This window comes from Lissotriton helveticus, chromosome 5_1, assembly GCF_964261635.1.
Source record: "Lissotriton helveticus chromosome 5_1, aLisHel1.1, whole genome shotgun sequence".
Classification (NCBI taxonomy): Eukaryota; Metazoa; Chordata; class Amphibia; order Caudata; family Salamandridae; genus Lissotriton; species Lissotriton helveticus.
This window is the reverse complement of record NC_136065.1, coordinates 320,598,948-320,743,126: the sequence shown is the minus strand read 5'-3', so window position 1 is coordinate 320,743,126 and position 144,179 is coordinate 320,598,948. Positions and strand designations below refer to the sequence as shown.

The following is a 144,179-nucleotide window of genomic DNA, read 5'->3' as shown; positions in this document are numbered from 1 at the left end:
TTCGCCCTCCCCATATTAGATTGGACCGCAGGAATATGGTAACACGCGTAACCATCCAGGCTCAAGATGTCACCCGTGTCCCATGTTTCCTGTAGGCCTATGATATCGTTCATACTAATGAACTCTCTCCATACTGTAAATGTAAATGTAAATGTATTGCGACTTATATAGCGCACGTATCACCCGAAGGTATCAAGGCGCTTGCTTAGGGAACCCGTCCTGGTATTCCCCTGTGAGATACCCCGGCAGGGTATCCACAAGGTGAAAGCCAGGCATCCCGCCGCGAGGGGCCGTAGTCATCTATCTTGTTTTTAAGACCAGCTACGTTCCAGGTCATTAGTTTTAAAGAGCAATCTCGATAACCAGGAGTTGTGTTATGGATGTATTAGAATCCCAGGAACCTGTAGCTTCTACCGTTGTCGTTACATCATGAGCGTTGATCACAACAACAGGAGCTAGATTGGTTTTTTGGCTACCTAGTCACTCATTTTAACCCAGATTTGAGAAGATATCAAATCTATTTAAAACGGGGATGGCAAAATCATAGGGCAATCTCCCTTTACTTAAATCACTGTTCATTTGTCTGGTCTGGGGTGGTGGATAAAAGAAGCCCAGGGGGAGTAGGTTTACATAGTCTTTTTCAATTCTAGATGACCCCGCCTGTCTTAATATGTCCTTAACCAGCCTTGGGATCTAAAGCTTATGACCACACAGTCGCCCTCTAGGCTTTTTTTGGTGTTACCCACCCATGGGACCCTTCTAACCATCAGTATATTATTTTCCAGGTATTCCCCCAGATCTGTTTTACTTGACAGATAGAAGAGTGTTTTATTTTTTATTGAAGACCAGTGTTCATTTTGACCCTCCTTGATTTGTGGGACATTCGCGAGAAAAATAGTGTGGGGGCAAGCCTCAACTGGTAGGTTTAAAGCTAACTCTCTCTTCTTAAAGGGCTGTGTGTGTAGGCCTGATCTCCCTTCTGGGACCTTAGGACCCTGTTTCTCCCCCATGGTGGCACCAGTCACTTTTGGGACCTGAATGGGAGTATTTGATACTATATTTGGGGATTTCTCTACAGGAGCCAAAGACTCTATGGGTATAGCAGTACACACTAACGGTGTAACCGAGCTTTCACTACTGACCATGGCTGGGACAGAAGCACCACCTGGTACACCTAGTACTCCCTTGTGCTTATCCAGGAGGCCCCCCAATCTTTTTATCTCAGCAGACATCCGGTTGAGCTTTGCCATTAAAGGTTTTATGATGACCTTTATCTTTAAATCAATAAGGCCAGCTAATTGGTTAAGCTGTTCGTCATCCAATTTAACAGTGCTGGCTCCTACTGGTGCATCATCTACCTTTTCTAAATTTTTAATGGGTGTAGTAGGTGTGACTACTTTTTTCCTTGTTGAACGGGTACCCATGCGTTTCGACTGAGTCTTTCTACATGCTCTAACCACTCTAGGAACAGGGGTTGGGGGATGCTGTGCTGTAGAGTCCGTTAGAACCTCCAAGTCCAACTCAACAGGTTCAGGCAATTCCAAAACAAAGGGTTCGTTGTTGTCACGGATACTACAGTCCCCCTGTTCGGGTGCGATCGGAGAAGAGGAACACATGATGGATGGCAAAGGATCGCAGCTTAACCCTAGGGACTGTCGTCTTTCGGAGTTGATTTTCTTAACCACTTTAACTAAGTAGTTATCCAAAGTACCAAGGACGGGTGGAACGTTTAGAGATGCCATACTGCTGCCTACTGTGAAGGAGTCCCGAATTGGTTCAGATGTATTGCACAGTATGTATGACACCCCCACTATCACTTAGGAGATACACGTGTCGCTACAGTTTACCACCGTGAATCACAACCCATAAATAAATATGATCTCACTGTGTCTTTGATGAGTAGGGTTGGAGTAGTCCTCAATTTCTTTGGGCCAGGGTCTGTGGCCCAGCCCAGCCTCGTCCAGCCCCGGACTGCCACAGACTGCCCCGCCCTTGTCCCGGGCAGCTCCCGCGCGCGACTCGCGGGGCGAGAGGCGTTCCTGTCTTTTCATGCGCCTCCGGGCGCTGCGCTGGCGTCACTCACGCGCCACAACCGCCGGGGCACCTGGGGATTGAAGTCCCTGCCCTCGCGTTGCTGGCGCTCGAAGCCGTTCACCTCACGGCGCTTAGGTGAGACCCCCGGTGTAGCAGTGAGCCGTTCCCCTCACGGCAATGGTCCTCCTCCTCTAGCAACGCTCCCAGTGAGCGCTCGGCGATCCTGTCTTTTCACGCGCCTCCGGGCGCTGCGCTGGCGTCACTCACGCGCCACAACCGCCGGGGCACCTGGGGATTGAAGTCCCTGCCCTCGCGGTGCTGGTGCTCGAAGCCGTTCACCTTACGGCGCTTAGGTGAGACCCCCGGTGTAGCAGTGAGCCGTTCCCCTCACGGCAATGGTCCTCCTCCTCTAGCAACGATCCACTGATCAACCGCACCAGAAAAGAACTAACCCGACTGGACAATCTGCATCTCACAATCGGTGGAAGGTGCAATGTCATTAAAATGCTTTTCTTGCCCAGATTGCTGTACTTCTTCCGCATAATATGTCTGGAGTTTACTCCTCAGCAGTTTAAAATCATTGAGACTATGTTTTCCAGATTTATTTGGGGCATTTGTTATGAAACGCTGTTTTTAGACGCACTATTTTTTAAATTGGATTTTAAACTTCTACTTACTGCCACCTAGAGCCTCCAGTTACCCGCAGTCCTGTCCGCCCGCTCCCCGGTCCACCACGGGTTTTCCCGCTTGATGTGGAGGGAGTAAGGCGGGACAGGGACATTCTTCCGGGGGAGAGGTCGGGGGCGGGAGCACTGCCAAGCATTTTAGATAAAAGCGAGGAGGAAGGAAGCACTCGCTGGATTATTCGTTCTTCAGGTGCATTAATGGGGGTGTGATTACGACATTGCTATTTTGCACAAATTGGATGAATTTGCCTGCATTTGTTATGAAACGCTGTTTTTAGACGCACTATTTTTTAAATTGGATTTTAAACTTGTACTTACTGCCACCAAGAGCCTCCAGTTACCCGCAGTCCTGTCCGCCCGCTCCCCGGTCCACCACGGGTTTTCCCGCTTAATGTGGAGGGAGTAAGGCGGGACAGGGACATTCTTCCGGGGGAGAGGTCGGGGGCGGGAACACTGCCTAAATTACCATAAAAACCGGCAATGTGTTGTTCGCGCAAGGCGCGCCAAAGGCAAGCCCGTCTGCGCCGGTCCGCGACCGCCCGGGACCAGGGGCCAAAACCCCTGCCTCTAATGCAATTTCATATGCATATTCACGGAGTGAGCTTCTAGCCCTAAGATCCATGGAGCTCCAACATTGCAATCTACTGAATATGGAACATCGCATGCCCTGTTGTAACAATTGTAAGTTTGGTTTTTCCCATTCAGCTCGAGGAATAACGGGTGAGAACGCCTGGGTTAGGAAGGATATGTCTAAGATGAATGAGGTGGTAACTAGACACTTCACATTTATCACTATCAATTACAGATCCCTCCCGAAACATAAGGAGGATATATTTAATCTCTTATTGGATGTCAAACCTGACGCTTTGTTTCTAACCGAAACGTGGCTCAACGCTAGTTCGGGTCCCGACATTGCTATGGCCCTACCATCAAACTATCTTATAGTGAGAAAAGATAGGGTAAATCAAACGGGGGGAGGCATAGGGATTATTTTTAAAAAAGAATACTCGTGTAAATGGGAAGATTTATCATTGGCCAACTGTGAAGCAGGACTGTTTAAACTTGCTTTATCTCCTCAATTCACGATTACAGGAATTCTGGTATATCGCCCTCCTGGTGGTGCCAGGGACTGGGTGGCAACATTCCCGGAATTCATTACTCCTCTGATATTAGAAGCATCCATTTTTATGATTTTGGGAGATCTGAATCTACACTTCGAAGACCAGTCATGTTCACTGGTTCAGAATTTTATTACGGATTTAGAAGCTCTCAACATTCATTTATGCAATGCAGGCCCCACCCACATAGCAGGCCATCAACTAGATCCAATTTTTGCAAATTTTGAAGGTCTGAGTTGTGAGCCTGCATTACCGGTAATCTGGTCCGATCACCATTTAATTATTTTTAACATTAAGAGAACAGATAACAAAGTTACAAGTAGTTTCAAGAACTCTTATTTTAGAAGCTGGAAAAAACTAAATATAGAAGACCTGAATACTCAATTAAATCAATTGAAACCCCAATTAAACTTAGATAATCTCAAAGTAAGAGAACAGGCCAAAATAAATCAATGGTTAATCAAAGCTGTAGAGTCAACTATTCCACTCTCAAGGAGTAAACGGGTCGCGGGGAGACCGCCAGCTCCGTGGTTTTCCGAAAGGCTTAAATCACAAAAAAGTAAATGTAAAAAATTGGAACGGAGCTGGAGGAGAGACTATGATAGGGAAAAAAAGGAAACATATAAACAAGCTCTAAAGGCATACCATCTGCTATGTAAGGTAACTAAGGCGGACTTCACTAAAAGAACTATTCTTGAAGCCCAAAATAACTCTGGAACCTTATTCAAAGTCCTAAAAGATCTAGCAGGGGACGCCCATAAACCAGAACCGCCAACACTATCTACACCACAGTGTAATGACCTTGCAAATTTCTTTAGTGACAAAATTGCTAACATTCATTTATCACTTGGAAATGAGGAGGTTCAACATCTTTCCCCGAAGAGAACCCTGAATTCCATGGTGAGGACAGATCCTCCCGGGAATCAATTGTTGAACTGGAAACCCCTAGACCTACAGTCATTTACAGAAATACTTAGCAGCATTAAATCGGGTTCCCCAAATGATCCTATTCCAGCTGGCATTTTTAAACAACTTGACCCTGACATACTTAATATTATTAAAGTATTGTTAAATGCATCCCTAGAGGAAGCGATACTACCGGAGACATGGAAACATGCGATGGTAGTACCATTGTTGAAAAAAGCAAACAGCGACCCAGAGATACTGTCAAACTATAGACCGGTATCACTGCTCCCTTTGTTTTCCAAAATTTTAGAGAAACGTGTAAATAAGCAATTAGGGGAATTCATAACCACCAACAAGATATTACACCCTTCAAAGTCGGATTCCGAGCAGGGCACTCAACAGAATCCACCTTACTAGGAGTTACAGAGGCTATCCGTCAAACGTTAGATCAGGGGGGTACGGCGGCACTCATTCTTCTTGACCTGAGTGCCGAATTTGACACGATATCCCATGATACACTACTAGAAACTTTGGAGGGAATAGGTATAAAGGGTACAGCATTGAGATGGCTTGAAATTTTTTTAACTAACAGGTCTTATCAGGTATTTTCTAAAAATAACACCTCAGAGATTTTAACTTCCCCTCATGGAGTTCCTCAAGGGTCTATCCTGAGTCCACTGTTATTTAATATTTATATTGCCCCTCTTGCGTGCATTGCAGACAGATTTGGTCTGACAATATTCTCGTACGCAGATGATACCCAACTGGTATTCTCCTTGTCATCAACTGAGAAAAAGAATCCCTCCTCCCTTCATTCCGGATTACAGAGCATGGCGCAATGGATGCACTCCAAAAAATTAAAACTAAATGGAGACAAAACCGAACTACTCCTATTCGGGAACCAGAAAGATCTATGGGGCTCAGCGCATTGGCCGGCGGAAATGGGGCCGCTCCCGAGAGCCGTAGCGTCAGCTCGGAATTTAGGAGTAATAATAGATGACAATTTGACAATGCGTACTCAGGTCACGAAAACAGCATCAGTCTGCTTCGCCATTCTCAAATGGTTGAGGAAAATTCTGTGGCAGCTCCCAGAAGGGGCACAGAGAACTGTTGTACAAGCACTAATTGGGTCTAGGCTGGACTACGGGAACATTTTGTTCCTAGGGGCCAACAAGGAAATTGTTTGTCGACTTCAGGTCGTACAAAATGCGGCAGTAAGGATACTTCTCCATCTACCTAGGCGAGCACATGTATCCGAACATCTACAAAAACTACACTGGCTCAAGATAGGCAACAGAGTAAAATTTAAAGCATTATGCTTTATGTATAAAATAAAAACAGGAGAAGCACCAACTTATCTGTGTAAACTGGTCCATAAATACACCCCGATCCGGAACCTCCGGTCTATCCACCAGGAGAGATTTGATGTCCCTAGATTCAGGCGAGCAAGACAAGGAGGACGTTCCTTCGGAAACATGGCACCAGTACTATGGAATTCAATCCCGCTTGCTCTTCGCCTGGAAACTAATTACATGAAATTCAGGAAAGGAGCTAAAACATGGCTTTTTAACCAAGTATGACACCTGAACATATGACCCTACGGAACAGTTATGATCCAAGGCGCCGGGAAACCCTCAGGGTAGCTGTTGCGCCATACAAATGGAATAAATAAATAAATAAATTTAAGAGACCTCGCTGTGCACTTAAATGGATTATGCTGCCTAAGGAAAGAGGAGGACTAGGTATGCCTAACTTCAAATTATACTACTGGGCAACGGTAATTAGATACTGTACGATGCTTATATCCAAAGAATATAGCAACCACCCTATTCCAACACCGCAAGAAATGATCCTGGGGGCGGGATGCGAGGGGTGTTTATGGCGAATTGTCAATGATAATTACTTTAATCAAGTGAAACTTAAGAGCATTTCTAGCATTTATAAAGTATGGAGTAATATACGAAAATTGCTAGGGTTGGGTCGTTATTCATGCTACACACCAGTTAACCGCAATAATGATCTACCAGCGATCTTTCAGGATAGTTGTATGACTAGGTGGATAGAGGCAGGTATCAACCAACTAGGCTGCTTTTATACACCAAGTGGCCTAAAAAGCTTTCAGAGCTGCACTCTGAATATGACATCAGCCATAGGGATTTTTTTAAATACTTGCAGATTAGGGATTTTTTGTTAAAGAAAGTAGGGGGACGGGAAAAGTTCCAAAATAGTACCACAATAGAAATCATATGCAGGCAAAACACCCCTAAAATCGGGGAAATTTATGAAATACTAAGTGAAACTTTCCCAGATGACATGGGCAAACAGCTAGCTGATTGGCAGACCAAATTAGTAATTAAGCCATCAACCCCAGAGCGTGCGTATGAATTATCACAAACATGTCTAATGTCTATAAAATTGCAGGCACAATTCTATGAAACCTTTTTTTCCCTTTACTATACACCTTATAAATTCACAAAATGGGCATCAGGAAAGGGAACAACATGCCCGCGTTGTTCACTGTATGCAGCTGATATTATCCACATGTTTGCCTCTTGCAACACATTATTTAATTTGATAAATGAAATATCTGATTTTTTATCAGGGATTTTTCATGTAAGAATGTCTATCTCAACTGAAGAAATAATGTTAGGAGTAGCCAATAACCAGCAGCCTATTCACATGCAGGGATTGATTTTCGTGGCCATGACTGTTCTCCGACTCTGCATAGCCTCATCTTGGCTTGACCAAAACCCACCGACTTTCGTACAGTGGAGGACAAGATTATTAGCGATATGTAGCCTGGAGGTGGCCATATATAAAACCAAGGGGATTAATAAAAAGAAAAGAGGTATGCAGATCTGGGGCCCACTACTTCAGTGGATACAAGATCACACCTAGTGATGGAGCTTAATTTGTGGGATTTAGTAGAGCTAGTAGCTTGTTGACATCTAGATCGTGATGCATTTATGTATATATTTATTTTCTGTATGTATTCTCATTTCTTTTTGTTCTTTATTTGTTTCTTGTATGGTATGAAACAATACCTTGGTCTCGGGGGGGGGGGGGGAGGGGGGTATAACTGTGAGAAAAACTTGAATAAAGATATTTAAAATAAAAAAAACAAAGCTACTACCACTATGTTAGCACGTGAAGTGCATGTCCTGGACATCTGCCTAGCAGCTTGTGTGCTTTGGTACACATGTTTACAAAGCACTACTGCCCCGATAATCGGGTCCATCAAGAGGGGCATTTAGCACACTCGATCCTGGTCTGACTCATTTCACTGACCTGCCACGTTGGAGGTAGTGCTTTGGTATCTATTTACAAGGTGATGAATCTGGGGTGAGAAGTATCCATTAGAAGAACAAGTTACTTAAATTTGGCATTAATCTTTTTGGTGGATACTATACATAACTGCAGATTATTCACCAATGTTCCCACCTTCCCTTCCTGTGAACTGGACTCTTTCCATCTTAAAAGGTTCCAATCTAGAGATCTGTAAACTGGTCATTCCAATTGGCCGATGGTCTCTATATCTGAGGGTATACCCACGAAAGACTTAGTGACGATAACTAGTTCTTTTAGGCACTTGCAAAGCTGAAACCCAGGCCATACTTGTGCTATGTGTGCATTCACCCAAAAAACCTGAACCAATGGGGATTGTCAAAGTTCGTTTTGATGCATAATGCAAATGAAAGAGTTAACTACTATCAGACTAGTGAACATGGTTTCATAGCCCCAAAAGTAGCCCCTGCTAGCTGAGATACATGCAGCCAGTCCTAGAGTTTTAGCCAGCAACACTTTGCGTGGTAGGGCTTTAAAAAGTCCGTATTTCAAATCGAAAAAGTAGAACTACAAGTCCCAGAGTGTACAGCATTGTTAGCTAAAAATCCAGAACTGTCTGAAAGCGTTATACATAACATTAAGCCGCCTGGCAGCTATGCAGTATACGGTGGACTATTCAAGTGAACAAAAAGGGTGACCTTGATCTGAAGATAGCAGTGAAGATGGGAGGGATTTCCTTCCAAGTGTAAATCTTTGCATTAAATAGCTAATAGTGCAAAAGTCTACTGCCATTTAAACCAATGGGGCATGCACATGGGCCATATTGCCCAACATGATCTTTGTTTAAGCAATCTATGAAAAATTACAATGAGGTCTAGCCGTACCTCTACAAATGGTGTTTGGGACCAAGGAGAAAGCAAACTCTGCAGCCTAGGGTGGTTATTTGACCCCATGTCATCCTGTCCTCGGTTCCCATTCATGGGTTTTCATGTGAAAACTTAGAGCATTCTGGATGTTGTATCTTGTTTTGCTTCAACTGAAGTTATTTGCCAACCCACTTGATATCAATGATTTGTGAGTGAAAGGTTCAGGACCATGGGGCGAGTCCTGAGCCGTGCAGATGTCGGAATGGTGAGCTCCTGACCTGGGGCACCTGGCCCGAATGAAGCACACTTCAGCAAAATTCCTCAGCCAGAGTAGGTGGAAAAATTGCAAAGTACTGTTATCCACTTGACGGTGACTGCGAGCCCAGAGCTGCTTTCCCACACAGCAACTCCGGCAGGGGCGGCCTTAGGCATGTGCAAGCTGTGCACCTGCACAGGGCCACCAAACCCCAGGGGCCACCACGCCAATATATATCCTTAATATAATAATCCTCTGAGGAAGGATACATATTTGCGTGGCAGCCCCTGGCAGGGATTTGGTGGCCTCCGGCTCTGTTCCACTTCCAAACACCCTGACCCCCCTCTTCACTGGCCTCCGTGCTCTGCCCCACCCTGACCCCCTCTTCCGGGCCCCCTACCTACGCTCCCTGCCCAAGGCCGCCATGAGCCTAAAGCCACCCCTGACTCTGGCACAGCAGAGAGGTGGTGGTGGCCAGCAAGCGGCCTGCTGCCTCCTTCAGAACTGAAAGTGAGGCCGCTCCTGGCGTGAACGGGCTGCCCGAGGCACTGTAGGAGAGTAAGGAGTGCTACTGAGAAGGACCGAGCACGTAGGTGTCCCGGGAGATGCTGGGGATTTTTCACTGGTCCCACACTCCGACAGAGACAAAGCCGGAGCATGTGAAAAGCTGTGCTGGGGATCCATGGATGTACTGTGAAAGGGCCGCTTCTAGCCATTCTGGAAATTTTCTAGACACACTCCAATGGATATTTTTAGCAGCATGGAAGTGTAAAGGGGAGAAAACGCTAAACACTGTCGATTTAGAAACATTGATTCCCGATTTATAAGAACCAAATGACAATTTAGAAAAGTTAGGTATATTACAAAGCCAAAAGAAACTGAACGTAAACACGCCTCAACACAAGGTTATAGAAATATAAAGGAAACAGCATGAAGCCAAATCTATGCACCAAATTCAGACGGTGCAACATAAGTAGAACTATTAATTTGGCAAGAAGGATGCAAAGTTTCAAAAAGCAAGAGTCCAAATTTCCCTGCATCGAGGGTCGGTGAGTGAAAAACATTTACATCTATCGCTATAGCGACATCCCTACCTTCGTGAGCAAGCTTTCCGGATTAAGGGTAAGGGTGTAAGTAATGGTGTCTTCCTAAGAAGTCTCTCCACTATGGAGATGGGTCAAGCAACATAAAACCACTATCGCAAGAGGAGAGCTCGTTCTGAGATGCTCCCTCTCCAAAGGCAAGGAAGATGGTTATTGCAGCAACCAGTTACCCACAGGTAAAGTTCCCATTGTGCACCTCTAGCACATACTCCACAATGGGTACAGTCATGAACCTACTTCTCCACGGTGTTCTCTGTGTACATCGTTTGCAACAGTTCGTCCTTGGTTTTCATGTCTTTTCCTGTGTGAACCCAACTTCTGTTCTTTATCGCCTCCCAGTCATATGATTGTAACTTCTTCTCTCCTTGCCTTGCTGCTAAAAAAAAGAGACATTATTTTGCTTCAAAGGTGCTTCTTCACCTGAAATGCAAAGCGATAAAAATTGTGGAAGAAGAAGCCGCACGTTTTGGTAAAACATCAGGATATAAACTGAACCCGGCAAAAACCCAAATTGTTATTAACGATAAAATAGAGATGTATGATGCTAGAGTAGTGGAGCATGCTGTATTCCTGGGTGTATGCTTAGGCGCTAAGGTGGACAAAATTATAGAGAAAAATCTTGATCCCCTTATAGCAACTACTAGGAAAAATCTGGTCAGGCTAGATAATTTACATTTGACGATAGGGGGCAGATGTAATATAATTAAAATGCTGATTCTACCTAAATTCTTGTATTTTTTTAGAACAATTTGCCTCGAATTTTCCCCGGGCTATTTTAAAATCATTGAATCTATGTTATCTAGATTTATTTGGGGATTCAAGAAACCTCGAAGGGCAGTAAAATGGACTATGCTACCGAAAGAAAGAGGGGGGTTGGCTATGCCAAATCTCAGAATGTACTATTGGGCCACGGTTGTAAAATATTGTGGGAATCTTATAGACAACGACTCCTGTGTCGCAGTAACCCCAAGTCCACAGGAAATGATCCTAGGGGATAGAAGTAAAGGTTGTCTATGGCGGCATAGTAATGATAATTTCTTCAAGAAAACTAAACTGAAGACAATTTCGAGCATTTGGAAAGTCTGGATTAATATCCGTAAATTGCTAGGGCTTGGGCGCTTTTCTTACTATACCCCTATTAAAGACAATACCGATCTTCCAGAGATTTTTCTAGATGGCTGCATGGCTAGGTGGATCGGAGCAGGGATCACCAAGCTAGGCTGTTTTTTTACCGCGGATCGGATAAAAAGCTTCCAAGAACTCTATAACGACTATAACATCAGCAATAGGGATTTTTTCAAATTCCTTCAGATCAGGGATTTCTTATCAAGGAAAACGGGGGGACGAGGCAAATTTCAAAATGTTGCGATAATAGACAATTTAAGAAGGGAAATTACCCCAAAAATTGGGGAAATCTATAAGGAATTCTATAAATCTATTCCTGACGATTTAGATAAACATTTGGATAGATGGCATTCTGATCTTGCGGTGCATCATGGAACGCCTGCCCGTGCGCTGGAGCTATCGCAAACTTGGCTTATTTCAATAAAATTGCAGGCACAATTCTATAAAACATTCTTTGCCCTATATTACACCCCGTTCAAAATGTCTAAGTGGGCTAGTGGAACGGGCACTGCTTGTCCCCGTTGCTCACTAGTGTCAGCCGATGGCATTCATATGTTTGCCTTGTGTCCAGAACTTACCATTATTAGGAATGAGATCTCTAAATTTCTCTCTGAAATATTTAACGTAGAATTGAGCATATCAACTGAAGAGATAATGCTTGGATTGGCTGGCTCTGAGCGCCCATATAACCAGCAGGGGCTGATCTATGTATCTATGGCAGTTCTAAGGCTCTGCATCGCCTCCGCTTGGCTGGACCACCAGCCACCATCCATAACACACTGGAGGGCCAGACTATTGGCAATTTGTAGCATCGAGGTAGCCATATATAAAAACAAAGGGATCAGGAAAAAACAAAGAGGTATGTCGATATGGGAACCTCTACTACAGTGGATACAGGCTCAGGATCCAGGGTAATTTGTCTTCTATGTTTATTCAGCTGCCTATTGTCTGTATGGTATGCCTGTTATAATATTATTTATATAACTGTTTTTCATCTACATAGATGTTCTTGATTTGGTGATGTAACATATCTTTTGTTTTGGATCTTGGTCTTCAAAGGGGTGGAGGGGGGGGATGGAATGTAATAAACATGAAAACTTGAATAAAAAACATTTAAAAAAAAAAAAAGGTGCTTCTTCACCTGAAATGCAAAGCGTGAAAAAGGACAGCCTTCACAGTGCACATGAAATTCAGAACATTAATTCTAAAGCAAAAATGATCTGGGGTTTACATTTCAGGCCTACAGCTTTAGCTAACATAAGAACGCATCATTGAAACATTACAAGTTACATAACTACATTTTATTTCAACTAACCCATTTACCAGATTATAGAAAATCTTGTTCTTAAACACATTTAGTACATAAGAAAAGTCAAACTTCACAACACAGTTTCTTCGCGTTAGTGTTTTTTGCTGGTTACATTTGATTCCTATGTTAGTTCTTCATATTACTTGTCAGTAAACTAAAATATGTCTCGTCGATACGTTAACACGGTTCAAAATTCTAACACACACAGTTACACAAGACGCGATTTTACGCTGGTGCACTCTACTCGTGATTATGATGCACCCTTACAAATGAGGAAAAGAAAAATCAACATTTCCACTCTATCAACTGTACGGTGCTTATCCTTCGCACCCCATGAGGCATTGAGAGCTTGGTCTAAGTGAGACTGGAGGTTCTGCTGGCAGCCCCCTGGGAGCTCCAGAGACCGTGATCAGGGTGCTCCATGGGATGTCACTTCCCATAGGATGCTTCCTGTCTGAAATGCCATCTGCAGACAATGAGCGGGGACCTACTTGTGGTGGGAATAAATAGCCTGGGAGACACTGCAGGGAGAGAGCAGCTGCCCATGGGGGTCATTATTTACCACACAGGCCTGCTGGCTGATCCTTTGGCCCCATTCTGAGACAAGTGGAGGAGGGTTCTGGAGCTGCGGATTCAGAGTCCTCCGCATTGATGATTTATGCCCTGTGAGCCGGGTACACAGAAACAGATAGGGGATCTCTAGGGCCCTCCACAGCAGCTCATGTTGGGGGGAGCGGAGGTGGGAGACTCCCTTCCCTGGGACACCAAGTCACCATTGCTACAAAGAAAGGTGATGTGGGGTCCTCCATCATGAAAAGAGAACTTGACAACCAGCTGGGTGGTTAAGCTTCAGGACTCACACTCGAAGATGGAGAATAAAATTAGGGCACTTTGAGACAAGTGTGAGGATCTAGAAGACTGCGCAAGGAGAGTCAATGCGTGGATCTGCAATGTCCCAGGACGAGAGTAAGGGGATGATGTTTTGGACTAGTATAAAGCTAACTTTCAATTTGTGCTCAAAGATGATTCCACTCCAGATAGCCCTATTATTTGAGCGCATATAGGTGGAGCACCCAATGACTCCCCAGGTGCCCGACCATGAGATATAGCTAAATTGGGATTGTCCCACCTCAATGACTCCAAATTGAGGGGGGTTAGGAAAATGGACATAGTTCTTTCCTGAGACCGAGTGATGGATCTTTGTCAGGATCTATCCCAAACGACTTTCAACAGATGATGTCTGCTTTCCCCAGTGACTGCAGGAAGCAAATACTGAATAGATTGGTCTTCCCCTTTGCACTGTGGTTCTGGATAGGGGCCAGGACCTACATTATTTGCATGGTGGAGGAGGCGCAGGAGCTGCCGAGGCCCTCAAAAGAATATCCAGATGCTCCAGTATACGCCAACGAGAGTCAAACCTCGGTCCGCAGAGCGAGCCTGACCACAGAGGCAAGGAAGGGTGACGACAAGCCTTGGCGCACCAGGAACAGATGAGAGAGGACAGGACCTAGACGATAGATGACATGGAAAATGGTAGGCATTGGGTACCAGCCTTGAGGCACACTGTGCAGGGGTGGGAAGCTACTAACGACCATGAGCTTGTCCCGTGGTGATGGAGCTCCGCTTGCTTGGTCCCTTAGGACACTTTGCATCACCAGCATGGAAAAGGGGCCCTCAATGTGGATCCATATTACAGACGATACACATATTGATTGAATATCATGAATTCCCCCTGTGGAAGGAGAGACTGAAAGGGTGATACAGTATGCGCTAAGCAGCTGGATTGGACTGGCCGAGATGCTTTTTTTATGTATGTATTGAGGGGCTGGGAGTTTTGTCCGGCAGGTTGGTGCAGGGGGGCCCAGAGGGAGCTAGTAGGGCTACTTCATGGTTCACCGCCATATTGGGATTGTCTTAGTTCCTTTACCCTTCGTGTTTGAGAAGTTAGAGGGATGGGGGAGTGGGTTTGGAGGGAAAGGGGAGTAGGGGTGGGGTTTATGGGTCTCCAGAAGGGGACTAAAAAATGGTTTGGTGAGATTAGGATACAGGAAGGATGTTCTCTATCTCATACACCCATACCCAATGGTTAAGATAGTTACGTGGAATGTGAAGGGATTCAATGTTTAAGATACATAAAATCTGGAGGGAAATCAAAGGCCTGCTACTGGATATAGTATGCCTTCAAGAGACACACCTGAGAATTTGGGACACAAACTTTATAAGACATTGTCTCTATCCAACCCAATATTTAGCTGTCCGATCAACTAAGAAGGAAGGGGTGATGGTTAGCATACACAAGGATTTTTCCTTCGATGTTAAGATTAAGCAAGACCTTCTAGAGTTGGGCTTCGTATACCTAGAGGGGAAGGTGCAGCATCAAACATTGGCTATCCTTAAGGCATATTTCCAAAATGAGGGCCTGGCGCAGTACATTAAAAACCTAGCAGACAAGGTTAGGACATGGGCATCGGAGAACCCTCTCTGGGTGGTGGATTTTAACCTGGCACCTCTTCCCGCCTGTAGAGGGAAGAGGAGCCCAAATCTTGAGCCACAATGCTGGGAAATGGGGCACGTCCAGCGATTACTATATGTTGGACCTGGCCTCGTGGCGTGGCTCCCCTGTCCCTCAGCACCCGTTAGCCTAGCCCAGCACCCAGAAAACCCCTGGTCATCCCCCACCAACAGACGACCATCCCCGCGTTCCGACATCCCTCTTCCCGACACCGAGCGCCCAGAACCTGCATCGCCCCCCAGGGCCCCCGGCAGCCTGTACCCTTCCCGAGGTCCCTGACTCCCTAGGCCTCGCCTGACCTCGGCCCCAGCGAAACTTAGGCTTCAGACGCGCCATGCCCGGCTGGGGGGTAGAGGGCTTCCTGAGTGAGATAAGACCAAGTAGTTTCAATTGCACCTCTGGCCTCCCCTGGGCGACTGGCTTCTTTCACACCTCTGGCCTTCCCCAGTGGGCTGGTTTCGATCACACCTCTGGCCTCCCCGAGAGCTGGCTCCAGACCCTGCTGGGCGTCTGGGAATTCCCGGATGCTTCTTCTAAAGGATCAAAGGGCCAACCGATGGAACACTCCGACAACCAGCCCCGAGGCATGAGATCTCCGCCTGAGAGGGTCTGGACATCAAAGGGCCTCTGTGCTATATCAAGGCCCGTCCAAGGACTAGCGGGCAGTTGTATCCTGGACAAGAGAGCCCTGCTGATCGGATCGCGGCTCAACCCTTGGGGGGAAGACTGAAACCTGGAACTTATCGAGCCCTGCTGACGCTGTCGCGGCTCATCCTCGTGAAGAAAGAACTGGAACCTCGGAGACCTGCTGACCTCGTCGCGGCTCCTCCTTGAACTCTGAGGACATTCGTTGAACACCCTGAGCTCTGCTGTCGTGGCCGTGGCTCCGCAAGAACTGACAGACACTCTGTTCACTCCGGATCGAGCCCTGATGACCTTGTCGCGGCTCGAGGAGTACTCTGGTCCGGCTGGACCATCGACGCTACCAACACGACCTGGTTTGAGAAGAAGTGAGTGGAGCAGCCAGTACGATTGCCATCTTCCGTATCCCCCGGCTCGAGGATTGAGAGCTGTGCGCAGGGTACGCTTCGTACTGGCCTCATACCGAGACTGTCCCGCTTCCCTCCTTCTTACCACTGAGACTTTACGGTCCCTCGATCGCTTGTAAATACGTGTTCATTTTGCCTAGATCTCTACTGTGTGATAAAGAACTTGCTTACTGAAATCCACGGTGTGGTGTCCGTTCAGAAGTGTGGTGTGAGTTCAGTGTGTACGATCCTAGACTCGAAGTCCTCCCGGCGGGGACCTTACGTAGGACTCAGCAGTATTCTTGGGAGAGGTGGGTCACTGAGTGGTCGCGTGAGCATATCCTGGCCCTCTGGGATCGCCCCTTCTAACACTATAGGACCCTATACTCCGTAGAGATGTTGTCCATTGGGGTTGTGCAGGTCTATCTTAGAGAGGCCTCTATCCCCCGCTTAACACAGGCCAATGCAGATAGCCTGAAAGAACTGATGACAATAGACAATGTACTGAGATCAATAAAAGATATGCACACTGAAATGCATTAGAGCTGGCCTGGACTCTCAACACACTGTTAAACTCCTTCCTGCAAACATGAACGGTCACCTCCTTGATGCAGCTCACTCATATTGCTCTTATCCATAAGGCAGACAAACCTGCGCATAAATGTGTGTCCTATAGGCCCATAGTGCTACTGAATTCTAAGAGTGTTTACGAATGTATTGGTGAATAGACTCCGACCACACCTTCCCTACCCGGTTTACCCAGACCAGTCAGGTTTCATTCCCCAGCGACAGGCCATGGATAATATACGATGGGTTCTGCTTTGATTGAGAAGGCCAATGATAAGAAAATCCCCATGGCGTTTCTCTCACTTGATGCTCAGAATGCATTTGACAGGGTCAACTAGGATTAGTTATTCGAGGTGCTCACTGCCATAGGCCTGAGGATAAATATACGAACCTGGATAGCAGCCTGCTATAAGGACCGCACAGCGAAAGTCTGGGTAAATGGATTGGGCTCGGTTTGCAATCCCACTGAAGAGGGGAACACGACAAGGCTGCCCTTTGCTACCCATCCCCTTTGTCCTGTCTATCAAGCTTCTGGCGGGCATGGTACGGCGATGCCAGGATGCCAGCTGTGAGCCTTTTGGGGAGTGACCATAATTAGATCCACCTATTTTTGGACAGCGTCTCATTGGCACTTACGGAACTCAACCATTTCATCCCTTATGTGATGGGGCCCTGGAAGCATATGAAAGGATCTCTGGCTTTCAATGGCATTCTCAGTAAATCGGCGATGATTAGCTTAGGAATTCCGGTGGGACCCAAATTGGAAATACTCATGGCCACTCCCTTGCACTGGGCAGAAAAGAAATTGAAGTACCTAGGTATGTATATTACACCATTGCATCGCCTACTGTAGGTTGCAAATTACCCTCAACTGATACATACGATCACCAATGATTTCCATAAATGGAAGAGTCTCTTCTTGTCATGGTTGGGCAGGGTAGCAGTGATTAAACAGAACATACTTCATTACCACAAAAGAAAAATAGGGAAGAAAAAGGCACCCCTACAGTCCTTCAAAAAATTCACAAACCACATCAGAGTAGGGTGCCAGTGTCAAACGAAAGAGCACAGGACTGGTCCAGCACCTCCTATTAGGAGTCGCGTGGGGGCCTTTCCAAATGATGCCTCACACACATAACAGTGTCATGCTTCATCATCGGCATTCTTCCCCCCTCCCCCCCGCCACACCGGTAAGTTGTTACTACAGAGGCAGACTCAACCTCTTCAAAGACTTCGAGGTAGAAGGAAGTTCCTACATAAAACTAGTGGACTGAAACAGGATCCAGCTAAATTAAAAATACCTTCGGGTTCCTCAGTTATCACTTTTATTCGTGAGGACCCTAGGTATGTTAAAATCCAATCTAATGATGTGTGTCACAGAGTGCAATGACTCACGCACAACTTATATTTGCCAACATGTTTCTGCTCTCACAACTTAGCCTAAAAGGTCTGGGGCATTCATCAGGGCTAGAGTATCCCTACAGTGTTGCCGTAGGTGTCATAAGGAGCTTAGATATTAATGTAAGTGGAACACCTACTAAGTGTCCTAAGTGAATCCTACTTAGGCTACTACCTCCAGGATTCCTTAAATAGCCTATTTAGGGCAAAACTGAAAACAAGGCATATGCACACACCTGTGTTAAAAAGAGAGACAACACACTGTATACACATGTATACAGATGTATTACAAAGAGAGATAAAATATTGAGATCCCTCATCCACGCTAAAGGATCAAAGGAATCATTCAATTCTCATCCCATGGTTCATTATACCCCCTAATATCTCATCCAACACGTGCAATCAATGGCACAGACAGAGGAAAGCGACTATGACCAGTACGTATAGTGGGTACACATAAAAGTGACAGGAGCAACTAGCTCCACATGCACAGATAAGAGGTGACACGACACCTACTATGTATCTGACTGTATCTTTTCCACGGTTAGTTAAGAGGATTGTATTAGAATTATTAAAATGGCACAATATACAAATTCACTACTGCACCTACGTCTTACCCTTTGAGGGCAGAAACATGTTGGCAAATATAGGTAGGGCGTGAGTCATTGCACTCTGTGACACCCATCATTAGATTGGATTTTAACATACCTAGGGTCCTCACGAATAAAATCGATAACTGAGGAGCCCAAAGGTATTTTTAATTTATTTGGATCCCATTCCTGTCCACTAGTTTTATGTAAGCACTCTCTCCTATCCCCAAGACTTTGCAGAGATCGAGTCCGCCTCTGTAGTACCAGCTTACTGGGGTGGGGAGAGGATGCAGCTGATGAAGAATGACATTATGATGTGTGTGAGGCATCCTCTTCCACTAAGGATGGCCTTCCCTTTCTGAACTCCCCCCACACGACTCCTAATTGGAGTTGCTGGACCCAATTTGGCGCCCTGTGCCCTTTTGTTTGATACTGGCACCCTACTCTGTTGTGGTTTATAAACGGAATATACTACCACAATTACTGAATGTTTTCCATGCCTTACCAGTGGTGTTCCCATATGATGCTATAAAGACCCTTCAGGAAGAGATAGACACTTTTATCTGGGAGGGAGGGGGTGCAGGCAAGGGTCTCCAGGAGAGTTGTGCAGGGCAATCGCCGCTCTGGGGGTATAACTACGTAATGTTAAAAAATATTACCAGGTGTACCGACTCCTCCTCTTCGTCGAATAGTTCTCATTGAAACGGAGGACAAGTGGATCCACATGGAAGCAGCGGTGATGAGTCGCGCACCGTGGGCTATGCCCTGTCTCCCCAAATATACAAGACCTCAGATCTGTTAATACTCTGAACTCCTAAAGCCAGCTATGAAAGTATGGGACTCGCTTACGAGGACTCGGACCCAAAAATCCTTCACCTCCTCTATACGCCAATGCTAGGGAATTGGGCATTGACACCAGGCCTGATTAAAGGAGACTTTGACCGTAGGGAGGAGGGTGGGGGGGGGTAAAATGCTTAAGGGCCTGTTTCAGAGACTAGACACTATACCTTTTCTTCACTTCTAGCAGGAGTACTGCTTCCAGGAAGTAGACCGTATCCACTGCTTCCATTTACGCATTATGCCCTCCATGCAGACATTAAAGCGGTGATTCTCAGACCCTTGACAACATGGGGAAAATGTTTTCCCACATACAGTGGCCCGAAGGGTCTTATCTCCAATGCCTATGCCATATTGTCGAATGTTGGTACCTGCCATGCATGGCCCTACATGGCATGTTAGCAAAAGGCCTTGGAAAAGCAGTTCTCAGCCTCTGAGTGGGGGAAACTGTGGGGAGATATCCACTTTCTGTGTAAAATTGTCCAGAACAGATAAACCATGTGCAAGATAATGATGGGATGGAATGTGACACCTGAGAAATTGCAACACATGTATAGTACAGCAGATAGGTTATCCTGGTGAGGGTGCGAACAGGTGGGTGACGTATTACATATGTGGTGGGCATGTCGAGGCTCTTTACTTTCTGGAAAGAGATCCTCAGCCACATCAGAGGAGTTGTCGGCTTCCCACTGCAACTGGACCCAGCAATGCTGATCTTGAATACAGCGATACCAAAGGGGCAGATCAGGATTATGAATCTGAACCAGGTCCCAGGATGCTCGTTTCCTGTCCAGGGAAGACATGGCTTGGCAGTTTGGGCTGGACTGTTCCCATGAGGCACAGGGTCAGACTGATTTGCATATGGCCATGTCTGAACTGGGGTGGTGGAGTGAGTTAAAGAATGGTGATGGATTAAACCCAGATCAGTTGACTGGGAGTGAGTATTTGATTTGCTCAAACGCTCCATCCATCATCCCCTTTGGTATCGCTTTATTCGCCCTAAGTTGGCTGGGTATGCCCAGACGTGGGTCCCTTGCTCACTCTACCACTGGAATCAAGATAGTCTGGCTGATGAGGATTATGAATCCGAAACCGGTCCCAGGATGCTTGTTTCCAGTCCAGGGAAAACATGGCTTGGCAGTTCGGGCTGGACTGTTCCCATGAGGCACAGGGTCAGACTGATTTGCATATCGCCATGTCTGAATTGGGGTGGTGGAGTGAGCTAAAGAATGGTGATGGATTAAACCCAGATCAGTTGACTGGGGGTGAGGGTTTGATTTGCTCAAACGCTCCGTCCATCATCCCCATGAGCATAGGAACGCCAGAAATTAAATATGTGACAAAGACGACTGGAGCTTGATTACAAACATGTCTCTGGCAGCGACAACACTTATTCCCCTGAAATGGAAGTCAAGCCACAGCCCCACTGTGTTGGAATGGGCGAGGAGACACTGGCCGCTACTAGCGATTATTATTATTATTTAAGAGTTTTCTATAGCGCTAGCTAGACCCGAGGGTATCAGAGCGCTTTACATCATTATCACACGCAAGAAAAATGTACACAGTAATATGTGTAGGAAAGTGGCTCTATATGTACTGGACCAAAGTTAGAGACAGTGTGTATAGAGTCCCCAGTCCCCAGAGGTTTGGCAGAAGCTAAAGTTGGATATAACCTTGCTCTCTAAAGTGGTAGCTTGGTCGAGCAGTAAGGCAGTATCGGAGAACAGTGTAAAACATTTATTGTACACACTCAGTCAGCAAATGGTCTCACACACTCAAGAACTGAACTCTAGGCCAATTGTTTTGTATCAAAAGATATAGTTGTTTTATTTTAGAACCAACAAGGTATCAAAATATACTTTCTCAGGATGAGTTACTTTAGTTAAATACTTTTCAAATAGGCAATAGACATTTTGAATGCAATAGTTACAGGTTGTTGCAATAGGCAACCCAATTTCAAACACAATGCAACATTGAGCTCAATGGGAATTTCTAGTTGAATGCAATTAGTTACTTTGTAGATTACTTTTCTAACCACAGGACTGGATCTTAGATTCAGTCCCAGGACATGAGCTGTAAACAGTTAAGTAAAAGCCTTTTGGTTAACGTAGTAGTTTTTTTTAAAGAATATTATTATATTTTAAAAGTTGACAAACCTTTTCAGTTGAAATTACCAATGTTATCCTATGGCAGGAAATTCAATTTGCAGGTAAAGTATGTTTACATTACTTTTGTAATTCAGCACTGGACTCCTAGGTTCAGCACTGGGACCTCCATCTAAAACAGGTAAGTAATTAAGTTTCGGTAGTTGCTACGATTTTTAAAGAATATTTGTAGTTTGCAAAAATCGACAAAAGAAATTTCACAGAAAAACAGTCAATGGTTTCCTATGGAGAAAATTCAGGGTACTGGTAACTATGGTTAAAATTACTTTTCAGGGTTTGTGCTGGGCTAAAAGGTTAAAATTCAGGGTACTGGTAACTATGGTTAAAATTACTTTTCAGGGTTTGTGCTGGGCTAAAAGGTGCAGCACCGAGATCTCTCCTGATAACAGGTGAGTAAATCGGAATTTGTTTTTCGGCTGATTTTAGGTGAATATTTTAAAGTTCCAAAACTCCACAATTAGAAGAATTTCCAAGTGAAACTAGTCAATGTTAGCCCATGGAAGAAAAGTGAGTTATTGGCTTTTAGGTAAGTACTCGACTGGCAGAGTTAAGGTTCTGGGCGTAGACTCAGGGGTCTCCCAGGGTCAGGTAGGTACAGTTGGGACACCCTCAGCGGCACTGGGCAGCCGGGTGCAGAGGTAGTTAGGCCCAATGTTATCCAACGAGAGGCAGGGGGCCTTCGGTTGGTGGCTGCTGGCTAGCAGGCCACGCGGCTGTGGGAGCTGGGCTCCTGGTCACTTGCTCAGGGCCAATGGGGAAGTAGGGTAGGACAAAGATTGCACTGCCAGGGGCACTCGGGCGGCTGGGTGCCGGGTGCTTTTGAGCCATCGGGCGCTCAATGTTATTCAACAGAGAGCTTGAAAAGGGAACAAAGGCTGCAGGCTTGGGGACGGAGGATCTTCTGGAGCGACCAACACTTCGAGGGGTAAGTTGGGATCTTGGAGGGTAGGTAGGCACTCCGGAGTTGGGCACAGGAGGCCGGGGGGCGCCGGGTGCAGGAGAGTTTTTGGACGTCGGGAAATCTTGCCCTCTGCTGGTCGCAGTTGGAGGGGTCCCTGGTTCTGATCTGCAGGCATCGTCTGTGTCATCGAGGAGGGTACTTGGGCACTGGATTCCAGGTCGGAATCGCCGGGGGACGTCCTCAGGGTCTTTGTCCACTCGGGCACAGGCCGGGTTCGGCGGGTGCAGAGTCGGCACCCTGAAATGGGACATAAGTTTAAGGAGTTGAGGGGTCCCCCGATGCTCTATTTACAAGCCAAGGGCTTCATTTGTGGCAGCACAAATTTGTAACGATATCTACTAGTTACCACATACCTAAGGGGGAGTAAGTGTGTCATTGCAGTGGAGGAGTCAATATATGAGCACCTACAGGGCGTTCATTGAACTGTTTGAGGCTGCTGGTTGTAAGCGTAGGACCCCCCAGGAACCTCTGGCAGCATTTCCGGACTACCAAGTAGGCAAAGTAGGCACCGGTCTTTGGGCCTGCTCCTTTTAGGGGGCACGCGACAACGAATCAAAATAATATTGATTTGGTCTTGATAGAAAATGACAATCAAGCTTTCTTAAATTGTTTCCAATTATCCAATTAACTTTTGTATAATAACATTATTAATTGTTAATGTTTAGTTTTGTGTAATAAATTGGTTAATTAACATTATTGGTTGGTAAAATTAAAAACGTGTTAGGAGATATTTTGTGAGGAAGGCCCCGAAATTTCGACTGTCTAGGGGCCTCCACAGGTTTTAATCTGGCACTGGGGTGTGGGGAAAGGGGGGTGTTCTCGTGCCAGACTAGACCTAGGACGTACTGATGAAGCTTGAGACATAGTCTGTGCTGTCAATATTGCTTATGTTCCATATCACAAAAAAAACTATAAAATCTTTTTGAAAGAAAAGTTCAGAACCAGAAACCGTGTCTGAGATGACAGCACAGTGGTTGTACTGCGCCTCAGAGAGATCAATCTTTGTTGTGGTGATTTCACAGCGACCACCAGCTTTCAGGAAAGTCATCTCGAAGTAAAAGATACTACTGCAAACTTTGTGTAGTTCAAATGCAATTCTCACACCTCTGGCGGGAGATCTTCACCTCTGCCTCTCCTATCTTTTTTGTATGGCGATCTTCTCCCCAGGGTCCGAGACCTTCACATAGTGACATAGATTTAAGTGGTAAATATGTGAGGTGCAAGGGGGAGTGGTGGGAAATGCAGAAAAAATACTAAAAATGGGTGGGGTTTAGAGAGGGACATGCGAAACAAAACAAAAAAAACACAACCACAAGTAGGCAAGGCAATGCACTTTCACAAAATACACATCTACATCTAATTTTGTAGTACTACTGACAAAACAGACTTACTCCAGCCAAGCCGCAGATCCTTGGAGTAAGTCAAGCACAGCTTATGGCCAACAATTGGTCCTTCAAAACACTCCCAAAGAAAACATTGGAGCAGCAAATTGCACTTATCCCACATAGGAAGCAATATACAATAAATGTATATTACATTTATTTTAAAATATTTTAAATGTCAGAATTTGTTTTAGTTAAAATGTTTTATTAACATAACACACAATTTTCACCATTGAACTACATTTCAATGCTAACCGAATAAAAATAGATTTTAAAATTGTGTAAACATAAAATATAACTTGCAATCAAGGTTGTAATATATAAAATACAACTGAAACTGTAAGGAGAAATAACATTTTTAATTAATTTAATGTATTAAAAAAATTATTTAAATGAGTAACATCAATTTAAATTAAAATGAAATGGTATGTTTAGTTTTTGAGGTAGTGTGTTGTGACTTGTTAGCCGTATGTGAAGAAGGGTAAGTGAAGGATGATTTTTTTTAATTTAAATAAATATATTATGCTTATTTACAATCTGTTTCGCTTTATTAATTTTACCCTCTTATTTTCTAAGGGAAGATCTCCACCCTGGTGGCAGAGAGCTCTACAAACAACCATAAAGTTACTAATTTTGAATTCCATCAATGAGGAGATCTCTGCCGAGGTGTAGGTATTGATCGCCATGTGTAATGATTTCGGTATGTACATTTACCAATGTGACTAGGGCTGTCTTGAACAAAATAGGTGCAGTATGGGTTCCTGCTGCTATACCACAAGAGCTGTCGATGATGGTTCCTGCTGCTATACCACAAGGGCTGCTGATGATTACTAGAATGACTTAAGAAGGAGCATGTCACAATTATGGGCGTAAGCACACCCTTGTGTGGATCCTAGTAGTAGCATAACAAGGATGCTGTGGTCCCTGGTGCAAGCGAGGAAAATGATCCCTTTGACTGCTATTGAGCAGGAAAGGAAGACATTATCAACGTTCAATGGACCCTCTGGGCTCTGTGCCCTGGTGCCACTGCAACTGCTGCACCAATGGTAGAGACACCACTGGATTGTAGTTTTGGAATAACAATTGTTGCTGTGGTTTGGAACCGAGAGACAATGGCAAAGTTAAGTATGGGCCCTATACTGGATTAGTTCATGGTAAAGCTGTGAGGTACATTGGCAGAGCTATGTTTGTAACCCAGTACTAGAATAGCTGTGAGTCGAGCACATCCAGATTTACCTAAACTGACTGAGGTGGGTGTGTAGTTCACTATGAAATAAGTGGGGGTGAGCAAGTCAAGACTGAGGTCATTGGCAAACTAGGTGTGGCGCCCAACAATGGAGACGGTGCCCATCGACCAGGCCGCATCTGAGGTGTTTTCCCAGAGCTTATGATCCTAACAGGATTAGGTGGAGCTGTAAGGGGTGCGCATCTCAGGATCGAAAGATGTGTCGAACAGGCCTATCCTCTCTAAGTACCAGGAACAAGATTTATTAAGGGATTCTGTGTTGCATTTGCGACACACAGGGTGTCATAAGGGCAACGCAGTCCCCAAGTCAGATTTACCAAGTAAACGTGGCCCTGCGTTGCTTGGAAAATCTGGAGTGACCCAAGGCAGGCCCCCCCTCCCCACTCGGGGGGGGGGTTGGATGTGCCACCAAGCTCTTTGCCAGGGCCGGTTTTCGGCCGATTTTGGGTCAGGGTGGATTTTGCAGCTGGGCTGCAAAAACGGCCCTGTAACAAAAACAGCCCCCAGGGGCCCAAAACCGGCCCCACCCGTGCGGCGTACTGAGGGATTGCCCGGTGCCCACTACAGGCAGTCCCTGCTTGCGTTACTCTGGCATGGAAGGGGTTTCATGGGTGGCGCGTCAGCGTTCCCACGCAACCACCCATTCATTTTAGCGTATTCCCAGCCTTACCAACACTGGTGTACCTGGGAATGTCCTTACCCAGGAGACAAAAACGGCCGGTCTGATGTTACCGTGACCGATAAATGTGACAAGTGGGTAGTATGTATTGTGCAAGAATTAAAGTGGCTCCTGAAAAAAAGCAGTGTTTGGTGATGGGTGTGAAAAGTGAAAGGTTATCGTAAAATTAGGTGAATCGGGTAGAAAAACGAAATTTATTAGTATCTCCCAATCCCTAAGGTTAAAAAGCAAGTGCAAGTGCGGGTTTGAAATAATAACCGTACTTGATGGTGGTCAACATGTTTCTGCATTAAATAGAACCAAGTTTCTAATGCATTCGTCAGGACCTTGATAGACAACACTACTGCTTAGAATAAATAATGAAAAATATCACCTGAAAGTCCCAGGTGTGTACTCAACCGTATACTGTTATCGCGTTGTATCACACGGTATTGGATCCAGACAGAAAGACAAACAAACAAGAAACAAAAGGACATGAATGAATCATATTCTCGTAGTTTTTTTACATATTCTCGTAGTTTTTTTACAATAAAAACCACAGTGTGATGGAGACACATTCACAACTACTCGGACAAAAAGTTCCAATGTGCACTCACGCACTAAGTAGGTCCCCCGCCAGTACTATACCCCGGCGGTCGGACTAATGGCTAAAATCGAATTGTAACGCAGATATAATTCCGCTGATTTTATTCAAAACCTATACACGTGATGCAAAGCATGCTGGGACATGTAGTTCCAACCGAGCTTTCGAAGTAACTTACTGTCAATATAGTAAATTAATCTTTAGACAGTGTTTATACAATAAATATACGTTTTCATTATTTATTCTAAGCAGTAGTGTTGTCTATCAAGGTCCTGACGAATGCATTAGAAACTTGGTTCTATTTAATGCAGAAACATGTTGACCACCATCAAGTACGGTTATTATTTCAAACCCGCACTTGCACTTGCTTTTTAACCTTAGGGATTGGGAGATACTAATAAATTTCGTTTTTCTACCCGATTCACCTAATTTTACGATAACCTTTCACTTTTCACACCCATCACCAAACACTGCTTTTTTTCAGGAGCCACTTTAATTCTTGCACAATACATACTACCACCTTGTCACATTTATCGGTCACGGTAACATGAGACCGGCCGTTTTTGTCTCCTGGGTAAGGAGAACCCAAATGATGAGAAAGAGGGCGGTACAGTGTGGCTTCTGATGGGAACTATTTTCTCCATATGCTCTTGAGCCTTGATTTGGCCTGCATTCATTAACATGCACAATGTCCTCACGGGTGTTATTTGTGTAGTATTGGTGTTGTGATCCATTCTGTTTGACTTATTTTATTTGACCCCCAGGTATTTTTTGTTGTGATAGTATTATGTCTTGGGGCATGTACCTGGTTGGTCGATAAACCTGCCCTTGGACCCTCCTCCAATTGTTTGTTGTGTATGTACCTGGGAATGTGTCAAAATGCTACGGCTTCCAGGAGGAGACGAAATGAGGAGAAATATCTTTATTTCTCCTCGTTGTTGCCTCTTTGTAAGTGTACTACATTCTGCAATCCTGCCTGTAACACGGACACCCTTGCACCATGGCGCAAAGTGCCATACATTGCAAAATGTGGCGCATTCCTTCTCTCTCCCTTTCACACAGCCCAGCTCAGCAAGTCCTCTTGCTGCGTTGTGCTGCGTGAAACCTTGATAAATCTACCTGACGTGACGCAGCTCTGCGGGCCGGGGAGTCAGTAGCATATTAAGAGCCTGAGCGGTCTCACCCAGCGCCAATGAGCATATATATTTTTTGAACACAAATACTATATTTCCTTTTATTTCCAGACGTGCCGGCGTTCTTCTGGGTCTCACTCTCAAGAACAAAACCGCCTCGTGCGCACTTTAAGAAACTGCCGTCTAGAGTGACGGGGAAGTGCAGGTTGGGGGAAATTCCCTGCTATGTATAAAGTGGCTCGCGCGTGGAACGGCTCCCACTCGGGTCTGGGCTGTGAGTAACTGCCCAGAGCTTGAATGACTAACAGCCCTGCAGAGCGTCTCGACTCCAGACTTCTCTAGGCGCCGCCGACGGCGAGGAGGACGACATTCACGGGATGATGCTGACCTTGGGGGCTAAGGGTTCCTCCCACCCGGCCTCCCCCCTGCGGCTGTCCTGCCTTCTGCTGCTCCTTTCCCCTGCCGGCTTTGCATTGCAGTGTCTGCCCACACAGCATGAATATGAGAACAAATGCTGCAGCAACTGCCCTCCAGGTGAGCGCTACCTACTGCCCCTCCCCCCGTCTCCTACGTGCGTGCGCGAGGCAGAGGTAAGTATGGTGCATGTTTTATTTCATTTCTGTCGTTATTTTTAGTGTTTCGTAGGTAGCTAACTGTAACTTCGTGTTCACCGCAGGATTCTACTTTTCCAGGCAGGGTTTGAGCATGCGAGAAATTAGGTAGAATGACATTTGTCTTCTGTGGTTGGTGGGAACAGGTGTCTCTCAGCCTAGGAGGGAATTGTCCCGGTCGGGCAGCCAGCGCTTAGGAGAAAGTTATAGCTAATTATTTAGCACTATAGGGAACAAGGCACTTCCTACTTTCACGGTAAGCCAGAGCAAAGTCAGCCCTTTCATTTTCAGCTCATGTAGCAATGCATGCTTCATCTGTAGGGTGGCCAGCAGGGCTCTAAGTGGGATGACAAAACTGGGGGGGTTTCTCATAGGGACGTGGCCATTGTAATTAAGGGCGTGGTTTAAAACACTTTAGCTAAAAAACTATACTTAGCATAGTGTGCTGCCCCACTGGCATTTTGCTGCTTCTGTCCATTCATCCAGATATATACATTTTTTGAACAGATTTTATTGATTTTTCATTAAACAGACACACTACACTGGCTAGGCGTGCTTTGGGGTGAAATCAAACAGAAGTATCACCAATACTGTGCGTATCAAATATTAACGGTACTAACAAGACAACATCTAAGACATGCAGTTGCCAATGTCAAGACAGTCCACAACATGGCCATCACTACAGTAGTCTAGCATGGTGCACCATAGTCCGTAGCCATCATAACCCCTTCCCCCACCCCCATAACTGTTCTGGAGGAATAAATGAGTAGGAGTGTTTTACATTGCCCAAGCCATCAGCATAGAAACTATTCCTGTAAAGAAAATAGCAGCACTCGTCCAGATATATAACACAACAAGTAACATTACACCTACAACAAGCCTGGACTATTGGCTTTGTCAATGGTTGTAAGTTGCATAAGATAAATGAGCAACAACTATCACTTCGTTGTATATAATATTGAAAATGCTACTGCTCTTGCGGGCGAGGTTGTGGCATATGACTAGAGCTGCCGACCTTCGAGCCTGACATCCTGTGATTAAAAAAATGAATTTGCCCTTGTGTAATGTATCATGTATCTGGTGCTCATGTGAAGCACTCCAAGTTTGCGCTATATAAAACTGAAAATCGAGTCTCTTTGAAGTTACATCAAAGGCAGTGAGGGGTTGTACTGTTGCAGAGTTAAGGTTTTTTTTCATCCTGAGGGTAAAAATTGAGAGCCCGACAGGGACCCGTCTCAGCACCTGCTTTTTAGGTTTTGCCTGGCGAAAGCTGCGCTCTGCGCAGCTTTTTCGCGCAGGCGAAAACCTGATGAGAACTGTAGTGGGGTTTGGGTCGGCCCTCGTCATTTATTGGCTGGCTCCATAAATGGAGCCTAGCCATTGGACGAGGGGCCTGTCCGTCAATGCCGGACCAGATTCGGAGGCGTTCCCGAGATTCTTTGGCTTTTGCCGACGTCACGCGACGTCAGCCGAAAGCCGGGAACGCCCCCGAATCTGGTCCGGCATTGCCGGCACCAGTGACTATCCTGCTCCTGATTGGTGAAGCTGCGTGGACGTCACTGCTGGTCCACGAGGGAGCCCACTCCTCGGGAAACTTCGCCGCCCGCCTGCCTGAGCTAGAGACGGGCCGCCGCGCTGCCCGCGGCGACCCGGAAGTGACCGGCCGGCCGGCCAATCCTAGCGCGGCCGGCCGGAAGTGCCCGCCCCCCGCAGCCCGGGGGAAGAAGGAAGACGGCAAGAAGTATGGCGGCGCCCGCGGGGCTCCCGTGGCCTGGAGGGAGCCCCGGGAGATGCGGAGGACGTTGCCGGTCTCCCATGCCAAAGAGGGAGACCGGAGAAGTGCCAGCGAGATTGCCGCCGTCGATGTTGCCGGTCTCCCATGCCGAAAAGGGAGACCGGAGAAGTGCCGCCGTCGCAAGGTGCAGGTGAGTCGATCTGCTTGCACAGGAGGAGCCCCGGGGAAAGAGAACGTCCCTCCGCGGCCCCGGAGAGTCCCGAGGAGCGGGAGCTCTCGTCCAGCAGCCGCCGGACCCGGTGAGTGCCTGCAAGGGGAGAGGGGCGTCGGGACACATTGTCGGTGTCCGCCCCTCCCCCCGTAGTAGAAGTCACCATGTCCCCTGCGCCTCTGTCCCGTGCATCCCCGTGCGCCTCCTCCTTCCCTCGTGTCGGGTCTCCTTCTCCGTGGGTCTCAGCCGTCTGGCAAGAAGCTGGGACTCGGGTAAAGATGGCGGTAAATGCTCCACTGGGGCACATTTGGAATGCATGCACCGGGCGGGGGGTGCCAAAAAACCGAAAGTAGAGTTCTGTCAGCACATGGAAGGGTTCTACTCCGTGCTTGACACCTGCCTTTATTTTAAATGCTGCCTTGCCTTCCTGGTGTGGGGTCTCGGTGGCACAGCCCATATGCCAGTATACTCTTCGATGTTTACATGAATGCTTTGCCTTTTCATAGCCGATTTACAGATTGCTCGACTGTCAGACTTACAGCGCTGTGCTTTTAATGTCTGTTCATGGTGAGGAGGGTGTCATGTGAACTGTGAGTGTGACATGATATTAGTTCTCCCCCTTCATGAGGATCACAGAGGCCCCGTATATTTCTCAAGAGTAAGTTGTTGGCAGTGTCTGCATGTGCCTGGCCTGCGTGCAGTTACTGCTAGGAAAATACCTCCAGAGAGGACTTGCTGTCTTATGCATACCGAATGTTAATGACACAGATTTCGTTAACGTAGGCCAGGCGTGTTAATGGGCTGGAGGGGTTATGTGTTTAATGAACCTACTTTCTGATGTTTAACCAAGCACAGGCAGCATATGGGTGGGGAAAGAGGGGTGCTTGATCCAGCCGCATCCAAAGGATGGTCATGGCCCCACCCATGGTCGTAGATGTCCATAGTGCAGCAGGTGCAGTGACAGTGTGACGTGCGACCCTATTTATGGCTGTCCTTTACTACCAACCACAGTGCCGGTCGGATTTTTCCTTGATCGCATTGTTTCTGTACGTATACACCAACAAGAGACAGGGTCACGACTTGTGCAGTCAGTGAACCCCCCACAATGTCACTCAGCTTCCCCGGAGGCTCCCCAGCCTCCTATGCACTTAACCGACCGATGAAACAAAGGGCGTGGCTCCAAAACTCAAAAGCTAAAAATATGTGCTTCGCAAAGAGTGCCAGCCGCCTGGTATTTTACTGTTTCTGCCCTTGTGTCCAGAGAGATAGGGACCCGTCTCAGCAGATGCTTTTTGGAACATCGTTGCTGAGCACTGGCAGGACCTGGCCCACTTAAAGCCCTGTCTATATGTGTGCCTGCTTCCATACATAATGTCAGAGTCTGAAGTGTAGAGGAGGTATGGATCTCTTTCTACAGAATCAATACTTCATGACGGATTAAACATGCAAACGACTTCATACTTGACCCCTAGTTTGTATTTTAAAATAAATGTAATAATCGTAACTACTGATTAGTAGAACAAACTATCACGAATTGACACTACATATGTGTTTTATTTTGTAGAAGGGCCATGTTTTGAGTTGGGTTTTCTGGGTGTGGCAAGTCTCTAGCTGTATTTGGTGAAGGAACAGCGACATTGTAATAAAGGGTCTCTTCTTTGAAAATTTCTGTGACTTAAAAAGGCATCTTGTTTCAAGAAGAATGTTACCGAAATATATTTTAGAATGTTTGAGTTCAAAAGAGGTCTTTGCTCGGTAGAAGAGGCCATCATCCACTTACTGCATTGTTAAAGGTGCATTTGTAACAGGGAATCAGGTGGCCCCCTATTGCAAGGCCAGAAATACACATAAAACACAAAGTAGGAGCAGATTATTCCAAATGCTTCTCTCACCCATTTGTCCTTTGCTTGTGCCTCCGTGTGTCCCTGTTGCCTGCTTGTGCCCCTGTTGCCTGCTTGTGCCTCCGTGTGCCCCTGTTGCCTGCTTGTGCCTCCGTGTGCCCCTGTTGCCTGCTTGTGCCCCTGTTGCCTGCTTGTGCTGTGTGGGTGTGTGTGGAAGGCTCTGTGTGGGTGTGTGTGGAGGGCTCTGTGTGGCTGTGTGTGTGGGAAGCTTTGTGTGGCTGTGTGTGTGGGAAGCTTTGTGTGGCTGTGTGTGTGGGAAGCTTTGTGTGGGTGTGTGTGTGGGGGGGCTCTGTGTGTCATTTGCGAGAGATAAAGCTAGTGGCATTGTAAATGACAATGCCATTTATTTATGTTAAAAAAACATAAATAAAAATAATGTCAAGAGCAATGCCAATAGCTCTAACTTTAACAAAGGCAAAACCATTGCATTGTAAATGCTTGTTAGAAATTGCCGGTGCTGAGCAATGGTAGAACCCGGCCCGCTTAAAGTCCTGGTGACCAGAAGTCCCGGATTTCCCCGGACAGTCCCGGGGTTCAGAAGAATGTCCAGGCGTCGCAACACTTAACTTAATTTTAAATAAATGTCCCGGTTTTTGGAACAAGTGTCAACTCCTCCTGCAAAACAGAACTGAAACATTTGCTTAGCGCCTCTGACGAGTGAAATAACTCACGTAGTTTACCTTTTTGTTTCAGGCAGCACAGGAGGGGGTCAGCTGCATAAAATCAGCAGAGAGGAGGCCAAGTGGGGAGGAGGGGGACTCAAGGGGAAGGTCCTACCATGACTGATGTTTTGTAAACGTAGCGTAGCCTCGTAAATGTGTGCCTAGCCATATATATATGGATACATTTACATTTACGGTCTCCTCCTGCTCTGCCTGAAAGAAACGGGATGAATTATGTTAATTTCAGGACTTCACACACACAAAATCGGGACATTCCACCTATTCCGGGATCATTGGCAGCCTTTAGTCCTACTTCTATGTCTGGCCTGTCCTGGCTTGTGCTGCTCAAAATCTGGTCACCCTATTCATCTGGCAGGCGAAAAAGTGTCGTTTATGTCTAAAATAGGGGTGCTGTGCACTCCCACTTATAACGCTAGCACACCCATGAATGCTTGCTAAAGTTGTTTAAGGTTCATATTTTTGTAGCCACAAAATATTCAGTATTTACAATTTTTTGTTGGATCTAATAAGCAAAGGATGAAATATGAATGTATGAAAACGAGGTTTAGAAGTATGTTTATCATAATCAAGTTATGCCACATTTTGGTGAAAACACCATGTTGGATAAAATGGATGCTGTTTTTGTCTCTGTTCTCCACTCCTTTATTCACCACTTCCCATCAGGTTTCCCTGCGCATCGCCTCTCCCCACGGATGTATGACGATACAACGAGGGCCATTTCAACGCGGTCTGTAAAATCGCGGTTTTCAAAACGCAAGTCGTTACATCGACTTGCGCTGGAGGGGCGCTGGATTTAGGAATAGTATAATTACTATTCTAACTCCAGTCTACATACAGTAGGGAAGGTGTTGGAAACAGTAATTTACACTATTCCTTGGTTTACAGTGCCCTCCAGCGCAAGTCGGTGTGACGACTTGCGTAGTGAAAACCGCGTAATAGTACCACGTTGAAATGGATGCATGGTAAACGATGTCTCCCTTCCCCACAAGCTCCGCAGAATCGAAGATAGTTGGTGTGATGTTTTCCAATAGCGATGAATATAAAGGCTTATTAATGAAACTTTTACTGTGCTATATAGACTGCAACATTCGCGGACTCTTCCGCTGTTTTTCGCAGACCAGTTAAGCTTTGCACATTCCTGAATTGCCTTTGCTTAATGTTGCACAGATAGCAATGAGATAGAAAAGCAAGATGCTTTCTTAGTAATGGGATAATGTTAATGTATAATGCCAATGAAGTGCATTATTCGGATTTGCCAATGAATTGATACATGAGATCATACCATGCTGAATATGTGCTTTAACTAATTGTCTATGCAAGAACTGTGTATAAGAACAATTTGAGTTTCGGGCGAATCAGATTTCAGAACATTTTTTAGCTTGTCTATATGCTAATAGTGATGCTGCGCAACCTTTTCTTGATTTTTGCTGCTCATTTGACACATAATAGTTTCTGAGGTTTGAATGTTCTATATTAGCTTTGCACTTGAGCCTTTATGGCATTATTTCTATGCCACTTGATTTTTTTAGATCTTTGTAATAAAACGCTTTGACCTTTCCCTGATCTAGAACTCAGTTATTGAGGGGGTCCCAGTTTCTTATGTTTGATACTCTGCTCAAATGATGTTGGATGGGGTGTTCTTTTATGTAAGATCAACCCAGATTGGACCAACTTGAGGTAAATACTGGAGTTTTGAAAATTGTTATAGCATCATGATTATTGGGGTAAAGTCTGAATATTGGGGTATGGGTTCCCAGGGCCAGGTTTAGAGCTGGTAGCCCCAGTGCAACAATGTTTGTTGGCACCCCCAATTACCACTTTCTCCACTATTCCCTCACTACCACCCATTGACAGTGCCCCTAAGGTCTCCGGTGTCGGATATGCAGCAGATGATGAATTACGTGTCAAATGCGAGAAATTAGTAATTACCCAGAAAATCAGCATATGCATTTGCTAATCCATTTATTTTGTTGTATAGCGTCACCCATACCAGTGTAAGGTGTCAGAGCAATTTACATCACATGCACATTACATAGAGACAATGAATCATAAGTGTGTAGATCAGTGTATAGGAAATGTTAGCCAGCCAGAGAACTACATGGTGTAGGAGTCACAAGTCAACCCTACTGGTAGACAGTATTGTTTAAGAATGCCTGGTCTGGAGAAGCACAAACTCAGAATTTAAAACGTAACAGCATGGTTGGGGGTTGGCTTTAGATAATAAGAATAGATTTCTACACAAGTGAACCCTTTATGCAACATTTGTGTAATGAAAGACTGGGGAAAGAAATCATAACACTCTAATTTATACTTTCAGTTTTAATGCAGCTCTTTGAAGATAGTGAATAGCTCACTGTTCTGTATTAGGATTTAAACTTGTAAAATGCAAGTAACAAAAGGGGCTCTCGAAAGAGCAGTAACACACTGACCTATTTACATTCTATGCACTTTGTGATCTGCATGGTACACATGCTTTGCAGCAGACATGTTAACCTCCTGTGCTACTTTATGTTGAGTCTAATGTTCCACTAGCCAAAGCTCAGATCTCCCTGCGCCATTCACCAGTTACTTGACATTATTATGTTTGCCTGAAAATTGCAGGAGGCAAGGAACGCGGTAGCAGGTGCTTTTAAAACCATTTTGTACTTGAAAACACGCGCCCTCCCAAAGTGAGCGCCCGGTGCGGTGGCACCCATCGCACCACCTTAGTGCCGGCCCTCCGGGTTCCACTTCGACATGCTCAACCCAGTAGTGGTTTGTTGGATGGGATGAGTGACAACCCTAAGTGATGGCAGCCTCTGCCCTTCAGTCATTTAAGTGCAAAGCCCTGAGCTTGCGTCTGGCTGGTAACTTTAAGCTAGAGGTGGGCGAACCAATGAAGGCTCGAGTCAGGCCCAAGGTCCTCTTGGACCCTCGTGCTGATTCAAACTGTGACTTCTGCATGCTTACACCCTCTTAACTCTGCACGCAGTCCTGTGCTCCTCATCTGCCCGTCCTGAAGCCGAGGCCCCCAATGGGAGACACTCGAGAGTGGTGGAAAAAGTTACATTCTGTTTATAAGTCTATTCCCAGGGAGCTGGTAAGCCAACAGAAAGATGCACTCCTAAACCATCTTCCAGGTCCCCTCCTCCCTATGACTCCTCAGGTTTTAGTGAAGTTTCACAGAGCCTGACGTCATATCTATCTGTCTGCCTTCCTGCTGTCTGTCTGTCTGTCTGCTGCATTCACTGCTTACCCTTTCTGGGGAAAGGCAGTTTTAAGGAGAACTAAGTTTTTTTTTCTCCAAACCCACACAACATCCTTTTGTATTGGATCTGACTGTCACAACCCCTCTTATTCCTTTGCACTGTCCCCCAGTCCTGCCACAAGACACTGATTAGAATACTCTTTGTCAGAATTTGATTTGGACATCCAGGCTACATTTATCTTAAGTGGTCTAATTACACCACGGCCCCCCCTCTTAGAGGTAATACCCTGAGACTCCAGAAGACACACGTCAAGGAGATGAACCAGTGATTCCTGGGCTCTGTGCTGCCCATGATTGGATAACCTCCTTTGCATGTTTTGATAGGAGAGGCAGAGAAGAGTTGCCCAGCACTGCAGCATCACCTTCTTTATTAAGATGGAGAGATTGTGAAGAGCCCATTAGCCAGGGCAAATGGAATTATGTGCAAGGAGAAGACCAAATTAGGTGGCAAAGTTGACAAATTGTGCAGAAAGAAAAGACAAACTATGCTCAAACATTTGTGATCTTATTATTTCATTATTTTGACATTTTCCAAACACATGTTAACACTGTGCAGAAGTTTTCATCTCATTATGACCAGTTTAACACCCAAAGACTCCCTACCACCTTAAGCTGTTATGTGTGGATGACTACTGGGAGGTGAGTGCAGCAGTAAGAAAGCATATGCCGCAGTGAGGGGAGATATTATAATTTTCCAACAGTTGAGTGTGGTTTATTTAAGGAGTAAAAGCGACAACAGATCTGGCCTATGGCTTCGAATCCAAATAGGATTTGCTTGTTACTCTTCCTAGCATTGCATATCTGGTAGTAATGGACACCACTTGAGAAGGGGTGATCAGTTGCATGTACAAGCATGCACTGGTCAAGAGAGATAGGGACAATGTAACAAACTGCACATGTATATTTGATAAACAGAATATATAGTGATCTAGGTCCTAAAGAAGACGGTCAGCAATCATTCATTCCACCATAAGTGTGTTGACCAACTTTTGAGTTCCCCGGGTAAGACGCAACATTTGAGGAAGATAAAAAGAGTGATCTCCATGTTGGGGGTATATGGCTGCTTGTCTGAATATGTGCGATATGGTATGAATGGGAGATTGTAGAGTTGAGTCGGGTTTGTAGTGAATGAATGTGTTTTATTGATATGAACGACCAATTATATTCTTTGTATGTACAGAATTGTGGCAATGGTGTTTTTTTACATTGAAAATTGTGAAAAGGGGATAAAAAATTACAAAGAATGTATTAAATGTGCTAATGATACTGTTGCGTCAGCGAATATTTATGTAATGAAATTTGAGCAGGAAGTAATACAGATTAAGCAGCAATGTCTATTGTCATTTAACACCCAAAGACAGCAATAAGCAACTGAAAGGTACCTAGTCAACCTTTGTAAAGTGCATTCTATGGCACATCAACATGTGTCGCTATGTTTTTTCATGACTTTTCATCTGTTTGAGCTAGAAACAATTTTTTAGACATTTGGAAGATATGCAGCAGATGATGAATCATGTGTAACCCTGGGCAAAGCACTACGCTACTCTTGCGTAGTTTGCGCTACTTCGCACTATGCGAATTGCACGTAGCACAGTGCAAACACGTGTAGCGTAGCATAGTGCAGCGGTAATTTTTTGCTTGCTCGCGGTCCTCAACGTCAAGTTGGCGACCGCGAGCAAGCAAAATGACATCCCAGCGAGACTTTTTCCTCGTTCGCAATCTGCAACATCAAGTTGCCGATCGCGAGGTTGGAAAATAAACCTCCCGGCGAGATTCTCAACGCGGGGAGGTCAGGTTTCTCATTCATTGCGAGTGGTCGCGTATGCTCGCGACCGCACACGATGAGAAACTACCAGCCCGCATTGAGAAAGCTGCCGCTCGAGTAGAAATCTACTCGAGCAGCAGAAAACGACCGCTTGCACTGTGCAATATGCAGTTTGCACTGATTGCACAGTGCGGACAAGCATTCAGCACTGTGCAATCAGTGCGGACAGCATTTTGCACTGTGCACTACGCAGTTCACGTAGCTTGCGTAGTGCACTTCGCGTAGCTACGCGTGGCGCTACTTTGTGAGCTACGCCCAGGGTTAATTATGTAACAAATGCGAGAATTTAAAAATTATGCAGAAAATACTACAGCCACAAAATCAATCCTATTGCTTATCTGTGTGCGCCTCCCCCATGGGGCAGGGTGGGGGGAGGGGTAACAAGTCAAAAGTCTAGCACAGTGGAACTCTGCCATGAATTTTTGTCTGAAGCGAAGCTCTGCTCTTCCCTTCTGTTGATGTGAAGATGTGTAATGGTGTTGGAGCTCTGAACCCTTTTGCTTTGCTGAAAGGTGTAATTCCATAGCATATCACCTTGAAACTAGTCATCAGTCCCAGATTCCCCGCTTGATCAAATTTTGGGATCCTTAACAATTACTTTATTTAACTGTGGCTCCCTTTTCTTCATCAACACGTTTGAAAGCACCTTCAAATACATCAGTTCAGGATTTGTGTTCTATAAAAACTTCTCTTGTGTATGGTTTAAGATTATAATTGTGCTCTATCCATATTAACAGCCCAAGCCACATAGATGGGCAGACACCTGACACTCCTCTTGATTCATTGATGACATCATCATGGGGGAGGGAGGGTCAGTTCATGAATGTTTATATGTTCCTGTTTAGAAACTATTACTTCTAATAAATGGCACTCAGTGCAGGTTTACAATCTGGTGTACTAAAGTGAACCTCTCCCGTTACAAAGAAATTAACTTTTTGGAAATTTGAAGTCTTTAGTCTATCCAGAAAAAACAATATCCTGGAAAAAACAAATACTCTTGGGGAAATAAATGAATGAAAACTTGTCAAATTTAATCAGGGCTGCCTCATTGATGTGGTTTGTTAAATTGGTTTTATGATCATTGTTGAAACCTCGTTGTCGAGTAATCGATTAGTGGTTTTGACTGTAAAGGACAAAGGGCTTAGTAGGCACCTGTTTCAAAGTCCGTTTTAAAAAAAATACTGCCGTGTCTGAAACCTGGAGGGACCCAGCCCTCTTAAAGCCCTCGCATTAGAATCATACTGGAGGCCTTGGCGGGATTGCTTTAGCAGGCAGAAATTTTCTTGCAGATTGTAAACTTCTGTGGACATTATTTGTGTATGCCAGCCAGCCAGCCCTATTCATCGTCCTTCTATTTTGGTTTAATGCCCATGTTCTGCCAGTAGAGGGATCAGTGTGAACACCACACACGAGTCTGTTTGTATCTGTTTCTATTGCTCGGCCCATTCAGTTAAGGGCTGTTTGGTGTGAGTCATTAGGGTGTGACCTGCACCTCTTGCAGGGTCTTTTTAGAGAACCAGCATGGCTATAATCCCTAAATATATGAGTGTGTAAGAGGATACGGTTTCTTAGGGGGTATTTGAGCGGAACAACCGCACCACAGTGCCAATGGAAGGAGAAGTACATAAATACATTCATTTTTTATTTTTTATCAAACCTATCAACATTTTACAAGTTCAAATAATTTAAAAAAATCATATTCATGCAAATAAATCTGTGAATTGTAGAATTAAACTGTAAATTGTTGCTTTAAGGAATTTGCAAACATATATAGGTTCTTTTCATCATAGTAAAGTATATTTCACGCGAATTAAGACTTTTTCCTCGACTTCAGTGAAATAGCAGTCTTTTCCTTGCAGTGTAGGTTACTCTTTCTTATGTTGCTAGTTTAGACCTTTTTTTATTCATGTGCTAGCAGTCGCATGGCCAGGTCCTTTCCAGTTTTTTTTGCCTGCCATGACTGTTTTCTGTTGGGCTAGTTTTTCTAGCAATCTCCTCGTTTGAGGTTTAGATACATTGGTAACAATTATCACATTTTCTTCTAAATGTATAGACTCTGAGTATCAACAACAACTTTCTTGTGAGTCTTTTCTAAAACAGATCTGCCTCGAGATGGCGAAGGAAAGGGGGTGGTGATGAACAGAGTGTCTGAATTAAGCAGACCACTCTTACCCAGTCCAAAGATCAGGGCTTGATCCATCACCGTTATTTATCTCACTGCCCCATCCCAGCTCAGAACCTGGCTATATGCAAATTAGTCTGTCCCTGGCCCAGTGCATCATGGGAACAGGGCAGACCAAACTACCAAGCCAATTCTTCACCAGAAAGGAGACAAGCTACCGGGGACCGGTTTCTGGCATTTCAGCCTCTTCGGCCCGGCTTGCTTGAATCCTGATGGAGCAGTGAGAAAGGGACTCATGTCTGAGTATACCCTGCCACACCTATAGTGGCCAAAAACGATTCAGAAAAGGGGGTGGTGATGAACAGAGTGTCTGAATTAAGCAGACCACTCTTACCCAGTCCAAAGATCAGGGCTTGATCCATCACCGTTATTTATCTCACTGCCCCATCCCAGCTCAGAACCTGGCTATATGCAAATTAGTCTGTCCCTGGCCCAGTGCATCATGGGAACAGGGCAGACCAAACTACCAAGCCAATTCTTCACCAGAAAGGAGACAAGCTACCGGGGACCGGTTTCTGGCATTTCAGCCTCTTCGGCCCGGCTTGCTTGAATCCTGATGGAGCAGTGAGAAAGGGACTCATGTCTGAGTATACCCTGCCACACCTATAGTGGCCAAAAACGATTCAGAAAAGGGGGTGGTGATGAACAGAGTGTCTGAATTAAGCAGACCACTCTTACCCAGTCCAAAGATCAGGGCTTGATCCATCACCGTTATTTATCTCACTGCCCCATCCCAGCTCAGAACCTGGCTATATGCAAATTAGTCTGTCCCTGGCCCAGTGCATCATGGGAACAGGGCAGACCAAACTACCAAGCCAATTCTTCACCAGAAAGGAGACAAGCTACCGGGGAAGCTTGTTTCCTTCCCAGTGTAAGAATTGGCTTTTGTAGTCTGGTCTGCCCTGTTCCCATGATGCACTGGGCCAGGGCCAGACTAATTTGCATACAGCCAGGTTCTGAAACTGGGATGGTGCAATGAGCTAAAAAACGGTGTTGGATCTAGCCCTGATCTCTTGACTGGGTGAGAGTACTCTGCTTAATTCAGAGACTCTGTCCATCACCACCCCTTGTTGTAAATATATTTTTGTCCACCCTAAGCGTGGAAGGGTATACTCAGATGTGAGTCCCTTGCTCATTGCACCATCAGGATTCAAGCAAGCCGGGCCGAAGACGCCTGAAATGGCAGAAACCGGTCCCCGGAAGCTTGTTTCCTTCCCAGTGTAAGAATTGGCTTTTGTAGTCTGGTCTGCCCTGTTCCCATGATGCACTGGGCCAGGGCCAGACTAATTTGCATACAGCCAGGTTCTGAAACTGGGATGGTGCAATGAGCTAAAAAACGGTGTTGGATCTAGCCCTGATCTCTTGACTGGGTGAGAGTACTCTGCTTAATTCAGAGACTCTGTCCATCACCACCCCTTGTTGTAAATATATTTTTGTCCACCCTAAGCGTGGAAGGGTATACTCAGATGTGAGTCCCTTGCTCATTGCACCATCAGGATTCAAGCAAGCCGGGCCGAAGACGCCTGAAATGGCAGAAACCGGTCCCCGGAAGCTTGTTTCCTTCCCAGTGTAAGAATTGGCTTTTGTAGTCTGGTCTGCCCTGTTCCCATGATGCACTGGGCCAGGGCCAGACTAATTTGCATACAGCCAGGTTCTGAAACTGGGATGGTGCAATGAGCTAAAAAACGGTGTTGGATCTAGCCCTGATCTCTTGACTGGGTGAGAGTACTCTGCTTAATTCAGAGACTCTGTCCATCACCACCCCTTGTTGTAAATATATTTTTGTCCACCCTAAGCGTGGAAGGGTATACTCAGATGTGAGTCCCTTGCTCATTGCACCATCAGGATTCAAGCAAGACGGGCCAAAGACGCCTGAAATGGCAGAAACCGGTCCCCGGAAGCTTGTTTCCTTCCCAGTGTAAGAATTGGCTTTTGTAGTCTGGTCTGCCCTGTTCCCATGATGCACTGGGCCAGGGCCAGACTAATTTGCATACAGCCAGGTTCTGAAACTGGGATGGTGCAATGAGCTAAAAAACGGTGTTGGATCTAGCCCTGATCTCTTGACTGGGTGAGAGTACTCTGCTTAATTCAGAGACTCTGTCCATCACCACCCCTTGTTGTAAATATATTTTTGTCCACCCTAAGCGTGGAAGGGTATACTCAGATGTGAGTCCCTTGCTCATTGCACCATCAGGATTCAAGCAAGACGGGCCGAAGACGCCTGAAATGGCAGAAACCGGTCCCCGGAAGCTTGTTTCCTTCCCAGTGTAAGAATTGGCTTTTGTAGTCTGGTCTGCCCTGTTCCCATGATGCACTGGACCAGGGCCAGACTAATTTGCATACAGCCAGGTTCTGAAACTGGGATGGTGCAATGAGCTAAAAAACGGTGTTGGATCTAGCCCTGATCTCTTGACTGGGTGAGAGTACTCTGCTTAATTCAGAGACTCTGTCCATCACCACCCCTTGTTGTAAATATATTTTTGTCCACCCTAAGCGTGGAAGGGTATACTCAGATGTGAGTCCCTTGCTCATTGCACCATCAGGATTCAAGCAAGCCGGGCCGAAGACGCCTGAAATGGCAGAAACCGGTCCCCGGAAGCTTGTTTCCTTCCCAGTGTAAGAATTGGCTTTTGTAGTCTGGTCTGCCCTGTTCCCATGATGCACTGGGCCAGGGCCAGACTAATTTGCATACAGCCAGGTTCTGAAACTGGGATGGTGCAATGAGCTAAAAAACGGTGTTGGATCTAGCCCTGATCTCTTGACTGGGTGAGAGTACTCTGCTTAATTCAGAGACTCTGTCCATCACCACCCCTTGTTGTAAATATATTTTTGTCCACCCTAAGCGTGGAAGGGTATACTCAGATGTGAGTCCCTTGCTCATTGCACCATCAGGATTCAAGCAAGCCGGGCCGAAGACGCCTGAAATGGCAGAAACCGGTCCCCGGAAGCTTGTTTCCTTCCCAGTGTAAGAATTGGCTTTTGTAGTCTGGTCTGCCCTGTTCCCATGATGCACTGGGCCAGGGCCAGACTAATTTGCATACAGCCAGGTTCTGAAACTGGGATGGTGCAATGAGCTAAAAAACGGTGTTGGATCTAGCCCTGATCTCTTGACTGGGTGAGAGTACTCTGCTTAATTCAGAGACTCTGTTCATCACCACCCCTTGTTGTAAATATATCGAGATGGCCTAGCAGCATGTGTTTTTTTAAAATAAACTTATTTTGCCACATCTGCAGCATTCATCTGTAATATGCGGCTTTTATTCTTTTATTTTTTTGAGCTCTCCAGTACAGTTTCAAACACGTTTTCTGTTGCGGCAATCTACTGGGTTAACCAGTTGTAGATCTGGAAATCTTCAACGTATCTGCTTCCAGTTCCCCCTTCCAGGCAAGCCTACATATTTAAGCAACAGCTTCCATATTGTTTTGCCCAATTTTATTGAACATAGATGATGTTGTGCAAACATTTCTCAACCAATATTATGGTTAGGGTTATGCTATGGCATTTTGCTTGTAAGTCTATCATTCAAGTTCTTCAATGCAGTTTCCCACTTCCTGGTATTTTAGGTTCTCATATTCTTCTACTCTGTAATCAGCCTATTGGCCATGTATGTGGCTCTGATTCTTTTTGTTTATATTCCCCTCTCAGTTCTGTATAGGTCAGGATTTCGTGCCTATTTGTCATGTGTCTCTCTTGATTTATTGCATTTATATTAACATTTTCCAATGCATTAATGTGTGATTAATTGGTATTTCATGATTGTTCCAAAACGGGATTGTCTCTAATTTTGTCAGCACGTATTCATGTATACAGCTTATATTGTAGAATATTTTTCTAGTTATCATTAAACATGATGCATTGTTGTTTTTCATAAAAGGAAGTGTTCCTCATAGAATTCTTCTTGACAGGGAGCTCTCAATTAACTGTTCAGGTTTCATCCAGGAAGGCAATTCTGTTTCTCCTATTTATTTGTTGAACATTTGATTATTTTGGCCTAGAATAAAGCATCCATAGCAATATCTGATCGTAGGCAAGCGCATTATACTCTCGTTATCAGCATTTGCCGTTGTTATAGCGAAATATGTTTTTTTTTACTTGAGATGCATGGGTCTGGTTACCACACCAGCATATCATCTATGTTAAATAGGGGCCTTTATTTCAGTATCTTCATATTTTAACTCCTCTTATTTCTTGCCTATTTTTAATAACATTTTTGATGTTTTTAAAGTTATGTCAAAAACCAGTGGGGATAGAGGGCATCCTTCTTTAGTGTCTTTCTATACTTTAAATTTGTTTAATGTTTAACCATTTACTTTAACTTATACTACCAAGCTTGAGCATACGGAAGTAAAGCCAATGATAACATATTATACAAATCTTATTCTTGAGGAAAGCCAGAAGGAACAGCCAGTTTAGGTTTTCCAAAGTTTTTTTGATTTCAGTGGATATTACAATGGCTTCTTTCCTCCTTTTTTCTACCTGAAAGTAGTCCGGGGTTGTTATGCTCATATCTTTTCTTGATGAAATCCACTTGATTTTTATGTATTAACATCTTGATCACGTCTTCTAGTCCTACTGCCCAAAACGTTGTTAATACTTTCATTTCTAGATTCATCAAGTAGTAAATTGCCCTAGTCTTCCTAACTAACTGAGGGGGTTGCCAATCTTTTCAAATTGCCTATTTCATACATATCAGTTGCATGCATAAAGTGGTAATTTATTTTCAATAACTTGAAGAATGTAACTAATAATCCATCAAGACTGGGGATTTTTATGTACTGGAATTAGAGATCATATAATCTAATGTATTATAATATATATGGGATAAAACCCCTGTCATCCTTTTGAATATTGCATGTATAGAGTGGTTCAGTGACCACATAGAGAAAGGATACCAAAGGCAGGGTTCCTTTTACAGGTTATGGAATATTGAGATGATGTACTCAAAATGTATGGTAGAGGATATTTTATTCCTTTAATACATGGTCACGCCAACAGCCTTCCCAAAAAAAGTCGTAGATCCCTGGTGTCTTGATCTTTCAGATGATAGAGGTATTATGGTTGGAGTCATGAAGATAGTATTGGATGTTGTGGACAGGTCTAGTAAGACGAAAAAGCCTAAGACTCCACTGTCTAGGATGCATAGTGTATCATCTTTTTATTGCTCCTTGCTGCTAAAGCCAGATCGAAGGTTATCTAGTAGATCATTCTTCTAAATATGTTCGTTAAGTTGAGAATCTACCCGATTGTCTATGGCTTTAGTTTTTGACAGGAGGGATGCTACTGTGTGAAAGTTGTTTGCCACTTTAGAACTTATTTTTAGTAGAGGGTCACTTCATCTAGCTCCAAGCAGTCAAGTAAAATAAAATGGTTCAGTAATGAGTTTATATTTTTCACCCAGTATGGGACTAGCAAGCAACGTTGATGTTGATTCTGAAAATCATGAACATTTGACACAGCCTACACAGTGTTGGATTTTAGAAAATGTTATGAACTCATTAGCTAATCGCAAGCATCTATGTTGTGCTTCATCGGCATATCCCACTAACCAAGAGCAAGAAATCGGAAAGCAGATTTCCATTATTTCGATTTTTTTGTGAACAGGGTCATTAAAAAAATGTACATAACACTTGCACATTGGACCATTACTTTTTCCTTAACATTTCATGAATGGCTGAGGGTAAATGGAGCAACTCAACAAAAGGCACTCAAAAGTGCCTTTCATTCAGTAGTTTGACTTTCACAAATATCACCCCACATGGCGTTCCCAGTCAAAAGGCTATTTGGGGATCCACCTATAACTTTGCTTTCCATTACCAGTGAGTGAATCACACTTTACATTTTTGAAGTTTGTGCACATTGGTCAAGGTGGCAAGTAGACACATGGCCACAAATGCCAGATGAGGATGGCAAAGAGGAGGAAAGTAGCTATTCCATGAATCACTCCATAGGACTACCTCCAACAACCAGCATTTTGGTGCCAAAACCTCTCCAGTGACCATGGTTAATCTGCACCTGCTTATGATGGCCTGAGAAATGTCCATTTGGACTAGACCTTGATGATGTCTCCATCGTGCTTATGGCTCATTCTGCAGCACAACCATACCTGAAATGTAGTATCTTGATTTCTGACAAGTGGACAAATTATCCACAAGTTTTTTTAGGGTCGACCTGAGAATATCCATATCACATGAGCACAAAAGGAGCACTCACCAATTCGGATATTGCATACAGTCATGGCCTTGCTGGAGAAAAGCTAGGAACTTGCAGGCTCTTGTCAGAAGGCCCGCGACTTCTCCTATCCTTATGAAGTGCTGAACCTGTCTTTTCACAATGCTGCACTAGCTTTTCCAAGTTTCTCCACATACCTACCAAGTGAGACCACACAGGTAAATCATCCTTCTGTGAGAAAACATCATTGTTTCACCAAGGCAGCAGCCTTCACTCCAAGATGCACACTAGGCCACACATTCCAAAATCCCCAGACATCCCAATAACCTCCTGTTACTTTAAGTATGCCATGTTGGAAGTAGGTCAAAGGCATAAATAGAGATTTGTGCACTTATGGAACAAATATCTCATCATCTTCCAGCTGTCTACAGCCAAACTACAATTCTGGCTCCCCCTGACTGGGACATCTCTTCATATCATTTCTAGTCAAGAAACAAAAGTATATTTTGACCGATGCTAGAGCTGAGAATCATAAAAGTGGATTTTTGAATTTATGTTATATACTTGGCTGCACAGAGTGGAGCATTTTTCTGTTGGCCATTAGTCCTTAAGGAAGTGCAGGGATCTGAAGCGATGGTTTACGAAGTTCATCCTGAAATAAACACAGAACAGTCGTATAATCAACAAGCTGGCACCTAAAGCCTAAATAGAACCATTAAACATTACATGAATGCCTGTTAGAAACATGAAAACAAATACAGAATGATAAAGTGGGCTCACAGCTTTGCTAATCCTTTCATGTCAGTTCCCATTGAAATCATCAAGTTCCAGCATTAATATAACAAAGTGCACAAGACTCAAAAATATCCAAACCATGGTACCCAAATGAGTTAAACAGAAACAATGGAAGCATGACAACATCTCAAAAACCACCAGGATGCACCAGAGAGTTCAATAACACTGAATAAACCCAGAACACTAAGGCAAGAGCATAACACGTTAATACTAACTGGTAAGGCTCACTTGCCAAATATATTGAAAATGGTACTGTAACAACTACATCTACAGCCATTCTCCAAGAAGTCTTTCGTGAAGTGGTGTACGAAAAAGCGACATTTCATATGGACAGAGTGTAAGTTATTTCAGGTATACCCCACAACCTCAGCTTTATATCTCTGATGAATTCTCTATGGACCAGAAAAGCTAGTGGAAGAACCCATTAAATTTACCATGTCTCGCCATTTCTAATACAATTACTTTGGCTATCCTCCTAAAGCAAGAATTGACTAGTTATGAAAATCAATTGTAGGTGCAAATCTTCTAAAAACTTTAAAAGCAGCAAGAACACGAGCTGTGAATTCAAGTATTTTCCTGCTTGGCTTCTAGAATGTCCACTGACTTTTTGGAAGACACTATGCTCTCCATATCTTTTGGAAATTTCAGTTTACATTTTGTGCCAATGGTTAGAAGTTGTGGCCACTACAATAATTTTTGGTAACAAAAATGCTGGCAAGTGCTGCATGTATGTGTGTATATGTATTTCAAAACAATACCCTTTCAGGGTTAGAGTGCCGTATAAATTAAGCAAAAAAGAAGCAAAGAACTCTGGTTAGTTCCCAAGTTTAGATGTAGAGCAGCTCTGAATCTGCTCACCTTAAAAGTCTATTTTCTAGAAAAGTTTTTAAATATAAGATTAGCACAGTGCCATCCACGCTGAGCTAGAAATGGACAAAGTCTTTTGCCATTTCTACAGCAAAAAATGTAAGCATAGGATTGGCAAAGTACATCTACACTGAGCTGTAAAATGACAAAAGCCTTGTACTACTCCAGACTCCAGACACAGGATTACAGCTTTGGATTGATTAAAATACCATCCAAGCAGGGCCGGACTGGGAACGAAAACCGGCCCTGGCAAAGTGCTCGGCCGGCCCAAGACCCCCCTCCCTCCCAAGGGGGGTTGGAGGTGCCGCCGAGCTCTTGGTCAGGGCCGGGTTTCGGCTGATTTTGTTACAGGGCCGATTTTGCCGCTTTGCTGCAAAAAAGGCCCCAGAGGCCCAAAACCGGCCCCCACCCATGCGGCCCACCGGGGGATTGCCCGGTGCCCGCTACGGCTAGTCCGGCCCTGCATCCAGGCCAACCTGGAATGAATAAAAGCTACACCTGACTAATGTTTCTTTATCATTGTAGCTCTTCAGAGAGGTTTAGCGTAGTCCATATACAAGGGAGCGTAAAGTGGAGTGGTACAGAGTAGAGTGCAGTGATGCAGTGGGGAGTGGAGTGGCATAGTGTGGAGAGAAGCAGAACAGACTGCAGTGGTGTGAAGTGTTGCAGAGTAGAGTGGAGTGGTGTAAAGTGAAGTACACATGGTGTGGTAGCGTACTGCCATTACAGACAACACATCTTCAATTGAAATGACCATTACATTGCACAGACATACAGATACAGTTTTACAGATGAAAGTATACTGAGCCCAAACACTAATATGTGGAAATTTTCATCACCAAGTGAATTGATTTGTTTTGGATGTATTAAAATATTTGTTTTCACCACACTTCAGAAGTACCAAAAATGTGCTTCATTTGTGTTTTTCCAATTACGAAATATTTGCACAGTTCGTTTACAGACATTTGCATTTTGTTGTGTGCTAGAAAACAAAATAACATTGTACAGCCTTCCTTGACCACCCCCTAACCCCCCCCCCCCCGTGGCAAGCATGATTGTCACATAAACCCTCTTATTAGGAAGTTAGAGAAAGAAAATCAAACATCAAGCACCCTGGAACTCTGAGCCTGGCATTTGACATCTGTCTCTGAATGCCCAGCAAATGTGACAAGATAAGAATGAGATTGAAAGGCCTGCTTACAGTAATCGAGCACCGGTAGAAGAATACAGTAGATAGGATTTGGGCAATGGAAGGGATGAATTCAAGCTGGACAGCGTACAACAAACAGAGCCAGACAATAGAAAGCAAGCAAATGTCAGTTACAAACCACAAAGCCAATGGTAAGCAATTGGCAGAATGCATTTCCAAGGAAGCTTTCCAAATATCTCCAAAAGTGATAGGTGGAATGCTTGAATTGACCCCTGCCATTGGTAGTTTCTTGGTGCCAAATTCGAATCCATGGTTCTTTAGCCCACTATGCCACTCTACAGAGCGGCCCACGAAATACAAATCAGTCTTGGTACTGCTCCAATTGGACTAAGTGGTCTGATTGTTTTGGTTGGACTTTGCAGATCATGCATACAAATACAGATTAATTCATGCCCCTTGCCCACACTCAACAATGGTAATAAATGCCATATTGCACTATTTGCTTATACATGTGTTCTGCTATGAGTATTGGTGCAGCAGACTTTATCATTTGTAAAGTATCACAGCACTATCAAAGTCAGGACACTCTTTTCAAGGAGTGCTAGTATTTTCACTGATTAGTTGTCCTTGTAATCAGGTAGTGAATATTGATTTGTCGAATGTAACTCGTAATAAAGGTTTGTATTAGACAGTATCTTAATCCTTGATCCTGTCAGGGAGCTTTGCAATGTGCCGGTGTGCATGTGCCGAAGAATTCTGCTGAATATTTCATTCCAATGGGGTGATCAGTGTTCCAGTGTGTGTCCTGAATAGACTGTATTTTTATTAGTGGCAAATTCTAAGTGTATTTAAATGTTATTTAAAAACGTGCATGGTTGTGAGGAAAATTATTTTGGGAGTTTGATGATATTCATAGGGCATGTTACAACTGTTGCATGTATTCGATAAGGTATGGCTAGCGTGCACTGATGGGTGATTGTGATTTCATGCTTTTCATTGATTGCTATTGGTAGAATTATAATAGCTAACTGTAAGGAATATATCTGCAGGACTGCATGCAAGTAAGATGTAGGTAACATGTTCTGCTGCAAGAGGTCTGTCAAGCCGGAGAAATTCAAACACTGCACACATTCATAGATTACAACACGAGCAATGGAGCACTTGGTTTAGAGATGAGCACTAAAGATGTTTGTTAATTCAATATACATTAAAAATGACAATTATCTACAGCCCAAGCCATTCTTATGGCTTTGAGGGCCTGGAATAGTCTGAATTGTCACACTTGTAGTAGTGTGATGGTTAATAGTTGTGCTGGTTCTATCATTGGCAACACTGGCAGAAGCAAAGGGTGATGCAATGTACAGTGGCTTTCTGACAAAGACCCTGGCACACCTGTTTTCTAAAAAAAAGAAATGGTTATGAGGATCCCCGTTTACAAAAAGTCTGATTTGCCTCGTGAAGCTGCATCTTCAATGGTGTACTCGTATTTTTTGTTTTGAAGTTTCCAGTGGGAGTGTCTAAACCAGTGACGTGTCTGTGAGGTAAGAAGTTTGATGGGTGTGGCTGTAGTTTTTAACACATCCATTGGGTTCAGTCTGGGTTATTTCCAATGAGCTTTGTCTGACATGTAATGTGTGAGTCACTTACTTGTGGTAAGATCTTTCCTTTGGGGAATTCCTGTGGCCATGTATTTACCAATCTGGAAATTGTTGATAGATGTTAGGAGGTCTGCATGATGTATTGTGCTGAAGTTTAATGTCTGGCGTGTTGGGAAAGTTAGTGCTGTGGTGAGCAAAGTCACATCCTCTTTATGGCATAGAGGTATTCTGTCTAATGTGTTCTGTTTGATATTCTCTCTGTTTAGTTTTTAATGCTCTTGTGCGTACATTAATGCTTAAGTATTAGGGTTACTTATGCTGTGTTGGATGTATGTTTGGACTTTGTCTATTTTTTTCTGTTGGATGCTCAATAGTGGGAATATTGTAGGCAATGTTAAAACATTGCATTGTAATACCTACGAAACCTTGAATTTAAACAGGAAAGTGTTTTGGTGTTCCTATTAAGAGGAACGGCATTGGGTATTTGAATTGATAATACAATTGAATATTTTGATTTTGTTGGGACAGGAATGTCACCTGGATGGTAAATGTCACTGTGCACTGAGTGCACAACTATACATCAAAGTGATATGCTGATCTTTTGTCATCATGCTTTTCTAGCGTTCCCAATAATGAACCTATGTACTGGATTACTATCTATGCCCTGGTGACATCACTAAAGCAGTGATGGCAGATTACTGTACTTTGTGAAGTAGTAGTTCGACCTGACCTTTTTCGCTTTGTCAATAAAAAATCAAGCCTGCTGCTCCTCTTGTGTAAAGTTCTACTGTTATGTGAAACCCAGAACCTTGCGCTGACGTTACATGTGCTTGTCAAAAGTGTGTCTGTGCAGTGAGTGTGAAGTACATGTATGGTAGTAGAACTCTATGTATTATGGGATCTGAGTACTTGGACCTGTGCGATCCATATTGTGTGCCCCTTATTTAGCATGGCAGGGATAGAGGATGGGCATAGCTTCCTCAGACAGTGAAAGTGTATTGCACATACATACATACAAAGAACCAGAGTTGGCTGTTGTGCTTACTCCTACCTCGTACCAAGAGCTTGGAATGACCAACCCCTACAGATTTGATCTGCCTTCTCAGTACTTGAGCTTCACAAGAAACTGAAAACATGGCTCTTCACCTGGACAAGTCACAGCCGACATAACCCCTGATTCCTCAGCTCCAAGATACTCTCCAGGGTGACCTGCGCACTTCACAAATACCCTTAACATAACATAAAGTTTGCCTTAGTGTTATTGTTGTAGTGTTGTTCATCCATCTCTCACTCTGGTGTCACCTGTTTCACACTTCATCTCTGTTCTTTCCCATCTCAGTCACACTCTCCTCACTTCTTTCTCACCTTTCTGTCCATATTTGCACACATGCTTAATTCCCTTTCACTATTATCTCTACCTTGTTTCTCTCTCTCTCTCTCTCTCTCTCTCTCTCTCTCTCTCTTTCTCTCTCTCTCTCTCTCTCTCTCTTTAATCGTTTCTCTCCATCCCTTTTCTCTCACTGTCATCCTCCCTTTCATCTTCTCCTCCTCACTCCCTATAAAGAAGATTAACCTGGGCGGGAGATGTGTGCCACTTCCACAGAATACTAGCTGGTACTGGTTTCTCTGTTCCCAAAGAGCCTCAGGTTTTACATTATAGGAACGAATGCTGAAAAAGGTCAACTCTGGTTGTGAACTGGTTCAACTCAATCTATGTCTGCACAGGGCCTCACCAGTGTCTGCAATGGAGTTCAGCTGCATACTTGGAAGAGCTCAGCTCTGTCTGCCCAGGGTCGCAGTGCTATGTATGCAGGAACTCAGCTCCAGTTCAATGATAGAAATTACCTATCGGTATATGGTATCTGCTCTATCTGTGCATGTATTTAGCACTATGTGTGCAGGGACTTGGCCACATCTGTGATGGAACTCAAATCTATCTGCAGAGAAGTGAGTTCAGCTCTACAATATGATAAGGTATGTTTGTGGCAGAGTTCCACTCTCTTTGTATGCACAAGAACCTACTTTTCTCTGTGGAATGTGTGTCTTCTAACTGTTCAGCCTATCTCCAAAGGAACAACCAACTTCCGCTAATTAATAAAATAGGCACCAAAATGAGCTTCTTGATACCAAGCAGACTTCACCCTTTTGAACGTTGATTTGTTTAATTGACTGCTCTGCAAGAGTTTGGACACGGTGCTTGTGGCAACCGGACAAGTAGGGACCGAGGACAGGACACTAGGACCCTGTGGGTCATGAGGGAGGTGACCAGGTCACCGGACACCACATCCGGTCAGGGGACAGGAAAGGGGCAGATCGGACTAGGGCGACCACGGGGACGGACGTATGTACAGCCAGCTGTATCTACAAAGTCAATAAAGATATGTGAGTGAACCAACCTGTGTCCTGTGGGTCATTGTCCTGTGTGGTGCCCACGACGAGGACACGACAACTGGCGACGAAGGCGAACTGGACGTGTGCCCATTCGTGACGTGAACTCAGGAGCCCACCCTGGATCGCGTCGTGAAGAAAGAAGAGAGAAGTGCCTTGAAGAATAGCCATCAACGCGGGAGCCCACCCCGACTGATGCGGAGAAGAAGACTGCTGACTCCGGTAAGCGCTGTAACGAAAGCGCGAAGTGAAAAGAAAATTGGCGCGGGCTCTTGCGAGAGTCTCGGCGGCCATTTTCAAGTCAGGCGCGAGAACCAATCACTGCGAAGGAAAAGACGGCGGCCATTTTGGAGTCAGGCATCGCGTTGATTGGACGCGAAGTCTCGCGAGAACACCGGCGGCCATCTTAAGAGCAGGCGCAGGAGCCAATCAAATCGATGGAAACGGCGGCGGCCATTTTAAACAGTCAGGCACAGCGCAAACAACGAAGAAATAGAGGAAAGAAAGGTGGAAAGTAGGCAAGTAAAGAATAAAGAATAAAGAGGCACCGCAAGAGAGAAAACAAAGGCAAGAATACAAAGCAAGGAAAAAGAAGGCAGAAATAAGTGCCAGAATACCGTACATATGTTAAAAAAAAAGGACAAGATAAGAAAAGAAAGAGACATAAAGAAATAAAACAAAGAGACAAAGAAGTAACACAAAGAAAAGGACCAAGAAAGCCCAGAAGAGGCCAAAAAAACAGCAAAGCAAAGAAAGAGATCACAGAGAGAAAAGGCAGAAAAGACAAGGAAAACAAAGAAAGGACTAAAATGAAATAAAGAACAAAAAAAACAAAAAAAGGGAAATAAAAGAAAGAGTGCAGATAAAAGGAAGAAGGAAAGAATGGCAGATCCAAAACCGAGCGCGCAATACAGGACACCACTACCTTTCAATTTGTCGGAGCCACAAACAGGAATAAGGTGGGAGAAATGGATCAGACGGTTTGAAAGATATGTAGATGACACAGATGTAGCAGAGGGAAAGAAACGAGGATTACTGTTGAACCTAGCAGGGGATGACGTTGTAGAACTCCTGGTGACACTGCCTACCGAGGAAACAAAAACATATGACCAACTAAAGAAATGTCTAACAGCCAAATTCGACCCACAGCGCAACATTGACTTCGAACGATATACTTTTACAATTGCATGTCAACAAGTCGGCGAAACACTAGACGACTTCGCAACAAGGCTGAGAAAGTTGGTAACACATTGTGAGTTTGACAAATTTGATAACGAGCAAGCAATCAGACTACGGATCATAGAAGGCTGTCGCGACACCGGGTTCAGAGCAAGAATACTATAGGAACCGACCTCATTGGAGAACATCCTGTCCCTAGCGAGAGCAGAGGCGAGAGCAACGGAACATGCCAAAGAAATGGAAAGAGGGAAAATTGTTGAAATCGAAAACGCACACTTTACGACAAACAGATATCGCACAGACCGATGGAAGAATGACTGGAGGGAACAAAAAGAGAGGAGACGACCTGAAGGAACATGCTACAAGTGTGGAATGGAATTTCCACACAGAGGTCCATGCCCAGCATTTGGCCAGACATGCAGAAGATGTGGTGAAAGAAATCACTACGCCAGTATGTGCCAAGGCGCAAAATTCAGAGGCGACGACAAGGGGAGAACGGGAAGACAACAGGAATCGACAACAAGACATGTCAGGTATATCGACAATGAAAGGAGAAGTTCATCACGAGGGTCAGGCGAAGAAGAGGAAGAAGTGAAAGTGGAAAGATTATACCACATGTCGGAGGTGCACATCGAGCGGAGCGAGGAAGAAGAAGCAGGAGAGACAACACAGCCAACAGACAGAAGCACCAGAGGAAAGACGGACCAGGCCAAGATAAGAGTAGGAGCGCATGAAACAGATTTTATACTGGACAGTGGTGCAACATGCAATGTCATGTGTATATCGGAATACGAGAGAATGGAAGTAAAGCCGGCCCTGAGAGCGTCCCAGGCAAAGGTTTTTACCTGGGGAGCAAGGAAACAAATAACGAACTTGGGAAAATTCACAGAGGAACTGAGATACAAGGACACAATAAAAAGAGAGGACATTCATGTTCTACAAGGCGATGTCCCAGGGCCATGCCTGATGAGCAACAGCACAGCGAAAACGATGGGCCTTATAACGATGACATGTAACAAAAACAATAGACCTGCTGAGAGCAAGCAAAGAGAAGACTCAGGGAACAAGGAAAGAGGAAGAGAACAAAAAAGAGTGATTGAAGAAACCAATACAACAAAGGGCGGCGGTAGAAAGAAAGGAACGCGAAGCAAAACAGAGGACCGAGAGCAACAACGAAGACGACGAGAGACTGGCAAAAAGGGAGCAGAAGGAGGACCACGGACGAACAGAAACAAGGCAAAAAGGAGAGAGCAACGATGAAGAGAAAGAGCGGCTGGCACACTGAGAGCAGACGGAGGACAACCGAAGAGCAGAAACAAAGATGATGGCAGAAAACGACAATCAAAGAAGGAGAGCAAGGGGACAAAGAAACTACGTAGGAAAAAGTAGGAAGCAGAGACTGGGGAAAAGGTTCGACGAGACAGACAAAACATCTCTCTCTCTCTCTCTCTCTCTCTCTCTCTCTCTCTCTCTCTTTTGTCACCACTCTCTCTCTGTCTTTTGTCACCACAACAACAAGCAAATGATGCAGTCAAGGGCTGAAGGGGCGGAAGTGGTCAGGAAAACAGCATCATGAATATTTGTTTACAACAAAGGAGGAGATGTGGCGACCGGACAAGTAGGGACCGAGGACAGGACACTAGGACCCTGTGGGTCATGAGGGAGGTGACCAGGTCACCGGACACCACATCCGGTCAGGGGACAGGAAAGGGGCAGATCGGACTAGGGCGACCACGGGGACGAACGTATGTACAGCCAGCTGTATCTACAAAGTCAATAAAGATATGTGAGTGTACCAACCTGTGTCCTGTGGGTCATTGTCCTGTGTGGTGCCCACGACGAGGACACGACAGTGCTGATCTCTATTCACCCTGCCTTCTTCTTATCCCCTCCCAATGGCACACCGTCTTCCTTCCAAGAGTGTGATTTGTTGTAAACATCTCCTTGATGCTCATTGCTTTTACGTCATTTTGGTAAGTGCTTTTGATCTACATTTGTAGTGAGGACATTTTGAAAGACCAGGGAATCTCACGCTGAGACAAGGAGACAATGTTAATTATGAAACGAGACAAAGGTGAAATGTATGGACTGTAAAGGGGCCGGTTGAGAAAAATGAAATGAGAGGATGACAGGGAACAGGAGAGAGTGCAGCGACATGTGGCGAGGGGGACATTCGGCAGGATTGACAGTGCTGAGGTCCACATGACTACCTAAGGGCAATGCAATAGAATTCCAATTACACTGTAGTATATGGGAAGGAAAGAGTGGGCATAAGAATAATAGCAAATTAAACAACTCTTGCCTCTAAGCACCAAGTTTGAGCTTTAGGTGGACTCTGAAAAGATGGGAGTCAAGTGGACCATGTCTCTGAAGTAGGTGTGTTAACGACACTTAACGGTTTGGATCCTTTGAGATGTGAATGCTTCTTGGAATTGGAGCAGGCAGCGTTGTCCCTTTGGCATAAGGTTTTCCAACCACCAACTGCCACTTGCAGAGACGGTAAGGATGATCAAGAAGTAGAACACACGAGGAAGGAGCAATGTGGGGAAAACCATGTTGCTGTGGCACCTCCTCAGTCTATTATATGCTGCCAAACAAAAAAGGGCAAGAAGCACTCAATGACCTCCTGGGAGGTGGACTGTGAGATGTCTGAGGGGCGTAGTTCAACTATGATCCCCTAATACAGGCACAATCCATTTTATTTAGGAGACATACTGCACATGCCTCAGGCAGCACAACAGTATATTCACTAAAAATGGGGCTGTTAGGACAGACATCAGTGCAGGCCTGAAGCCAATGAAAAGCCACAAAGTGCAAAAGGGGCAGGACCCCCACTTCCATCCCAGCTTCTTATAGACCTGTGCTTCCAGTCCTCTCAGCAAGGCCACTAGAAATATGCGACTGTGCGGCTGCTGCTTCTTTCATTCAATTATGGTTTTGCCACATTTGCCACATAATCCATCATCTGCTGCATAATCTACAGATTTAATCAAAAAACCTTTATTTGTAGCTCAGACAGTTCAAATGTTACTAAAAACCCAGTGACATTTGTTGCTGAATAGCAGAAGTCTCTTTTCAAAGGTTGACTGGTCACCTTTCGGCTATTTATGGCTATATTTAGGTATTAAATTGGTACTAATGAGGTGCATCCTATGCCCAGAAAGTGTAAAATTAAAAAATAATAAAATATCACAAAATTTGCGGCATTACGAAGTATAATTTGCCTTTTCTTGCTGCATAATTTAGTCAAACCTGTGGCATAATTTGGCCCTCATCTGATACATAATTCCAGTCGCCATGCCTATCAAGAAGCTCAGATGGGTATTGAACTGGGTCTTCCCCTTTTCAATCCTGCGGTTGCTGCTCAATCTGGCTCCTTGTTGGGAATCAAGATTTGCTGGTTCTTACACCCAGCACCAGATTCCTGCTTTGCTGCTGCCAAGGAGTTTCTAAGTTGTAAGCTAAGTAAGCCAGGTAAGTACAACAAAAATGTTATTTCTCTATGCTTTTGTGTGTGTGTTTGTGAGAGATTTAGAGTGAATGGAATTGAGTGAAAGTGTGTATGTTTGAGAGTGTCAATGAGAGTGAAAGTTAGAATCAGAGTTTGGGAGTGTACATGAATAAGTGAAAGTGAATACGAGCGGGTGAGTGAAGGAGAATGAGTGTGTCACAATGTGTTATTGATTGGATGTTGTGAGAAGGAGTGGAAGTGAACCGTGGTTGTGGCTATCAATGGTGCTGCAGGTACAATTGCACCACGACCTGTAGTGAGTGAGTGTGTGTAAGTGTGTTAGTAAGTGAGAATATGGTTCAGTGTGAGTACGTTTGTGTGTGAGTAACAGTGAGTGGAGTGAGTATGAGTGAGAATGAGCAAGTGAGAGAATGTGAGTGAGGGGAAAGAGTCTATGGCCCAAATTATCAAAAATGTTAAACAGCGCAGCACCCAAAGTTGCTGCATTGTGTGAGAGGGGAGAGCAGGTAAACACCATACCTACAACGATATGGCACCGTCATGCTCCCTCCCTAGCCCTGGCACACAATTAGACTCCCAAGCGCCACACACATTACTTTGCACCATAGTGCAAAGGTATCTGTGTGAGTCTAGCATAGGTTGTGTAGTGGAAGGGTGCCCATCCACTATAAAACACCATGCTTTGACTAGCTTTAAAACTTTTCCTACTTTGGATTTGTGCTGTACTGTCCAGTACACATGCAAAGTGGGAAAGAATTTATCCTTTTTAATGCCTGCTTTCAAGTGGAGTTTATTTTTTGATGCAAAGCACTGTCTACTATTGTTAGTAGATAGGGTTTTACGTCAGAAACCATGTGTGGTTGCAAGAAAATGCCAGTGTACAACCCATCGAATGCCCCCTTGATGCAGAGTAACACAAAGCAGCCCTGCTTTGCGTTACTTTCAGGATTTGCATTGGAAACATCATTTTTCACAGGTTTGGCTCTCTTTTGTGACGCAAGCCCAGTGCAAAATGGTTGTTAATTTGGGTCTAAATGTGAGCGGGAATAAGTATGAATGAGGCAAATTTTGTAAGAAAATGGGATCAATTCCTGGGCACTATTATGCCTCACCACTTTTAAAGATCACCAGCCACCTCTGACACCAATACTAACTGACGAGATGTGGCCTAAGGGCCTGAGCTGCCAACTTTGTAGCTTGGGAACGAGGTTTGACTGCCAGCATCAGCTCAACATCCTATGACCCTGGGCAAATCACTTAATCCCCCCCATGCCTAAAAAAAAGAAATGATTTTGTGTAGTGTAATCTGTTGCTCATTTAAAGCACCCTTATGCCTTTGGTCCAGGTTTGCTCTTTATAAAACTGCTCAAATAAAAACAATAAGGTAGGGAGGAACATTTTACCCAGAGGATTGGGACTGCTATCCACCGGCCCTCTTTGCTATCCATCCACCTCACCCCTATTTTTGCAACATCATTTAGCATGTTCTTATGTTTTAGTCAGTACTTGGCGTTGTTTGGACCAAAATCACAAATTCTTCCCATCCCATCTTGTTATTGACAGAAAAGAAAGGACTGCTGGATGGTCACTGCATTTAAAAAACTCTTTGCATTTTAGAATGTATTTAGCACGTATTACCCCTCCCAGGAGTAGTAAGCACTATATAAATTCATTTACAAATCAAGACAATTTGGGATTTCTGTCCTGTTTGATTGGAAGCAGAGGAAGATGGTAGCGATTGCCTCTAAAGTGCAGTTGCGGTCTCACATACCAGTGTTAATGGGCAAGCATTGTCTCACTTTAAAACAAAGGGTGACAGGCCTTTTGCGCTATTACTTAGAAGCACAACTCCGGTTCCTCCTGGAATGGTTCCAAGAGGAATCTTAAAAGCACTGGCTGCTCATGGATAGAGCTGTGGTAGGGCAGCACCTGTAGAAAATCCCCTTTCTACATAAGACTGCCTGACTGAGAAGCCTCTATCTCTCCACCATCACCAAAACCTCTCTAGAGGCTTGGGACTGAGTGAGTGGAAGAGGAGGTCTAACTACATTCCCTTCTCCATTGGCACCGATACTGGCCAATGAGGATTTCACCCCCGGCTAATTTCCACAGTGGTTCAAGGTTGGCACCGAACCGGTTGCTGGTCTATAGGCCACCTATTTGATGAGGAGGGTCCCATACCCTTTGAACAACTAGGTAGCCATGCAGGAACTGTTTTTGGTGTTCCCATTGTGGTGCCCGTATTTAGGGGCACCACCGTGGGACCGCCCAAAAAAGCTCGCCAGACACAAGGAAACTCACATTCCGGTGGGAGGTGGGCACACAGATTTAGCTGTGTAGGAGCACGAGACATAGCTTGCGACACTCCCACAGTAGCTGAACTGCTTAGGATTTCTGCAACATAGGATTGTTTACGCAAGCGTGGCAGATGATGCTATCAGCCCAAGACTGGTAGTAAAATACGGCGCTTTCCCTCTTTTTGACCATTCATGCAACAAAATGCTGCAGATTGCCGCACAGCGCTGTGTGTAGATTGGAAAGTGTGATTTTGAGGAAAGACTTAATTATAGCTCGAGAGAGTGGGTAAGGTTACTCACTAGATGAGAGTGACCTTTGAATATGCCCAAGCATCCTCCTTATCACACAAAATATTTATTTCGTACTTCCCTTTACCTCTGTCAACATCACATCCTCTCAGCCTACATTAATCTCTTCTTCCTCTGACCCTTTCTTTCACCCATACTCAACTTCTCCTTTTTTTGTCACCAATGCTATCTCATTTCCTTCACTAACTCCTCTTGTCACTCATCTTTCCTTTTGTATCATGTGTTGACCTTTTGCATTTTTTATACTCTTGTTAACTCTCTTCTTTTATTGATTCACCTTTGAACTTGTCTTGACTTTCATTCCCTTTTTCCTATTTCTTTCTTTCTCTTCATTTTTGCCACCATTTTCTCTTCTTTCTCCTTCCACGTCTCTATCTCAACTTTTGCACATTCGCTCTTATGTCTTAAGCCCCTTAATGTTCTTATGCCATCTATTATACCTCTTGCACATTCAATTCCCCTTTTCCATATTTCAGCCTACATCTCGCACTCACTATCTTTTATATTTTAAACGTTTCTTCACCTTTTTTCTCACACTTACTCACCATCTCTCTTTTATATACTTTTTCTTCTCTCTACCCTTCTTCCCTCAAACTTTTCCCCATTTCTCCCATTTCTTTCATTAATTTCCTCCTGTACAACTTTCTCCTCTTACACTACTTCCTCTTACATTTCTCCCCTCACAATTTCTCCCCTTCACCCTCCTTTAAATTACTTTCCTTTTCTCCTCCTATCTGTTCACATATTGTACTCTCTCCCTTTCACGCTTGCATTCTTCTTTCCATTTAACCATTCGTCCCTTGCTTCTCTCCCCACTACTCTGCCTGTCTCTGTCGCTCTCTCTACAGTTACATTTTACCTCTCCTCATCCTCTCCTCTCTCCCATGGATTGGTCATGGAGACGTTATGCTCTGAATTGAACAACTGAGGGTTGGGTCCAGGAGTTCCAGATGATATTGTCACCAACAATTACTGCAGTCTGCATTCTTAGTGAGTTCAAGCACACATGATTTAGAGCTCTTGCTGGGGTCTGAAGCGTGTATCTATGGGAACTGTGGTGCACTGCTGATCCCAAGCATACAGGTTTTAGATCTTGGAAATCATGTCAAGTGATCAGAGCTACCAACCACGCTGGGTGCAGTAGGAACGGTGACAAGGGAGGCAGCTCCTGAAGCCCCATGGCCATGCCTTCATTGATCCACTTGGAGTGGTACCTAAAGATGCTGCAGATGCGGGTTGCTGGATATCAGCAGCTCAGAGCAGATTGCAGGAGCCTCACAGGCATTGGCTTCCCAGCCCAGGATTCCACTCTGATGGAAGGCCTCACCAATATGCCTGGGGAGCTGGAGGTGGCAGTCATGGAACACCACATGGTCTTCCTTCTCAGGGGCGGCTGGTGACATTTGAAAGTGGTGAGCGTAAACTAATTTGCATATTGCACCGCAGCGATCGAGCGCAGCGAGCGAGCCCGAACCACCTTGCATCCATCCATACATCATTCATGCATCCACCCATCTATCCACCCACCCACCCTGCATCCATACATCATTCATTCATGCATCCACCCATCCATCCATCATGCATCCACCCATCATTTTTTTTTTTTTTTTTTTTTAACATCATTTTTATTGCATCACCAGTATAAATGTACAGACAGGGTATGCATCAAAAGTAACATGACAAGAGCCGACATCATTAAAGACAATTGTTCTCCATCCGGGGAAGTCATCCCGCTCTTGAAAGGTGTGGCTCCATAACCATTCTGGTTCCGTTCCTTTTACAGTGTCTGACCGCTTCATTGTGCATACATCCCTGGAATGCCTTCGCAATTTACTCCCCCCCACCACTCTTAATTTCGGTACCCCAACAACCCTCCAATCTAGCTTCCTACCCGCCCTCCCCCGTGGTCGCGTTGCGCTTGGGTAACCATGCATTAGTGCCCGGTGTGTCAAGGAGGAAGCAAACATTCACTAAGATGTGTTCTCCTGTGTAGTGTCAGGGTCCGCTCCATCTAGTTCGCTTTCGCCTTCCTGCCCCCCATCGTCTACATCCCTGAGCGCCTGCACCATCACCTCCCATGCAGTCGCCCTTTCCAGCGCTTTCTCGTCATTCGACCTCCAAGCCATCTGGTATCGTAAGGTACTATCACATGCGGCCCATCTCAGACACTCCCCATACCATCTTTTATACGTGGGCCCCACTTTGGACTTCCAATTACGTGTGATCTCCCGCTTGGCTAAGATAAGCCCTAAGTCTATGAATTTACTCGACAGCGTATTCCTAGATGTGTGTGGGAACCAGTGAAGGATGCCAACAGCTTTGGTATAGTGGATATCCCTGTCCGTCGCGCCGTTAAGGGCCCGCCCAACTTCCTGCCAATAGTCGCCCAACGTAGGGCAGTCCCACAGCATATGACATAGGTCCGCCCCCGCTGTATTGCACCTGGGGCAAGCAGCGTCGGTCGTCCCAAAGTACTGGCGGAGTTTCCCGGGCGTGAGATACGCCCTGTGGACAACATAAAAGTGGATCAATTGAAACCTTGCATTCCTCGAGCTCTTCCGCGCCCTCCTCAGCAGTTGGCCCCAGGTCGTGTCTGGTATCTCCATCTGGAGGTCCAGCTCCCACTTGGCTTTTAGAGCTGCTAAAGGCTGTAGGGCCTCCCGCTGCATTCTCGAGTACAGGCACGTGACGGCCTTAAAGGTTCCGGCTGCCATCATGGCGTACTGGCAGGCCATCGCGGTGCCCGGTTCCTTCAGCCCATCCCCCCAATGGGCTCGCATGGCGCCCGTGACTGCCGCGTGCAGCAGGTAGTCGCCCCTCGGTAGGTCAAATCTCTCCTGCAGGTCCTGAAATGGGAGTAACACCCCATCTACGTAGAGGTCTCCGAGCACGTGCACTCCCGCCTCCTCCCACTCTAACAAGCGTGACCAATCACCTCCATGTGGGAGGGCAGTGACCATTCCCAGCGGTATTTCGGGGGCATACATAAGGCGGACACCCGCCCGTTTACGGGCTCGATCCCAACATAGACGGAAAGTCCGTTCCTCTGTCGTCAGGTCTCCCACTCGGAGTTTCTGGTGTAGCGTAATATAAGCTAGAACGTGTCGTGGGGTGCCTACGGCTCTCATGTCTTCGGGGCCTCTATACGCTCTAGCCACTTCCTGAGTAAAAGTCTGCAGCTGCGCGGCGAGGTAATAGCCCTCGAAATCGGGCACTGCCATACCTCCCTCATCTTTGGGGCGCAACAGCGTATCGAGCGCTATGCGTCTCCTACCCGTGCCCCACAGGAACGCTATAACCAGTGACCTCAGACGTTTGAAAATCGAACTCGGGATCCATACCGGCAGTGTCCTAAAATAATATAGTAGCCTGGGTAGAGCTACCATTTTAAGCAGGGAAATTCTACCAGCCAGGGAGAGCGGTAGAGACGCCCAGAAGTCCATAGACCCACGCAAGGCGTTAATACAGCGAATTATGTTGCCTTCTAGCAGGTCGGATGGGGTGTGGTAAACATAAACCCCTAGATAATGTAGGCAGCGCGGCTCCCAACGGAGTTCCTGAGCAGTGAGTGGACACAGCTCTCCCGACCTCAGGGGAAACAGACAGGATTTGGGCCAGTTGACCCTCAGTCCCGACAGCCCACCGAACTGCTCCAGTAGCTTCCGCGCCCCCTGAAGGTCGGCGCCGGCATCGGCCAGAAACATCAACAAGTCATCCGCATATAGGGATATGAGGTGTGGCCTCTCCCTAAAAGACAGGCCGGCATAGTGGCGGCCCAGTCTGGCTACCGCAGCGAAGGGTTCCATTGCCAACGCAAACAGCAGTGGGGACAGGGAGCAACCCTGTCTAGTACCACGCCTAATCGGGTATTGGCTCGAGATCAGTGCACCCACCCGGACCCTAGCTACCGCCTCAGTGTAGAGTACCTTGGTCCACCGTATATAACCGTCACCCAACCCAAAGCGACGCATCACCTCATACAGATATCCCCATTCGAGGCTGTCAAATGCCTTCTCAATGTCGATGGATAGGACAAATGGGGAGACGGTGTCCGGCCACTCCGCACCCATCAGTCTCGTGAGTCTACGGATGTTATGAGTGGTATTGCGCGTTGGTATGAAACCGCACTGGTCACCATGAACCAGGCTCGTCATGTGCACTAGTAGTCTGTTGGCCAGAATTTTACTGAGGATCTTATAGTCCGTCGTCAACATAGATAACGGACGATACGAGGACAGTGCCGCACTCTCCCTGCCCGGCTTTAATAGTGGAATCATGAGGGCCTCGCGCATAGAGCCCGGGAGTCGGCCTATCTCCTGCGCCTCATTATATACCTCGCGCAGCCGTGGAGCAAGACGTTCTAGGAATTTGCCATAAAATTCGATCGGTAGACCGTCGAGGCCCGGGGTCTTGTTTCTAGCCATCTGTTTTACAGCACAGCCTATTTCTCCGAGGGAGATGGGCCGTCCTAATTCTTCTGCCTCCGAGTCCTCCACTCGTGGTAACTCCAACCCGTCTAAAAACTCCTCAAGCTCATCCGTCCCACCCGTTTCACCACTCAGATAAAGCCCTTCATAATAAGCTCGGAACTTGTTCAGGATCCCGGGTTGGGAGTGGCAAGGCTCCTCCCCTGGTTCCTGGATCCTCATGATCGGCCCTCCCCCCCGGATAGGGTTAGCAAGCCAAGCCAACATCGCCCCCGCCTTATCACCTTCCGCATGCGCCCTCGTCACGTACGCCTTATGGTCGAAGCTACGCAGCCGCTCCAGCTCCACCGCCATCCCTTCCCGCGCCCCGCTAAGCTCCTCCCGCAGTTCAGGGTGATTCGGGCGCCTCCTCTCAAAATCTCTCAGCCGCGTCTCAGCCTTGTCTAAATCATCCAACAGAGTCTTTCGCGCTCCCGCCGTGTGCCCAATACAGTGTCCCCGCACCACCACCTTGAAAGTGTCCCATTCAACCGCCCTCGTGGAAGCCGAGCCACCGTTCTCCTCAAAGTACCCCTCAATACGTTCACTCAGGGCCTCCCTGAACAACAGGTCGTCCAGGGTATCAGGTTGCAGGCGCCAGGTTGGCACGCAGTTAACAGTCACCATCCATTCCAGAGACATCAACAAGGGGTTGTGGTCTGATATCGTCCTGGCCAAGTATTCCGCCCCCCCCACCGCTGGGAGCACACATTCCGCACAAAGAAACGCATCCAGCCTCACATGCAAATCATGTAGGTGCGAGTGAAAGGAGTAGTCCCTAATGGTGGGGTGCAACGCCCTCCATGCATCCGTAAGGGCCCAGCTCTCCCGCCATTCCATTCTACGCTTGGCGATCCTATGTGCCGGGGACGCGCGCAGCGGGGGATGGGATCTATCTAGCAGCACATCCTCAACTGAGTTGAAGTCTCCCCCCAAAAGGACCGGCCCCGCCAAATAACCCGCCAATTTGCCCGATATGGTAGACAAGAAAGCAGGCAGATCTACATTAGGAGCATACACATTACAGAGAGAAATCATCCTGCCTCTCAGCCTTCCCTCCACCGCCACATACCTGCCCTCTGGGTCTATCGACGACTTCGATACCTGGAAGGGGACCCCCGCCCGTATCCAAATCAAAGTCCCCCTCGCAAATGCCGAGAATGTCTTATAGAATAACTGCCCCCTCCAGCGCCTTTGGAGAGCCGCCCCCTCTTGCTTATTTAGGTGCGTCTCCTGCAGGAACGCTATGTGAACCCCCCTACATTTGAGGTACGCCTGAATCTTATGTCTGCGCGTCATGGACTGCATACCCCGCACATTCCAGGTCACACATTTCAACGCTCCGGTACTAGCCATTCCCCCCTACACAACCGGACCAAACAGTAAAGAACAGTGGTCGTATAAATCCCGCGACCACGGGCCCTCCCCCCCATCCCCCCCAAACAGGAAGCCATACCCCTCCATGAACTACAACCCCCCGAGCAACCCCAACCGCTCGCAACTCCCACCCCCCCAGGACAGGCCCCCCCACAGCTGGAAGTACCCCCATCCAAACCAACACTCCCGACCACCCCTCAAGGAAAGGTGGTAATGTTCGCAGTCTCCACTGCGATGACCTTAGGGGCCAGTAAGGCGCGGCTCAATGCTAGAAAACCTCCAACAAATCAGCCCCGCGATCTCCATCCCACAATCCCCACATTACAGCCCCCCAAAACCTCAGTCAACATCCGATGCGGGTCCATCGCCCCGATGTCCAACCAGCTAGTCCATTCCGCCAAACCAGTTCAGCACGCCTCCAGGATTTCTCCCGAGGTCTGCGGCGTCACACTAGGGCCCCGGGCTCCGCCAAATTCCGATTGTCCTGTCTCTGAGCCCGTGCCCGGGGCCTCCGAATCCGTACCCTTCTCAGACTGAGTTCTGGCGGCTCTGGATAAGTCCACCACCGCCTGCAGGGCCGCCTGCCTCTCCGCCTCCGTCTGCGACATCGATGGTTTCCCGGTCCTCTTGCGGTTCCTCCTGATCCGTTGTGATTGCCTGATCGGCCTGTCCATCTTAGCCTCTTCCTCCCTGGCCTTAGCACCGTCCGTACCAGCCTTATAAGTGTCCCACCATTCCCATGCGTCCGCGGAAGACATGAAGAATAGGGATTTTTCATCCACCACCACTCTGAGCTTGGCAGGGAAAAACAGGGAGTACTTGATGCCTTCCTGGCGGAGCTCCCGCTTGAGGGACAGGAAGTTTGCCCGGAGTCGCTGAGTCTCAAATGTGTAGTCCGGGAACATGGTGACTCTGCTATTTTCCACTTGGAAGGGCCCTGCCTCTCTCGCCCTCTGCAGAAGCCAGTCCCTGTCCCGGTAATGGAGCAACTTGAACACCACCGGGCGAGGTGGAAGGCCCAATGCTGGCGGACGCGCCGGAACTCTATGCGCCCGCTCCAGGGAGAAGAAGGGGGACAGACCTTCAGGCGCCACCTCCGTCCGCAGCCAGTTATCTAAATAGCCCACCATGTCGTCGCCCTCAATCTTCTCCGGCAGGCCCACCAGGCGTACGTTGTTGCGCCTGTTCCTGTTTTCCGCATCCTCGGCCCTCCTTTCTAACACCTTCAGACGGTCCATCACGTCGGCCATCTGGGCCTTTACCGTTGCCTGGGCCGGGGCCAAGTCTTTGATCGTAGATTCCACAGATTTCACCCTGTCCTTCAGTTTGTCGTGGTCGGCCTTCAAGAGACCCAAGCCCGTTGCCACCTGAGCTATATCTCGCTGCAGGGCATCCTTCGTGGTAGCGATGGCTTCCAAGATACGGTCCTGCATCCGCTGTAACGCCGCTTGGTCTCTCTCCGCTCCGTCCGCCGTCTCAGCGTCAGTCACGCCATCACTCTTCCCCTTCGGCTTCCCCATTGGGGCCTGGACGGGTGACGGTCTGCAAGTGCGCACCAGGTCTTCCTCCGATCGTCGCCGGGCACCGATCTCCGGCCTAGTGCTCAGGCCCAGAAATGTCACCAAGAAGCAGGCAGCACCAAGCGTCCGCGGCCCAGCCCGCGCCAGTCGCGCTAGAGGGCCGGGGTCCTCTCCTCCGGGTCACTGTCGCACCGCTATTGCCCCAAGCCTGAGACGGTCCTCAACCACCGTCCAAGGGCGCGCCTATTGTCCAACTGGCACCCGGGGAGGGGCGCGATGCAGCCACCAACGCCTCTAGCGTGGTTAGGAATGATCTGCGGTGGGTCTCCGAGCAGACGTCTCCGTCTCTAGCTATCTCCTGCCCTCGCCGCCATTTTGGGGTCCGCGACTTCCCGGCCAAGTTTAGCTTTCAGAGTCGAGTTACTGCTGTGGGAAGGCTCGGTGTCGCCCTCCGTGGGTTCCGGACCCTCCGCAGTATCGTCCAGTTACGGATTATGTTCTTTATCTCGGGGTTCAAATGAATTATCAGGATATTATCCGGGATCGGGCACGGAGCTCCGAGCTCACGCAGCCTACCTCCTCGGCATCCAAGCCACGCCCCCATGCATCCACCCATCATGCATGCATCCATCCATACATCATTCATACATCCACCCATCCATCCACCACCCATCCTGCATCCATACATCATTCATTCATGCACCCACCAATCCATCCATCCACCCATCCATCCATCATGCATCCACCCATCATGCATGCATCCATACATCATTCATGCATCCATCCATCCACCCATCCATCCATCCATCATGCATACACCCATCATGCATGCATCCATGCATCCATCCGTACATCCATACATCATTCATGCATCCACCCATCCATCCACCCATCCTGCATCCATACATCATTCATTCATGCATCCACCCATCCACCCACCCATCCATCCTGCATCCATCATTCATGCATCCATCCACCCATCATGCATGCATCCATCCATGCACCCACCCATCCACCGAACAATAATTAATGTACCCACCCTGCATCCATCCATCATTCATGTATTTTTATGACCATATAAAAATAAATTATGGACTCTAACAAGCCTTTAGGATCGATGTTTAAGGATGTGCCAGTTTACATATTACATCACCCCTACCTTTTTATGCTGGAAACCTTCTACCGCCCATGTATTTGCCATCCTGTAAGCCCTAGGTATGTACTATACAAATTCACATACAAACATACACCAACATGCATGCAATAATAAATGCATATATCATGCTATTCCGCCTCTACCGTTTGTTAACATTTTGAAATTTTATAACCTTAGTTCAAAGAGTACATTATATTTGTGGTGACAAAGTTGTTAACTCATTTTCTGGAAAATGTTTATAAAATGAAATCTGTTGAAGGCTGTTGTTGCAACTATCAAAATAGAAATTCTGAGAATTTTTACATTTCCAAAACCCCATGCCGTGAAATAAACGGGTGACCTGGAATAGACGCACACATATCTGCAGCAGATGCTTTAACACACTGAACTATCTCAAGTCATTTGTGCAAGCTAGTTTACTGGAACACCGAAAAACACACACTCTTACCTTGCTGCTGGTCCCGGTCCGCGCCACCTCTGTGCTCTGCTCCCCACACGTCACAGGCTCACAGCGTCCCTGGCCAATCCTGGTGCCAGGGGCACAGGTACCCTCTCGCCTGCAGCACGCCCATTAGGGCTCCTGATGGGCATGCGCAACGCCGCCAAAACACAAGTGCACATGTGTGGGCACGGGTAAAAATTCACCCTCCGTCCCCACGCATGCATACTTGTGTTGCCGCCTGTACGATCATGTCAATGAATCAACATGACGCCCGCCCGGCGGTCTGACATCATGTTGATTCATTGACATGATTGTCATGAGGGAGCTGCGGGCGGCGTCGGGCAAGGGGGGCTACGCCCCCACGCCCCAATGGACGAACCGCACCTGTTCCTTCTGTAGGCCATGGTGGCACCAAGAGCAGAGTGCAGCCTGGCTGAATGCCCATGACTGCACTGGAGATGAACTGGGCGAGAGGAGAGGTATCGGAACAGCGCCCATAATGAATATTACAGGACAATCACTCAATGATAGTCCAGGTGGGGGAAGCACTTGCCATTTGCTATATTTATAGAACCCTCAAAAGTATAGCATATCTAAAAACAGATGCATGCTGACCAGTTTGAGTACATTGGTGCTTCACTAAAATATGGAAAATTAGAAAGCACCAGCTGCCCAATCAGTTATGTGCTGCCTTGGCTATTATTGGTATTCAGCCAAAATTCTGAGTAAAAAATATCGAGATGCATAAATATTGAGTTTTTAATATCGTGAGCCACAAATATTGTGATGCAAGAACATCATTGACAAGAATCGATTTTCTAAGGTAAGTAATATTGATGTCAAAAATACCTATGTTGTTAATATCGTTTACATATATATATCTGTGTTCTTAATATTGATGTTAAAAATGTCGATGGGCATTATTATGATAGCGGTAAACCCGCCTCCGGCAGGGATGTACTTTGGGGACCCGTTGCTGGTCCCCGTTGTGCAGGGGCAATGCAATTGTGCACTTGTGCAGTTCCCTGCACCAGGTGGCAAGCACCACGTGATGGCTGCCACATAGTGCAGGGAAATGCACAACATGTATTTTTGCCATTGTGGCATGTGCTGCAGCCAGCAGCACCCGCCACAATGGTAATCATGCACAATGCGACCGCCAAAGTGGCACATTATAATTGCATGTGCGCCATATGGCCGGGTGGCCCCGATTCCCGTGGCGATGGTGGACGGACTAAAGTCCGTCCGCCATTGTAATGAGCCCCTATGTTATTAATATAATTTCAAAAATATTGTTGTTAATAATATAGTTTTTTTGTTATTTGTATGTATTTAAGTATATGTTTTAATTCCATATATTATAAATAGTGTGTATAATTAATGTTAATGCATTTTAATATAATTTGTAAATTTTTAGCTGTTTTTTAATTTATTTAATGGTTTATTGTAATTTTTAGTGTCATAGTGGGTTGTGGGTTTTGTAAGATGGTAAGTAATTTAATTATATTTGATTAAGTATTAATTTATAATTATTCTTAATTATTTAATTGATAATTAATTATGTAAATTGTGGAATTAATTTATTTTTTATGTGAAGATTTAGGTGTGGGTTGTGGGGTGTGTAGGCTTATAGGGTGGAAAGTAACCTAATTATAATTAATTCATAATTACGTTTTTAACTGTTATTAACTATTTAATTGATAATTAATTATGTGTAAATTATGTAATTAATTCATTTTTAAGTTATGTTTTAGTTGAGTTGTTAGGTTTATAGCGGTACAGAGTGGGAATTAAATTACTTATAATTAATAATTAATTTAAATTATTAATTATTTAATTGAGAATTCATTATGTAAATTGTGTAATGAAGATGTTACAATTAATGAATACATAATTGAAATTAATATTAATTATTTAATTGATCGTATTTTAAGAAAATTGTGTAATTAAGATATTTTTTTTAATAATATATCAGGTGCAGGTTGTGTTTTTAGGGTTACAGGGTGGAAATTAATTAAGAAATAATTTATTGATAATTATTTATTACTTTCACATTAATTATTTAATTAATTAGGCTAATTGTGAACTTATATTTGTTAGGTTATATTTTTGGTGTGTGTTTAGTTTGTAGAGGAATGGGGAAATTATTTAAGTAATCATAAATAAAAAATATTCATTTCTTTTAAATATTAATTTTATTATTTAATATGCTAATTGTATTACACTTTGTTTATTTCTATCACATTTTAATTGTTGACCGTTATGTTTGTGCAAATATAGGGGTCGATTAGGATCGCGGACGGACTTGAGTCCGTCCGCGACCCCTGAGGAGGAGGGAACGTCCGCATGGGCTGCGGCGTTCCCTCCGATCAAATTAGGATGTGACCGCCAGTGTGGCGGTCACATCCTCCATCTCTAACATTGCGGCGGGTGCAGCTTCAAGCTGCATCCGCCGCAATGTAAAAAATCCATGCACAGCATTTGCGTGCACAAAGCGGCAGGCAACGCGCGGTGCCTGCTGCATTGTGCACGCAAATGCAGGGGGGTACCATAGGTACCCCCCATGTGCACCCCCCACCCCACCTTCACCCAGGGGGCCCGCAACGGGCCCCCGAAGTGAAGGTCCGTATGCTTTTCCACGGCGGTAAAGTCGCCGCGGAAAAGCATATATTTTCAGACATCCTAATATGCCTGGCGGTGTCTGATAGACACCGCCAGACATGTTAGTGCTTTTCCGCCGCGGTCGCCTTCCGACCGCGGCGGAAAAGCGGCGGACAGATTATCAGACCCACCAGCCATCCTAATTTGGCGGTGGGTCTTTGGAGTCTCCGCCGCGGTTTTTCCGCATCCTCCAGGCCGGCGGACACTTCCGCCGGCCCGGAGGATGCGGAAAAACCGCCATCCTAATCGACCCCATAGTGTGGTATTTGAATTATATTAATAATATTAGTGTCAATTGATAATTATTAAACATTGTAGTTTTTGTTTTTGGCAAACTCGTCCTTCCTCTCCTGACAGGCTTTAGATGTGGTGCGGTGTCTGCATTCCTGTACCTAGGCATATAAAATTGAGATTGCCCGACATGGGGATTGCGATTGTATCAAATAAATGAGAGAAGCTAGCTCTGGGGGCTCTGCTAACTCTCCATTCAACAGGGCCCGCAAGGCATGCCTCATCCTAAAAGAGTGAAACTGCATCAGCAAAGTTGGACCATCAGCTTGCAGTTTAATCTGTTCCCAATCGTGGAGCATCTTACCAGTGAAAAAATCTCCCATACAACGTATGCCATGATCCCATGGGTCCCCCAGTGCAGCCGCCTCCCGTTCAACTGCAAACCAACTCCACCACTCTAAAGGTAACTGCGGTGAGTAAAGTAATGGAGCACGCTGTATATCCGCTGATTTCCTCAGCAGGTATCTCGTAATGCAGGCAAGATCTATGATATGGAAAGAACGCTGAGGTTTATCAAGGAGATCAGAAGGCAGGGCCATTGGAGATGCCCCATCCTACTCCAGATACAAGTGTGGCAAATCCAGGGGGCCATGTATCCAAAATATGGTGCATTTGGGCCACCCGACGAGCAGGGAAGAGTGAGTGTAGCCCACTGTACGCAAGGCTCTTTAACAGCCCAAGCTAACCTCAGCATCAGGGAATGCAAAGTCCTGAACATAGCCTTTGGCAACGATATACGAATATTAACGAAAAGAAATACAAAGCGCGGGAGCACAAGCATCTTTATAATAGATAGGCGCCCGGCAAGTGAAAGCCGCAGACAGATCCAGCGGTCAACGGACTCCGCGAGGCACTATGACTTTCCTATAATTATTCCATATTACCACCTCTTGATCTGTATGCCTAAATATTGTACTGGTTCTGAGGTCCACTGTAGTGGAAACTCAATCAGAAAAGGGGTCGTGGCATTAGTAAATGGAAACATGCGTGATTTGTTACAATTAATGTGCAATCCTGAGTGACTACCGAAATGCACCACCTCACGCAAAAGTAAAACATTCCATTCTGGTTCGCAGATATACAAAAGTGTGCCATCTGCATATACCGATATTATAAGGTTATAGTGAGGAAATCGGATGCATGGGCGCCAATCTATTAGCCAGGTTTTTTACAAACAATTGTGTATCTGTGTTAAGAAATTTCAATAGTCGATATGATGAGCAGGGCTTGGCCGGCTTGCCCAGCTTGAGTAAAGTAATCAAAAGTGCCTCCCTCATAGTTGCGGGCATAATGCTGCCACGCGCCATCTCCTCAAATAGATTGATCAAATGTGCTACTAACTTTTCCTGATATGCCTTGTAAAAAGCCACCGTAAGGCCATATGTGCCGGGCACCTTGCCACCAGGCATGTCCCTCAATGCTGCAAGGACCCTATGTGAGTCTGTCAGTCTCTTCATGGCAATGTACGAGAGATAGTCGGCAGTGGCCTGTTCCTCATAAGGGATACGGGAGGCATGTAGTTCAGAGTAATATGTCTGAAACCTCTCAGCAACCTGGGCCGCCCCATGTAAGGGCGACCCTTGCTCATCCAGCACAGAAAGCACCTCGTTATCCTCTCTGCTCGGCCTAACCAAGGCTGCCAACAAGGCCCCTGGTTGCTCCCCTTCCCCATACACCCTAGCCATAGCATATCTCCCAAGATGGGTTACCACGCTTCGATCCAGCTCATTATACTTTTCCAGCTTGGCCTTGGTGTATCGCAGGTTCAGATGTTTCCTGATAAACGCGTTTAAGGTCTGCGAGTTCTGTTTCCAGTTTTTGCAGTCGATCTCGAATAGAGCATAGCACTCCCGCATGTTTAGAGATAGTGATCCCACGAATATATGCCTTATAGGCCTCCCATACAGTGGCCATCGTAGTCAGTGTACCTAGATTTGCGCGAAAGTATCACTAAATGACTGCACTAATTCTTCGCAAAACACTGCATCTAGTAGGGAATACTGCGGAAAACACCATGCAAATGTACATCGGTGCAACTGTGCAACCTCTAGCACCAAGCGTACAGGGGAATGGTCTGGGTACAATCTTTGGAGATGGTCGCAGCAGCTCAGACTAGGCAATAAACTACAGGAAGCAAGCCGTGTGTGCATGTCGTGCAAGGAGGAATAATGAGTATACTCTCTAACCTGTGGGAAGGGATTGCACCACACAGATACCGCAGTGATAACATGGGCCGCTGCCAAAGGCCTCTGTGGGGGACCCTTGGAGCGTTCCAGTTCAGGGGCCAAGAAGCAGTTAAAGTTACAACCCCATTTTTTAGGGATATCACCATAAACAGCTAGTTTAGCATACAATGAGTGTAGAACTGTAGATCATCATAGTTCGGCCCATATATCCCCACCAACACCACATCCAAAAGCTCTTTAGGCAAAACATAACCACGTAACATCCCCCTTGTCCACATTAAGTTCCTGTAGCGTAAGTCCTGAACCTCGACCAGTCCATATTAAGATCCCCTGCGCATGTGCATTAAACCCCGCAGCACAGCACACACCTCTCATGCATCTCGGCGTAAGCACTCTGGCATTTGAGGTCAAACGTGTTTCCTGAAAAATGGCCACATCTTGCTATGATGTTGCAAATACAGCACCACTTTACAGATCTTGCGATTGTCTATTCAAGCTTCTACCATTCCAGGTCAAGAAACTCAACTTCGTCAATTATTTAGATGAGCCACCAACAGCTGCCATAGCTTATTCTTTCTCCCTGCCATATTGCGATGTGTAAACTAGTAATTACTGCCCAATTAGTAATTGTACTCTCATGCTGCCATGATTTAAAAAAATGCTGGTCCCACCCACCATCCATGCCGTGTTCCTTAATTTATGACATGGCCAATCGTATCCCCCCCCACTGCCCACCCGTAACCCCCAACAACATGTCCCATATAGAGCAATTTGCATCACACATGGAGGCAGAGATCGCCCGCCAAACAATCCTGCAACCAAGTCGCAGCAGGGCCATTCTAACAGTAGCAAATTCCCATAATCATCTTTACAGTAAGCATAAAAATGAATTAACGTGTCCCCACACTCATGCAAACTGAGATACAAACTTGCATTCCTGTCTCTATTAGTATCAGGAGTGCCCAGTCTATGCAACCCACAGTCCACTACAGGAGTAAGTGTAATGACCCGACTAGAAAGCACAATCGGAAACCCGCCCATCATAAAGTTCATACATAAAACAACAACATGCGGAATATGCGAATCGCCATAACAATGGTAGGTGCATCATAAACACTAAAAACATATCATCATTATGTCATACAAACTGTATGATACAGTGCACAGCAAGGTGTCTATGTACGATGTTCAGTCCTGTTCGACTAATTCATAGTTCGAGACCCAGTAATCATCCACCTGCCCTGGCGATTCACGTGCTGGTTTTGAGGACACACGCATCTTAAGAAAATGCTGCACAGCTTCATGATCATTAAAGATATTGGGGCATATTATCAAGGGGGTTTATCTCCGCTTTTTTGGCTTTAAAAGCCAAGAAAGCGGAGATAAAACGATCTCCCTATTACCTAGCTGTCGCTAACACCAGTTAGCGACAGCTAGTAGGAGATAGCGACCATCTTGGGCCCCACTTTGCATGTCAGTGATATTTATCACTAATGACATGCAAAGTGGGCGTGCCAAGATGTTAGCGACTGGAAACAGTAGCTAACATGGCTATCTCCTATTACCAACTTTTGGAGATATTCGCGCTAAGCGCGAATATCTCCAAAAGCTAACACCTGCCCCTGAGCAGTTCTTAGCCATGTTATCCAATGGGAAGTGGATAACATGGCTAAGAGCATTAGCTCGGTAATGCATGAATATCGCTGACTTTTCAGCAATATTCATGCATTGCAGCCGTTTTTTATCGCATTTGCGATAAACCTTGGTAATACCAAGGTTTATCTGCGGTAAAAATCGCCGCAGCTTAGCGGTAAAATTTTCTCTCTAACCAAGCAATAGCGATAATTATCGCTATTGCTTGGTAATATGCCCCTTTATATTTCCCATCCACTTTGATTCCAAGCGTTCCGGGTACAGCATTATGTATTTAGTACCCTCAGTTTACGTTTCGTCGGCAGAAACTGCCTCCTCGCTTCCTGCACCTGCAGAGTGAAATTAAGGAAGGTGGAAAGGTCCGACTCCGCCTTATCATAGCGAAGTGTCTGAAGCTCTCAAGAGCAGCATAGGGCAGCATCTCGGTCTCTATAATTAAGTACACTTGCAATGATGAGGCGAGGTCTAGCACCCAGTACCGGTTTTGGTGCCAGCGACCTATGCGCACGTTCCACTATAAATATATCTGAAAAGTATCACAATCCAGTAATTTGATAAGAAGCAGCTCGACAAAAAGCTCCATATGCCCAGTGTCTGTGGACCCAGCACCTCTACATCATCTGCTTTTGTTTACAGGGCCCGTAAAGTTTTCTCCATCTGCTTCTGATTGCCAGTTGTAGTGGTTTGTTCATCTTCTGCATCCGATACATGCCTCTCCAGCATATCCAAGCGCTCAGCATGCTTATCAATGCGCTCCGACTTCCTGGCCATTCCATACGACAGCGAGTCAATCTTACCATCAATTTTGGTATGGCTGAGTTGCATTGTAGTCAGAATTTGGCGTAAGTTGTTACCCAGTTCGAGACTAGAAGCATTAGTGCAGGCGCAGTTGTCGCCGAGCCCTCTTCACATGTTCTGAATGATTTGCGCTGCTCGAATTGCAATTTGGGCTGAGTTATATCCAGCTTAAAAAAGAACAATTGATGGACAGAATGAAGAACAATGTCATACATTCACCCCTATAAGAGATCTGGGCCTAAATCCATCGTTTTTTGTTCACCATGCCATTCCAGTTTGGACCCAGCCATATGCAAATCAGTCTTGACCCTGCACCCAATGGGTACAGTTCAGCCCGGACTGCCAGGGCAGGTCTTCCCTCGAATGGAAACAAGCATCCTAGGACCGTTTTTGGGCTTTCAGCCCTCATTAAACGGATATCCTTGTGACTGGGGTGAATGTTTGCATTGTCCAGCATTTGGTCCATCAATTGTTTCTTATTTTATCCAGCTTCCCCATTCTACGAGGTGTAGCAAAAGTTACCAATATCCCCAACGCCAGATATTCCACGATGTGTAATGAGGTACACTCCACAGGGCCTCCGCCGAAGCCGTTGAGTTACCACCAACAATCTCTGTGCACCACCCTTCAGACACGTACTGTGCAGGGAAAGCAGGAAGCGCCAAGCACCTGAAGCAGCCCCTAAGATAACAACGCTGCTATCGTTGATTCATGCAGGCAGTCCGATATGGACAAGTAATCGCTGCTATCCACGGATGCAGTCCCCTCCCCCGCAGGAACCACGACAGCGAGATGGCAGGGGCCAGGTTCTGCAGGATCAGCAGAAGCAATGTGCCTCTGCGGCATCGCCGGCCCACTGCATTAATATACCCGCCGGGTCACTCCAGTCACAGGCTGGCACCCATAGCGGTTCGCTCTTGCTACAGCCCAGGTGATCCCGGCAGACGGTAGGTCAACCGAATGTGCACTCTGCCACAGTCCGCATGACACAGCACGGTCTTGTCTGGCACTCCTAACTCCTGCCAAGGCACAATATGTATTGGAATCTGTCCACAGCCCAGCCCCTGGAGGGTCACCGGCGGCACCCTCCACCAGGGTCGGATTGGGATCGCAATTTGGCCCGGACACTGACGAAAAAAGTGGCCCACATTTGCGGGCATGCCCTTTCCTGAAACACACAAGGAATGTAAGTGGGAGGATATTGTTCTTGGGAAGGACACAGGGCTAAGGTGACAATGTCCTACAAGCTGAACACCTGAAAATCAGACAGGCCCCTTTCTATCACAAAATTATTCTCAGCCCTCCAGCGCTGGAGCATCTGAAAACAGCGAAGCCCCTTTCTCTTAAAAAATGATTCTCCACCCTCCAGCACAGGAGCACCTGAAAGCAGCGAGGCCCCTTTCTATTAAAAAATTATTTCCCAGCCCTCCAGCGCAGGAGCACCTGAAAAACAGAGAGGCCCCTTCCTCTTAAAAAATTATTCCTCAGCCCTCCAGCGCAGGAGCACCTGAAAAACAAATGCCCCTTTCTCTTAAAAAATTATTCCCCAGCCCTCCAGCGCAGGAGCACCTGAAAAACAGAGAGGCCCCTTTCTCTTAAAAAATGATTCCCCAGCCCTCCAGCGCAGGAGCACCTAAAAAACAGTGAGGCCCCTTTGTCTTAAAAAATGATTCCCCCGCCCTCCAGCACAGGAGCACCTGAAAAACAGAGGCCCCTTTCTCTAAAGAAAATCATTCCCCAGCCCTCCAGCACAGGAGCACCTGAAAAACAGAGGCCCCTTTCTCTAAAGAAAATCATTCCCCAGCCCTCCAGCACAGGAGCACCTGAAAACCAGCAAGGCCCCAGCTATTTTGTAAATTACTCAGCCCTCCCCAGCGCTTCACTGCCTCAGGGCAATGGCATAGCAGGAGAGGGTCTAAAGCAAAAACACAGCTTCTGGGCCATCCATGGGGGTGGGGGGAGGCTAAGGTGAAGATGGTACGAGTTCCCCACATCACCTGGCCCCCATAGTGAGACCCATTCTTCCTCACCCACTATGCCCTGAATAAGAAGAGCTGTGGGAGAGGACTAATGCAAGCACTGTTTCTGGGCTGCGTGTGCCCCAGGGGTGCCGAGGTGAAAATGCCTCATAGGCCTGAGCAACACCTGACCCCCTGGGAGGCCGATTCTGGCACAGAATCACCCCTCCCCAGCCCACCATCAGCATGATTGCTTGGCAGGCCAGGGGGTCAAGGAGAAGCCACAGCTGATCATCGCTGAACGGCTGGCTGCACAGCGAAGATGCTTTCCTCTCCCTGTCAGTGCTCTCTGTGGACTGATAAAGGGGGAAAAAACGTCCCACAGAGTGCACTGAGACACCGGCTCTTCGGCCCATGCCCGAGTGCCCGCAGTGCCAATCCGCCACTGCCCTCCACCTCACCGCCGGTCCTCACAGAAGTCACCGTAGGCCATCTCAAGGGCTCACGTAGGCACCAACCGCACCTCAGTTCTGCTTCACAGAGGCGTAGGCCCTCCGCAAGTGCAGATGGCGCGCACTGCAGGCCTCACACCTCGCCAAGGCCACAGCAGTCCATTTCCATTGCCAGCCGCGGGCCGTGGAGGGATTGACGGTGGGGCAGGGAGGCGGGGAGGGGGAGGGGCAGGGTGGAGGGACCTAAAAACCGGCATATGGATAATTGCAGGTAAATACACAATGTAATTAATAAAACAAAATTCGTAGCGCGCACAGCATCGCATTTTGCGATGCAGTCTACGCTACGAAATTCATTTTAATAATTAAATGGTGTACTTACCTGCAATTATCCATATGACGGTTTTTAGGTCCCTCCACCCTGCCCCTCCCCCTCCCCGCCTCCCTGCCCCACCGTAACTCCCTCCATGGCCCGCGGCTGTCCATTGCCCGTAGCACAGTCTCTGCCAGTCTTTCCTGGCTGAATCAGCGCTCCATGGCAGGCTTAGCACTAGACACCCCTTATGAGTCCAAAGTAGGAGGGGATGGCATGGGAAATTCCAGGATAGTTTAAATCTGCCAAAGGAGCTCGTCAAGCAAGTGGCCATCTTGAGGCCAAGCAAGCTCCGCCCCCCTCAGCGGTGGGGAATAATTAGGATGATATTAAGGTCCCAGTTTAGACTCATCAGCCCTGCCTTAAAAATATATAATTCTCAAGCATTGGGGACGGCGTGATGTGGAGACGAATTATGGGATCATCTCAAAGTGGACTTATTTTCAGCTGTTGAAAACTGTTTATGCTGCAGTTTATAGGACTTCCTGTTAGCACACCTTTGCTGCCGCCCATTGGACCGGAGGTTGAGACCAATCACTGACAAAATAGGGTTATGTCCCCATCTCTATTGGAGAAGAATCTGGTTTACCCCAGAGCTCACCTCCTATCGCAAAGACCTGGAAGAAATTCAGTGTATTCCTTAGATTTCTCATGGATAAGGTATATTAAAGCTACGTTAATAGATATAGGGTTAGAGAGCCTGTGGAGTTTTCATGGTGCAGTTAGGGCTACACCTAAGTTACTGCTTAAATCAGTGTATTGGCAAACCAATGACTTTGCACAACTCTCTAGGCGGTGCTAAGAATCCCTGACGGAAATGTTCCTCTCTGCAAAATGCGATGCTGTGCGCGCTACGAATTTCGTTTTGTTAATTAAATTGTGTACTTACCTGCAATTATCCATATGCCGGTTTTTAGGTCCCTCCACCCTGCCCCTCCCCCTCCCCGCCTCCCTGCCCCACCGTCACTCCCTCCACGGCCCCCGGCTGCTGGGAGTTAAAAAATACACAGAGGCCATTAGGATGCCTAAATAGGTTGACAATCATTCCATTTGTTTTGGTGTTAGTAGGTTCCTGCTGGGAATGTGGAGACTGAGACAAATGGTGTGCTCTGATCCGGTATCACTGGGTATCTAAGTCATTATGTTTAGTCCTATGCCTTTACTACTGAACACAATATGTACAGTGACGTGTGATGCAGGGTGAATTTTGTTATCATTTATATTTAATAATGTATCCTTCCTTAAGCACATCCGCAAGGAACAGGTAGTAATATTTGAAACTGCACAAGTCACTTTATGTTGCGATGCGTATTTATAATTGGATTTTTAAGGCATCCATATAAAACTCAGGTTAGAAACGAATATTCACCCAGTATTAATAGATTTAAGGAGTGTATATTTGTTTTTCTTATCTTATTAAGTAAAGTGCTATCATGTAAGTGCAAGACCGTATTTTATATACCAAGATCTAGTGGAAGTGGTGCTTAAATTAAACTGATTGTCTCCTTTTAATGTAAGTTTTGTTGAAGACGTTTTATTGTTTTATTTTATTACTTGTTTGATTCTGCTTTTATGCCTTTGTGCTGAAATAAACCTATTTGAATTACAATTATTGTGGGGTCTTACTAGTAAATGGATTAAGGCTCGAAAGTGTGGCTGTGAGATTGAGGGATGCCACACAAGCATCCCTCTGTGAGCGTCTACTATTGGCTTGCATGTCCTGTCTTTTTGAAACTGGAAGTGCCCACTGTGGATTCAGCAGTGACGGCTCAGGCCTTCTTACTTGTCCCCTTCAGTGCGGATACCTACTGGCTTCTCGTGTGTAAATGGCTCTGCCAGTTTCCTTTAACCAAAGGTTTTCACTTCCATCTTTGTGAGTTAAAAGTGAAAAATGTTTATGCACTCTGTGCAAGGTGCAGGATGAGTGGGATGCTTGAGTGCACATTTGACAGGTAGGAAGGAGGAAATCAATTCGACTCTCTGTGTATATAGCAGTATACACGCTAATTTATCAACACAAAGAGGAATGAGAGGGAGGTTCAAATGCAATACAGCCGGTCTGCTGTTGTCTTGTGGCGAGGAGATGTGTGATGTGCCCTGAGCGACACATCCGGATACACTAAACAGCGCTAAGTGGCATTACGGAAAGAAATTTCTACTACAATAATGAATACAAGGAAACTACACAAAGACAGAGTGTACTTCACCCATTTCTTTTCTTGTTTTTCCTGAACATCGCACTTAAATTAGGGTGCTAGCCAATCGGGAGAGAGGCAGCAGACCTGTCCAGGTGGATGTCCATGGCCTGCCCTGGCAACAGATAAAGGGCAGAAAGATGTTAACTTGATCCTAAAGGGGCATAACAATCCTTTTGTGAAGCATGTCTGACTACAATACACCCTACTGTCAAAATGAAAGTCAGGTCAACATGTGTGAACTGGACCAATGAAAATGAAACTTGTTTGTTTTTTCAGGCAAAGAAATGCGAGCGAGGTGTCGCGAAGGAAAAGATACCACATGCCAGGAATGCCCGAATGGATGGTACAAGAGCGGTACCAACATCTTCAGTTGTGAGAGATGCACCACATGTAGTAAAGGTATGGATGAAATATGTGGTGTCTCACAGCACTGCAAATGATAACCCTGCTTCTTCAGACCCTGCAAGCCTACCCTGTTACGCAATTACTAGGCAGCTAACTTGGCTATACTACTAGAAGACAACCAGATGCTGGAGCAGCCTTATTTTCTCTTTCCCAGGAGATTATGTTTTTGAACTTAGAAACAGATGCTCTTGGTATGTGGTATGTGGGTGCCATGTGATTTTTTTGACCTGGGCCCTCCAGCAACAACTGACATGGCTGTCTGGCTCTTTCATCAATCCACTCCTTCCTTTTGGACCACAGTCAAAAAATTAGGCTTGCATCAGTTATGACATCCACAATTTTGCTATCTCACATCATTCCCCAAACATCATCCTTCTAGTGTCTTCTATATTACATTTACCTATGCACACCAACACAGTTACCAGAGCAGTACTAGATAGACGTCCCACTGTATGCAGATGAAAAGCAAATCCACCTCTTTCTAGATAAATGTCTAAACATTTCTACTAATGTTACCTCATGTTTGGACCAGGTTCTGTATTCATTGAAGCAGAGATTCCTCTTCGTGAATGGAGCCAGACTGAGATCATCATTATAGAAGGACATGGGGCAGTAATTTTGTATTTGTCAATTGGGACCTCCCAATTACCACATACCTGCACTCTTGGGAACTGATCAGTTACATTTATGTTATTGTTATATATCTCGTAACTGCAAAACTCTGACTTCAGAACACATCCAAATGTTACAATAGTTTCTCCTCTTGTTTTGTGTTCTGATTGTCGTTTTATATTTCAATTCATAAACCCCAGTGCATTTAAAGGCTGCCTTACTTTTCTTCAGGAGGCAACAATATATGCCTCCTAGATATTATTTATCATTCAAACCACATTTTCCTAAAAGAGAAAGATATTTATAAAAAACCCGCTTAACTAAAGAAACCATACTGCTATTATTCATATATTAACCCTTTCTCTTTCTAATCAATATTCCAGTCTTAGTCCGACAATCACTAACTTCATGCACATTCTTTCTTCACCACCTCCTCTCAATTTCACCGACTTTCACATTAATGGCGGGCTGACTCTTCTTTTTTGGCTTTACACTTTCCATCATCATATAAACTAGACAGACAGACCTCCCTTCATTCAATACTAACAGAAACATGCCTTTCTTTTGAGGAATCGAAACTGTTCTTCATTTCTTATGTTGGCTCTTATGAATTCTTTGCCCAAACTTCTTCCATTTCATTTGCTATGAAAACGTTTAAACGGTTTATTCAATTCTGAATCAAATTGTATTATTTTCCAATACCATTTCGATTTTGTTTTTTAGATCCAGTAACACTGTTGAGAATATTTCATCAAAAGGATCAAATAATCTTTTACTAGTTTTCTTTTATATATCTTTAGCTCGTCTCAATTGACTCTTTGTATCTTTATTTCCGAATTTGTAAAAATAATTTCCTTGTTTTCTTGCTATCGAAATATCACCTTTTACTTGTCTTTTAAAAAAAATATGAATACGTTTTATTTCATGTTAACAAATAGTCAAAAAAGAAAACATAAATAACAAAATATTTAAAGTGACAATCCTATATAATAAAAAGAATAAAATTACTGTTAATTCTATACACCACGTTCAATCATTGTAAATACTTTTTTTTATATATCTTTATTAACATTTTGCAATACCATTACAAAGACAATTTATATGTCCATGGCCACATATGCAGAGCATCAAAACTGAATAACAGCATATATATTCTGATTACGTCATATATTATCTTCCAAACCAATCCTATTCTAAAGGCACTCCAGTGGCATACATGTTCCTTTATCCAGTCCAGCCCCTACAGAATATCCCATGCCATCCACCATGTTAAATTTCTGGGGCCTACTAGTGTCTGTGTAATCTCCCCCCGCCCCATACCCCCCTCTCTCAACTCAAACACCCCTCCCTCACCATGTCTGGTCTATCTCTTCCAGTATAATTACTCATCTCGTAACTGTACTGTCCATATCCATTCATTATCAAGTAAATCCTAATGGGTTGATCCCCCTGTCTCCTGTGTAACCCGTGACCCATGCCGTGCCTGTGCATTCCCATCATCCTCCTCGTTTTGTTCACAATCCGCATTATCAGTTGTCAATTCCCCTAACATCGCCCTCCATGCCCGCACATCGTCCTCCACCTTTTCATCCCTCCTAGTCTGTTGCATTCTGAGTATCTCGGCTGTCACCCATTCCTTCACATCTCGTTTCCATTGCAGCACTTTGGGCGGACGTTGGCTCAGCCATGATCTGGCAATCCGCCTTTTCACCAATACCAGTCCCAACAGGACAAATCTCCTACTCAGGCCTTTCCTTTTAGGTCTGGGCAACAAGCATAACAGCACCACCTGAATCTCTCTTGCTATCCTCCACTCTTTTACTTTTCTTTGTGCCATTAATTCTTCCTCTTCCAATATGATTCTTTTAGAGTGGATTACCTGCCTGTAAGGTAAATGTTCTTTAGGAGTTGCAGGGTGGAAAATAGAAGCAATAAACAGGCCATTTCCTACCATTGGGTTTTGTATAAATACTGATTTTTCATCTACATTATCTTTTATTAATCTTCAAATCTTCCATGTATTCTTCTCCAAAATATTCTTTTAAATGTGAATCTTCATAAATAGGTTTGTCACTGAAAGGGCAACATTAGATCCCATAGAGAATCCTGTGGGTTTTTTTTTAATTATTTATTTTTCAACTTAGAAAATTGTATGGAAGGGCAATCTTGATAAATTGCATCACAAAAGTCTTATTTGCAGTACAATCATCCTCTCTCAAAGCTTCTTCTATAGACTACTCCACTTTCACATACATGATTTTAGGCTGTGTTCACCCATTGTGGACAGCAATTAATATGCCTTTCATGTAATTTGTTCCTCGTTTGTTCAACAATCCATAGTGTCTCATATTTCATTCTTTTAACTATCGTTTGTAAATAGTGATTGATGTACTGCCGACTGGAACATGGAATGTATTCCTTCCACAATCGTACAAAATTAAGGATCAATGTGTATTTTAGGGATCATATAATAAATACATATTTGGATACTCCATTATCAAAAAAGTACAACATTTTTCAGTGATCCAATTATTTTCTTTTGCTTCTTTCTCTATTTTCATGATCAATTCTTTATAGTCTGTTGTATGGTTACCCTCCAATTATAAATATATTATAGAGTCCTTTAACTAGTCTCCCACTTTAGCCTCATAGACCACTATTGGCCCTTGCTTATTTTTTATTGTCATTTGACTGTTCTTCTCTTATCTTTTCAAGATTTTCTTTTTCAGTATTTGTCAAGTTGTCTTTTTTCTCATATTTTTAGTTGACATTCTTGACACTACATAACAAAGATCTTTCAAGTAGAATCTGAGCTGGTCTTGAGTCCTTCAACTGGCCCAATATCTTTGAGTCCCCGCCATCTACCCCCATAAAATCCAGGACCTTAGGGATACATTGTGACTCTGAACTGTCATTTGTTTTTCAGTCTATGCAGTGGTCAATGATATCAATCTTTAGCTCTCTGTACTTTGAACATTTCTCCCAGCACTCCAAAGCAATCCCCACTGAGCCACATCTTAAAGCTCCACTTAGAACTTTGCAATATAGTCACCACATATCTCACTAAGAACAGCACTGCAAGACATAAAGGACTACAGAACCAGTTTAGTACCAGAATACTGTGGCCTAAATATAATACGACAAAAAATGTAGTGTCCTATGTCTCGTTTACAAAACTATTGCCACATTGAAATTAATAATGGAATATCTACACCCAAAACAGCAATATTTTGTGAACTAAATTGAGGCAAAATATTTACTTCAGATATATTTGAACCACAGAATCAGGCGGCCCAAAGCACCTTATCAACCTCAAACGCGACCACATCATGGTGCCCTGAAAGCTCTTCACTTGCTTCCAAATAAAACCAGGATCCAAGTCAAGGTCCTCTGCTTTGGCCTTATAGCATCTTGAGCCACCCACCCATTCTACCTGCAGAAACTGGCTCTCTACTACATCCCAGCCAGAAATCCTTAGTCTTTGTTTGATCACGTTATCCATTAATGGTCATTGATATTGCAGAATGGAGGCAGAACCTTGAGAGTACTAGGCCTAATACTGTGTTACACCCTCAATCCTACACTAAGATTTAACCCAACTTCAAGTGTTTCAGTTTCTAAAAAATGTACTTTTCAGATAAGATTTCTCTTTGAATTCCTCACAGACTAGGGTTTGTGATAAACAACATGCATGGACCTGGGGAACTAGGTAGGGCTGGGAATGGTAGTCGTTTCCTGAGGGTGCTACAGAGTTCATTACAAGCAAGGAAAATTGAGGTGCCCATTTCCCATCCCTGACTGGGACAGTAACAACCATAATAAGGGTCTCTTCTACCCATGGGGGTGGTAGCACTTCGGCTACTGAATTAATGCCAGCCTAACTCCCGAGAGGTGGAAATCCTGATTACACGTATTAGACCATGCATCTCATACAATGGGTGAAAAATATTACCTCAGGGAGTCTCTGAGGGTTCTGCAGAAGAGTCTCTGCAAAAGAGGGAAGATGTATTCTAACAAAGGGCCCTTTCTTCTCAATGCTTTATTATCATTGTTATTCCTGATATTATTCTTACAGTGTGTCACATTTAATAAAAAGCTGTATTTACATAATTATTTGTATGTATTCCACCAGATCGGGGAAGCACTGAAGTACGGAAGTGCACCAAGGAAGAGAATGCTATCTGCTCGTGCCCCCGGGGTACAAAGCCAGGTAACCCAAAGAACACCACCTGCCTGTGCCCTGCTGGCCACCAAATTCTTGCACAAGGTAAGCCACCGCCCCTATCAACAGCATTCTGCCTGTCAGCAGGAGCGGCTAACAAAACTGATCGGAGCATCCTTCTCCCAATCCCCTTCTTCCGTTACCACTGATGACGTCCTACTCGCCCTGCATTGACAATGACCAGAGTGCCCTATCATTTCATGTTACACCACTGTAGTAAGTTACGCCTAAGTGGCCTATTCAAACACCAAAACATTTATGGGGTGTCCCAGATTCTAAGTGGGATGAAAAAACTGTGTGGGAGGATTCAAAGGGGCGTGGTCGGTGTAATTAAGGATGTGGCTTAATAACACTTAAGCTAAAAAATCTGTACTTAGCATAGTGTGCCGCCCAACTGGTATTTTGCTGATTCTGCCATTGCATCATGATATATAGTACAAGAAACATTACACCTACAAAAAGTAACAGTACGCCTACCACACACGTTGTCAATGGTTAGTTGCATAAGATAAATAAGTAACAGATATGGCTTCATTGTATATAATATTGAAAATGCTTCAGTGCTGAAATGATGAGCTGTAAAAAAACTATAGCGAGTCTCTTTGAAGTTACATCAAAGGCAGTAAAGGGTGGTACTACTGCAGAGTTAAGATATGTTTTTTCACCCTGAGGGTGAGGGCAAAAATGGAGAGCCCGATATGGACCTATCTCAGCACCTGCTTTAGGACCCGGCCCACTTAAAGCCCAGGGGTATTCGATATAGACCCTCAGAAGGGAGCAAATTAATGAGGGGGGTGAGTAAGACAGTGTTCTTTCAATTTTATGGTGTTCTTATTATGGTGCCTCTCTTCTAATGTCCATACACCTTCTCATTTATGAAAGTGCTGGAAAAAGGAAGAATCAAGTGATTTGGACTGCCTGTCAGTAATCTGTGCATCAGTAATCTTCCAACATAGGGGCCCTTAAAAGCATCAAATATATATTATTTAATGTTAGGTTCTGGTAGGACTGTCTTATTACTATGGCCAGTGCGAGGCTGAGGCAAACTAGCCACTGGTCTAGAGTGACAAAGTTCTGGGCGAGAAGGTGTGACGTTTGTGAGATCTTGCGGCTGAAGCACTGGGCTGACTTCATTGTTAGACTGAGAAGCAAAAAGGTGATAGTATAATGCTTGAATTAACCTCAGCTACTGGTAGGTACACACAGCTGCATTGCAGTTCATGAGTTTTTTGCTCTCTCTCTCCAGACATGGGACCACCATATACCAGCCAGCGTGTGGCCTAGCCCAGTAGGAACAGTACAACTCAAACAAGCAAAACATGTTCAGTCTAAACTGCAAATTAGCCTGTTTCAGCCTGTGCTTGAACGGCTAGTTCATGTGAGGAGTTTTATAGTAGTGAAAGAGACTGAAATGCAGTCCAAGCGGTTGCCAGGGTATGAGACTTTTTGAAGCTTTCCACCATTGCATCATCTTTGTGTTTCCATGTGATGCCCCTTGTGTGAAGAATATGCCTAGAGATGGGTTTCTTCTCTACTACAGCATCCAAGTTGCATAATATTTGCAACAAGATCGAAGCAGTATTCACTTGCTGGTGTACTTGTCAGAGGAGGTCCAACGCGCGGAGCTTAGGATGGATTGTTTCTATTGGTTTAGGACCACATATGAGTTGCATATGATTGGTCCATGTCACGAGTGACATAGTGGACAAAGAACCAAATGACTAGAATTTGGCTTGGACAATTGCCAGTGGCTATCACTTTTGCAAGCATTCTACCCATCATATTTGTGTTTTGTGAATAGGTGTGCAGCTCACTCAGTACAATTCCTGGGGTGCCAGACGAATAATAAGCTCTATTCCCCTGCTTTGCTCATTCACATTATTAATCTTCGACTCATTGAGCCACCAACTGTAGTCCCTTAGAGCACAGTCACAACTTGGCATCATTGGCTTGGATCCTAACACACACAAGTACACGTGCATACACACACACACCTGACTGTAGGTGCCTGAATAAAAAATATAAGCACCAACTCAACTGAAATGATAAGTACTGTAATAAAAAATATTATGACATCATATGTTTATTATGCAAAACTTTAAACTGTCCTATAGTTCAATTAGAGAGAACACCACACATGCATTAAATACAGTACCAGCATGCCATATTGTTGAGTATCGCCAGGGCTCGAAGTGGGCCGGGTCTTGCCAGCGCTGAGCACCGGCAGTTTTTTAAAGGAGATCTCGAAACGGGTCTCTATCAGGCTCTGTTTTGTGCCCCGGCACAGGCGTTCCGTTTTTTCCCAGGCTGCAGTGACAGCAGGCACATGATGTGCCCGTGCCCACCCTGCTCACTTCTCACTAGTGGAGAAGGTACGGCATGATGTCATGCCAGGTGAGCGTTGTTGTGGGAGGGAAATCCATTAAAGAGTCATTTTCTTTCTGGATTTCCCTTCTCTTTTTGAAACGCTGGAGCAGCAACATCGTCGTGGTGTCACCAGTTCTTTAATTGGAGGCGTTTTCAATATTATATACAACAAGCAATAGTTGCTGCGTATTTATCTTATGCAATTAACAACCATTGACAAAGCCAAAAGTCTTGATTTGTTGTAGATATGATGCTACTTGTTGTATCATATCTGGATGCACTGACAGAAACAGCAAAATACCAGTCGAGCAGCACACTATGCTAAACATACATTTTTGCTTACGTGTTTTCAACCCACAGCCTTAATTACATTGGCCACGCACCTTTGAGAGACCCCCCCAGTTTTTTAATCTCACTTAAAGCCCTGAGTATCGCCATGCTTGCAACATTATTCCATTTCTCGGCAAGCCTCAAAGCGATGTAGAATAGACGACATTAAATAGGACTCCTAACATACATCCAGCATAGTGCAGGTAGGCTGACAGATGACTATCTGAATTCTTCGGCAGCGCCCTGCTGCTTCGTATACTGCACCAACACACTTTGTGCTGGCCAACATACTTCGCCAAATATCCCAGTAGGGACCCAATAGATTGGCTAAGACCTCAGGCCACACCCATCAAACACCATCAAACAGAAATATACCTATAATTATGCAACTCTTACTGAAACATGGTAAAGAACCAAAAACCCACAGTTGATGATGCAACTCCACAAGCAAGATCAGACTAGGGTCTACAAGGGATTCTCAAATTCCAGGTCAGAATATACCTGTACTTTATTAGTGCTGCAAGTCCATAATAATGGCAGCCTGCCCTACATAAATCACTGCAGCATAACATGATATACATTCCTGCCTCAGCGAACAGAAGGAAAGATGACTTACAGTTATCCAAATTGTAGTAAGGAGGAGGAAATGCATGGCATGATGTTTTTTTCGAAGTACTCATTTGTTGTATAGCGAAGACACAATTTTAATTCTCTGAACATTGAAGTGAGGTGTGTGTAATGTGGCAGAATGTTTTTTAAGTGTAGAGGGAGGTCATGGGGTTAGAGAAGATGTAGATTGGGTTGGTTGGCAGAGGCAAAATGTAACTTTATCTAAGGCAAAAAGACTCCTTCCACCAACCCTGCTAGTTAGAAGTATAGAAATGAAGAGCCTTTCTTGCACTTATCTCCCCTCAGCCACAGCAGGGTTTTTCTGGAAGAAATGTACCCAGGAACACTGGAATGATATGTATCTGTGATTGCGTCATTTTCCACATAATTATGGATTTACCACGTTAACCACATAATCCATCATCTGCTATATAATGTTCTGATTTATCCTTAAAAAATTGTTTCTACCTCAGTTTGTTCAAATTTTACTAATAAGTAAGTGTCACCTGATTTTGTAATGAAAGATCTTCGCAGAAGTTGACTAGTCAACCTTTAGTTGCCTATTACTGTAGTTGAGTGAAAAATTGTTACAAATGAGATGGAACCCTTGCCCAGAAAAAGTTTATATGTGTAAAAAAGACAAAACAATGCAATAATACTGGCACTAGATGTGCCACATTATGCCGCATGATCTGTCTTTTCCTGCTGCATAATTCAGTCAACCCTGACGCATAATATGATCCTCCCTTATCGCACAATTACAGTGGCCCTGGCTTTACCCAGAGGTTGGTACTTTTTTAGGTCTCGGACTATTTCCATTCCGCAGGAATGGAATAGGACGAGTCTATAGCAGTGAAACCAAGAGGTTCACCATGAGCCCAAAAAAGAGGTTTTTCACGAGTGCATGTGCTCTCGTGCACGAGCTTGCCCGAGCCTTCTGCCTGCCTCCTGCCTTGAAGGCAATCTGCTTCTCCGCCCCCTGCTGTTCCCTCCCACTCGCTCGCACATCAAAGGCTGCTCACTCAATTTCTCCTCCCCCTCCCCAGCCAGCTTCCCCCAGGCCGTGTTCCCTCCCCTGCTACCCCATCCTCACTCATCCCTCGCACCCCCTCCTCCTTCAGGCCCCCACCATTTGCCCTATCTTGACATCTACCCTGATTAATGGGCCTATACGTACATACTTAGCTCATACATTAAGCGAGAGCTATTAAAAAGATGAGTACTGACTGGCTAAGAGTGTTAATAGTTCTTCAATCTTGAAGAGTCCAACATTTACATCTATGATAGTTCTATGGAATTTTGTATTTTATTTTTATGGTCTTCGCTACTCCCATCAGTACCAATAATGTCTACATTGCAGGCCTTTGTCCTTCCTTCAAACAGGATTCCTGCTCTCCAAATACCCCTCCTTTCCTCTGCCCCCTCCAGGGTCGCACCGCGGTGATAGTCGGGAAATCCCCTCCTCGGTCCCTCCCAAGATATGGCCCTACTGCAAAAGCACAACATTTCACAAAATGCGTGCATGTTTTATTCAATAGCTTGCAAGCAGGCTTCGTCTCAAATTTAAACTACATGGGAGGCATGCCGCCATAATTTCAGCTATGTGTAGAATTAAAAAAACTCCATGCATTGCCAAGGCACCGAGGTTTCTGGGCTAAACTCGTAAAACAAGACTTTCTCTAGCGTGCCCTTCGCTCCACCTACCCCACCCCCCCTTTTCCAAACCCGCTCCACAGCTGTGTATTCCATGATTTAATTATGATGGTATGCAGTCCTGTTTTCCAATTTCCAAGAATGTTGATGCCTGGCAACGCTTCAGCGCCCGGGCGAACTCCGCCCACGGCACCCCGTCTCACTGCCACGGCTAAATGCGCCATCGCCCACGGATAATTACAGATGGAAGGTTTACCGCGTTTAAGGCCACACCGGCTTACAGAAAACATGCCACATGGGTTTGACTCAATGTTTCCAATATCGGAACGGAGCTGCAGTGCCAGACCTGTGGTACTCTGAAATCATGAATGACGAACATTCAGCCTGCGACAGGGTAAAGAGTAGACCTCGCCAATTGGACACGAGAAACATCTGAATGGCACTTGCAAAGTGAAGGTGTATTAAGGGGCAATGGCAATGAACTTAAACAGATTTATGGTAACGGCCCGCCCATAAAACGCATACAGGCAGAGGTTATGAAACTACGTTGCTTTGCCTGCGTTTGTTTCCAAAAAGTTGTTTCGCCCGTTTCTCTCTGATGCGATTCTTTACTGTAGAATAGACGCTAAACAGGGTTTGTAGATTGTAAGAGACCGTAAAAAAAGCATTCAGAAATGTTAGAAATTATTAAAAAATCAATTTCACCCAATCATCTCCCAATAGCAGACCACAATAAAATCTGACAATTTGACAAATGCAGTAGTGCTCACTTGGTTAGCGAGAAAACGGGTATAACACAGTAGCCATTTCAGTCTGCATTATTACTCGTCCATATGGCTTTTATAAAATGCATTACAAGGAGTCAAGTCAAGGTAAGTGTGGAATAAGCAGGCCCACATGGCCCAGATTTTCGCGGCAGCATTTTCCACTTAAATGTATATTTGCCGCACTTGCCACATAAACCATTATCCACTGCATAATCTGCAGAGATGGCACAGTGCATGTGCCTGTGCACGCGCTTTTCTCCCGAGCCTCGGCATCACACTTCAAAGGAATTCCTTCTGCTCCTTATCTCCTCAGGCACTTAGCGTCTACGTGTGTCTCCCAGGCTCCTCACAGTGCCATATGTCCTCAGGGCATCACACTTCTAACGCGAACGACCATCTGCTCCTTGGAATGCTGGCATGGTTGCCCAGTGCTGCCTGATCTTCTTCAAAGGCAGCTTGTAACCCGAGCTGCCCTCTGCCTTTGCATTCTGAACTCTTTCTTGGATTTCACACACAGTCCATAGCGCTTCCTTCTACCTTTCACCAGGCACACACACACACACCACCAGCCATCAGTGCACGCTTTCACCAGGCATACACACCACCGGCCCTCAGTGCACACTCTCACCAGGCACAGACACCATCAGCCATCAGTGCCCGCATTCACCAGGCATACACACCACCGCTGTCAGGGCACGCTTTCACCAGGCACCCACCACCAGCTGTCAGTTCACGCTTTCACCAGAGACACAGACACCATCAGTCGTCAGTGCATGCTTCCACCAGGCAGAGTTTGACAAGAAGAAAAAAAAATTCTTGCGCAAAACGATCATAAATTGCAGAAAACGCGACAACGCGCATTTCAGCGCAGTGGAAAGGCCTTAGTAAAGGTTGATTGGTCACCTATCAGTTGCTTTTTTGATGTAATTGGGCACTTCATCGGTGCTAATGTGGTGCCACCTTTGTGTAGTCAGTGCGAATACATGGATATGGAGAAGACGTGGGGCCTCCAGAAAAAGTGGCCGTATTATATGCCTTCTATTGGGATATTGTTTTGTAGTGTGTGCATTTAGTATCTCCTAGTGGGAATGGCTCCCTCCCCACAGGTTCATTGGTAATAGTTTTGCTTGAGATTGGGGATACTAGCACTCTTCGTGTTCATGTTACGTCCGTATTAGTGGCCTTTAGGAGTATGGCGATATGAGATATTGCGAAGAAGCCAACTACAGACCAAGAGCAGACTGGCTTTCCTTCTTAGATCTGCTTTGCTGTCAATTTTCTACCTTTTATAGTTACTGGTCCTACTAATGACCGAATCGTCACCCACTACACACAATCCTTCCGAATTTTACATAAGGACTGAGAAAGCTAATAAGTTGGGCTTTTCTAATCTAATGCAGAGGTTATATTATATTCAAAAAGCCATTGTTATTTGTAATATCAATACATCTAAGTCACGTCAATACAAAACATGTGGCATTACAAATGCTAAAAGTGTCACATTTGCTAAAGTTAAAAGTATTGGCATTGTAAATCACAAAACATAAATATAAAATGTCATTTACAAAACCAATAGCTCCAACTTTCCTACTGCGAGACCTATTGGCAATGCCAGTGCTTGTTTTAGCTGGCAAGGAATTACTCCTATGGTTCTTAGCCCTACTGGCTTTTCAGATACACAGGCCTGTGTGTAGCAATTCCTACATCCTCCTGTGGTGCGATCTCTGTACGAATATGTCTACCACCTGGTCGTAACTCCAGAATTTGTTTATTAATAAGACGTCTTTTGTTTGCAGAATGTGTCCCCTGTCAGCAAGGCTACTTTTCCAGCGACAACCAGCCATGCCGACAGTGGACCAAGTAAGTTGCGTTTTCTGCCCTCCTAGCCACTTGGAACATTATCTCATGTGTAATCAGCCTGTCAAATATTTGTAGGTTGTGTCTCTTGTATAGAATATGTTCAGCTGTGTCACTTTCAGAAATTATTATAGGGCGCGTCTTTTTCATTATGTTTGATTAGTGCCTTTAATACAACTTTAGCAGGTTCTATGTCTTGTGCCGATCTATTCAGGGTGTGTCTCTTGTTCAGAATTTTTGCAGAATGGCCCTTGTGTATAATTGCTATAGGCTGTTAACTGTGTAGCTATTTAGCATGGTGTTCCTTTTGTCAGAGTTTGTTCAAGAAGTCTTCCTTGTACATAAGATTTTGCTAGATGTATCTTGTTAAAAATCTTACATTTCTCCAGAGTGGACATTTTAAATGCTGTCTCTTTTCAAACTTTATGCAGGCTCTGCCTTTTCTAAAGATTTTTTGGGGATCCCTATCATGTACATTTTGCGTACATTGTGTCTTGTGTTCAGAACTTTTGTAGGAGGTGTCTACGTTTTAGAAACCTGATGCTCTGAATTATTGCAGTTTGCTTCATATTCACACATTTTGCAGGATGTCTCGTCTTCAGAATATGCATAGAATAAGCCCTTTAGCTAATATTTTCAGTTTTCATCTTGTTTTGATATTTTTAGTGAGTCTCTAGCTTAGAACTTTTGTGGATTGTGTTTTTTGAAGATTTCTTTATGTTTGTATGTGTGCTGTATTTTATCTTTCCCTAAGAGCATCTTATTTAATTTTTTGATTTGAAGGATTCAGTAGAACGTTTAGAGGCTATATCTTCTGCTCGGAATTTATCTAGGCTGTTCATTTTATTGTACTATGTCTCCTATTCACAATCTCACAAGATTTTATCCCTCGAGTAGGATTTTTGCAGGGTAGTTTTGTTCAGAATATTTGTAGGTTGAGTCTTTTGCTCAGAATGTTTAAAGTCTGCATCATATGTTCGAATGTTTTGCATGTTGGCACTGATAACCATTTTTTACTGGTTAGGTCTATGGTAAAAATTGTTTGCATGCATTGTCTCTTGATTAGATATTTGTTCAGGCTGTGTCTCTTGTGCACAGTTTTTGCAGTGCGTCTCGTCCAGATTTTTTGCTGGTTGTCTCTTATTTTGAATTTTTGTAGGGTGAATACGACTGTCATGTTCAGACTGTTGCAAACGTTGTCTCTGGTTTAACATTTTCGTGGACTGCGTCTATCACCGATAAAAAGCAACGAGGTTGTGTCTTTGTCAGACTGGTGCAGACTGTGCCTCTTGTTTCGAATTGTACTGGCTGTTTCTACAATTATTTCTTTTCAACTTATGTTTCTACCAAACTTTTCTCTCGGAGTTAATGTCTGGAGATTTTTATAAAGTGCGTTTGTTGTTTATGACTTTTGAAAAACATTTATAAGATAAGAATTAAAGACTGGAAAAATAATTATGATTTTGTTCCAATAATTTCTAAAGTTCATCTTCATTGTTATAAGAGTTTCCAGTTTATTAACTGATTTGCTAGACAATGAAATAAAAGCAGCAGGTATGCTGTTCCGGTTTAGCCATTTGCTAGCGTGAAATGTGCATCCCAACTGGGATTGGTGACCGATGAACAGTTTAGCAGAGTTGGGGCAGGATTAGAGATAACCACCCTATCTTTACGTGAAGTGAGCTATGGTTACGAAACGAATAGCACATATCCAACCTTTGTTGGAAAGGATTTTGGATCCAAAAAAAAATGAGTAGCAATTTATATGAATGAATTTTCCAAACTGTTATATAAAGTATTTGAGTTTTTGTATGAAGTTGAAAGTATGGTTGCTAAAAACATGTTTTTTTTGATTATGTAGAAGATTGTGTGTTGGCCTCTGAAAAAAATATTTGATCCCTTTTCTGTCTCTTGTAGGAAGGGTTTACTATAACATTATGATTAAGGAAATTATGTATGCTATTTATGTTATTTGTATCTGTATCTGTTGAAGGTTAACATAGTTCTTCATTCTTTTTCTCCCCACCCTTTCCTCTTATCCCCTCACTTTATTTTATTACCCTAATTCACTCTTTTTTCCCTATGTTCTAATTTATTTTTTTATTCATTTGTCTCTTCTCTATCCGGCCTTTCCTTCTTTCCCATCTGTTAAATCTCAGTTGTGCAAGTAAAGGAGAAGTGATTGAGGAACCTGGATCTCCAGAAAAAGATGTTAAATGCAGCATGAAGCACAAACCCCAGTCGGTGTCCTCCTCTGTGTTACCTGCCGCGGTGTCCCCCACCTTGTCACATGTTGTGAATCGGAGCATGACATCAGGTCCCACAACCATTCTACATGGCACACTGACTTTAACGACCAGGCCCAAAGATGCGCTCACCACGCCAAAGCGAAACCCAGACTCTATGTACCCCTCAGGTGAGGATGTGAGGGTTAGCTGTGATACCTAAGGCTGGAAAAAGTAACATCCGAGATATACCATTGTTGTCTAAGGGACTTTTTTAGTGTTTGTCAGTATGCTTGTTGGCCAGCAAGCTCTTTGAAGGGATAATTTACGGTCCCACTGCAGAAGACCGCCTGCAGTTGTCACAGCTATAAGGCAACAACCATCTGCAATTCCACCCTTTCTTGTCCTGTCTCTGATCGTAAATAAAGGTGTATTTAGCATATTACTTCTGAGTAATGACAGCAATACATAGGAGATCTTCGCACACTTGGGTGAGGATATCTGTGCCTTCACCAGAGAGGCTATTTTTAATGCACCCCGTGGACAAAGTTATTTGTTTTTCAAAAACAAACTCCCCAGCAGGAAGTTGACTTTGAAATACAAAGTACAAATGGCTCTGACGTGTTGACACTTTTCTACCAGAGAACGGGCAACGGAAGCAGCATTTGTTTGGTTTCCTGTAGAGGACTGCCAGATTTTCCCTAGCAATCCCAACCAGGAATAAGCATTTGCAATGTAATAAGTCTCTCATTTGTGAAAGTTAGAGCTATTGGTAAAGTAATTAATAATGTTTTTTACGTATGCTTATTTTTTTGCAGTAGAGTGGATGTATGTTGTTTGTAGTGGAAGTATGTTGTTTGTATTGGAATTGTTACCTGTGAAATTGTGTGGTTTAAGGGTATTTGTGTTTTGGAATTATGTGGTATGATGAATATATATTGGTGAGAGTTGTATAGAATATATTGAAAGTAATATGGAGAGGGATAGGTAGTTTGTGTATGAAGTGGTGAGTGAACACTGGAGATAGTAGTTGCAAAAGTGTGTGTGAAAGAGTGAAAAAGGGTAGAGAATGTTGAAGGCGTAAAAAGAGGCCGTGTTTGTGTAGGTAGAAGACACCGAAAGCAGAGGAAGGTAATGCATGTTAGAGGTGCTAATTTTTTTTAAATTATTGGTGATGAAACTGTGCTAAAAGACGTGAAGTGAATGAGTATGGGAAATGATGGATTAGTGTGTGAGAGCGAGATAGTGTTGTGAGAGGGAGAGAGAGAGAGAGAGAAAGAAAGAGAGAGAAAGAAAGAGAGAGAAAGAAAGAGAGAGCATGAGTAGTGTAAGTGTTAATTAGAGGGCGGTGGAAGTGATGATAGGTGGATTTGAAGTTAGGTTTAGTATTTATAGGAAGGTAGCCTGTGTTAGTAGGTAATTTGGAGAGTAGAGATGGATTTTGAGGGCTTTATGTGTGGGGGTAGTGGAATTGTGAGATGTTAGGGGTTAATGGGCATGTGAGATATAGATGATAGAGGTACTATTTTGTTTTTATTGTAATTGCTAGTTGTGTGCTGAAATTGTGTGTTGTTTAGTGTATTTGTGTTTTGGAATCATATGGTATGGAGATTAGATAGTGCTGAGAGCTGTACTGAATATTTCAAAAGTAATTTTGAGAGGGTCAGGTAATTTGTGTATGAATTGGCGATTAAACACGAGAGAGTAGTAGAGAAAGTGTGTGTGACTGAGTGAAAGAAGGGAAGAGACGCTTGTAGATGAATAAAGAGGTCGTGTTTGTGTATGTTGGATGTTGACAAGACACTCCTTGATGCGCTCTGAGTAGAAGTTTGTGAATCCTTATGGCTGGCAGCCAACTTCTTGACTTCGAATAGATGATAGGCAAAGGTGGTCGCCTGCTTTGACCTGAGAAGGCTCTTAGTGCAAGATATAAGTACAGCACAACAAAGCAACTCCCACCTACGTGGCACTCACCAGTTGCTCTTTGGAAGTGTTGGTGCCCCCAGGGATTAGGCGCCACCCATTACTCCGCCATATGAATGGCTGGCCTGCTGCCTCACAATATTTTCACTGGACAGAGCCTTAGCAGGCAGCAACCTTTGGCTTTAGAGTTGGTCAACAGAAGATTGGTACGCACGATAACTGCCATAGAAGAAGGACAAATAGACACGGTAATGCGAATATGGGCCATAGGAAGTGAAGACAGCCTATGGATTACAAAAACACTGAGTGTTTCTTTAGTTATGGAAATAAATCAAAATCCCGACAGTTGGATTACAAACAGGCATGAAAATGTCTTGCTTGTGGGGTCATGATATGAACCTGTGAGAATTAGTAAACTTATTTTTTATTTGTGTCTAATGGGCCCCATTAGTTCGGTGCGTCTGCTGCATTTTGGAGGGAATTGTCCTTTTGTTGAACGAATATCACTTTCTTGATCACTGATCAATAGTTATGGTGGTGCTTGATGACCAACAGGAATCTCACATGGCAAAGGAGGAGCTATTTAACCCAACAAAAGCCGGTGTTTACGCAGGACAGAAAGATGAACCAATTAAAAAGATGGGCGGTGCTCCAAGCCCATATTCTAGGTTCAGCATGTGTTGAAGAGACAGTGCATGTGCTGCTTAGCGAGACCAAACATAGATGATGGAATAGCTGCCCTAAAGAGGGTGGACGGTCTAACATGCATTGGCCTAAGACCTAGCAGCTGCACTTTTTGATATATTTTGTGTCTGCCATCATCTACAAGAGCCCCTGACTCATTAATATCTGAGTGATCAATTTGCCTCCCATGGCTGTAAACTTCCTGTCTGAAAGATAGCTCTCCTCTCTAAGGCTGTAATTTTTGTATCTGTGAGATAGCTTTAGTAAGACTGCAACCTTTGTGTCTGGGAAGGAGTTCTCTTGTGTAAGTCTGAAACCTTTGTGTTTAAGGGCTTGCTCTGCAACACGTCTTTGATGGGTGACTGATTTATGTTGACAAGGGTGTCACTTCATCGTAAAAAGAGCTGTCACAATCTGTTTACCAATCCTTTGCAGTCATGGCTGAGTTACATTTTCTCAGTGTACAGTTGATATGCATGTAAATATTTGCTATACCATGCATATTTTAATATGAACCACACATTTTTAATGCATGCATCCATAAACTTTCAGTCACACCTCTCATGCAATAAATTCCTAAGGAATGCAAATGTTGCTTTAAGAAGCAATGCACTCGTGTTGTCCCTTTTCTGTTTGGAAGTCATAGTGGTAATATCAGTGATGACCCTTCGTGTCAAATGCAATTGTTTATTATTAATTATAGAAAGAGACATGAGACATGAATGCAGTTTATAAGTAGGATTGTCATAGTTCGTTGATCATGTTATGTTTCATTTATTGCTCTAAAGCAGCCTGATGACTATGTAAGCGCTATACAAAAACAAAAATAAATGTAATCACAAAAGGAAATATTAAAATTAATTAAAGTAATCTTACTTATTACAAATCAAATACATCTGTCCCACATATTACGATGTAGTTAACCATATAAATGACTCAAAATTGCAAAAGTGTAAAACAAAAGGAGTGGTAAGCATAGTTGGTTCATTAAAAAGGACCGTTTTTCTTGCAGTAAGACATTGATGAGAGTGAGAAATGGCTTGCAATACAGGTTCATGTGTGTATATGAGCCTCAAAAGCAGCCTCCAGACACGAGCTTCAAAAGCAGCCTCCAGACACATTGATCAATCTTTTTAACACCAGGGGATTCAGAAAGCCAGGACCTAGCAATGTATCGAGCTGGTGCTCTCCGATCATAAATACCTGCCCCAGCCCCTCCTCCTTCTCTGATCAAAGTTATAAGCATGCACACCAGCTTCCTCCCTCAGGCCCAGGCTGATCTGTGGCAGTATAAACAATGTGCAATGCGGGAGGTCTGAGCTCCTAAAATAATACATTCATGCTCCTGACCGGTCCCATCAGGTAAGCAGAGGCACCAAAAACACTTACGGACAGGTATCTCCGAGACCCAACCACCCCCCGGCCCATGAATGTCCTCGGACCCTCCCACCTGTACCTCCATCATCCCGCATTGCTAAAGACAGCGCACACCACACTTTCTAAAACTTTTTGAGTTAAGGGTCATAAAGCCCTGGCCGTGTTTATTATGTGACTAGCAGCCCGTCCCGACGTTGTCCGGGGATGAAATGTAATGTGTGCAATGTTTGTAATAGTAAATCCTAATTTATGTGGCGCCGAGTGAATTCCGCATTTCTGAAAGCTGTGACCCTTTTTTTAGGTGTGCCCCCTCTGACAACGCCAAGGCTCACAAATGAGTAAAGTTTTGTTTTTGTTATCGCCGCAAGTACTGTGAGTGTTATCAGTAATGGAGCGTGAATGTGCGCGCACATTAAAATCCAAGACCATTCATTTTGTGTTTTTTGTTTTGGCCCAGGCCCCTCTGACAACGGTGACGGCCACAAAGGCGTGAATGTTGCGCCGAGTGAATTCCGTGATTCTGAAATCCGCGCCCCTTTTTTTTAGGCCTGCCCCCTCTGAGAACGCCGAGGCTCACAAATGACTAAAGGTTTGTTTTTGTTAGCGCCGCAAGTACTGTGAGTGTTATCAGTAATGGAGCATGAATGTGCGCGCACAGTGAAATCCGCGCAGATTTTGTTTTTGTTTTTGTGCCAGGCCCCTCTGACAACGGTGACGCCCACAAAGGTGTGAATGTGACGCCGAGTGAATTCCGCGCTTGTGAAAGCCGTGCCCCTTTTTTTAGGCCTGCCCCCTCTGACAACGCCGAGGCTCACAAATGAGTGAAGCTTTGTTTTTGTTAGCGCGGCAAGTCGGCAGTTAGCGCGGCAAGTCGGCAAGTACTGTGTTAACAGTAATTATCCGTGAATGGGCGCGCACAGTGAAATCCGCGCCCATTTGTTTTGGGCCATGCCCCTCCGACAACGGTGACGACCACAAAGGAGTAATGTGAAGTGTAGTTTGAGACGCCCATCGCTACTTTGACACGCCCATCGCTGACAGCATAACGCCAACGCCCACAAGAGACTACTTTACCCCTAAGGTTCTTTGACCTTTCTAATGTATATGGTGGCCAGCTGTATAGCCTATGTCCATCTGCTGCAACTCCCCTTTACAATGCTGTATTGGGTGTTGTGATTGGTACTGTACTTCTTGAGATTACCCGCCTCAAAGGTTTCAGCTCTCTCTTTATAATAATAGTATAGATAACTCATATTAAAAAATGCACTCAATATCACTTTACAAATATTATATGAGGAAACCCCATAAAAAACGTACAGTATTATTTACAATTTTGATGGATGGCTAACCTTAACATAGACTCTAATACATGCAAATACCTAACCATATCTAGCCTTCCCCTGAGTATCCAGCATTGAGTGTATGAGTGAGATCATAATCAGTCAACCTGTGTGGGCCCCTTCCTCATGGGAGGGGCCCACCCCTTGCATCCCACCCCAGAGTAAGCTTGTGCAGGGGCCCCGTCTACCCATCAGGTTACCTACCTCGGGCAGCCCCTATACTCTCATTATTCTCCTAAGGGCCTGTGCTAGCTTGGTGCCCATGTGCCCGTGCGGAGATTGGCCATAAGGGCCTGTTGACAGCGAGCACTCCCAGACCCCTATACCCTGAAGCCTTCAGCCGATTTGCTGCAAGCACCCCTGGAGGGCCCGTGACACCACTGTCCCACCTATCCCAAGTAAAAGGATGCCTTCTATTGACCCAAAGTGCCCCACCAATCATGACCTCACCCTCGACCTAGGATAGATCAATAGATACGACAAATAAAACGCCAAATAGCTGAATAAGAAAAGTTAATGCACATGCAACAGAAAAGAGCTAACAAAAACGCCAACTTAAATATTGCGAAGCTGAAAGAGAAAGTTACTTCAAACATGAGACAGGAAAAATTAAACCACAAAGCAATCTGCTGTCTAAGGGGAAGGTGTGTGGGACGAACAAAAGTAGTTCTGGTTCCCCGATTGGGGGACCAGTGGCATCCTGTTCGCGAAGCGGACAAGTAGAAACGAGACTGCTTCACCGCTCCGCAGCCACTTTTTATGGGTGGGGCCCAGCACGAACTGCAAAGGAAGTGACCTGGAAGTGCTTAGACTGGTTCTGGGTCGCCGCGCACCCGAGGCACAATCCCTGACGCCAATACTGGCTGGTGGCAGCAGCATCACACGCAGCAGCCCGCAATCTCTCGGGCTGGTCTGATGCGACCACCATAGGCGCAGCTCCCCCAATGTGGGGCACCTTGTCATATGGCCAAGTATCGCTGAGACCCATCCCCCTCATGAATGACCTCGGACCCTCCCACCTGTACTTCCACCATCCCTCATTGCTAAAGACAGCACACACAACACTTTCTAATTTACTATTTTGAGGGATGGTTAACCTTATCATACACTCTAATACAAAGAAATTTCTTACCATATCTAGCCTTGTCCCTCCATATCCAGCATTGAGCCTAGGAGTGAGGTCATGACTTGTCATCCTGTGTGGGCCACTCCCTTAGAGAATGGGGCCATTCCCTTGCATCCCGCCCCCAAGTAAGCTTGTGCAGAGGGCCTGTCTGCCCGCCAGTTTCCCTACCTTGGATACCCCTCATTACCCCCCCAAGGGCCTTTGCTAGCTTGAGGCCCATGTTCCAGTGCGGAGATTGGCTGTAATGGCCTGTTGGCAGCGAGCACTCCCACACCCCGCATTCTCTAGCTGACTTGCTGCAAGCACCCCCTGGAGGGCCCCGTGACACTGCTGTCCCACCTATCCCAAGTAAAAGGATGCCTTCTATGGACCCGAAGTGCCCCACCAATCATGAACTCAGCGGCCAGAGGCCAGCATAGTTCACCTACTAACTGGCCTCCCCCCACGATGGTCATGTCAAAGTGGCTAATGTACACAATTGTGAGGACGTTTCCAAGAAATATCTAATTACCAAGTTTAGAGAGGTGAACCCCAATCCTGGACAAAGAAGCGCGCCCCTTGGATGCACCCACGTGGGATAGTCCGCAATCTTGGCGACCTGAACAGCTTATCAACTTTCTTATTAAGCCGATTGATGAAGTGATTAATGTTCCTGACTGACCCACCCCCTCTCCATTGTAACCGTGGGATGATGTGGCACCAAGCGATGATTGACTGAGGGAGTGTCTTTGCCAACCAGCCCATTTCTGTGATCAACAGTTCAAACAATTCCCTCCTGCCAAGGTGCACCAAATAATTGCCTCCAAGATGCATTACCATGATCATATTGGGCGTACATCCCTTGAGTAGCCGTGATTCAAGTGTAAGCCCCCAATGTGCCAACGTAGCCCTCCTTGCCCGTGGAAAGATACATGGTAGCCCACCTGGGGGCCCAATCTTCGAAGCTACCTGCAAAATAAACATGCTTAACCTGCTACACATAAGAATTGTCTATTACGAATACTTCGTCAACTCTGTCACCTCAGTATGCACCAGGTTTGGACAACATCCGGCAGTCGACTTGGCACTTCAGACTTTCCACCTGTGTTGCAGGGCAGGAAAATTGGGAGAGAAGGAAAACACATGACGGTTAGCAGCAATCCTACAGCATGTGAAACCTAACATAATTCATAACAATTGGAGGACCATATGCCGATCCTCTGCTCGCCTGACCCAAGAGTAGTGGGGAGAGGGGTTGGCCTAACGGCTAAGGCGCTCTACCTCGGACCTGGGGATCTGGGTTCGAGTCTCGGTAACGACGCCAAACACCTCCTGTGATTCTGGGCAAATCACTTAATCTCCCGTGCCTAAAATGAAAGTGTGTCCTCATGTAACGTAACTGGTGCTATGTAAAGCGCTCTGATACCTGATTCGGTTCGGGTCTAGTTCGCGCTATATAAAACTCTGCAAAAAAAAAAAAAAAAAGAGTACCATTGCTGTCGCCGCAGTGGCTACCCTAATCCTGAATGAGTGAGAACCGAACTGCATGGGGTCAAATCCCACTGCCAACTGAAGCACCTTGGAAACTGAAATCTCATCAAGGGAGACACATTGACATGCACTAGGAGGCTGCCCCCCTGCCCAAATGGGCCTATGAGCCAAAGATAATTTGAGGTTACCCACAGGACAGCAGGAATTGCCCAGTGCCCTAAGCAAGATAATGTGGGCACCCCTGCTTCCCTGTCTTGGAGCCAGTAGCGTAATAGTAAAAGAACCCTCCAAACATTGCACATGGGCCAGCTGCAGTCCGCCTTGAATGTCCTTGTTCTTGGCCACCAATTTCCTCTCCCTGAAAGCCCCTAGAAGGCTAGCGTATACACTGCCCTGAACAGGCAAGCCTCTTCTGCAGACCTACAGATATTACCTAGGATGCCCAGGACCTCCGCCAGCTTGCCAATAACAATGGGGCTTCTGGCATCTGGCTTTGTCCCTGCAAACGCTGCCATCCCCCAAGACTGGAATGATCTGGTTACATTTAGGTGACCACACAGTCTAAGAAAGAAGAAAGTCAGCGCCATGTGACATCACTCACAAGCTACAGAGTGCCCTTTATCCCATAGGGCTCCCAACAATGACAGACCAGAAGAAGATAAAAGCGAAACCCTCTCCCTCCCAGTCCCCAAGAAACGACAGTAAGCGCTGAATGCCCCCTCATAGGCACGCCTCATCCTGGGTGCTAAACTGGCTGCCACGATGGCCGGTAGGCTTGGGCATGAAGCTGCCACTAATGGTCCAGAAAAGGCGTCAGGAATTAGACTGCTTCTAGGTGGTAATACCTGAAAACCTGCATCTTAAAACGAGATAGAGCATCACCAGCATTATTCAACACACCTGTGACATGCTTGGCCATAAACAATGCATTAAGTTTCAAGCATTGTAGCACAATCTCCTTCAGTAACCTGAGTATCATCTTACATTTGGCTGCTTGTTGATCAATGCATTATACCACCATCATATTATTTAACCAAAATATGGCTGAAGTGTTGCGGAACTGGTCTGGCGAAATGGACAACTCCACCAGGATGGGAAAGATTTCAAGGAAACCAATGTTGGCGACAAGCCCAGACTCCACCCAGGGAGGTGGCCAGCGTTGTGCGCACCAAGCCGGGCCCAGGTTGGCACAAAAGCCTATGCTGCCTGCAGCGTCCTTGAAGAGATCTAGCTCTTTGCTGGCCCTGGTGGGGATGAGCCACACCACCATGCCATTGAAGTCCCTCAGAAATGCCAGCCTAATGCGCATGTTCTGCCGAACCTTGCTTGACAAACTGGTGTTGTGGTGCTTCTATCTCAGGCCGACCATTGCCTGTGCAATGGATCACGAGAACGGGCAGACCATGGGAATGATCCTTAAAGTGAAATTGAGCTTCCCAACCACCTTCTGCAACTATTGAACATGACCTTCTTTGTACCCAAACAATCCTGCAAGGCCTGGGAAAAGTTAAGGGAGCTGTGACACACCAGCCTCTGAATCTTGTTCAGTCCCAAGGAGCTCAATGCCCGTTGCAGGCTCCACATTCTTGCCTCTTGCTAAGGCAACCCTAAATTGCCTCATTAATGCACTGAAAGACTACAATGCATTCCTGCAGACCAGGACAAATCAAGAGGAGGAAATAATCCAGATAAGCCAAGACTCACAGGTTGCCCTTTCTCCATCTAAATGCCCATTCGAGGAAGGAACTGACCTTCTCGAAATTGGACCAGAGACCGAGCAAACCACAGGCATGCATTTATCAAAATAATATGCTCCCTCAAACTGGAAACCTAGCAGGTGAAAATCCTGTTTGTGCACAGGGAGTAGGCAGAAAGCTTATATGTCTAACTTTGTCAGGAGAGTGCCCAGCCCCAACTCTTGGATCATAACACTTGCCTGGTCCAAGGAAGCATACTTTACAGAATATAATGTCCAATTAATTGCCTTGTTTACTAACTGACCCCTAGGAGCAGAGAGGTTACATATTAATGTAAACTCCCCTAGATCCTTCTTGGGCACTACCCCTAAGGGAGAGCAAAGCCTTCCAGGGGTACTAAATCATCTGGGCCGTCCTCTCTTGCCAGGCCCACCTCCTTGACAATCTTTGCCTCAGCTTCCTTCCGGCTTGACCTTAGGGACTGCTGGTTCTTGCAGTAGGACATGCCCACACATCCCAGGGCTGGTATCTGGAAACCCTCTCTGAAACCTTCTAACAAGCCCTGGGCTGCTACCGGGTTACTCTACACATTAAGCCATTGGACCATTGCCAACCAATTGACAGGGGGGGGGCTTGACTAAAAGTGGGTCATCAATGCTGTTTTTTGCCCCCTTTATCCTTGGACTTCCTGAAACACTTTGATTCGGGATGGGAGGACAAGCCGCAGAAGGAGCAAGCGTGTTTGAACTTGACTGTACCGTGAGGCCTGGGACAGGAACGCTTGTTGAAATCCCAACATGCCTGCCCCCCCTCCCCGGGCTGCAAAAGGTACCTGAGCAAAAGGGCTGACTGGGGGGCAGCGTCCAGGTGCTGATCCTTCATTTGATGCAGCCATAGGACAACATCAACCTGATTCCAGTCCAAAGTGGGGCTAGTTGCCTTAACTCTCCTGAACTCTCTGTCATACTCCTTCCATCCCATGCCCCCATATTTGTCATGCGCGCATGCAATCCTGCTTTGGCCACATGCCAATTGCATGCTCAGATTATTAAAATGCTCAGCTAGGATTGCCTGATAAATCGAGAACCCTATTAACCAATTCACTAACGTTTCCTCCTCCCTCTTCTTGTATGGCGAGTGGTCACAGTCCCTGGAATGAGCACACTCCTTGCACTGCTATGCTTCCTCCCTAATAGGCACATTCTGGTGTAAGTCAAAATTGTCAACATATGCCCCTCTCCAAATTTTTTCTTCCACCTCGGCCATGACATGCCAGCCCAGCTGGTCATGTCCCGACTGTACCTCCCCTACACCTAAACTCCGCAACAGAGTTGTCGTGCCTGGATTCCGAGGATCCTGGGCCTTTGGAGCATCCTCCGTCAATGCTGCACCACCCTGCGCACCTTCAAGTAGGATCTTGACAGCCACTGATGGCCCCTGGCTCATCGCCTGTGAGACCCCGGTGACCTAACACACTAAGACCTCTGAGGCCGTGCCGGTACCCCTCCCAATGCAGCAGGGCCGATGTGAACAACTTGAGCCCCTGATCCCTCAAAGTGTACAACCATCCTCCTGGCCTTTTCCAGATTGTCACCTCCAGTGGCAGGAGCCCACCCCCCAGATTGGTCACTAAATCTTGCGGGCTGGGGGACCCCATCGGAGTCACCCATATTGCCAAACAACTATTGCCACTCTGCACACTCCCTCCACCAGCCACTGGACCCATTACGGCTGAGACACTACCTTGTGCCAACACTGGGTCCAGGGTACCCGGCCCCAAGGGCGACTTCCTCGGAGACGCCTCCACTGGCACCCCCACTCTCCTCTCCGAGGGAGCAGCTACTTCCTCGCCGGGATGCGCCCCAGGGAGCCTCTCTACCCCCTTCTGCTAGCCTGCCACCTAGCTCTCTTAGGGACAGGGGGAAAAGCTGACTTAGGGGCCACTGCGGCTCTCCGGCGCCTCTCCCCTGATGACTCCACCCCCCCCCTGCCTCTCCGCAGGTCGGCGTTCCCTTAATGCCACCAGGGACTCGTCCATAGCATTCATCCTGCGCATCATAGCGTCCAAAAGCATTTTCATGCGCATGCGCTTCGCGCCCTTCTGCACTATCCCTGCTATCTCTGCACCCGCAGAAGAATCAAACAAAGCCCCACAGAAAACTGCGCAAAAAACAAACCACGCCTTCTAAAATACGTGTTTGTAGGTAATGCACAAAATGTAACACTCACAAGCCACAGAAACCCAGGACACCTCTGTAGCCCAGAACACACCACCACTGCCCACAACACAGCACAGGGAAAACCCATCTACTTTTCAGTCCCCTCAGCAGCAGTGCCACAAGCCAAGGCTGACCTCCCAACCAAAATCAAATGCCAGGCTTAAAAAACGATCTCCCAGCCAAAATCAAAGTGCAAGCTGTAAAAACAAATTACTAAGAACCAATTACAGGCCCACAAGTCCCTTCCCCCTCACCCCGGCCTCCCAGAGCCATAGTAGTTCCATCGGTACGCCTCTGCCCACAGCTTTCCCAAAACCAAATGTCACACAGACAAGTATGTTGGGATGAAGAAGTTGCAAGTTTATTTGTAGAACAAATAACAGGATGGGTTAACTGACAGGCGACCCCCTACACCCCGCAACCCCTTGTTGCAGGGAGCCTGAAGTTGAGCCAAAGAAACAGACACCAGCGGCCATAGCCCGGTGTGGTACCTGGAAGGAAATCCTCCCACCGGCGGACCTATCGTCCACCCACCCCACCCTCCGGACAAGGGAGAGTTAACTCACACCTTCCCATCCGGACGGGGCGCTATCGGCAAGCCCCCGGTTGCTCAGGCTTACAACCGCCCTAAGGACTAACGGGGCGCCGTCGAAACCAAGTCCCCAAGAAGGGCCCCTTGGATTATGTATGACTCAGCACGGTGCGTTTCGCACTGGGGCTTCAGGTCCTGTTCATGCGCCTGTCCTGTATGGGGATCGCCTTGTAACTCCTCCTGCAACAAGAGAAAACATGAATACATTATTACTGTCCCCCCCTCCCCACTTCCCCCCTTTTCAGCGGGTGAGCGGCAGGGAGGGGAGCTGAAAAGCGCGGGCCTCGCGTCCGACGGGGAAGGGGAGGGGGCGGGGCAGCCTAACGACCTTACGGCTGGCGAGGAGCAGCCAGAGGAGCGACTGACTAGTGTGGGGGCAGCAGCAAAGAGAGCGCGTGGTGGGAGGGGCTACCTTTATATCCTGACCCAGGGGGCCGCCCCTCACCCTTATCGTTGACGCCCCCCACCTCCCCGCCTCCATCCCCGGAATGGGCAGCCGGCTGCCCACGGACCTACTACGGGGTCTGCCCTCCTATGGGGTCCCCTGCAGGGACCGTGGGCATCCTGCATAGTAGTTCCAACGGTACGCCTCTGCCCACAGCCTCCCCAAAACCAAATGACACACAGCCAAGTATGTTGGGATGAAGAAGTTGCAGGTTTATTTGTAGAACAAATAACAGGATGGGTTAACTGACAGGCGACCCCCTACACCCCGCAACCCCTTGTTGCAGGGAGCCTGAAGTTGAGCCAAAGAAACAGACACCAGCGGCCATAGCCCGGTGTGGTACCTGAAAGGAAATCCTCCCACCGGCGGACCTATCGTCCATCGACCCCACCCTCCGGACAAGGGAGAGTTAACTCACACCTTCCCATCCGGGCGGGGTGCTATCGGCAAGCCCCCGGTCGCTCAGGCTTACAACCGCCCTAAGGACTAACGGGGCGCCGTCGAAACCAAGTCCCCAAGAAGGGCCCCTTGGATTATGTATGACTCAGCACGGTGCGTTTCGCACTGGGGCTTCAGGTCCTGTTCCTGCGCCTGTCCTGTATGGGGATCCGCTTGTACCTCTTCCACAGCCCTGGGCGTGGCACCCGCTGTGCCCAGCGCCCCCACTACCTAGCCCCCTATTCTCCTCTACCTGCATCCTGCTGTTTCCAGTGCCTCCCCTAAATCTAGTAGGAATATTGCCATGCCTACTTTGGACAAATGTACCCCGTCAGATTCCCAGCAACCAATGGATTTGGCATGCAGTAAGCCGTGCCTGATGAAACCCACCCTTCGCATTTCAGCAAATTTGCGCATAGCTGCGTTTACGCGCCTGCGGGTAACTTCTAGCGCCTCCTGCGAGATCGCCCCATGCCATATAGGTCTGGGAGTTATTTCCGACCACAATACGCTGCATGGTCCCAGTTCACTGCTCAAGATGCTCAAGTCTTTCCTCATTGCATCTAATAAACGCCTCTTGCCTAACGTTACCAGGTCATTCCCCCCTAGCTGCACCACTAAGATGTTTGGCGGCGGTCTATTCTCCCTCAATGTCCTACGCAGCGTCGCTAAGAGTGCCGCCCAATGCATTCCGGGGAGGCCAAACCAGGATATACTAGTGTTGGTGAAGCCATGCGTGGAGAAGTGTGGCTCAATGGTTAGAGCGGCAGACCCTGATGCAGAGGTCTGGCCCGAGACCAGGGTTCAATTCCTGCCTCGGCTGGTCTTGGCGGATCTTGGGCTCATAATTCCTCGGACCTGATTTCTCGCCTCGGTGCCTACTCTAAGCATGGGTCCCACGCTGCAACTCTGGGCAATAGCTTGCTTAGTCTCCACAACGGCCCCCTACAGCGCTAGGGATGCCTGGTTGCACCCTGGGGATGCCCAGGAGTGGACATTTCACAGGGAAAAACCAGGAAGGGTTCCCTAGCGGTATGAGTACAGCGCCAGGACACTCAAGAGTATCAGTGCATTTTACAAATACGTCTACATTTACATTTACATTTACATTTACAAGTGCTTGCATTCACCCATCTCGCCAGTCTTGTGACATAAGAGTGCCCCATCACCCACACCTCTGTTCCTGCAATAAAACACAATGGGTTGCAAGATTATAGTTTATTTGAACACTTCAAAGCACTGCAAAGTAAAACAACCACCAAAACGTGGCAACTGTAATCTATAATTCACATTGTACCATAAACCAGAAAAGGCCACCTAACCATGGCATACGTAAACATATTCTCTCTTTGTCTACACGTTCCCTATCTCACTTCTGCTAACAGGGCGTATTGCACTCACTGGTCTCACATATCTTTTGTAGCAGTTGGAGTCCCACCGCCCTACCCTCTTAATCGCCTCGGCTGGAAGACCTTCCCTGAAAGCTGTGGTAGCCGCCCCTATCCTGAAAGAGTGGGAGCTGAACTTGGCCCCTTTTGTCGTGTAGCCTGCCAAGAATAGGCACCCCTGCATCACATGCTCTACATGGTATTTCGTGACCGGGGAGCCGTCTAAATGTATCAATAGCAGCACCTCTGTACATGGGCGGCAAGACAAGAAGGCGGCTAGCAGGGCCACCGGGCAGTAGCTGTCGTTGCCCAGGCGATGTAATGAAATGCTCCTACCCTTGCCTGCCAGGTCTGTCTTTGAGAATTGTAAGTAAAACTCTACTGATTCAGCTGTTAGTCATACATCCTTCATCTGCAGAGCCCTAGAGTTCATCTCTTTCTTGGAGCGAGCCACCAACTCCCCCATTCTAAAGGCTCCAAAAAACGCTAGGCTGAATGTCACTGCGAAGAGGGATGCTTCGTAGGCAGAGTGGGTGACCGTGGGAAGGGCATCTAGCATCCTTTTTAATGTCTCATAATCAATAGGGGCCCTTTGGTCTACTGATTTGGGCATCACTCTTGCCCAACCTTTGAGCGCTGCCCTGGTCGTAAATAATGTGGTGGGGTCCTTCTGACCTAACAGCCTGGCATGATGCCCGATGGCCGACAGGTGACCAGCCATCCACGAGTGGCTCTTCCCCTCATCCTTCTCCCAAACCATGAATGCGTGCACCCTGGCAACCTGTATTGAAGCCTCCTGCTCCCAAGGGCCCATGATTTCACAAAATGTTTTTACGTAAGTCTGATATCTTCTCATAGTCCGGGGTGCCAGGGACATCTCGCCTAGCTCTCTAATGCGCTGCGCCACCGCAGCAGGTTCCAGAGCTGAGCCGGGAAAGGTGTCATCTCCTCCCTCGCTCTCGGCCAAGCCTCTCGAAACCGCTGCCAATGAAAACGTGAAAGGGCGTCAGCAGCCGTATTCTGGACTCCTGGGATGTGCCTAGCTCTACATTCCACGTTATTGTACAGACATACTTTGACTAATTCCCTAAGTAAGCATAAAACAAGTGCACAAGAGGCAGACTGGGAGTTGATGGCTTGGACCACAGCCATGTTGTCGGACCACAGGACCACCCTTTTTGCAGTTAACAAGGCAGGCCAGAGGTGGAAAGCAACTATAATTGAGAAGAGTTCTAATACCGTTATGTTGGCAGTTATCTTTTTCTTTCTCCACGCGTTGGGCCATTTCGCTGCGCACCACTCCCTGTCGAGGATTGCGCCAAAACGCTCCCTGCCTGACGCGTCAGTAAACAGCGTCAGCTCCTGGCTGCTGGTCCAGGGATCCCTCCATATGATGGAGCCATTGAACTGCTCAAGGAAATCCCCCCACATCCTGAGATCCTCTTTAACCCCCAAGCTCAGCCTCACTTGATGGTGTCTGCGTTTTATTTTGGCAACTGTCCTGGCTAACCTGCGCGCAAAGGCTCTACCCGCTGGAATCACTTTGGTGGCGAAGTTTAGTCTGCCATGCAAGCTTTGTATATCGTCCAGTGACACTTTATCTTGCCCCAGTACTGCCCGGATCTGAGCTGCCAGTTCCGTGACTTTATCTGCTGGAAGCCTAGCCTCCCCTACCTTGGTGTCGATTTCCACACCTAGGAAAACTAGTACCTGCGCTGGCCCCACTGTCTTCCCCGGAGCCAATGGCACCCCCAGATGTTCCGTCATTTCCTGGAATTTTGCTAGTGCCTCAGCGCAGTCTAGTGTCTCTGCTCTACCTACAAACAGGAAGTCATCGAGATAATGAGTCACGCTCTCAACCCCTTCCATCTCTTGGAGTACCCACTGGAGGAAGGTGCTAAAGGCCTCAAAAAATGCGCATGAGATGGAGCAGCCCATGGGCATGCACTTGTCATAGTAGTAATTATCACCCAGCCCAAAACCCAGTAAGTGTTGGCTGCTGGGATGCACTGGCCACGAGGCGGAAAGCCGACTCAATGTCAGCTTTGGCCAGCCAGGCCCCTTTGCCAGCCTTACGTACGAGGTCCATGGCCACATCGAATGAACAGTACGAAACGGAGCACACCCCTTCCTCCAAGTTGTGGTTGATCGACTCGCCTTCGGGGTAGGACAGGTGGTGTATCAGTCTGAACGCCCCAGGCTCTTTTTTGGGCACTATCCCCAGGGGAGAGACTACGAAGTTGTCGAGCGGTGGCTGTGAAAAGGGACCAGCAACCCTCCCCAGCTCCAGTTCCTTAAAAACCTTTGCTCTCACCACCTCAGGATTGTCCTTAGCTGATTTCAAGTTCTCTGCGTCTCGTGCCACCGGTGCCCCTATGTACGGTATGACAAAACCTTCAGCAAACCCACCCAGGAGCAGTCTCCCATCCAATCTATTCAGGTATTTATTCAGCAGGGTAATCAGTCGATCCAGTTTTATTGGTGAGGGCCCCTTCACTGCGCTGATCTTTGTAGCTAACCGGCTGAGGGGGCAGTACTTGGGCAGTACAGGGCTGGTGAAGGCTTGGTGGGCAGCGGTAGGGGGGGTGGAGGTGGGGCGGGGGGGGGAGGGCAGCTGGCGCACCTATGCTACTTATTCTGCCAGGACCCGCCCCTACCCCCGTGCTGACTACCTTGCTTATGTCCCTTGGGTGTCCTGCAAGTTCCTGCCTGGTGTTGCCCTCCACAGTTGCTGCATGTGTGTGTGAACTTGCAGGATTTTCCCCAATGGCAATGCCCGCTGTTAAACAATCTGCATGACCCTGCAAGATACTTCCAACCTCCCCTTCTTTGACCTCTCCCCCTTTGGCCACCCCGAAAGGGCGGAGTGCTTTGCTCTGTGTGAACCGTTGTGTTACTCTTTTCAGGTGCCGCTACCTGCGTGTCCTGCCCTTTGCTGTTTGTTGCTACGCCTTGAAGCGCCCTAGACCCCATATGGTCCATCCACAGCTGCACCTCTTTGTGATCCCAGCGCATGTTAGGCGACCTGGACATCTTCTTCCTGAACTCCCTGTCGTAATTCAACCAACCTACACCCCCCCACTTTTTCGCCTCGTTATGGATTAGTCTACCGTACTGGACTAAGGCCGGTCCCTGATCTGACATTTTTTCCAAAATGACTGCAGACAATATAGCAAATGCTTCCAACCAAGTGTCAATCGACTTTTCTGGCCAGGGCTGAAATCTAACTTTTTTGCCGTCTTCTTTTATCCCTGCCCTACGTACGTCTGTACCTTGCTGACCTAACATGAGTAGTGAGAAAATATCAATGAACTCCCTTTTCCATATTAATTCTTTTGCCGCCAGCGGGACCTCCCAGGACAAGGAGGATCGCCCTGACAACAAGGGAGCGTCCAGCACCACCTCCTCCTCACTGCTTGGCAATGCGGGTGAGGATGCTGGTGTCGTCGTAGGGGGAATCGGTACCAACGGGGGAATGGGCACCGTGTTCGGTGAGTGTGGCGCTGGGTGAGCCGGAAGTTCCAGGGATATGGGAGATGTAGCAGGTGATGGTGGTAATGCTGGCAAGGGCGCCGGCGGAGGGTGAGGCAGGGTGGTCAGGACCCTACCCTCCTGCTCCAAGTTGACAACCTGTATTGGTGGTGATCCCACCGGAGCTAACGGTACCACCCCCGGGCTGCTCCCTGGCGGATGGCCGACCGTTTCAGGCGGGAAAGGAACAGATCCCCCATTTCCCCATACATTCGTGGGGCCCACACCTCCACCAGCGCTGTTTGACACACTTTCCCTCATCTCCTTCATAAACACTTCTAGGGTGGACATGATCTTACCAAGATCGCTTCTAGTGGCGTATTCCGCCGGCAGTTGTACGAGATCGTGCATGCCTGATGGACCAGGCACCTCATGTACCACTGCGACTGTCGTTTTTGCTCCGCCCTTCTTTTTCGTCGGCGGTGGGAATTCTTTGTTCGTGGAAACCCTTAACCTTTTTGACGCTCTAGCGTGGCCTGCGCCACCTGTGTCATCATCATCCAAGGCTATAATGTCATTGTGACCACAGGGGGCCGGTGTGCTGGCCTTAAGCAGGTCTGTAGCCCACGCCAGGCCATTAGTCTCAACAAGTTGTAAGAAGATCGCCGCATGCGCCGCTTGTGCGTCCGAAACCGACCCTGATCCTGTGGCAGCTGTTCTCCGTTCGGACATCCTGTGTGGCCTTAACGCTCCTGCAAGAAAAAGTAGTAGTGACCATCCAAACGAATCCTGCCGTGGATCCGTAGTCCCCTACCCTCCTTTCTAACTGTAACCATTCTCTTACTTACTTGGAGCCTCGGGGCCTCGGGTATAAATTGGGTGTCACTAGCCTTCGACTGCGGTGCGGCGATGTCAACTGTGCGTCTCGCTCCTGTATTGATTGATATAAACATCATTTAAGTTTGGCCCCACCCTGTGTCCGGTACCCTAAAGAGGACCCCGGGAGACCGGACCATGAACACCGATCCCCCCCGGTCGCTGTCTGAGACCCCTTTTTTAAAGCAGCGCCCCCTAGCTTATTCATTCTTACCTTATGATTGTGCGATGGCACCGTGCTCTTGCTTCTCTGAATGGATTGCCTATCCCGGCTTTTGCCTGTAATGGGGAACACGCATTATACATGCACTGAGGGCAACGCAACATGACCACAACGAATAGCGTGACTCGCATGCAAATACACAACCTCCCCTCTAAGTTAGTTATGTGCTATAAGGTACCGACCTAACGACATTGTCTGAATTCACCTACGGATGGACACACCTGCCCAGTGTGGTGTTCAAACCTACGAGCCAAACGAATGTGTCTGCCTGGTGAGGCCTGGCCTTGCTGCCAGTTTACCTTATTTTTTTCCAATACACTCGTGCAAAAGGCATTCACATTAAAACGCCCTGTGGACGTCGCCCTTTCGGCCCATGCGGGGGCATGCCACCCAGCTAATGATCTCCCCAGCCTACACCAGCCGCCCCTGCAAGGAAAACCTCTTCAGCCCCAGCGCAGCCTACATTAGTGGACGTGAAATAGAGGAGCGACCGGGTGAAGCGGGACCTTGCCCAAGCCCCATGATATGGTCCGAGTCTGGGCTGTGCGGCGAGCCCCAGAGGACGCACGAGCGCCGCAATTTTCGCGGTGGGTCTTGGGCGGTTGGGGCGGAAGTACCCTTCCTCGTAACAGCGCACCAGGGCCGGGTGACGCCATTATGGGACGCTCCAGCAGAGGACTGAGTGCTACCCGGAAGTGCTTCGTTAAAACCGGAAGCGAACAGGAGCCCACCCCGCGCTCCGGTGAGAGGAGGAGAGAGATAGCCTGCGTCTGGCGCCCTCCACGGGGGTCCCACGAGTGAGGGAGAGCCCCTTGGTGATCCGCTGAACGGAGGGAGAGCTCAGAGGACGGGAGCTCCCTTGTAGCACGGCCGCTGCATAAACCTTGAGGATCCGCGCAGAGCGGAGCCCCCGCCGTCCCGGTGAGTAAGGAGGGCAAGTGGGGGCTCCGCGAGTGCCTAGGTGTAGCCGGTCCTAACCCGGTTACAGTATCGAGCGGGCCCGCCAGCACGTTCAGAGTCCCTCGTGGGGAGCCTCCGAGTACCGGGAGCATTTTGATCAGCAGCCCGACGCGCGCAATCATCTGCCCGGTCGGAGACGCTGCCTTCTTCCGCAGATAAACCCCGACTGCAAACCTGCCGAAACGCTGAACGTTCAACCCAGCCTTAACCGTTGATAGAATACCTAGATCGAGCCTAATCAACTTAATTAAAACGTTCTTGGTATGTCGCAGCCACGGCCGCACGTAATGCGGGCGGAGACCACGCTCTGACGTTCAACCGCATATCGCCGCTTCGGCCGCTGCAATTACATGCCAACTTCCAACGCTACCCCCGCAAAGATAGCCACATGGCCGAGTTTGCGGCCCCTGACTCAAAGCTCCATGGTCTATGGCCATAAAACCCTGACTTCCGGTGCCCCCACACAAGCAGACTGCATAGATGTGTGCGCAGCCCATATCTCTAATCCCCTACGGTCGTCGCCCTAACACCGCGCTGCCGCTCGAGATTGCGGTGCCCCAAACCCCCACAACAGACCCCAGCCACGTCGCACGTTCACGGATCTCCTGCCCCCCCGTAGCATAGCCATGGAGCCCTGTCGACTTGGGTTTTGCCCAAGGACGGGGCCCAGGGGGAGGCATTGTAATCCGCTTACCTTTAAGGAGCTGAAAAGCGCGGGCCTCACGTCCGACGGGGAAGGGGAGGGGGCGGGGCAGCCTAACGACCTTACGGCTGGTGAGGAGCAGCCAGAGGAGCGACTGACTAGTGTGGGGGCAGCAGCAAAGAGAGCGCGTGGTGGGAGGGGCTACCTTTATATCCTGACCCGGGGGGCCGCCCCTCACCCTTATCGTTGACGCCCCCCACCTCCCCGCCTCCACCCCCGGAATGGGCGGCCGGCTGCCCACGGACCTACTACGGGGTCTGCCCTCCTATGGGGTGCCCTGCAGGGACCGCGGGCATCCTGCAGAGCCGCCACCATGGGCGCGTGGTCAGGCGAGTAAAACACTCGAGCCTGTACGGCTCCCGGCATAGGGCCAGATTATTACTGCTGACTATTGGTCAGAGGAATGCAGAGAGCGCAGCGGACATGTCAACAGTGTGGCTACAGTGAAGAGAGACAAAAGCAGAAAAATGCAAACAAACAAACAAAAGTAGTTCTAGTACACTGGACGGGGAGTTAGCGGCATCATGTTGGGCGTAGCGGCCAGCAGAAAAGAGACCACCTTTGCCATTCTGCAGCCCCTTTTATGGACGGGGCCCAGTGCAAACTGAAAAGGAGGTGACCCGGAAGTGCTTAGACCGATTCAGGGTCACCGCGTGCCCGAGACCCAATCCCTGATGCTAATACTGGAACACACCACCGCCCCCAAACTCCTGGCTAGTCCGACGCGACTGCCATAGGCACAGCTCCCCTGATTTGGGGGTGCCTTGTCAATTAATCCTGGAAGAAGAGTATCACTTTATGGAACCTAAAAGAACTGTGGGCATATTATCAATAATGGCGTTAAAATTATCGCCGCTTTAGCGGCAGGAAACTGCAGCTAAAGCGGTGATAATGGGCTTGATAATATGCCCTTGTGAATTCCTATAGAAGCCCATGTTCACACAGGACATGGGCTACTATGGGAATTCACAAGGGCATATTATCAAGCCCATTGTCGCTGCATTAGCGGCGATAATTTTATTGTCGTTCTTGATAATATGCCCCTGCATCCCTCATAGCTCCTTAGAGAAATGTATCACTCTCAGCTTCGTAGATAAATATGCCACAGCTAGCTCAATAGAAGAGAGTATATAGATATTTAGAGGAATTTATCAACCCTGTAATTTGTCTAATGCACCGGTGTGCCAGACTCTGAGCATTGCCATTGGGTAGATTTTTGTATCTACTTACTTAAGATGACGTCTCTGCTTTTCTGCTTCCCAACACCTAGGTTTTTGGTTTGCGGTGATCCTCATCCTGACTATTCTCGCCATCTCAGGAGTCGCCAGTTTTGTCTTTGTTCTCCAAAGGTGTTCGAAGAAGAAGGGTCCAGTTGTAGTCAGGACTAATGGTAAGTCTTGCTTGAGCACACCATGCATTTCTGGATATGGGCTACGAGGGGTCCAAGGAATTTCTGCATACAACAAAGCTTTTTGCCTTTGGAGCGCTCTCTGTCCTATTGAGGTATTCTAAGTTCAGGGGGCAACTCTGAGGGGGTGGTATTTGAGGTGTGACACTCCCTCTAATTAATAGATTATGTTGTGTTTAGTTGGGTCCAGGGGCCTCCATGCAGGCTAGAAGTGTCTATGGTTGGGTTTCCACTAGGATTAGCAGCCCTCATAGCATAGACTCAGACCTCTGTGAAACTCTGCAGGGCTTGTAAACGCCCACCCCTCTTCTTCTCTCTCACACAAACAGGCCAAGAATAAACAAAGGACTGGATGGCTCTTATATGGTGCAGAGAAGCCTTTAAATTTAGAACTATTTTCATCAATTTTGCCATGTCAATGTCAGGGATGGTTGGGAAATCTCTGTTCCACACCCCTCAAACTATCTAACTAAGCTACGCCCCTAACTAAGCAGCAGTTGGAATGGAATAATTTGCTCCAGGAACTCATTGTCATGGAGTGGATGGAGAAAGGGTGCAAGGTGTGGAACTAGGATTTGGCTAATTGATCATGGTAACAGAGCAAACTAGGCTGTCTAGTGAAATGTACTTCTACAGTCTATCATGTCACCACTACATTAGTACTGGCACATCTTCACAACACAGTCATATGTTTAAAGTTGCATTACCAAAAGTTCTCAGAAGGGTTTCTATATTAGTACCGGACAATGATGGCAAAACTTAGCTGAACCTCTATATTTTATTGGGAGAGTATAATGACTTTTCCTCAGGACAGTTATCCTTGTAGTAGAACAGTACCACGCTTCCTTCGCGACCTGTCATATTAGAACACTCTAGCATCAGTACCAGCATTTCCCTGCAGGCTTCCATAATTGCAGATGTATATATTATTTGAACAGTACAAGCGGTGCCAAGGAGGTCTATTGAACTCTTTGTGGGACAGAGCCAGCACTTCTCTGTAGGGTTACCTTATCATAAATGGAAGAGTATTTGCAGTTTTCTGCATGCAGCAGACTCTTAAGAACGAAGTTTTTGCCTCAAAACTAAGGATGGCACTTGAAAAGATCGTACACATATTGAAATATTGCTAATAGTTCAATATACTAATTGGAGCGCAGAAAGCGTGCATTGTATACACCCGTTTTGAAAACTAAAAATAATTTTTCTTCATACTCCTTCTCAAACAATGTGTGAGAAAAAACCATTCCTATGGATTTAATTGTTCAGTATTTAAATATTGTAAGAATACTAGCAAAAAATACAAGTCTGTATCAGGATACAATTAATGATTTATTATTTAACAACTAAAAAACAAAGCTTGACCACAGCCTGTTATTATCATACTATATTTGTCCATTATATCATAATATTCTTTATAAGATGAAGCATTCAGTTGCAGTAATGATACAGGGCAATTGAGCAGTACACAGGGAGTGTGAAACACGTGAACGTGAGTTCATCAGCATATGAAGTTTAAAAGGCTCTGGCAACACAAAACTATCAAACAACTGGACTGGTCAGAATGATATAGTTCCAGTGAGCCCGGGAGTTGGTCAACAATCAGTTCAGAAGGATCTTAGCCAACGTTTCGGTCCATAAATGTGATAACTCATCATCAGGACACATTATCACAAAAGGATTACCACCTAGCAACGTATATTATACTATTGTAATTGTATTTATATAGTGCCTATTACCCCTGATGAGCCGTTGAAGCGCTTTTATTGAGGACATCCTACATTCATTGCAGAGCAAAGATGGATAGCAATCTTTGCTATTTTTTCTATACCTTCAAATTTAACCTCTTTGAACATGAGCAACATAATTGTGTTCATCACCACATATGCTTGCCTTATAGCTTAAGAGTTTCTGCTCCCAGAATGACCTCATGGGTTCTTCCCTTTTGATATCTTATCTGAAAGAGTTCAGATGTCACCAATAACAACGCTACTGAGAAACACTGTTTCGTTCAAGAGAATAAGCAACTTTTACATGTTTTAGCCTGTTTTCAATACATTTTCATAGCGAGCCCCTCCTCCCATGTAAAGCGAACACTAAATCCTACTAGCCAAACATATTTCAAAATGTACTATTTGTTACTGAAGTTTCCAAACTATTTTTGAAGAGAATCCCCAACTTACGATCATAGAATTTGAATCCTATTGTGGTTTGCCCAATAATACTTCACTAAGATGCTTACAAATTCTCCATTTGTAATGATATTTTCCAAGATAATACTTTAGAAGGAACCGCCAATCCCCTCCGAAAAATTGCATTGCATCTCTACCATATTTTAAACAATGTTACTTACCTAGATATCATAGAAATTTAACATTTTCCGCTACATTTACCCACAACTCATCCAGCACATTCCATCCGTATGCCTGACACACCGTTGCCCTGAAGAACATGGGGAAGTTTACATACTTTCTTCTCTAGGAAACTTTCATCATGCTGGCTCACCCCTGCATTAAATGCTACAATGATAAGGGATTGATATTGTCCTATCTCTTTAACTGTGCTGTGGTCGGAACGCACACCAGAAATTGATCTTCTCTTCTTTGACTTGCAGGGACAAATTCCTGTCGCATCCCTATCCAGGAAGAACAGACTGATTCGGCATCAAGTCTCACCAAGACCCTGGATAGCGGAGAGCCCTAAATTTCGTAAATCTATGTTCTGTACTGCGGGCGCAGAATGAAGGCAACTTCCTCCACATGTGTCTGCTGGCATCCAGTGGGCCTATGTCAGAGGGATGACAGAATTCACTTCTTGAAGACCATCATTGTCCTCTTTGAAACTGACTTCAGACAACTCCTTTTGCTCAGAAAGAGGATTGACCTTGTGCCCACTTTCTGCATGGTGACACCTGTTTACATCCTTGGGGTACTTTTTAGCAGTATTGACTTATTTTCCCAGTCAGATATGATTTGAGGATCTACTGATGTGTATGTACAGACTACAAACAGAGTGGTTTATTTTTACATAAAATAATGTGAATTTTTAGACTGTTCATTGAATCCAATGGCTTTCCTGGCACCACTGACAGATTACAGATTTTTATTGTTACTCAACTCAATGGTATACTTATTTTATTCACCTAAGAAGGCTGAAAAGCTGATTTGACATGGCGCAGGTGAAACTAGCATATTGGGTCCAAACTCTTTCTCCAGAACAGCTAAAGGCAGCTGTTTGTTCTTCATTATATCTATCTCGGAAGAAATTATCCAATTTCATCCTCAGTTGAACTTTTGGAAGAAAGCAAGATAAGCCAATGGTGCTAATGTAAGGAGACAACGTGATCTTTGGTGCTCTTCTAGTCTCCCACCTGTGCATTTAAGGTCCTCATACTTCACTCACTATCTCTTGCTCTTAAGGACTTGAATTGAGTTAGACTCCCAAGCCATCTACGACTGACTGTCAGTCTGTATTTCCAGCAGCTCAGATACCTGGTGATTCCACACATAAAAAAGATTGGCTTCTCATTTGGTCCCTATGTTACCTTCATCAGTACAGTCAGTAATTGAAAGTTGGTCTTCACTACATACGACAATAACCAATGAAATGTAAACAACTGCCCGCATGGCTCCCACCATTTTAAATGAATGGAAATCAAGAGTTGGTTCAATGGTCCAGTCTGAATCTATGCCCTATCTACTAAAACAGGGCCTGGTGAAAATATGCATCCAGTTGTTTCTAGCCGATTGGAATATTTTTTCTAGCAATGTTTATTTTTCAAACTCAATATGAGAGTAATTTGCTTTTGGTATTTAACTGTTGTTTCAGAACATTCTAATTGTTTATTAAAGATGTTCATCTCAAAATGATTTTTTTGAAAGACATGTAGTGTTGCCGACTATTGGTTTTTGTTTTTTTTCCCCATACAAATCTAATGTATTCTTTTGTGCAAAACCACTACCAGCATTATAGCTTGTACCATCTGCCTCTGAAAAGCACCAACTCCAAATATTTTGCTTAATTTTTGTTGCAGTGTGAAATGTGCATCATATGCTCAAAAATAAGTCATTTACTTTTCCTAAAGAGGAATTTGTAAAATTAGATTGCTTCTGCAAAACATGCTAAATATTTCAATTCATTTCTAGGTTTTTATTCTGGTGTTGTGACATGACAGGGTCACTTGAAAGAAGAAGGGCACATCATTCCTAAAGCATTAAGCATTAGGTTAGAAGTCAAAAAGTTAGTTTTTTTCTTTAGCAAGCAGGTTCTATGTACGCACAGCAGTGTATAGAAGAGATGTGTAACCACTTCGCGCAACCGTGCTACATTTGTATGCATTATTATATATCTGTGTGTTATGGCCCTTTCTTTATAACTACCCTAGAATGGGCTGCCGTCTTTACTGCACCTAGTAAATACCTTTACCCTACGGTGAGGAGGTTACCTGCTGCAGACTATACCATCTACTCCAACTCCTCCAAGAAAATTAGGGAATGACGTGGACTTGGTGCTTTCCCCCCACAAAGTTCCAAATGTATCTGTTTCTACCAGGCATTTTCCTCCAGTACATTTTGGAAACTTTGACCTGGGAAATTTACTTGCCGAAAAATGTTGGGTATGCTGCAATAACATCAATCTTCTTAATTCTGGGGAGGAGCCACGCTAGCAACCAAGATGGCCGCGTAGGCTCCCGGCTCCGCCGACCTCTTACTCCCGCCGGAATATCCTGATATTTATCCTGTCCTTGCGCCCAGCCACAGTGTGTATGAACCTGCCGTGAGATTAATGGTGCTTTCCCGAGATCTCTAATCGCTCGGCTGACGAAGATATGTCGAGGGGAAGTTTGCGGCCTAGATTTGCCCAGAAGCCGGGGTCTCGAGTACTGGCCCATCCGGGTTTCAGTTCAACAACATCGGCTGTGATGGTGTGATTGGGTCCGGTCTACCGGAGTGGGGGGAAAAAATATTTTTCCTCGCCTTTTTCGGATTGATGTGGATGACGGTTGGCTGCATTGCTGAAAGTCGGAGGAGGGGTGACAACTCAATGCTTGCAGCTGTGGACGGGGGCCCTGCCCGGTGACTCGATAACGGGCCGCTGGTGTTCGCTGGGTTTGGCTCTCCGCCAGTGTTGGCGGCCCTAGGATATTATCGAAACAACCGATAAGTCTCCCTCTGCAATCGACCGTTCCCTATTCGCCCGTCCCTGTCTGAGACATCGAGCCTGCCCGGGAAAGCGATCATGATCGACACCGATCGAAGAGTGGTTGAACGGAATGTGGGTGAACCCTCGCTACGAACTGTGTTGGCAGCCATTGAGTCAATTCAGGTGTTCGTTGAAGACCGCATTCAGACGATGATGGTGCGCTTGGCTGAGATGGAACGAATTGGACCGGACCCTACTCCACTACAAGAAACAGCAACAACCGAGACACCCAATATGGCCACTCTGATGAAGGAAATAGACCCCCTAGCGTGTGAAGTATCGGAGCCTTTGACCAGTGTTTTGGACGATGTACACAAGCTTGATGCCACCAAGGGATTGTTTAGCCTACGGTCGTTGCCGACTATGGAAGGACTAATTGATGTTCTCATTCCAGAAACTTTTAACGAGAATTGTTATCGGAATACAACTGCGCCACTTCCCTATGCATCTGAGCCGCTAAGATGGCGGACGACTCAACGCTGGGAGTTCATAACGGGGAAGGGAGTCTCTGGACCTGACGATGTTCACGGCACTATCGTTCTACTACTTTGTCTTGCATTGAGTTCTATTACAGTCTTATCATACTCAGACTGTCCTGTGGAAGAGGTGGTTTATCCGGAGGGGACTCATGTGTCTGATCGGGAGGGGCAAGGATGAGATCGAAGGACTGGGTTTGACTCAAATATCGATGGGCATGGGATCTGCTAAACTTATGCTATAGTAAGGCTGGGCGGTGTTTGAAGATCCCCTTGCTGAGATACATATTCGCTATCTGATAGATTTATTGACTTCACTTTGGGGATCCTTGGTTCTGGCGGGGGGGAGGGGCGACCTGGAGCCTGTACGAACATGCCCTCCTCCACTTCTCTTCTCTACTTCGGTAGATTCTTCTTTTAGAACCTTGTTAGTTGGGGCGACAAGCACGCTGCTACTGGGGGTTAGGCGATAGCCGTTTGCAGGGGTGCAGGGTGGTGGATGGGTTTATTGTTTTCTTTTTGTTCTCGCCCATATGTTTTTTTCTCTTTTTCATTTTTTCTCAGTCTTTCCTTTACTCGTAATATTGGCGAAATATCCTGACTTTGATCCTAAACCTCTAGTATCTGGTTGCCATGATTCTCCTGCCGTTTCGATTTTATGGGTGGGAAGATATTGAGGACCCGCAACTAAACTGTTAACCGATTATACTGATGCACATTTTGTTTTGTGCTTAATTGTGCGAGCCTCTCGAGTATATTTGCTGCTCTACGTCTATTCTGTTTTTTGTACCAATTCACCCTGTCATTATTGGATGTATGTATGGCACCGGATATGTCTGTTTATTTTTTTGCTTTAAAATAATAAAAAGATTTATATATAAAAAAAATATTCTTAATTCTAAAATGTGTGTTACCAGGAGTTACCAAGCATATCAGGAGCACTTGTAACCAGCGTCTAAGCAGTCTCTCTCTTTAAGGGGCACCTGTTTTGTAAAACAAGCATTGGCAAAGCCAATAGGTTTTGCCTGTGCATAATTTATTGGTTTTGTCAATTCTTTTTACGTGTTGCACAGCAGTTGAGCTTCTCTGCAACATGATTTAATTGAAAAAAGTGCTATGATGCAGTGAATGCTGCCCATGTTGTAGCACTTTTTAAAGCTTTTTGGGCCATATGTATCAAACCTTTTTCCCGTTTGCAAATGGGCAGATTCTCAGTTTGTGAATTGGAAAAAGCCTTTTGGGATGTATCATCCCAAAAGGCCATCACAAAACAGAGAATTGCAAAATTTGCGATTCTCTATTTTGCAAATGCAATTAAGGAATTGCAAATTGCGATTCCTTAAAGGCAATTCTGGAAGCATTACCACCAACTTCAAGTTGGTGGTAATTTGCGATTTTCTTTAAAAAAGCACTTTTTAATTTTTTTTAAAGTGCCATATGTTGCACTGTATGTGCGCAAAATGTGCACACATGCATATTTCAGGGGTGCAACAGGGTGTCCTTTTGGCACCCTTGCAACCTTGAAATTGCGATTCACTAATTGGTAATCGCAAATTGAGAATGTCTTCCCATTTATTCCTATGGGGCTTCTAGTCCATAGGAATGAATTGGAAGGTATTGCTTATTTGCAAATCTCAATTTGCGATTTGCAAATAAGGAATATGTAGTATTCGCAAATTTTTTAGCAAACCCTACATATATTGCATTTTAGGATCCTCTAAAAAACGCAATTTGAGAATCGCATAACTCTTTTTTTTATACATATGGCCCTAAGTCATGTAAAAAACACATTGACAATGATTTTGCGTAGGCGAAACCTATTTGCTTTAATTGTTTGATGATATGCCTATGACTCAGTTACTGTTTTGGAGTCAAAGAAAATAACCTTGTCAAATTTGCTTTTAATATCAGAGCTACTCAGACAATGAATAAAAGAGGGGAGCTGCACAAAAGGCCTAATTGCGATGCTACAAGCGCATTTGTTTCCAATCATCCAAATTAGCACAAAAACACCATACATACAGCGGGAATACAGTGCCTAAAACCCATTCTTAAGAAGTAAGTTCACCATGTTGTAAAACCTAAGTGAGTGTCGAGGCAAAGGGTGGGGTTCTGGACTTCGAGCATGAAGTGAGCAGTGAGCACCCATGACCTAAGTTGATAACATAACTCAGCGAGTTAAACACTCGCTGTTGAGTTGTTTGTGCCATCTGCAGGTCACATTGTTAGATTTCTGTCAAGGCTAAAGTCCTTTATGCCTTCAAGGTATATAAGTAGAATGCGCGCTAAACGTGAACTTTTATACACAGTGCTGCAAAATGACAAAACTGGCAGCAAATGCTACATTACAGCAAGCTGTTTTTGCAGTGGGTCAACAATAAGTTGCTTTCCGTGTGAAAATGTGTGTACTGTAAATAAACTACTGAATACGAGCCCTGCGCTTAATGTCAAACAAGTCACAGGTTTTAAATTTCAATAGTAAAAAAAAAGTATGTTCTTTATTTTTGCAGAGTGTGTGGATGTGTTTTTTAAGCTATAATGTCGGTGCCATTGGGTTTCAGAAACAGGCATTTTACTATTCTATCTATGCACACAATGTGGGCTCCAGTCCTGCCGAGGCTCTTTCACAATTACTCCCCACATCACAACAGAAAAGATGAATTTATATCATCTATATTCACTGGCAAAGAGCCCCCTGGATGGGCCCTTGGGCATTGCAGCGCCAGCCCAACGAGGAGCTGCCCGATGATGAAGCATGATGCCCAACTGAGTGTGTGAGGGCCCTGGCTTCTGATCTATCAGCTGCCTCCGATTTATTTCCTTTCCTGATTCTATAGGAACTGCTTGCTTACTGTTTATATGCTGACTCAGGGAGCCTGTATGCTAGACCTTAAGTGCACTCCCAGTCCCTCTCTCTTTACTTTGATTCCCAAGGCTCCACCCAAACAAAATTCCTGTGAGCAATAAACAAAATAGAGTACAAACTTGGCTCAATGACATAAACCTGGACAGGTTTGGACCCCAACTTTCACTGAGTGCCAAGGCACTTGGAGTCACCCTGGACGCCATCTTCCCCTCAAGTAACATATTACCAAGAAAAGCAAGAAGTCCTAGTACCACCTCACTCTCCTTAAACCTTTTCCTCCAGAAAACTACATTAGAACTGCTGCTCAAGCCCTCTTATCCTTGTATCTAGATGGTGGTATTGCCCTTCTCTATAGCCACCCAGATGCCACTCTGGCACTCCTTCGGGGCACCCTTCACGCTGCAGCACATCTCATTCAGGGCCTGAAGAAATATAATCACAGCACCCCTACTCCAGATTGAACTCTATTGGCTTCCTTTGCCAGCCCACACCATCTTCAAAACCTGCTGCATCATTTACAAAGCTATCGCCAGAAAAACGCTCATCTTGTAGATAAGACTCACAAGATCTGGTGGATTTTGGTACACCTCCAACCAAAGCACCATCAGATTTCTGTCGAAGAAGTTTCAAAAAGTAAAAAAAAAACTTTCCAATCAATACACCCATGTTCTGGAACAGCATCCCTGTTTCAATCAGAACTACCCGAACGTTCCTCCAATTTAGGAAAGAGTTGAAGACTGACCTCTTTAAAGAATACTGAATCATATTGCATTAATCGTCCACAACTCATCTTCCCCCAATTTTCATTTCTTAATTTGATGCTTGAATAGGTGTATAAATTTCACTTAATTTGCTTTCACGTAATTATCCAAAATTCTAGCAAAATAATGTGAAATTACACATATTTACGCAAAATTCAAATCCATCATTTAGCGCCATATTTTAGCTCGAAAAACTTTTCCTCCTTTCGATTTTTGACTCAAAGATACATTTTGTGCTGAAAAAAAGAGCAAAACACAAAAGCACCGTGAACATCAGCCGCTGATATTCTATTGTTGGTGTGTGTTCACAGTAACATTTTACCACGTATTGCACATTCACTGTAAACTGTTATAGTGAATGGTGAGTAATTACGTGATGTAGCATAACTTTGGGAATTTCGAGTTGCAAGCAAAACAGAAATTCCTGAAAGCACAGCAGCTTAATTAAATATTTCACCCAAGCCTACAATACACATACATACATGCATATATACACACAAATAAACCCTTAGGGGGTCATTACGATGGAGGAGGAACTTTTGTCTGTTTGCCATTGTGCCTGTGCATGGGACTGTCTGCCTGGATTGCGGTGGTTCCACACACAAGATTATGATGCGACCGCTACCGTGGTGGTCGCATCGTGTATCTCTGACATTGTGGCGGGTGCTGCTGACTTCAGCACCCACCGCAATGTCAGAAATACTGTGTTTGCCATTCCCTGCCCTACGTGGCAGGCACCACACAGTGACTGCCACTTATTGCAGGGAAATGTAGGGGGGTACCTTAGGTACCCCCAGTGCATACCCACCTCCCCCAACACAAGGGGGGCCAACTACGGGCGCCCAAATGCAATCCACGCCAGCCAGTGAATGGCGGTTTCACTGCCATACACCGGCTGGTGGGGAGGCAGCATCGTAATATGGCAGACGCGCCTGCTAGGCACGGCCACCATATTGTTGATGCAGGATGGGTCTGCAAGGCAATCGTAACAATTGCCTGTGGCGGTCCCGTGGCGGACGGACTTTGCGTCCGCCAGCGCACCGCTCGCCACTGGGTGGAGAAGTGCTTTACGATGGCAGTGAAACCCCCACTGGTAGACTGCTGGTGGCGGTTTCATCGTGATCAGCCCCTTAGTAAGCAATCATAGACCCATCAACCGGGAGCAGATTACATTTGTACAGTGAAGACTAGGGAGGACCAGAACCATTGATCCTAGCATTGAACTTTTTTAATGTGAAGGCCTCTTTAAAACTGAAAAAATAAACATTTTGTAGACCATTAATATTGTTTTGGTCTGTGTTACTTTTCTAGGGTCATCTGTAGAAATTAGTTGTTCTAGAATATTTACCTCAAATCTTTAATTTCTAAAGGTGTGCAATAAAGGTGGTGATGTGGGTGTCTATGTGAGTCTGTTTGTATGTGGTGTAGGGGGCCCAACTCTATGTGATTGCAAGAAATGTTATGTACTGTTAACGCGGGATTTCTGGTCTATTGTTATAGATCTAGATCCCAACTCCGGTCGACTGAACCGTTGGTACCTGTCATAGAGTAAAAGGCAATCCACTACTAGGTCAATCAGTTAATGACTTACACCACTCTAAAGAACCACTTAAGCTTAAAAAGTTTAAAAGTTTATTACAAAGCCAAACTTAACTGAAGATACAAACATCTCAAAATAAGGTTCAAAAGATATACGGGTATCAATACAAACATGAATTTTCTAAATGTTCTTAGTCTGCAGAAGAATATCACCAAAACCAATTCGAAAATCATCAAAGTTGCAAGAATAGACACAAGCTGTAGCTTGTGAGTCATTTACAGAAAGGAAGAAAATCAGATTAGACTGTCCCTACACTAGACTAAGTGACATCCCTACTTAGCAAGATCTTAACCTAAAAAGGTGTCAGCCGTGGTGACTTCCAAAGAAGATCACGCACTTCCCTTAGTCTTTGTTTCAAAAACGATGTCTCGCAGTTCCCTATCTGCCTACCCATCCGCTCTCTTAGGTTCCTCAGACCATCTGCCTTAACTCCACCCAAGGGTGCTGTCCCTAATACAAAATCACATTTACAATAGAAACGCCCTTTAGAGACGCCCCTTAGAGACGCCCCTCACGTGGTGTTGGTTCTGGTATGTTCCATGCTGGTACTCCTCTGCACCCTTCGTTAGAGTTGACCTTGCTTCCCAGGCTCCTCTCCGGCAAGACGGTACCCCCAGGAAATTCCTGAAGACTCCTCCAGGCCTGTGCCTGGCTCTCTTGAACAAAAGTCTATTCATCACTCTCTTGATTAAAACCTCCTCGCACCTGCAAACAGACACTTGTACTGTGGGCCCCAAATTCCGGCCTCCCCCGTATCTACTAAGTCGTAAACCATTCGAACAGGCTCCACAGTTTGTGCCTAACACGACCTTTCTCCAACGAGCACATGCAGATCAAAAGAAATGACTTTCTCTATTCAGGCCTATTAGAATTACATAAAACGGCCTATGCACTCTGCAAACCTTTAACTTATTTGTCTAACCAGTATTCTAACTTATTACACACAATGATTATATGAAACACTTCTATAAAACATTTTTCCGTTCTATGATCAATAATACTTTGAATTACAATAACATCAAAATCCACCATCGTGTAAGAGTGTAACAGCATCTTGTACTCTATGTGAACTGCCATGTGGCCTACACATTTCTACATTAGCAGAATTACATTTTCCCCTACCACCGCCACATAACATGAGATTTCAACATCATTCTAACATCTCTACAAACATCTACCTTAGTTCTTCACACTTGATATAAGTATTCTATTTTAATTAAGCACTCTTATGTATTTTCACTCTATAGATTCGACACTCTTATATAATGTTTACTAAACTAATACAACGTGCTTGTAAATATGGTGAACTTCTATATTTTTCTTGATTTGCGCTCTCTCAATCCCCCCTTTGATGACTTTTAGTAGTCATCACCATTACAACACCATCCCTGAGGTATGGACTGAGTCAAACTGAAGTCGTTTCAGTACCCCCTAGTTTCATCATCTCTAGAGCCTTCAGACTCCTGTACTGATTATCCTGCATCGCAGTCAATCTCCTCTCCTGCTCTCTCATGGTTCTTTGCAACCTGTTTGACCTATACCATTTGTACAGCCGTACCAATCCCCACAGGGTGATTATACAAACCACTATTATGATGATAGGTTTCAGTATGTACCAAAGGAAACCCTTTCCTAGGTTGGCAAACCAACCTCCAACTTTACCCATTCCTTGACCTACTTTCTCCCACACTGTTACCTTTGTCAAATCCTCAATCTCATGATGAATTTCAGTAATGTTCCGAATGTACTTTTCTAAAGGTTTTGAATTGTCTGGAATGTAAGTACAGCATTCTTGGACCTTCAAAGCCTTACAGACTCCTCCCTCTTTGGCTAACAGAACATCTAGAGCAAGTCGGTTCTGAAGAACCATTGCCCTTATCGATTGCATTTCTCCCTCCACCAGCATTAGTGATCTAGCAGTACTGGCGGACAACCTATCTACAACTGTTGCCAATCTTCTAATCTTGACATCATTTAGTGCTATCCCTAAAATAGGAAACATAGCACCAAATACGTCTCCAACTACCTCCTCAGCGCTTACATCTCTTTTTCCTCTCGCTTGAGTTCCTCCCTCTATAATTTCCAAATCCTTAGCATGGTATATTTTGGGGAAGACAATTGCCAAATAACATGATCCATACCAATAATCTGGTAGTTTCACATATGCATTTCTTCCACAGACAAAATATACATTTGGGATCACCTGCATTTCTTTCAAGAAGTCTTTCGAATAATATTCTAATTGGAAAGCATGTTCACAACTCACTTTTCCCACAAACACATTCTCGTAATAGGTTTCACCCCTATGTATACACAGTTTCCCTTTTTTCTCTCGGTCTAATGCTATTGGACCATTGCTACCCTTTCTTTGGTGTGACCTTTCTTCCTCGGTCCAATCTGTTTTCCATTGACCTGAAGCTTTTAAGATCTTCTGTCTCCGATATCGATCATCCACTTGTCCTACAAACTTTTTCTCAATTTCTGACACTTTACAAGTCAAATTATTTCTTCGGGCATGTGAAGTATCTAATGTTTTCCAGGGAAGGAAACATTTCTGTAATCTGTCTTCACTCTTATAATAATCCCACTTGTTTAAATGTTTGTAGTTCGGCACTTCTGGTAAAACAGCATCGAAATTTGAAAAATAATATTCAAAACCATCACGTTCATAAAATATACTCAGCAACAAACTACATGTAATTCCATACGTCAATGGAAGATGATGATATCTAATACCTTCGTCTACAGAGGCCGGCAATTTCATACACACATAGCAATTTTTAGCCTCCATAACATCAACATATTCATAAAGCAATTTAGCATATGCATTTGATTTAAAGTTTCCCTGTGATTCATCTACATAAAACCTACGAGTCTCAGCTGCTAGTAAAGCTTTGTCTTTCTCTGTATTATTCCCCTTTTTACCAGCAGTAGTAGGTTCCTGTATCGATACAATTTTTGCTTCCTTTGTTGCTTTCTCTTCATTTTCATGTCCCACTACATAAGATATAGTAACTACTAAAACTATAAGAAAAATCACTCCCACTAAAAGTGTGCCTACTATGCATTTTGTCCTGCGGTTCGGGTTGCCAGCCTCCATGTTCTCAAGTCAGTATAGCTCTGGTTTTCTTTCACAGCACAATGTCTCTTTTCTAACCACACCTGGAAGCTGATAATCCCTTCTGCAAGATCAGTCTTTGAGTTCCATAGCAACAGACAACCCTAACCCTTCTCCATCCTCTAAATGGAAGTCCCTAGTTTCTTCTTCTTCCACTTGGCGCTAGGTTATCTCTCAATTTGTTTATTTACAAAGTCTTTCACACAGTCTTTTAGCAATCCGAAATTATACGTGTTCCAGCGACTATAATCACGGCTTCTAATATTTCCAAACGAAGAAGGACCTCCCCAAGTATTGACCTCCTTGGACAACAAGTCGGGAAATCTATTCTGTTTAAAACCAGGTCTCTTATTCCGCTCAGATAAGGAGAATAGGGGATATTGAGTGTCAGCAACCCTTCGACCTCCACTCCCGGTATCAACAACACTATTTCCACTGTTATGATGGGGTCAGTACTGATCAGGGTCACTTCCCTCACCCTCCCAGATCCCTGTACACTGGACATCTGCAGTGAGGTAGGTCCACTCAGGAGTAGCGTATCTTCTGCTAGGCACTCGCACTCTCCTCGATCTTCTCGGACCTTCCTGTTCCTGTCCTTGTGCACTTTCGTCCAAATCCGAGTCTTCAGATATAGGGGCAAGAGTTTTCTCTGGAGCTGGCTATAAGCTTGGCCTCTTTCTTCTTTCACTTGGCCAACTAGCTTCTCCACGCCTTGTTCTCCTGAATCTTGTCCTCTCACTCAGTTCTTGATCACTTTGGGCTTGATCTGTGTCTGAGCCGTATTCACAGCAACTTTCTCCTTCTGTGGCAACTTCCGTTTCACTGCCGTCCTGTCTTTCTTCTTCTGGATCTGTAGCGCTCCCAATTTCTTCCGACACCCCCACAGCTTGACTGATCCCCTCTAGTGGTTCGCCGTCCACAGCTGGATTTTTATCTGCGAGGGGAGCTGTTTCTTCTAGGGGTGCTGGAACTCTTCGAGTATGGGAAGCGTGAATCCAGTTTGGCAGCCCTCCACACTTCACAGCGGTATTCGTTGTCAGGATAACTTGATAAGGGCCCTTCCAACGCACGTCTAGGCAGTTCTTCCGGACGTGCTTCTTCAGCAGAATCCAGTCACCTGGGCACAAGTCGTGACATAGATCTCTTGAAGATGGAACTTCAGCAGCCTGCACCTGAAGAGACACAGAATGAATGGCGTCAGACAGACCCTTGCAGTAATCCAGGATCAGGTCATCTGTAATATTCAACAAAGCTGTAGTTGGAACAGACGGAAGTCTCATTGCCCTCCCCATTAAAACCTCGTGTGGAGAGAGACCTGTCCTCCTGTCTGGTGTGCTACGCATACTCATGAGTACCAAGGGCAGAGCATCAGGCCAACTTAAGGAAGTCGATGAACATACTTTGGCTATTCGGGACTTCAAAGTGCCATTGATCTGCTCCACGATACCTGAAGCCTCTGGTCGATAGCTACAGTGCAACTTCTGATCAATGTTCAATGCAGAGCAAAGCATCTTCACAACTTCACTGTTGAAATGAGTTCCTCGATCTGATTCCAGGGAGGTCGGCACCCCGAAGCGCGGGATCAACTCTCTAAGCAACAACTTTGCTACTGTGAGTGTATCGCACCTGCGTGTAGGGTATGCTTCGACCCATCTGGAAAATATGCATACAACCACCAGAACATACCTGAGGCGGTTGCTTTTTGGCATCTCAATAAAATCTAATTGCATTCTGTTGAAAGGCCCCCCAGACCTCCCAATGTGACTCATTGTAACTGGTGTTCTTTTCCCTACGTTCAGTTGCTGACAAGTAACGCATCTCCTACAGACTGCTTCTGCTGCAATCCTAAACTTAGGGCAATACCAAGTCTGCCTAAATACCCTCAGCATGGCATCTCTTCCTAAGTGTACTGGACCATGTATCTGTCGTGCCATTGGACTCACTAATTCCTCAGGTAATACTGCCCTACCATCTGCTGAAACCCAGAAGTCCATTTCACTTTTCACACAACCTGCTGTTTCCCATGCCTTTTTTTCAGAATCAGGTGCGTTCTCTTGCATGTTTTTAAATCCTCCCAAGTATCAACTGTTTCTAGCATCATGTTTAACTCGGTCTTTTCCTGAGCCCCACCCACTTCCACCTCCGTGAAAAAATATCCGTGCTCAGCACAGTAACGGGCAACTTCGTCTGCATATCTATTACCCTGCGACACAAAATCTGTATTTTTGGTGTGGGCTACGCATTTGACAATTGCAATTGCTGCTGGACCTTGTAATGCTTCTAACAACAGTCGCACAAATTCCCCATTTCGAATAGGCGAACCAGAGGAGGTCATGTAACCTCTCTGAGACCACAACTGCCCAAAATCATGAACTACACCGAAACCATATTGGCTATCCGTATAAATGGTGACTCTAATTTTGCTACCTGCTATACAGGCACGTGTCAATGCAATGATTTCTGCTACCTGAGCGGAGTGTACTCCTTCCAGGCAAGCGGCTTCCACAACTCCAGTAATGGTGCAAACAGCATAAGCTGCTCTCAACCGACCAGTATCGTCTCTTAAACATGAGCCATCAACAAAGAAAATTTCATCAGGGTCGGTCAACGGCTCATCCACAATATCTGGTCTTGGCTTGGTGCATAGTTCAGTCACATCAAGGCAATCGTGATCTTCACATTCTTCGCCTTCTATATCATTAGGAAGTGGCATCAATGTAGCAGGATTCAAAACAGAGCACCTCTTAAGGGTCACGTTCTCCGCAGCAAGTATAACTTGCTCGTAGCGCGTGAGCCTACTACTGGTCAAGTGCTGTGTCTTGGTCCTGGTCATTAACAGTTCTACAGAATGAGGTACATACACCACTAACTGGTGTCCCATGACAATATTTTCACACTGCTCAATGCTGACACCTGTTGCAGCAACGGATTTGAGACATCCGGGCAACGCTGGGGCTACTGGATCTAAGGTAGCCGAAAAGTTTGCAACTGGCCTACGGGCATTTCCATGAATCTGTACCAAAACTGACAAAGCACAACCCTCCCTTTCACAGCAGAAAAGTGAAAATGGTTTCTCATAGTCAGGCATCCCCAAAGCCGGAGCACGACACAAGTCCTCTCTCAGCTCTAGAAATGCCATCAAACAATCCTTGTCCCATGGTACCGGATCACTCACCTCCTTGTGCGTCAGTTTTTGTAAAGGTTTTGCTTTCAGTGAAAACTTAGCTATCCACTGTCGACAATAACCAACCATTCCTAGGAACATCCTAACTTCTCTCTGTGTCGTAGGCGCGTTCATCTTCATTATCGCCTCTATCCTATCTGGTGACACTTTGCGCTTTCCTTTTTCTATCCTGTGACCCAAGTACTGTACTTCTGTCAGACAGTACTGCAATTTGTTCGGAGATACCTTATGCCCATTTTCAGCTAAATGGTTCAGCAAGGCAATGGTATCTGTCTTACAAGCTTCTTCTGTTCCTGACGCAACAAGTAGGTCGTCTATGTACTGGACCAGAACCGAGTTCTGTGGCAGTACTAGACTTTCAAGGTTTTTCTTCAATAGCTGGTTGAAAATTGATGGGCTTTCTGTATACCCTTGTGGGATACGACACCATGTTAGGACACGATTCTCCAGCTTAAAAGCAAAAAGGTACTGGCTCTCCTCATCCAATGGGATTGAGAAGAAAGCCTGACAAAGATCTATCACTGTGAACCACTCAGCTTGGAATGGTATCTGAAACAGTATCACTGATGGATTCGGTACCACTGGACAACATGAAACAACTATGTTATTAATCTTTCGAAGATCTTGCACTATTCTAAATTTCCCACTAGGTTTCTGCAAACCCATAATCGGGGAGTTGCATGGACTACCCACGATTTCCTTCAGTATTCCCTGTTGAATCATAGAGTCGATTACGGGTTTTATTCCTACAATCGTCTCCGGGGTCAATTTATATTGGGGCGTTCTTGGATATTCAGCATTTGGTTTTACCATAATCTTCACTGGTTCTACTCCTTTGATCAGTCCTATCTCTTCTCCAGTAAAAACCCATACCTCTGATGACACTGCATCTCGTAAGTCCCAAGGAAGGTCCTCCACAGTCAGGGTAGGATACAGTTCTATGCATGTTCTCGAATTTGTAACTTTAAAGGTAGCATCATCGTCTGTAGTCTGTACCTCTACTCCCTGAGGTGTGCAGTATATTGTGCAGTTCAGTTTGCACAATAAGTCCCTTCCTAACAGACACACAGGACTAGAATCACATACCACAAACTGATGTTCATCGGTATAGTTTCCTATTTTCACTGATACTGGTTCCGTCAAAGGGCTATTCATTCTCCTATTTGCAACTCCTACCACTTGAATCGTTTCCCCTGACATTGGTAGATCTGGAACCACTACCGATCTCAAAGTTGATCGAGTAGCTCCAGTATCCACCAAGAATGTTGTAGGACACCCTGCTACTTCCGCCTCAACAAACGGTCCTCTTTGATCTACCTCTAGAACTGCCCCGAGGGTACAGTCCTCCTGCCTGCTTACACGTCTTCCCGTCAATGGATCAACGTAGTAACGCTCTTCTCCGTCTATAAAAAGAGCCATTTGTCTATAGGTCTTTCCCCCTGTCGTAATCTTTGGTGGCTGCGGGAACTGAGCTCGAGGAGCCGAAGTCCCCCCTTTGGCCACCTTACCCTTTGTCACTGTCACCCTTTGGACTGGAACTTTCTGAACTTCCTCCTCTAGAACTTCTAGTTCTCCGTTTTCAGGATTATAGGGACACTCGCGTCTCCAATGTCCCACCTGATGACACTGGTGACACTTTGTCGTTTTTTTCAAAGTAGCAAAGTCTATTCTAGGTCTCGGGTTTTCCTCGTTGTCCTTATTCTGACCGTTGGATTTCCGTCCCATTGTCCCTGTTCCCTGTTGCTGCTGTCCTCCCTTTCCAGCTGACTGCATTTGCACCATCATCAGTTTCTCCTTTAGTTTCTTTGCTTTGGACTCTATTTCATCACTACAATACCTTGCATATCTCAAAATCTCATCTAATGGTTTGTTTTGCCAACAAATTAAATGTTGCTGAATCATCAAACAAATATCAGGTCTCAACCCCAAAACAAACTTTGATACAAACTGTCCTATATCCTTGGGATCCATTACATCTAATCCACTGTATTGTTTGAACGTTTTCAGCAATCGTTCATAATACTCATGAACTGTCTCTTTGGGCTCCTGTCTTGTTCGGTCTATTTTTACCCAATCTATATCTTGTGGTGGCACCTTCTCCTTCAACCATGTCATCACCCTATCATATTTTAACATTACTGTTTCTGACGGTCCATTAGTACGTCCATCTCTTTCTGGTTCTGTGGTTGGCCATTCGACACTAACCTTGCATGCTATCCACAAGCCTCCTGGGACCACAATGTCAAATAGGGTGTTCAAATCAATCCACAATACTTTTGAAATCTTGACAAACCTCTCTACCTGCTTGTACCACTCTACAGGATTTTCCCTTAACTTCGGAAATGAGTTTGTAAATGCAGCCAAATCTCCCCTACTCCAGGGCACGTGTACATAACTCCCATTCGCTATTTCTCGCAAAGGGAATGCCTCCATCCGCATTAGCCTTCCTTCCGGAGACATCACATTCGCGCTCCGCCTAACAGTTCCCTTTTTGGACCACCTCTCTTCCCATTTGTCCAGATCCCTCCATGCTCTTATTCCTGTGATCAGTTCCCTTATGTGTGTTTTCAATCCAGTAGTCCTCCTCTCCTCTAGGTCCTGATCTGAATAATGCAATCTATGGTTACCCTGTAATGCCTTAGTTCTGGACAAATCTACCATGTACCTTTCTGCCAGTGCAGACAATTTCTCATGAGTGGCTCTGGCCTTTCGAGTGATGTCCTTTGCTATAAACAGCAGCTCATCTTGCTCGTACATCTCAATCCTTTCTATAGGCAGCGTACCCTCTATTATATCGTCCAGGTCAGATCTTAAGCTGGACACATCGAGTCTTTTGGCTTTTATTATAGCCTTCAACATGCCATCTCTAGAGAATCCATTTACGTCTCTCCCATCACAGCTCTGAGTCCTACGTCTGGGCTCAGGCGTGTTATGGGGAGTCCCATGTTCCCATCTCTCCAAGTCCCATGCAGTTCCATCCTCTCTGGGTGTATAGTGAAACACTTTCCTATTTCCCATGTCTTCACAATTTGCCTGTGACCTCTGATCACTCGACGCATGGCAAGATCCTTCGCGGTTCCCCATGCTCTCACGGTTCCAGTGCTGTACATTATCGCCAGGTGCGTGGTGAGTGCACCTAAACCTATCCCTGTATTCTTGGGTCCTTTGGTCTCCCTCACTTTGAATGAGACGAGATGTCTCTCCACACTCCGTACTTCTGCCTTTTTGCTCCTGTCCATTTCCTCCGTCAATATGACGTGTAACTCCTCTATTCTCTTGACTTTTACCTTCCCTCTCCTGACTGCTTTCGCTAGCCCCGCAGTGAGATAATATCCCATTGCCTCGACTTCCCCATTCTGCTTCTGCTCTTGTCCTGTTGCTCGGTACTTCTGTGGACCCATCCCATTCCCTCAAGTCAGCCCTCAACTCTTTATAGGATTTCGGCCGTGGTCCCCTCAGGTCCATCGGTCCTCTCTGACCCCCCTGCTCTGTTACGGGAGCCACTGCTGAATCCAATGGGGTGCTCCACGTTATTGGTCCTGGCAATTGCCTCCAGGCATTTGTCGTGTTATTCCTTCCTTCCATCTCAACTCTCTCTCTCTCTAGCCGTACCTGTTCTTCCTCTCTCCCTTTCTCTGGGTGATAAACCGACACTATAGGACCTATGGTGACGGGTACTTGAAGAGCATCTGGCAATCCATAAGACTCAACCCTCTCTGTTGCTGGCATCTTCTGCACCACAACCCTTCCGACTACTCTCGGTACAGTACTATGTTGAGGCGTCTCCTCACCTTTGGTAGGTACCCAATTCGTTATAGGGAGTGGCCTGTTTTCTTCTAGGTCAACCCTACCTTCCCTTGGGAGCTCAGTACCTTCTGTCTCCCTATAGTCCGGAGGCGGTCTATCTATCAACAACCTATTTATTAGGCCATCCTCCGACTCGCTCTCATCATCTTCTTCTATTGGTCTCTTTTCTCCTGTAACCTCTCTCACTGGGTACAACTTATCCACCTCAATCACCTGTACCCTCCACTTCTTGGCTTCCGCATCCCATTTGGCATCTTGCACTGCCCTCACTGATCGCCGTACCCTTTCCTGGCGCCTGTTCTGACTCCTGTCGTGCGCCGCCCTAATCCACGCGTTAAGGGCCTCAAACTGTGTTGGTCTAGGCAAAGGTCTCAATGAGGACATAATTGCTTTCAACTGATGTAACACTTCTAGTCTAAACGTTCCATATTTCAGAAAAGTCAGTTCCTCATTCCCTTCTGTAATCTTACTCCAGGTACCAAGCCACAGTATAGTATGCAACCCAACATTCGTTGCCATATAGTGAGCTGGTGTACCCTCTGGCGGTGCCTCTTCCCCGTAATAAGATTCTCTTCTTTTTCTCTTAAAAATCCCTCTCAAACATTTAAAACACTTCATGTTCAAAATCTACGAATTTCTATTTTCTCCGCGTTCGTTTACTTCCTGATGACAATCCACCAATCTCAGCGCGGTTCTCACTAACTGCCCTATCACCGCGCGGCTTCTCACTGACGTCACACCAACCGCCCTATCACAGCGCGGCTTCTCACTAACTGGCCTATCTCAGCGCGGCTCTCGCTGATGTCACTCGTCCCAGCGCGGCTTCACACCGACCGGCCTATCACAGCGCGGCTCTCGCTGACGTCACTCGTCCCCCTTTCGCAGCAGTTCCCCTCCTTTCTAAGCTCGTCTCCGCGGTCATGCATGCGTCCCATTCATACTCTGAAAAATGATTACTTCCGACCAAGCGATCACTTTCCTTGACTGTACGTCCACAGTCTAACTGTAATTGTCACCTTAACTGACGAAATGTCTTTCCGTGTACGTCTAGACAATCGCCTTCTCTGATAGGTTACTTGCACACGGTAACTTTCGACCTGCGTCCGTTACCCACACACTCACTCTTGCATTCCCCCTATCTCGGTCCTGCGGGCGATCAATGGTACCTCATGACCCCCTTTACTCTGGTCGACAACTTCTCTGGATGTTCGATACACCCGAACCACTTAAGCTCTTCCTCGAACTTAAGATTTTCACCAGTTCACCCGTTTCCCAGGTTGCCAGTCTACCAGTTGCGCGCGCTCACAACCCTCTCTCAATCACACTACAGGCATTCAACTCCGCATGACATTACAATACAAATACAACACAAAACACCGCAATCTGTCCACGCATGACCCTTGTTATACTCACTCTCGTCCGATTCTGCTGCTTTCCTCTCGTGCCGTCAGCACTTTCTTCGGCAGGCCACCTCTCGATCTCTAGGGACCTTGCGGTAAACTTAACCTAGTCTAGATCACCTTCCTCAAGAAGGTAACCATCCTCACTCTGCTACCAACTGTTAACGCGGGATTTCTGGTCTATTGTTATAGATCTAGATCCCAACTCCGGTCGACTGAACAGTTGGTACCTGTCATAGAGTAAAAGGCAATCCACTACTAGGTCAATCAGTTAATGACTTACACCACTCTAAAGAACCACTTAAGCTTAAAAAGTTTAAAAGTTTATTACAAAGCCAAACTTAACTGAAGATACACACATCTAAAAATAAGGTTAAAAAGATATACGGGTATCAATACAAACATGAATTTTCTAAATGTTCTTAGTCTGCAGAAGAATATCACCAAAACCAATTCAAAAATCATCAAAGTTGCAAGAATAGACACAAGCTGTAGCTTGTGAGTCATTTACAGAAAGGAAGAAAATCAGATTAGACTGTCCCTACACTAGACTAAGTGACATCCCTACTTAGCAAGATCTTAACCTAAAAAGGTGTCAGCCGTGGTGACTTCCAAAGAAGATCACACACTTCCCTTAGTCTTTGTTTCAAAAACGATGTCTCGCAGTTCCCTATCTGCCTACCCATCCGCTCTCTTAGGTTCCTCAGACCATCTGCCTTAACTCCACCCAAGGGTGCTGTCCCTAATACAAAATCACATTTACAATAGAAACGCCCTTTAGAGACGCCCCTTAGAGACGCCCCTCACGTGGTGTTGGTTCTGGTATGTTCCATGCTGGTACTCCTCTGGACCCTTCGTTAGAGTTGACCTTGCTTCCCAGGCTCCTCTCCGGCAAGACGGTACCCCCAGGAAATTCCTGAAGACTCCTCCAGGCCTGTGCCTGGCTCTCTTGAACAAAAGTCTATTCATCACTCTCTTGATTAAAACCTCCTCGCACCTGCAAACAGACACTTGTACTGTGGGCCCCAAATTCCGGCCTCCACCGTATCTACTAAGTCGTAAACCATTCGAACAGGCTCCACCGTTTGTGCCTAACACGACCTTTCTCTAACGAGCACATGCAGATCAAAAGAAATGACTTTCTCTATTCAGGCCTATTAGAATTACATAAAACGGCCTATGCACTCTGCAAACCTTTAACTTATTTGTCTAACCAGTATTCTAACTTATTACACACAATGATTATATGAAGCACTTCTATAAAACATTTTTCCGTTCTATGATCAATAATACTTTGAATTACAATAACATCAAAATCCACCATCGTGTAAGAGTGTAACAGCATCTTGTACTCTATGTGAACTGCCATGTGGCCTACACATTTCTACATTAGCAGAATTACATTTTCCCCTACCACCGCCACATAACATGAGATTTCAACATCATTCTAACATCTCTACAAACATCTACCTTAGTTCTTCACACTTGATATAAGTATTCTATTTTAATTAAGCACTCTTATGTATTTTCACTCTATAGATTCGACACTCTTATATAATGTTTACTAAACTAATACAACGTGCTTGTAAATATGGTGCACTTCTATATTTTTCTTGATTTGCGCTCTCTCAGTACGATGCAGACAATATAAGTTTGATAAATACTCCTTGGGTTACTTAGACCCACAATTCTGGCAGGTATTAAGTGTTTTTTCACCCAGTTTAAACCTCTTTCCTAAGTAACTAGAAACAATCTGCACATACCGAGTTTACATGCATTTTGTAAGCTTTATTTCCCATTTAGCACTAACATTTGTCTAGTGGGAATTGTCTCTCCTAAACTGTATCTTAGCACTATTCATTAGCACAAGTGTAGAACTGACCCAGTCATTGAGATAGTGTGTTTAAGACAAATGAGGTATGCATGGTTAAATACGGCAGTTCAATGTAGTAAACAGTGTGCCTTTTCAACAGGCATGAGAGACAGAGCAAGTAAAGATGACGGAAAACATGAGTCCAATTCACAAAGATTTGGATCTTCAGCAATGAGGAAGCTCTTTTCTCACTTCTCATCTCTTCTCAGTCTCTTAACTTTTCTCGCTGGTTCTTCCCCACTTGCAACCGCTTCCTATAGATGCTGCACACTTTCCATAGAGTTGACTTGCTACCTGGTCATTTTGTTACCAACATGGATGGTATGTTTAGGTTTGACTTGCAGACAGCTTAGCTATCTGCTGTTGAGGACCTATTTTGGACAATCCCAATACTTTTAGTGGGCTTTGGGTCAGCCAATTGCTTACCATTGGTTGGCTTTAATGTCACTCTTATTTGCTTGCTTCTTATTGGGTGGACTTCATTCCTCTTCTAGTGTTAGTATGTCGCCTGAAGAACAGTTTCATTATTTTCCTTTTCATTGGGTGGCTTCTGTCATTTCCATTGCCCACCAATGGCATAACATAGGCC

General features: G+C 45.6%; 1 protein-coding gene across 1 annotated transcript; it reads left to right on the top strand.

Annotated features, from left to right (window-relative positions):
* The first annotated feature begins 27,994 nt into the window (after positions 1-27,994).
* On the top strand, positions 27,995-125,868 carry TNFRSF4 (TNF receptor superfamily member 4). Its single transcript, XM_078640911.1, has 7 exons — positions 27,995-28,303; positions 82,196-82,318; positions 87,069-87,203; positions 94,681-94,744; positions 96,901-97,157; positions 119,169-119,288; positions 121,918-125,868. The coding sequence occupies exons 1-7, from the start codon at positions 28,147-28,149 to the stop codon at positions 122,004-122,006; spliced, it is 945 nt and encodes a 314-aa protein (XP_078497037.1). The 5' UTR covers positions 27,995-28,146; the 3' UTR covers positions 122,007-125,868.
* Positions 125,869-144,179: the final 18,311 nt, after the last annotated feature.

What these genes read in the sequence shown, in the direction of transcription:
- TNFRSF4 (XM_078640911.1), top strand. Translation starts at nt 28,147, where the DNA reads ATGATGCTGACCTTGGGGGCTAAGGGTTCCTCCCACCCGGCCTCCCCC. An exon ending in CTGCAGCAACTGCCCTCCAG is followed by an intron (nt 28,304 to 82,195) that starts GTGAGCGCTACC and finishes TTGTTTTTTCAG; the next exon opens with GCAAAGAAATGCGAGCGAGG. An exon ending in CCACCAAATTCTTGCACAAG is followed by an intron (nt 87,204 to 94,680) that starts GTAAGCCACCGC and finishes TTTTGTTTGCAG; the next exon opens with AATGTGTCCCCTGTCAGCAA.